This window comes from Phyllostomus discolor, chromosome 8 (genome assembly GCF_004126475.2).
Source record: "Phyllostomus discolor isolate MPI-MPIP mPhyDis1 chromosome 8, mPhyDis1.pri.v3, whole genome shotgun sequence".
NCBI classification, from domain to species: domain Eukaryota; kingdom Metazoa; phylum Chordata; class Mammalia; order Chiroptera; family Phyllostomidae; genus Phyllostomus; species Phyllostomus discolor.
In genome coordinates, this window is record NC_040910.2 from 70,001,581 (window position 1) to 70,145,186 (window position 143,606).

Genomic DNA, 143,606 nt, shown 5'->3' on the forward strand with positions numbered 1-143,606 from the left:
CTCCATTCACCCATTCATCCATTTACTTTGTTTTATGAACCAAGCATTCTCTTACCCTTCTCTTATCCTATGATGAGTGGAATAATGAATAAGACCTACTCTCTGCTTTCCCAGGAGTTACTGTGGCAGCAGAGGGACAAGGCAGACATGGGACCTAAGACCTCTAATAGAAAGATGCAAAACAGACTGTGATTCCATCACATGCCGGGACAGAAAAGCACACATGGGAGGGAAGCAGAGCCACTGAAAACATGATTTCAGTTTCTGGACTCCTTTTTTTTTTTTTCAAATATCCTCTTCTGGGAAATGAGGGGATTGAACAAAATGCATTCGAGCCCTTGCAGAAAAAGTGACTTCTTTGGTTGCAAGTGACAGAAACCTAACTCAAAAAGGCTTAATCAAAAAAAGGCGGTGGAGGGTTGGGGGGGATGCAGCGGGGGCGGGGGGATGTATTGGATTACATAGTTGAACAATCTGAGGCAGACCTGGGCTTCGGGTCTCAGGCGCAGCTGAATCCAGACCCTCAGACACTGCTGCCAGCAGCTGTCTCTCACTGTCTAACCCACCGGGCCAGAACGATGACAGCACAGAAATCTGTGTGCTTTACAAAAGTCTAGAAATGTGTTGAAGATTCCCCAAAATATTGCTTGGCTTCAAAATGTGAGAAAAAGAAAGAATAGGACAAGCTAGCAGACACCTCACCCCGGAGGCACGCTGCTTCCCAGCACAGCTCTCTCCTCATCGCCAAGGCCAGCAGACACTTTTCCATCCGCTGCATCCGTGTCCCCTCTGCTGACCCTCGTCTCCTTGACACTCTCTCATCCCCTAGCGTCTGTGGCGCCCCACTTTCCCTCCTGCCGCTCTGGCTTTTGTTTTTGCTCTTCTCTGCTGAACAAAGGATGACTGGGAGTGAGCCAGGAGGAGGATTGCTAAGAGACTCCTGCAGCCCAGGCGAAGGACTGGGTCCCTGAGGAGCTGCTGTCGCTCAGGACCTCTGGGAGGAGTCAGAGTGAGGGGATAAAGCCCGAGCTTGGGGGTTAAAGTTGGACCAGACTGAGAAGGTCCTTACAAGTCACGCTAAGGAGTCTGGCCGCTCTCTTAAAGGTAATTGGGAGCCCCTGGAGGTATAATGTGATCAGGTTGTGTCTCACCATCAGCAAGAGGCCTTTGGCCGTGGGGGGAGACGGAATGAGAGGGGGACCTCGGGTTGCTGCCATAATTTAGGAGAAGATGATGATGGCCTGAGGAGGCCGCAATGGGGGAGAGGGGGCAAACAGGTCAATTCATGAGGTACTAATGGGACTTGGTGCTGTGTAGCTGTGAGAGGGGAGGGAGCTGGAGGTGTTAAGGTTGACACTCAGGTTGTGGATTCTGAGGCGAGGAGCCAGAAAGTTGGTTTAGAGGGGGAAATGATGAGCCTGGTTCAGACTCATTGAGCTGGAGGTCCTTGAGGGCTTGGGTGTCCGGAAGTGGGGGTGGCCTGGGGCATGGGACAGAGGTCGGGGCCCTGCTTCACTGTCCAGCCAACACCAGTGGGATCCTATCTAGGTGCCTACCTCCCACCCAGTCAGAATAAAGAACCTCCGCTGACCACGGGTGGCCACAGAGCAACCTCACAGCAGGATGTGTTCTGGGAGGAGCTTTGAGGCCTGTGGGGAAGGGGAAGGAAGAGGAGGGGACAGAGCCAGGCCGGTTCAGCACTAGGCTTTTCTCTGCAGACCTGGAGGCTGCAGCTGAGACTGAAAACACCAGTCTGAGCTCCTGTAAGACATCAGGTTCTCTGGGGCTGGCCACCTCCCAGGGCAGGACTGTGGGGAGCTAACTGGCCGAAGACTTGGGGAACCAAGCTGCAGCAGCTGAGCCGAGGTAGGTGCTGGCCAGAGTGGGGTCCCTAAGGAGGGAGTGGAAGAGGCAGATCCAAGCAGAGCAGATGGGGCTGCCTGGAGGACGGGTAATGGAAGGGGTCCTGTGAAGGCCCGAGACAGCCCTGGCTCTTAGGAACTTATGGCCCAGTAGCCTTTCTGAGAAGGTTACTTATATCTGGTGGCTTCTAGGACCACTCTGCCACTTAAAGTTTGTTCAGCCCATATTCACTAGAAGAAGACTTCTTTCTTCCCCGAACCCCGCAAATGCTGATAAGAAGAAGAGGAATTATACACGCTCAGTGCTGTAGAGCACACTCATTATCCTGTTGAATCCTCATGAGCAATTGAAAGTAGGCTGGGTATGTGTTTTAATGCCCATCTTATAGGTCAGGAGACTAAGGTTTAGAGAGATGAAGATACTTGTCAAAGATTACAGGGTGGGTAAGCAACTCAGAATGAACCTTCTGGGTCCCTCTCTGCACCCCTTGTGGGACATCTTCTACCCATCCCTCTCCTGGGGAACGTGCAGCCAGGGCGGCCGATCTGGCCTTTTCCCCACACACGTGGATCAAGCGTCTTCTACGTGGGCAACCGATGCCAGGGTGCAGCCAGGGCCAGGGCTCCATCCTCGAGAAGCTGACGCAGAAAGTCAGATGCGCCAGAGCCCTGGTCGAGGTGTGTGCAAAGGCAGAGAGAGACCTCTGGGTGTGGGGACTGGAAGGGCTCGGCGGAAGGTGCACCTGAGCCTTGAGGGAGGCAGATGGTTTGTGCACAAACATGAGGTGCCAGGCACCTGGGTTCAGGCAGCAGTGTGCAGACTCATGAGGAGGGAAGTGGGTGTGAAAGTCGGTGTTAAAGGAAAGAACAGATTCCGTTTGGCCACTAAATTGTAGAGTTTATGGAAGATATACAGGCGAGAGCCTGTTCCATTTCTTTATTTGGCTTCAAGAAGACTTTAAATATCACCTCATTCATTTTATTTAAAAAAGGTTTTATTTATCTATTTTTAGAGAGAGGGGAAGGGAGAAAGAAAGAGAGGGAAAGAAACATCGATGTGTGAGGGAAACATCAATTGGTTGCCTCTTGCACACACCCCAACCGGGGACCTGGCCTGCAACCGGTCATGTGCCTGATCAGGAATCGGACCAGAGAGTTTTACTTTGCAGGGTGACACTTCAGCCAACTTAGCTGTGCAGTCAGGGCTGAATATCACTCCATTTAGTCTTCACAGTAATCTATGAATAGGTGTTATTGTTAGGTCTCCTTTAAAGCTAGGGAAACTGAGGCACAAAGGTTTTAAGCCCCTAGCCCATGTTGCCATAGCAACAGAGAGGGTTGAACCCAGTCAGCCCAGCACCCATGCTACCTGTCAGGCCACTTTCCCACATAGCCCCTCACCAGGGTCTGCCGCTCACCGCTGTCATCTCCTGGGCTGGCGTGGTGAACGTGCATGCCAGGCTTCGGTCATCACCATTTGATCCCCTCAGCTTCCCGGTCTCCGTCCTGTCTCCCTGCCCCTGGGAACAATGCTGCCCCCCCACCCCCAGACTGGCTTCCCAACATCCAGGTGTTTCCTTCCCGGCTATTGGCAGACATCGAGGAGGAAATGGGCCAGCCCCATCCACAGGGGACAGCCTCAAGGGAGCCAGGCCCTCACCTCCCTGGCCCCTCAGGATGTGGAAAGCTCAAGTGGACCTCGTGGGGAGAGGGTCAAGGGCTGCAGGAACCTTCTCAGAGCTCTGAGGGCTGCCTTTCCACTCCCTTCTCCCCTCCTGTGAGTCTACTAATCACATGCTCTGAACCAGAGAACCAGGTGTTTGGCCTGGCAAATAGGACTGTCTCAGTGGAGAGAAAGGGCCAGCGTCCTGGAAGTAGCCTCTGCCCCTGAAACCCGGGGGGTGTGAAGCGACAGTGGTGTGAGGAGAGTGGACTGACATGGAGCACAGGGACATGGCAGGCTCAGAAGGTCCCTTCTCTCCATGCCAGGGTGGTGGCCCGAGGACAGGAGGGAGGCAGAGTTGCAGTCCTGGGAAACTCCATGTCTCTCCTCCCAGGTTTCAGTCTGGAAGGGGGGGCACTGGGAAGTCTGGATGGTGGTTTTTCTGACTGGACAGCCTGCCCTAGGGGTCAGCAGTGAGGGGCTGGGGTGCTGGGGTGGCCGGGTGATGGTCAGAACCTGGGATCTTCATTGTGAAACACTGAGCCTGAGCCAGGCCTCTTCACATCTTTCTCTGAATCCCACTCACTTCAGCCTTCCTCGAGCCGGAAGCCCTTCCACCTTATCTCGCATCAGCTTAGGGAGGGCAGCAGCAGCTGCGAAGGCACCCCTGTGGGCTTCTCCCACAGAGCCCGCTCTCTGGATTTTTTGTGGACAGCCCCGGGGCCTGCTTCACCCTGAGGCCGTGACCAGGCATTGGCACCTGCCCTGAGGACTGTCTACGGTGAATGCCATGTATTTAAGGAGATGTGCCCTCAACATCCCAGCTCATTCATTCACTCATTTGTTCACTCATCATCTTTGTCTCTGGCCTGGACCCTCTGTCAAGAACTAGGAAGGGTCTAAGATTTTACCCTACTCGTAACTCACAAGTTAGCTTGCCAACAAGTTTGTTTTAAGGACACTGGCAGAAAACAGTGACTCTAGAGTCAGAGACAAAGGATTTTATTAGAGCACAGCCAGAAGCACGAGTGCTGTGCTCCCCTTGCCCACCAAGTCCCGGGTGGTGGTGGTGGGGGCAGGGGAGCGTGAAGGCAGAGCCAAGAGGAGGAACCCTGAACTCAGGAAGCCCAATTCTCACAATGAGCTGCCAGCAAATCTGCCAGCCTTCACCCTGGAGGGAGGCATTCTCCTGTTATATTGGATGGCTAGTAAATCTGCCCTCTGCCCTGGGGGAGACACTGTCTCCCTTTTCCAAAGCTGTTCACGGCACAAACTTTTCTGAAGAGATGATCTGGAACAAAAGCTCCAAGGCGTGTGCAAACCCATGGAGGCTGTCCGCCGTCACCCTCCCACTGTCCCCTCAGTATTGCCCCAGCTGTGTTGTCCCTTGAACACCCCAGGCACCTCGCCCCTCAGTGTTGGCCGGCTACTCCCCTCACCTGGAACACGGTTCCTGCAGCTGTCACCCGGCTTGCTCTCTTCCTCCTGCAGGTTTCGACTCACATGCCACCTCTTCAGTGAGACCTCTCTGGTTGTCCTTTTCAGAACTGCACCCCCGACTCTGGAACCCCATATTTTCCTCCCCTCCTTATTCTTACAACACCGATCATCGCCTACTACATAGTTTGATCATCCAGTTTGTCTGCGCCCTCCACCCCCTCTCCATACCCACCAGGGCACAGCCTTTATGAGAGCAGGCGTCCATCTATTTTAAGGTGTTGCCGCATTCCCAGGACCCAGAACAGTGTCTGACATGTAGAAGGTTCTCAGTAAATAGCGCTGACTGAATGAATGAATCCATCCATTCACTGACGTGGTCTTCAGTCGAAGCCAGGTTTTCCTACCTCGCATCCATCGGACCTGTCAGACAGTGCCCATCACACAGGAAGGCTATACAGCTGCTGAACAAACGGAACAATGAATGAATGCTGTGGGCAGTGTAGGGAGGGAGGCCACAGTGCAGTGACCGTGGTGCTTCTCCCAAGTTGTTGGGATTCACCCTGTGGCTGCTTTTCCCGCTGCCTGGGCGGGGCGCTGGAGTCGTTCTGACTGGAGGCAGAGGTGGCTGCATTTCTTTCCTGTGATGTCACGTTCTTGCTGTGACTGGGGGAACAGGGAGATGGCAGGGCATGTGAGCTGAGTCCTGACGTGCTACTGTCCCAGACACGGCCTTCGACCGATCCCCAAGCACAGTTGGCAGAGGTGCCCGCTATGTGAGTGTGGCCGAGTGCACCGTCCTCACTGCTGTGTCTGTGCCCCCTTCCCTGTGTCTTCTTTGCCAGTACTCTGAGCATCAACATAATCTCTGTTTCCTGTGCCATTTGTCCTCCCAGCCATGCCCGACAGACTTGTTTCTGCTCCCTAGCCTGAGAGTAGCATAGGGACAGTGACACTGTCTTGTCTTCCTATGAGTGCTTGACAGTCATTCATTCAAGGCTATTTATCAAGGACCTGCTATGTGATGTCAACCATGTCAGGTAATGAGGACACAGCAGTGAACCTAACAGAGTCCTTCTACAGACCCTTTTACAGGTGCAGCAGCAGTTCAGCGCCCCCTTATGGTTGCCACATGAATTGTGGGCCCAGTGTTGTCAGATATTCCACTTCTTTTAAGTTATTAAATATGGGAATCTTGATTTTTTTAAATCCTCACCAAAAGAAATATTTATTGATTTTAGAAGGAGAGGAAGGGAGGGAGAGAGAGGGAGAGAAACATCAATGTGAGAGGGAAACATCTATTGGCTGCTTCCTGTATGCAACCCAACCAGGGATCCAACCCACAACCTAGGTATGTGCCCTGACTGGGAATTGAACCTGCAAATTTTTGGTGCACGGGATGACGCTCCAACCAACTGAAGCACTGCACCAAAAGGTTGAGGGTTCCATCCCCAGTCAGAGTGCACACCTAGGTTGCAGGTTCCATCCCTGCTTATGGGAGGCAACAGAAAGATTTTTCTCTCTCACATCTCTCTCTCTCTCCTCCCTTTCCTCTCTCTCTAAAGTCAATGAACATATGCTTCGGTGTGGATTTAAAAAAAGAAGTCACATGCTGGTAGACCCCCACCTCCTAAGGGCAAGGACGTGTCTTATTTATCTCTACACTCGGGCCCCACACAATTTCTGCCACGTGGACGGTGTTCCGTAGATGCTGTTTGATTTATTCAGCAACCTCAGTCACTGAAACCACTGCCAGGAACTAGGAAGAGAACCAGAGAGCCTCTGAGCAGCCCAAACGAATGTTCCAGGTCTGTAGATGGAAGTTTCATGCTCTTTGCCTAGATCAGTTTCTCAGGCTTTGTTTCATACAAGACAATCCCTTGTGCTTCTCCGGCTTCCCAGCCCTCCACAAATTGGCAGCTGGGTGGAAAAGACAGCTCAGACAGGACTGTGGCCAACACTGAGGGGTGTGTGCAAATTAAAAAGAATCATTCCCTCTGAGCAGACAAATTACAGCAAGTGCTTCTTTGGACAGATAAATTACTAAACCTCATTCTCTCTGGCTGGGGAAATTACCAAAAGGCCAGGAAATGGTGGGCTGGACAGCAGCCCCCATTCACAGTGATGTGCAAGGTGCAGCTGAGACAGGAATCATACCTGAAAAGTCAGTAAGTTGGAGCCAAGCAGCCCCTGAGTTCTTCATCGTATTACGGTGTGGTACATGCCTTGAGCTCCAATGAGGTTCACTCACAGAGGCAGTGTGGGTGCTTAAATGGGCAAGCCTTAGTTTGTAAGAAACTCACATGATCCTTGAGTAAAGACAAGTGAGATATTGATGCATTTTGAGAATAGCCTAGGTTCTGCTTTTTTCCATTTCCTGTCTCTCTGAAGCTTGTCACCTGAGAGCTCTCCCCCACACTGGTGTGGTCAGCAGCCCCAAAGGACAGGAAATAGACAGAGGTCCCCTGCAGAGGAGCAAAGGGGCTGTACGAATCATCCCAGATGATGCTGCACACATGTATAAAACACTGAATAAGTGTTTGATGAATAAATGAGTGAGTGACAGAATGACTAGAAGAATGAATAAGGAGGATTTCTGACAGTGTTTGTTTAAGCTTCTTAAAATTTTACTTTCAGTGGAAAATCAGCCCAGACACCCCAAAATTTACACAGTAAGTCCTGAGACTCCCTGAGACTCCCCTTTCAATTTATATCATTGTGATTTCTTTTCCTTCAAGGCTACTTGGTGTTCATTATTAGCCAATTCTATCTGGATAGAAGTTTGCCTGAGTGTTCATTTTATTTTATCAGAAGAAAGGGTGATTGGAAAGGTTTGGGGGAGTGGGTGGAGGGGTGTGGAAGGCAAGAGAGGTGGCTACAATTGCACACCCCACGCTGAGCTCAAGCCCTGGTTTCATCACTCATTGGCCATGTGACTTTTGGCAACACACTTCACCTTTATTCATTCATCACATACAAGGTCTGTCCAGAAGGTATCCAGCCATGTAATATGAAAAATAGAGACATTTATTGAAGAAGATGCAAGCAAGATACAAGAGACATTGTACATACGACAATGACGCCTCAGTCCCCTTCAAAGTAGGTACCTTAGGACCTCACGCAGTTCTCTCAATCACCATCAGCTGCCCTGTCGTATTTTTCTAAATCTCATCGACAGTCTGAAATCCCTTTCAAAGGTGATTTTAGTTTTGGGAAAAGCCAGAAGATGCAGGGCACCAAATGTGGGCTGTAGGGGGGCTGAGTCACCGGGGTGATTTGATGTTTCGCCAGAACACCCTGTACAAGACGTGATGCAAGAGCAGGCACGTTGTCGTGATGAAGCTGTCAATTACCAGTTGCCCATAGCTGTGGCCTTCTGAGTCACCCAAATAATTTCTGCCGAGAAATGTTCAAGCTTAACACAAAATTTGATGCAAATTCATTGTTCTACTTGCTCAGTCATTTTGAATGTGATGGCCACACAGTACACATGCCCACTCAACAGTGTCTACCGCCCCCACTGACTGGTGCAGTGAAGTCATCATTGTTCATTCACACATGCATATTTCAATCCACTCTCCTTGGCTGCCAGGTTACATTGAAGTCACACAAACCATTTTTGTTATATTAACAATGGCTGCACTTTTCCTAGACAAGCCTCATATTTCTCTAAAATATATATTTGTTGTCTCCTGGGTGGCAGTACTGCCCTCGGTGCTGGACATGCTGCAGTGAATACGACACGCCAGGACCCAGTGTTTGTGGAGCTCATGTTTAATGAGTAGCCCAGAAAACTAATCATTATACAGGAAAATTTCTGGTGTGATACATGCTATGAATAATTCTAAGAATGTGCTAGAGCATAACTGGGGCAGCTGTTTTAGAAAGCTTAGTCAGGAAAGTCCTCTCTAAAAGAGTGACATTTAAAATAAGACCTGACTACTGAGAGGAGACCAGCCATGGGGGAGCTGAAGGAAAGGTGTTTTAGGCCAAGTGTGCAAAGGCTCTGAGGTGGAACTGAGCGTGGCAAGTTGGAGCAGCACAAGGAGCCGTGAGATGAGACCCTGGTAAGCCAGGGGATAGGGTGATGAGGTGAAGCTGGAAAGGTGTGCTGGGTCAGGCGAGATTTAGACAGGCTGAGGAGTGTGGAGTTTACTACTGGACCCAAGAGAAGCCACTGGAGGGCTTTAGTCAGGGATCAGGATGCAAGGGGGAGGGTGGAAGCTGGGAGATGCAGTGGGGACACTACCATAGCCTGGCAAGAGATGATGGCAGCTTGGACCAGTGGGGCAGAGGGGATAGAGCAGAAGTTATTAAGATCATTCTTCACAACCACACAGCTAATAGTGGGGGACATGGGAACCTGGCATTGGGGTCACACTTGGGAAGATTCTCTTGGCCTCCTGCCACCACTGGAACTGGGATCAGGACCCAGATCTGCCCTTTGCCCCTGCCAGTGCACCCTGTGTGGTGGTCGGGCCATGCCATATTGCTATTTTTCAGCCCTTCTGATTATTTCTGCTACACAGTTCTGTGAGTTTTAACACACGTATAGACAGACTTCACCACACTCAGGATACAGAGCTGTTCCATCACCCCAAAGTTCCCTCTAGCCCCTCTGTAGTCAACCCCTCTCCTTACCCCAACCTCTTACAACCACTGATCTATTTTCTGACCCTACTTTTCCTTTTCTAGAGAATGCCATATAAATGGAAACATGCAGCTGGTTACCTTTTAAGTCTGGCTTTTTCAAGTCAGCACAATGACTTTGAGAGTCACGCATGTCATTGCGTGTATCCATAGTTCATCTCTTTGTATGGCCGAGTGCTCATATGATGTATCAGAGTTTGCTTATGCACTCACCCGCTGAAGACACCGGGATGTTCACAGTATAGGACAGCTGTCAGTAGAGCTGCTGTACATACCGGTGAACAGGACTTGGTGTGAACACGGGTTTTCATTTCTCTAGAGGAAAGAGTTAAGAGTGGGATTGCAGGATCCTATTGTAAGTGATGTTTAACTTTAGGAGAAATTGCCAAACTTCTTTCCAGAATGGCTGTGTCGTTTTACATTTCCACTAGTAATACATGAGAGTTCCAGCTCTTCCACACCCTCTCCAGCACTTTGTATTGTCTGTCCACTTATTTTTTAATCAAGAGGGAAAGGGAAGGAGAAAAGGAGGGAGAGAAATATCAATAGGTTGCCTCTTGCACTTCCCCAACTGGGAACCTGACTCATAACCCAGGTACGTGCCCGTAGGAACTGAACCAGCAACCCTTTGGTTCTCAGGATGGTGCTCAATCCACTGAGCCACACTAGTCAGGGCTACTTTTCAATTCTAGTCATTCTAATAAGTATATGGTGGTGTCTCATGGTTTTAATCTGCACTTCCGTCGTGGCTATTAACATGTGTTTTTTTCTTGTGCTTCTTTGCCATCCACATATCTTTTTTGATGAACTATCTGTTTAAAAATTTTTCCATTTGGGGGTGTTATCTGTTTTCTTACTATTGAGTTTTGAGAGTTTTTAAAATGCATTCTGGATACAAGTTCTTTGTCAGATATATGATTTGAATATATACATATTTTTAAGTCTGTACTTTGTATTTTCACTTTCTTAAAGTATTTTTCCCAAAGCCAGAGTTTTTCATTTTGGTGAAATCCAATTTATCAACTTTTTCTTTTATGAATCACACTTTTAGTGTGATATCTAAGAACTCTTTCCTTAACCCAAGGTCACAGACACTTTTTTTTGTTATCTTCTCCAAGTTTGTGGTTCTACATTTTATGTTCAGGTCTAGAATACATTTTAAGTTCATCTCGGTTTCAGCTGTGGGATTTAAGTTGAGATTCTCTCTCTCTCTCTCTCTCTCTCTCTCTCTCCCATTAGTTGTTCCAATACCATTTGTTGAAAAGACAATTCTTTCTCCTTTGTATTGTCTTTGCAACTTTGTCAAAAATCAACTGGCCATATTTATATGTGTCTATTTTGGGACACTCTATTTGGTTCCATTGGTCTGTTCTAGTTCTTCACTAAAAACTTTACAGTAATTCTTAAAATAGGGAGATGAATCTCAAATGTTTTGTTTTCCTAAATTGTTTGGCTTACAAGTTTTACAATTTGCTTATCTATATCTACAAAAAATTACTGCTGGTATTTTTACTGGAAGTACATGAACTCTATAAATAAAGTTGCTGATTCGTAAAAGGCTGATGAAAGAATCAAGTAAATAAATAGAGACCCACAGTGTATTCACGGTTTGGAGGACCCACCACAGTGATGTTGATTCTTCGATTTATCCCTCAGTATTTCTTTCTTTTCCTTTGGAGCTGTTGCAAATGGCATATGTAAATATGACTGCCGCATGTTGACATTTATTCCAATGTTGTGTTGAAGGGTTGGGTGGGAGTGGTGAGGGCGGGCCGCCAGGTCTCTTCCCGGCCTTTGAGGGGAACGCCGGCCCTTCCCCGCTGCCCAGCCTCGCTGTGCTGGGGCGGGGGTGGCGGTGGTAGACACCCTCCATCAGATTAATTAAGTTCCTTATATTCCTAATTTGCCATAAATTGTTCTTGTGAATGAGTGTTAAAAACTGTCAAATTCTTTTACTGTCTCAGTGATAGGATCACGTGGTTTTTCTCTTTTAGCCTCTAGTATGGTGGATTATATAGGCTGACTTTCGAGTATCGAACCAGCCCTGAACCAGCCCTGAACCAGCCCTGCACCCCTGGGAAAACCCCATCAGGTTGTCATGCATTATTCTTCTTATAGTTTGCTGGACTTGGTTTACTAAAGTTTTGGTGAGAATTTTTTCATTGGTCCTTTTTTTGTACCATCTGTGTCTGGTTTTGTCACCAGGATAATGTTGGACTCATAAAATGGGTTGGGAAGTGTTCCCTCCTCTTTCATTGTCTGGGCTGGTGGATTATTTCAAAATGTGTTGTTTAATATCCCAGTATTTGAATATTTTCTAGTTATCTTTATGTTACTGATTTCAAGTTCAATTTCATTATAATCAGCAAGGCTACTTTGCTTAATTTCAATTATTTTAAATTTGCTAAGGTTTGTTTTATGACCCAGGGTATGGTCTATCTGGATGAACTTTAAAAGAATTTATATTCTGCTATTATTATGTGTAGGGTTTCACAAAGGCCAGTTGAATTCAGCTGGCTGATGGCATTATTCAGTTTTTCTGTATCCTTGCTGATTTTCCATCTGTTTATTCTATCAATGATGAAGCAAATATGGGGGAAATTAGCCTTTAGTTTTACTCAATTTTTTCCTTTGTGTATTTTGAATCCCTGTTGTGAGGTTCCTACCAGTTTAGAATGGTTATATCTTCTTCATGAAGTGACCCTCTCATCATCATGCAATTTCTCTCTTTATTTCTGACAATGTTCCTTGCCCTGAAATCTACTTTGTCTCCTACTCACCTGTCACCACTTCAGCTTTCTTTTGATTAGTGTTTGTACGGTATATTTTTTCTGTTTTCAAGGTTAATTAATGTACATTGTAGCATGTTATCAAAATTTTGTTCTTGTTAAGGCCAAATAATTTTTCATTGTGTGGATATAACACATTTTGTTCATTCATCTGTTGATGGACATTTGTAGTGTTTTCATCTTTTGGCTATTTTGAATAATGCTGCTATGGAGGTTGGTGTGCAGGCATCTGTGGGAGTCCCCATTTTCAATTCTTTTGGGCGTTTACCTAGAAGTGAAGTTGCTGGGTCACAGCGTGTTTCTGTGCATAACTTCTTGAGAGGCTGCCAGACTGGTTCCCACAGCAGGGGCCCCACCTCACAGCCCACCACCAACATGCCAAGGCTCCGATTTCTGCACATTCTTGCCAACACTTGTTATTTTCTGTTGTTTTTTTCTTTTTAAAATACCTATCTTGGTGAGTGTGAAGTGTTTCATCTACTTTTAAAACTATTTTTACTAAATAAATTCTGGAGTCAAGGATAAGCTGGCTTTTCCCCCAAAGAATCTTTATTCTTTCTCTATGCTTTGGAACCATTTAAATAACACAGAAGTTTTGTTGCCTTGAAGGTTTGAGAAAACTTGTCAGAGGAGCCGCCTGAGCCAGACAGCACTTTTTAAGAACTGGTTCTCTGACACATTTTTCTATTTCCTCAATGGCTACCAAAATAAGCGCGGGCGGTGAGCGGGGGGGCGTTAAACTCTTTTAGAGACATTTGAGTTATTTTTATTTTCCTAGGAAACTATGTATGACATGGAGGGTTCAGATTTTCTTTTTTGCCATAGATGTAAAGGTAAATATAGATACAGATAGGGTATTTGTCATTCCTAAAGTTGTCTCTGTTTTCTCTCTCTCTCAATTAGTTTTTCCAGGTGTGTGTGTTTATTTATTTAAAAAACTGTTTTTTCTTCCAAGAACAGGCTCTTGAACCCATTCAGAGTCCCCCTGCTTCTCAGCTGTGGAGTTTGTTGCTCTGGGAAGCAGATTTGGGGAGCCCCTCCCACTGGGGTCAAAGTGGAGCAGCACAGGGTCCTGATGGAGGGCATGCGCTCTACAGCCAGATGGTCTGAGTTCAAGGGCTCTTTCCTTTCCTTACTAGCTGTTTGACTTTGAAGAGTTATTTAAGCTCTCTGCGCTTTAATTTCCCCATCTGCAGATGGGGAGAAAATAGTACCTACCTTATAAGGTTGATATTAATACTAAAGAGTTAAGAGTATTTACATGCTAGAACATCCTCTGGCATGTAGCAAGCGCTACAGAAGTGCTTCTGAAATGAATCCAAACTTTCCTCCAGGGTGCCAGCGGCATAGGTCCCCTGAGAGCCTCTCCATTCCTCAAATATACTTTCTGCACCTTCCTACGGTTTATGCAAAAACCTCTTGTTTTGCAGAACCACCTCTGTGCAAGAAAAAACAAACAGACCACTTTACTTTCCATCCTGCCACCGGAGGCAGCCACATCCTCCTCACAAACCCCCCGGCTCCCATGGAGGCTTCAGGTCAGTATGGTTGGGGGAGGGTAGAGAGGGGTCAGTGTGCCCAGCTGCATTAGGGGGGGACACCCTTGCAGTTGAGAATGCCCCCATAGATGGCAGGACCACTTCCACCCAGCCAGGCTGTGAGACCACACTTAGCTGCCCACTCATGAGGACAGAGAGATGGACATCCACACGTTTGCACGAGTCTCAGTTGTTTGCAGGTCACTGAGCTGGACATTGGCAATAATGACAAAAATAGCCAAGATTTATTACCAAAGACTTGCATTTAACAAAAACCTCTATAGAGTTTACAATATATCAAGTAGTCATAATAGCACCTGACAGATGTTAACTCATCTAGTCATTATAAAGGTAGACATTATCCCTATTCCGACTTTACAGAAGGGGAAGGTGAGACTCAGAGAGGACAGGTGTTGATCTCAAAGCCATGTGGGTATTGGATGGTTAGGTTAGATCGGGACAGGAACCCAGCGAGGTAGCTCCTACTCTCAGTGATTTCACTGCGGGTTGCCTCCTGCCAACGTCAGAAGGATTCTGTGAGGTAGGGATATCAGTATGATTTTCCTCATTTTACTGAAGGGGAAACTGAGGCTCAGAGAGGTTAAGTAACTTGCTCAAAGCTGCATAGCTAGTAAGTGGCAGAGGCAGGACTGGAGCCCAGATCTGGCTAAATCCAAAACCCAGATGCTCTTCCTCATATCAACCTGAGACAACAAGGAGAGGGGACCGTTCCCCTAACATGTGTATTAATTGGTGGTTGCCCAGCAAGTCAGAGCAACCCTCGGGCCACCAGGCACAGAGTCCAGTGCCCTTGCAGATCCCTGTCCTGGGGAAGGTGAGGGGACACCCTATGGCAGGCACGGCTACCAGGTTCTCCTCATTTGCAAGATGTGCACACTTTCCACGCCTGCTCACAGTCAGGGAGCCATGCCCGGGGAGAGGACCCAGCTGCATCAGGCAAACCCAGTGAACCCCAGTGTCACAATAGTCTGTCTTCTCTTACACCAGAAGGGGGTTGCAACAGGAGGGTAGTGGAGGAGTCAGCCCGGTGAAAATCTAAACCACCCAACTTTGTACCCACTTTAATCATAACGAAAAACACACGCTGTGCTGTGTTTTGGGAAAGAGGAGTACCGGTGAAGGTTCTTTGGATCCAGGCCATAGAAACCTATGTGGCTAATTTAATTTTTAAAACTGGCCAAGCATTGAAGGAACAGCTAAAGCACAGGTACCAGAAAGCGCAAGCAACAGGGCAGACTTGCCACCAGGACCAGGAGAGGGAGACAGTGACCTCAGAGAGCACTCCAGGTGGACTTGCCTCCTGGCCACCTGCACCGGGTTCGCCTGCAGGGAGAGTCTGCTGGCGGCCTTGGTCCCGTGCCCACTCCAAGCCAGGACAAAGCAAGCCACCTGGGTCGCAATCTCACCAAGACTACAGTGTGCAGGGAAGGCTGCCAGCCAGCTTATACCACTGACAGGCACCCCCAAAGATATGACAAAGGACCCCCACATTCCAATGAATGAAAGAAATGTCCCAAAATTATGATACTTGCCCTGGGAGCTCTGGAAGGTAGTTTTCCCATTACGACCAGGCTGCCTTCCCCAGTTGCCAATGGTTTAAACTTTCCCAGCTTCCTATGGCCATTGGGGTCCTCTCACCATAGAGTTAAGAAGAGGGGCCCTGAAAAGTAAGATATTTATTCTGAGGAACACAAAAGAGCAATGTTTCAAGGGCACCAAAGCCACTGTTATTTTGCCATCCTGCAAACATAGGCAAGATTGCAAACATTTGTGAAACAATCTGAGCCTCTATTTCACATGGTGGTCAGCGGCCTTGGATGGATGAGGACCATGAGCCCCAGTACTCCAACTGCTGGTGTGTCTGGGTGCTGAGCCCATGATTCCCATGAGCAGCTGGGATGCTGAGGTGGAGCTGTCTGTGCACCAGGGGAGCCTCTGACAGCCTCCCCTCTGGTGGGCGGGAGGTCCGGGAGGTCCTGCTGGGCTTCTACTTAATCAAACCTAAACCAGCTTCAAGCTCTCACTTGCCACGGTGAGTATGAGTTCCAGTGTCATTTACTTGAGGTGCCTCCCCCCAAACTTGGGTTCCTGTGGAAAGACGAGAGCTTACAAAGTCTGGACAGTGGGGAGAGTCTGTGGTTTTCATCCCACTGTGGCTGCAGGCCCCAAAACAGGCTTACATGGTCCATAGGGAGAGAGGGGGCTCCTTTGGGGACACTCCTGTGCTCTGGTAAAGGTGGTCCAGGAGACCATAACAATGGCATTCAAGGGCATAGAGTTTAGTGCTTTGCTACCCTCATCAGAGGTCTTTGCCACCACTGGTACTCTAGGTCCCAGCGTGCCCTGGCCTTCCTCTTTCGCTGGGTCCCCACAACCCTTGGGGAGTCGACCTCACACTCTTGGGTTGCCACATTCCTCTTTAACTGAAGGCTGCAGGCTTCCTCTCCACTCCCCCAGAGCCTTGAAGACAGTCTGTCTTGGTTCTCTCAGTCACATGGCTGGGGTATCAAACTTGGGGGTTTGGGGAGAGGATGTAGATGGGTAAAAGGGGGAGAGTGATACTGGAGACCCTGCGCCCCACATCAAGGGGGCAGCGGCCCCCAGCCTGCCGTTGTCGAGTGTGAGAGGAGTGCATGCCCAGTGTCAGCAGACTTTTAAGAGATGCCAAAACCCCAACTTTAATGTAAACTTTCCTTATTTGTAAATGTTGGCAGCTAATTCATTTTTTTGACATTCTACAAGCCCAAACAAAACATGTCTGCAAGCCAGATGTGGACAAAAGCCTGAGAGTTTGGTCCGGCTGTCCAGACTTTCGAAAACAAAGTTTATTTGGGGCTGTCTCCCAGGGCTACCGGCAACTTCTCTATTTTTCTCTGAAACATAAAAAATTAACTCCCTTTGTAAAGCAGGGGAAACTAAAGCTCAGAAGACAAAGGCTTCTCTGGCTTCTAATGAGGGGACAGGGAGGAAATCACACTTATCGCAACGCGCAGTCCACAGGGGAAGAGAGAGAGGCAGAGAGAAGGGAGTGGTGAGGGAGGGGGAAGGAGGGCGAAAAGAAGGAAGACTTAATACCAATTTTTAATAACTCACCCTGCATCAAATCTTCATGCAAGGTGGAGAAGGGTAAATGAAGGACAGCTTGTGGCCAGCCTCACACCAGGCTAAACAATTTCCTTGCCAGTTTGGGAGATGCTACCCTACCCAGCAGAACGGCCAGGTGGGCAAACATGGTCTGTAAGAGACTGCCCACTCACTGCCCGTTGTTAGCCTGATGGAGGCTTAGGATCAGGCCTTGACATGGTCTGGGGGCCAATCAGAGGCAGGAAGAAAGTGGGGCTTTCTGAGTGGCCAGGAGGCCCCAGCAGACTTTGCACAAGCCCACGCCAGAGCCATGAGGAGCCAGCCTGTGAGCTGGGTCTAAACACATTTTGATTCCTGGATGGCAAACTGCTGATTGTTTAAATTTATAATCTCTATCTTATATGCTTCCAAAGCATCCAAGGTGTCCGAGGCAATTAATATATGTGTTAAGTAGGACATTAAGCAGGAACACAAAGAGGAACAAAGAAGAGAGTTCCCCATCACTTGAGATGAGCTGATTTTTGAGGCTGGGCCCTAGTTTGGCTGCAAGTTTCCTGACAGCTAGGACAAAAGGGGAACCCCTGGGGCATGTGGTTTTTATTGTCTGACAACCAGAGAAAGCACGTTTGCCTATAGAGACAAACTCTTGGTTGGCATAGATGTTAAAGGGGAATTTATGGGGCAGGGAGTGTCTCCCATCTTTCCTGTGCTAGCCGGATCCTCCAAGAAGCAGACACCAAGACAGGATTAGACCCGAGAGGATTTATGTCGGAAACACCTGTGGGACAGAACATGGAGAGGTGGCCGGTGGGGTCTGGGGAAGTAAGCTGTCAGGCCGGGATGCAGATCTGACGTGAAGGAAGAAGAAAGGGAAGAAGGCTCGGGCAGAAACGCCTTAGACTGACAGGCAAAGGCTCCGCAAGGCAGCCGAGGGATCCCTGGGCCCAGTCAGCCCTCAGAGAAGGTTTGCATCTCCGCACACAGGCCTGAGCACAAAGCGCCCCCACCCGGTCTGTTAGACTCCTTGCAGCAGGAGGTCAGAGAAGCGCATCCTCACACTTTCCAAATGTCAGAGACTGATTTTTGTGCCCCTTCTCAGGTTTGCCAGGTCAGCGTACCACTGTTACAGAAAAAAAAATTATTCTGACACTTGTTAAAACACTAAGGAAGACTTTAGTCAACACTATTGCAATAGGGGAGAAACATCAGCTCAACACTGAATAAGGCAAAGATGGCTGGGGATTTACAGCCAACGAACAGAGTGTGAGGGTCCACGGACGGGAAGTGGCTGAGAAGAGATGTCAAGGGCGGGGGGATTCTTACTACACTGACCTGACGGGATTCTCACGAGAGGCAGGCCAAGGACTTAGACATCTAAGGTGGGAGATGCAGAACTTGGTCAGATATCAACTGGGGGGTTCTCTATAAATGGACAGCAGGATTCTTGCTGAAACTGTGCTAGGCAGACCAAGGACAGGACAGGGGCCAAGGTCAGGGCCTAGGGCAGAAGAGAGCTCTGAGGAGCCTGAGTAAAATTTGGTCAGGGAGAGAGACTCTTTGTAGCTTTCTGGTACTACCTGATATGTTTCTTTAAACTGACTTTAATTTTAGCTTCATGCATATGTTGAAGAACTAGTTTATATATATATATAGTTATAGTTATATACAGTTATACATATGAATATACTAGTTACATATTCTAATATACATTAAAATGACAGCATCATTATTCAAATATTAGAATCCTCTGTATAACACCTTAAACGTCCCGTGCACTACCAGTGGTTTACGTACCACACTTTGACAAATGTTGGTTTTACAAGAAACAGAAATGCTGTTTGAAAGGCTGTATTCCAGCCCTGGCCCGTATGCTGGCTGCCAGCTCTAAGTTCATTACTTTGGGGTACCTCTTGAGGCTCTCTGGAGGGTCTAAAGACATCTTCAGGGAGAGCGGAGATGGGGCCGAGGTTAGGACCAGGGAAGCGGAGCTCCAAAGATCTGAGACCCAAAGCAAGCCCCGCCCTGTTGCGCAGCCGTGGAGCTGGACCTCCAGCGGAGCGTGCAGGCTGTGCTTCGGCAGCTCAGAGCCCAGGCCCCCGACCTACAGAGCAGCCAAGGTAAGACCCGGCGGGTATTGCCCCTCTGCTCCCCCACCCTTCCCCAGCCTGCTCTTTCCACACATTCTCAACAGAGGGTTGGGGCCGAGCTCACAGAGTGAGGGGCTTCCAGCAGAACCCTCATTCTGCTGGAAATCCCTGGAACCTGAAGAACCCAGCAGACTTCCCTGCTCCTTGCTCACCCTGCCAGAGACAGTGGCACAGCGCCTTAGGATCTTCAGCCTTCCTACCCACCTGCCCCAACTCCCCTGGCAAATAAAACTCCCCAGGGCCCTCTAGGACCATTTGACTTCCAGAAGCGGAGCTTCAGGCGCTGACCTGTAAACACTGCTGCTCCATAAGCCACTCGTACACACCCCTCCCCACTATTGTCCCTCCTGCCTTCCTTTCCACCCTGGAAGTCGCGCTCCCCCAAGGGCAGTCGGTCAGAGCTCCTCGCTCTGGGAGAAGCCCACCCTTGCACACTTGGAGCCAAGTGCTTGGCCGAGGGGTCAGCCTGGTGGCTGGTCAGACTCATTGTCCGGGGTTTAGGATTCCGGGTCCTGCTCAGAAGAGCCTCCTCTCTAAGAGCGGCCGGCCCGCCTGGCTGTGCGGGGCACCCCTCTCTCCTGGCTCAGGCATGTGGAGGTGGTCTCTGCACAAGAAGGTCGACAGAGATCCGGGGAAGAGTCCGGCACTGGTCCGCATTCTGCTCAGAGAACTGGAGAAGGTGGGTTCCTGAGCCTCGGGCTCGGGGAGGCGGAAGGGGGTGAGAGGAGGAGACGTCAGTCCGCTGGGGACTCAGTCCCACCAGCACAGCATCTGCCAAGCTGTGGTCTCCCCCCGTACTTTCCTATATGCAGTATTTTCTTTACATTGACTCCCCTTGTTTGACATGAGTTAACATATTTCAAAAAGAAACCAGAACAAGACCATCAATGGAAAACCACACCACTTGGCAGAAACAGAAAGCACCGATAACATAAATGCATAACTATTCAGATGTTCAAATTACCTTGCACCATTAAAGTTATCCTCCACACCACCCCAAGTTCTGTGCGTGACAGCTTGGGAAACGTTACTCTCAAGGGAGCCTCCAAGTTGGGGACTTTCTTGTTGCTTTGCTGCCAGCTGGTGCCCTGCGTCAGTGCCTCCCCTCCCCATGGAGTCCCTGCACCCCTCCCCTACAGCCCTCCTTCTGGACCAGGGCTGGCTGCGGCCCTTTCCCACCACATCTCCAGCCCATCCTCCTACTGCCCCCACACTGCCTCCTGCTAGGATGTAGTGAGCCCGCCTCAACCCCCAGCCCAACAAATGTTTTCCAGGCGGAAAGCGAGGACACTCGGCAAGTCGTCATTCCCTTGCTGCACACTCTAATGTACGTGCTCACTAAGGTGAGCTGGGGCTGAGGGGCGGGGGTCTGGTGACTACTACAAGTGACTGGGCTGGACTCTGTCCTCTCCCCTCAGGGGACAGCCACTCTTGGCCAGGTGCCAGCCTAGAAGAACTCTTGGATTGCCTGTGCCAAGCTGTTCCTTCACCCTAGCTGTGCCCTTTCCCCAGCAGACAGGAGATGAAGTTGGGGAGGTGGCGGGAGAATGCTGGCCCCATGCAGCAAGGGGGCGGGAGGGGAGATGACCTGCCAGATGAACAGAATGGGATGAATTTCCCCTCTGGGAAGTTTGAGTGGGGTGTCAAAGTTTGAGTGCAATGTCTGAGAAGAGGTGGAAGGTATAGATTTGGGAGGGTCAGGAGCCCAGGTCCTGCTTTCAGGCCCCACCTTCCAGCTGTCCTACCCCTCCCGGGACCCTTTGTGACCCTGGGCTCCAAGCACCCCAACTCCTCCCTCTCCCCCAGGCCACAGGCATCCCAGAGGAGCTCTACCAGAGGACCTACACCCTTTGCATGCGGTTACTGACACTGCCCTCCCCCTACTGCACAATCGCCCTGGACTGTGCCATACGGCTGAAAACTGAGACAGCTGCTCCAGGTAGGAGCTGCTGGCAGCCACGGGCCCCCACGCTGCCACTCCAGCTCCACCCAAGGTCTTGCATTTGTCTTCGGGATTCTGGGAAGCTCAAAAACCCCAGCACCTTTTGCGGGAAGGTGAGGCCTGGGGCTCAGGACTCAGGGCTGCCTTGCTGAAGTGGTCTGCTTTGCAGGGACGCTGTACCAAAGGCTGGTCATTGCCGAGCAGAACTTGAGGAGTGAACTGTATCCCTACCAGGAGAGGTGAGTGGCCCCTCCGCATGCCAGGCCTGTGGGACCGCTCACTGACCGGAAGACAAAAGAGGAGGCCAGATTGAGAGGAGCCTCTACAGAGCTCTCCATTCATGACATTTGTCCTGAGGGGAATGCGTTTTCAAGGTGCCTGTCCTCTGGAGATCTCGGAAAGTAGGATACAGCCTTCCTTCTCAGGCTGGATGCAGACGATCCTGCTCACATGCAGGGAGTAGGCAGGACCGCTGGCTGCCCTGGAGATCTGTTGTTTCACCTCCACCTTTCCTTGGCCATGATGGAGCATCGACTAGCCAGGCAGCCTGAGGCAGCTCCAGAGCACCTGTAGTGGAGGGGGTTCAGGCCACAACCGCACCACGAAATCGGCTTTTGTCTGTGTGTGCCTGGCCCTTCAGATGAGAGAGAATGAGGCAATGTTCACTGTTTGTGCTGGGGAGAGGGACTGACTGATGGTGCTGGGGTGCATAGCTTTCTCCCCCGCAGGTATCTCTGCTGAAAGGTGTAGCTTGCAGCTTTGTGTTCACGGAGGGTGCGAGGAGGTGAAAGGATCTGCAGGAACAGCGTTGGAGAGGTTGGGAGGACACCACTGGGTGTGGTTGTTTTCCTGGTGTGATAGGGGTGATGAGAGAAGATGGGGCTGCTCAGAGTTCAGAGCTCCAGTTTCAGCAGGAAGGGCTTAGGGCCCCTCTTAGAGGGCGATGCGGTCAGTGGGCCATGACGCTGAAGGAGGAAGCAGAACTGAGGTTGGAACTTACCTAGATGTGAGAGGCTAGAGGGACCTTCTACCTTCTGTGAGAGGCAGAAAGGCTGGGCATGCTCTTATTGCCACAGTCCCCACCACTCCTTATCGTCTCTCCCCCATAGAGTTTTGAATTTAAGTCTCCTGTTTTTGGAGGAGTTGAATAACTTGAGGGGGACACAAGATTCTGGGGGTACCCTCCAGGGGCTCTTCCCCCAGTAGTCATTCTCTTCAGCACACTCCCTACCACCTCTGTCCTCAGAGTGCTCCTCTTCGTGGATCCTGAGCTGGTGTCTCCCTCCGTGTGCAGTGCGCTGCTGCTGGAGATCGAGGCTGCACAGATCCAGCAGACGCCCGAGGCTTGCATGCGCCATGTGGTCTCCCACACCCTGCAAGCAGCCCTGGGGGAGGCCTGCCGCACAGAAGCTCTGCAAAGGAAGCTGAAGGTAACGGCCCTGCCCTAGCCCTCAGGGCTCCAGTCCAGGGCCCCACGTGCCCACACCAGGTGCTTGCTCTGCTCGTCTTCCCCCTTCTCCTGTGCCATGTTACCTTTTTCCATAAATCCAAAATTAATACACAACACTAAGGGAAACCTGAAAAATGCAGATCAGTCACAGAAGAAAATTAAAATTATTTATACCCCTCTGCTCAGACATATCAGCAATTAACGTTCCGGCGTATTTCTTCAGCAGTAACGACAGTGGTGACTGTGGTAGCTATTGTTCACTGAGTGCCCATCGTGTTCGGGTGCCGTGTTGGGCACTTCACATGCATCGAGTTCCAGAATTCTCACCCCAACACTGTGAAATGGAGTCAGAATTTGAACCCAGATCTGACTTCAAGCTGATGTTCAGTCGCCTCCCAGCCTCACTCCCCCACTGCTCCTTTTTTAAACAAACTGAGATATCAAACTCTGTGTACAGTTTTATATACTTCATGTTTGTGTGCATATATAATCTTTATTTTCCCATGTTATGGAAATTGCCATAAGAGAATATTTTCCTTAGAAAATACGTACATGTGATGGTTGCACAATATCCTCTCTTGTGAAAGTGCAGTTATGCATGCAGCTGGTTGCCTGTTCCTACGGTGGGCATTCAGCTGGCTTCCAACACTTCCCCATTCATTTCCTAGCTTTCTCTTGGGCTCAGTCTGGGCCCCCCTCCACGGCCAAGACTCCAGGAGGCTGGAGATCCTCTGGCCAAGGGTTGCATGCCAGGCTGGGTTTCCTGGGTGGGAGAGGATGCAGCCTGGGGCAGTGAGTGCAGCCATGTCAGGGATGACCTCTGTGGGGGAAAGGTGTCTGTCCTCTGGGAAGGCAGGACTGGACAATGGCTCGACTTCCAAGCCGCTGTGACTCAGGGCTGTGGCACTGCTGCTGTAGGAGGAGGCAGGTGCCCGAGGGAGGGTGCTTGCTAGGGGTCGGCAATGCCTGCTTGTTCAGCCCCCACAAGTGGGTGCCAGTCCTTTGGCCAGCCCATGTCTCAGACCCGGCTTTGCCCATCAAAATGCATCGGACATGCCGCTCTTCCTTCTCTGGTCTCTCCGTAAACCACGTTGATTTCATTGATACCATTTCTTTTCTCTAAAAGTACCATTCCCACCTTGAGAATACTGCTCCTTTGTGGACACCTACCCACTTGGACCCGTTAAGGGTTCTGACCCATGCCCCTCACCCCACCAACCTTGACATCCATCCTTCTGTGACACCTCCTTTAGGGAGGTCACAGCACACGGCCACATGGTGAACAAATCATCCCCCCCTCCCCTGCCACACACACACTAACTCATACCTAAGCCCCATCTCGGTTCTAGCACAAGCATCTACGTCCCCTATGTGGGCTACTATCCCCTGTCCTGCAGCTGGCCTTGGCTCTCAGGAAGGTGGGGAGGGGAGGAGCTGTCCTGACCAGAGTTTGTCTGCTGACCCAGCCACCCCGCACCCCACCCCTCCAGTGGCCCTGGCGGCGTTTCTGGTTCACCGAGCCGGTCAGAGTGAAGGCACCATTTTGACACAACCAAGTTGAACATGTAAGAACATCAATTTTTGTTTCTCAGTGATGTGGGGAAAGGACAATGCCAAACCTAACTATGCCTCTGACTTGGATGCAGCTGGGGTTCAGGAGTAGGTTTAGGAATGAGGCTAGGATGGGTTTGAGGGTGTCAGGAATGAAGTGGCGCTCGGGGCTGGCATTAGCAGGTTTGTTGCATACACTAGTTTGTAGTAGAAAATGTGCTGAAAGTAAAAGCTGTAATTTTTTAGGCATAGTAAACGTTAGGCACCCCACCCCCACATAACTGTAGGTTATGTAGAGGGTCAGAGAGACAGGTTGTCCCATGCTGACTTTCCAGTCTCCAGACCTTGTCTGCTGGTTATCTGCAGATAACTGTAGGTTATCTAGAGTTCAGTGCTCTGAGTCTCCATTGTTGTACATAGAGAATTGAGGGGGAGGGGAAGAGGAAGAGCAAGGAGAGACTTGGGGAATGCATCATTGATCTCAAGCTAGAGACCATCAGAAGCTTAGAGTTCAGGTGTCCTTAATGGTCCCTTGGCAACTGTCCCTCCCACACTGGAGGCTGGGGCTCCCAGACATCAGCCTGGCCTGGGTCTCTCCAGCGTGTGCTGACAACCACTCCCTGCCCCCTGAGATCTCTGTCCCCTTACCCGGAATTCTGCCTCTTTAAGGATGCCATTCCCAGTCATACCTGATGGCAAGAGGACAAGTGGGACCGGGGATAGGTGGCTTGGCCAGTCACAGTCTGATGGGTAGGCCTTATCTGACCACCAGTTCCCATCTTGTCTACTGAGGACCTGGCCTGAGGCCCAGGTGTGGGGTCAGTTTTTCTCCCCATGTGTCCAGGGAACCAGCAGACAAGGTCTGGAGACTGGGAAGTCAGCATGGGACAACCTGTCTCTCTGACCCTCTGTATATGTTCTGGGTGCTAGAGATGGGTGTCTCCAGCTAGGGCTGGCTGCTGGAGGGGTCAGGGAACGAGAACTAAGGGAGGGTTCTATGCAAAGCCTTGAAGACAGGGATTCCGGGAGGGGCACAGGAAAGAGGCCAGGGCAGAAGTCTGAAGGCACAGCTTTGAGAGTCTGCTCTCAGTGGGTCAGCAGCAGGACTGTGGACCAGCCACACCTGCTCAAGGCCTTATTGTCCCTTCTCCTCATTTCTTCACTCTCCTGAGCTCCAGGAAGAACTCGCCCCCAGCTGATTCTGTAGAGAGCTCGGGAGCTGCGCTGGCCTTTCAGTGTTGTCCTGAGATGGGGTGAGTGGGCTGGGCCCTTACACATCCACACCTGCTAGTAATTGCATGGACTGTCCTCAGGAAAGGGGCATGGCCTTGGAGAGGTGGCTTTCTTCAGCTGAGCATGATTTGGGGAGAGCTCAGCTGAGAGCTGCCAGCTGCCAGGCTCCCAGCAGCCAGGCTGACGGGTGCCTCAGTGCAGGGTAGCTGCCCTGGCATGGATCACACCATCTCACTCAGAGTCAGAGTCAAAGTCATTATAGTAACTTACAAGGCCCTTGTGCCTGCCCACCTCCCCTCTCCATCAGTTATCCATCTCCCACACTCTCCCTCTTTCTCTTGGCTCACTTGCCCGTTTATTCAAAAGTTGCCCTCTGGTGAGGTTTCCTTGATCACTCTACCTAAAATTCCAGCCCCTCCCAAAATTTCACCCCCTCCTTTCCTGCTTTATATTCTCTTCAGCACTCCTTGTTATTTATCATACTGTAAATCGTGCTTATCTTGCTTATTATCTCCCCCAGTGTCCCCCCTGCTGACACACTATAATATAAGCCTCACGAAGAATTTTTGTCTGTTTTGTTCACTGCTGTACCCTTGCACCTAGAACAGGGCCTGGCACCTGGTGAGTGCTCGATGAATAAATATTTCATCCATTTATTTATAATTAATTTATAAAATCAAGAAATAAGATGCAATGGTCCCCGTGGCCCCTTCCCACTCTGATTCCATATCCCTTTGAATGCGTTTGTTCATCCAGCTGATCATTCAGTAAGTGTCTGTCAGAGCCCTAGCTGGTCTGAATGAGCCACTCTGCCTCAGCCCAGGAAGCTGAGACCAGTGCTCAGCAGACCCCTCACACAGAAGAGAGACGAGAGGCAGTGCCGTCGTGCCTGCCCATGTAATTCGTTTGGACCCTGCAACCGCGGTTGTGAGAGGATTCGGTGGTGGTGAGCGGGGTGAGGGAAGACAGCCAGAGAGCACGACCGAGAGCAGTTCTTCTCAGGCGTCGAGCTGCACCCCGGAGGCAAAGGGACAGGCTGCTAAAAGCGTGGAATGGCACCACCAGAAACTCTTTCAAAGCCTGTTTCCACTAAGGAGAAAAGCTCAGCTTTGTGTTTAACCTCCATATCTTTAACACTTACTCATTTCCATTTTTAAAAAACAGAAAGCAAGCTTTGAGCTCTAAAGCCTTGGCAGGCCATAGCCCCTGGCTGCATTGAGTATCAGTGCTTCGTGATCCTTAGTTATTTTCTATTTATGACAGGGGGCACTAACCTTTTTATTCAGAGTAGCTATGTGAAATTTCCTTTTGAAATAATGTTGATCCAAAAAAGTGAGCTGATTTAAAGAAAAATGATGAGTAAAGAATAGTATAGGTGCTATGTCAAGACAGTATAAAAGTGACAGAAGTTTAGGAAATAGTCAACAAATATTCATGGAGCACCTACTAGGTGCCAGGAGATATTGTAGGTGCTGGGGACGCAACTATAGATAAAACAGACAAAACCACTACCTTCCTGGAGTTTACATCCTGGTGGGGACAGAACGTTAATCCAAGTGCTTGGTGACGCTTCAAGCAGGGTGGGCGCCGGCCACCATCCCTGCCCATCTGGGTTTCCCACATTACCGGGCACCAGGTGTTCTCTCCACACTGGGGTGGAGAGGCAAAGTGGACCCGCAGCTGCAGGCAACTTCTGGTAACCGCTGTGGTGGGGCAGGAGCGGCGCCCTGGGTGTGGGGTCCAGACGCCTTGGCAGGGAAGCTGTGTCCAGCCTCCTGGGAAGAGGGGAGGTGCCACGTGGGGTTGCCCACGCACCTGCGGACTTGGCGTCAGAGCTGGGGTGGGTGGATGCTGGGCCTAGACCCAGGCTCTACACTCCCCCGCGACAGGCCAGCCCCCGTCGCGCCCTGGAACGCTACTTCCACGCCGTGGTGGCAGCAGTGGAACAGATGGCTAGCGAGCCCAGCTCGAGCCGAGTGGGACACCTGGAGAGGCTGGAGGAGATTTACTGCTCGCTGCTGGGGCCAACGGCGGCCGCCAGGGGGCGCTGCGGAGGTAAGCGGCGGGCTGTCCGGGAACCCTGCGAGGGATGCCAGAGAGCCTGGCTGTACCTGCCTGGAGTCTACATGCTTGGTTGAGCCCCGGGGTTGGACACGTGACTGCTCCTAGTCTCCCGGGGACTGAGGTGCCCAGAAACTTGGAAGGTTCTGGACTAAGAAGGTGGATAATTTTTCATGGTAACAACTGATACCTGCCGGCACCCACTCTGCCCCAGTTGCTGTTCTCAGCACTTTATATGTTTAAATATATTAAATGTACTAAATTAAGCAATGCTCACAGTAAACTTATGAGGTAGGAAAGTATTATCCCTATTTTACAGTTGAGAAAACTGAGTTTGAAAAAGACTCTAAATCTTGCCCAAGATTACCCAGCTAGTTAATCGGAGTGCCATGATTCAAACATAGGCTATTTAGTTCTTAACCATTAACTACAGTAACCAAAGGATATGATGGTCCAGGGATACTCTAAAGAACATCTAAAACAGCACTGTAGTCAATGTCACTTACGTCTGGTGTCACCAATCTTTTTAAAGATTCTATTTATTTCCAAAGAGAGGAGAAGGGAGGGAGAAAGAGGAAGAGAAACATCCATGTGTGAGAGTTACATCAATCAGTTGCCTCTCTCACGCTCCCAACTGGGGACCTGGCCTGCAACTCAGTGTGTGCCCTGACAGGGACTTGAACCGGTAACCTTTTGGTTTGCAGGCTGGCGCTCAATCCCCTGAGCCACAGCCAGGACTGGTGTCATCAATTTTTATTTTGCATGCTTCCTTTCTATTTGCATTTCTATAAGACAATGCCATACACCAATGGGAAGCGAGCCCATGTGGACTGGGAAATCCTAATGAGCCCCAAGGAGTGTCCCCCAAGGGACAGTGTATGTTACTGTTGGAAGATGGTTCTAATGATTGCCCAGAGCACCCATGAAATTAATTAGCCTGCATGTCCCAGAACATACCACCAACCTAAGGCCTGGAAGCCACAGGTAGAGGTCAGTGTCCCAGCCCTGGCACTTGACCTTGGCAGCCCAGGATGGTGGAGGCTGCAGAAGTCAGAGTGAGGCAGGCAGGATGCCCTCCCAAGATACCCTCCACCATCTCAGCCTTCTGTTCTTTGTTTTGCTTTAATATTCTAAACCTCCAAATACCTCTGTGCCTCTGAAAACCACATGGAAATGTCTGTTTGGGAGGAAGCCTCCCTCCTCCCAAAGCTGGGGCAAACCCTGGGGGCAAATCTGGCTTGGCTCTTCTTGGGTACCACTTGCTAACTCTGCAGTAACTCTGCATGGACAGAATGAGACCAGCTTGGGCCACCCCCACCTTTCCAGCCACGTCCAGCACCTGCCTCCTCCCTTAACTTGTTCTGTGCACCTCAGTGACCTGCCAGCACCCCTGCTGAGCCCCTGCTGCTTCTGGGGCAGCACAGGATGGTAGTTTTGAGCACGGTGTCCTGGGTAAGAACATGCACTCTGAAGCTGGGATACCTGGGCTCAAATTCTGTCGCTGTGTGGCCTTGGGCCACTTACTTAACCTCTCTGTGCCCCAGTCTCCCCCTCTGTAAAGTGAGGATAATGATACTATTGGTGGCCCATGGTCACTGGCAGGATCCTGTGAGATGGTAGCAATGTGTGCAAGGTGATGAGAAAGGCTCCTGGCAGCAATAGGAAGTGCTCTGTGGGCCTCAGTTGCTCTCCACTAGGGAAGCTTGCAGCCTTGTTAGAGAGGGAGCCATACTGTATAGAAATTAAATCCTAAATGCTATACATTAGGTGTGCCTAACATGCAGCCTGTAAGGTCTGCTAGGGAGGGGTGACCACAGGGGCTGGAGTGATCAGGAAGGCTTCTGGAAGGAGGCGAAGAGGAGGGGCTGGCCTTGCCCTCTCCCCTGGACTGCAGAGGTCCTGCTGCCTGTAGTGCTTGGCTAATGAGTTCTCTTCAGCATTGCCTACAGGAGCAAACGTTAATTGAGTGCCTGCTGTGCGTATGCTACTAGAAGAAATGCTGGGAAATACTGAGGTCTTTCCCCCTTCTTCTGGATGTAGGCAGGGCGTCTAAGAACAATGGGAAAAGCACTGGGGTTAGGGGAGGGGAGGGGCCAACAGTAGGAGAAAAGTTTGGGAAAGACACTGAAAGCTGATTTGTGAAGGGTCCTAAAGGCTGAGCTAGGAAGTTTGCAGGAAACAGGGAGCTTCTAAGCATTCTTGGGCAGGGAGGGGGTGGCTGCAGCATTAGGTCCTGGAGGGGAGGAGTGGATGGTGGCAAAGGGGGAGAGGAGCTCAATAAGACCACATATGGAGGAGCTGGGGGTGGGATGGGGAGAGCAGAGGAGAGTCCCACAATCTTTTCCTCGTGGTCTCCACAGCCTGCTCCTTCCTTCAGGTGACCCCCTCCAAGACCGGCCACCGAACATCCCCCTGCCCAGCCCGCACATCACCTTGCACCTGTGGACTGATGAGGAGCAGCTCTGTGAGTCATGCCTTTGACCTCCTCCACGGGAGCTCACTGGACACAGTGGCTAGTGTGTGTTTGTGCACCTGTGTGTGTCTGTGTGTCTGCATCCATGTGCATCTGTGTGTGCATCTATCATGTCTGCATGTCTGTGTGCACCCTGTGTGACTATGTGTGTGTCTATTGTATGTATTGACATCTGTGTCTGTGCATGTCTTTGAGTGCATCTCTGTGTCTGGATGTGTCTCCATGTGTGCATTGGTTGTGTGTCTGTGTGTGTGCTGAGTTATTCTGCACATTTAGAAAGAGAACGTATTTTCTTTATGTCAGAACAGCTCAGCGCATTGGCCGCTAGCCTCACATGTCTAGTAAGCACTGCATGCCCATGATGATGCCAATAGATAGTGCAAGTCCTCGAGAAGGAGGCAGCCACAGAAGAAGTTATGATTTCTGGAGCAGGAGGGGGCCTTGCACAATGGGGTTCCCCACTCTCAAGAGCCCCTGGCTCTTGTCAAGGGGGAGAGGAGGACAAAGGCACAGGTTGGAGTGAGCAGTGTTGGACCAGTGAACTGGGTTCACATCCTGGCACTCCCTTTTGCATGCTGGGTCACCCTAGACAGACTCAGTTTTCTTTCTGGGCCTCAGTTTCCTCATGGGAAATAAAATGAAGGTAGGTGAGAAAAGTCTGGAAGTCCTTCCAGGAGCTGGTGGCCTGTTCTCTGTCTCAGGGCAAGCACGGCAGTGGGAGAGCAGGAGGATGCTAGTGCATGAATGTACAAATGAGAGCTCTGGAGTGGTGGGGGGACTGGGGGAAGCTGACTTCTCTTCTGCAGGACTTCTCAGAGCCTTTAAGATGTTTACTAAAGAAACTCAAGTTGTGGCAGGCTGCGGGGTTCTCAGTTCACTGGCCACAGAACCTCTGCTCCTTTTTGGAGCACCTCGTGGGGCTTCTGTTCAGCTAAACAGTGTGTGAGGAACGCACAACCCCTGGCGCTGCCCCACCCCCAGGCCCTGCTGGCCTTACACACCCTCTCTGCTGGGGGTCCCCTTGTTCTCCACATCGCAGGGAAGGAACTGGTACTCTTCCTGCGCCCGAGGTCCCTGCTGCGCCTCAGCGCTGACCTGGAGGCCTTGGATCTGCAGGGCCTCCTGCCAGACCGGACGCTGGCCCGGGAGTCCGTGCTGTCCACGGACAGTGGCATTGAGCGGGACTTTCCTCTGGGGGCCGAGGAGCCGCCCACGACCGGCAGCCCGGAGATGGAGCACGCCGGACTGCAGCGCAAAGGGGGCATCAAGAAGCGGGTGTGGCCCCCGGACATCTTGATGCCCGGCAGCTGGGATGGGCCCCCGGGGCTGCACCGGAGGACGGGCAGGCCCAGTGGGGATGGAGAACTGCTGCCCGGTGTCTCCCGGCTGCACACGGCCCGGGTGCTAGTGCTGGGCGACGACCGGATGCTCGGGCGCCTGGCCCGGGCCTACCACAGCCTCAGGTAGGGCCCTAGAGGGGCGGCAGGGGGCAGGGCTGGGGGGCATGGGTGGGTGGTGAGGGACCTAGGAGTGGTTGGGGAGGACCAGGAGGCAGAGCTGGGGTAAGATGGGGGAGGATGGTGTACAGTGCACCCGGTCTGTAGATGAGAAAACGGGCTCAGAAAGATTAGGTAAATGGCCCAGAGTCATGAGATAATAAAGGGCGGGGCAGAACATGGAACCGAGTCTGCCTGCAGCCGGAACTCCTGCCCTCACCCCTGCGCTCTGCTGCCCTTTGCCAGGAAACGGGAGACCCAGATGTTCTGCCTCACCCCACGACTGAGCCTGCAGCTCTACTACATCCCTGTGCTGACGCCTGAGGTGGCTGGTCATGGAGGGGAGGGCGGGGGCGTGGGGGGGGGGGAGAGGAGTGGTAGGAGCAGGGGTGTGGGTTAGGGGCTAGGCAGGGACCCAGGGCAGCCTGGCCTCCCCTGGCCCAGGAACTGGGGTCACCCTGCCTTGGGATGTGGATCTGGAAGAGACCGACGGGGTCTCCTGTTCCAGAAGCCATAGACATGGGCCTGTGGGCTGACTGTGGCCAGAGAGGTATTCTCTCACAGTGGCAGCTGCGGGTTCCTGGTTTTCATTTTGCTTTTCTAATTGGATTAATTTCAAGCTTCTGGGAATTTCAGTCAGTGAAAGCCCATTGGTCTGCTGGGGGAAAGGAAGGCCCGCCTGTGGCTTTTCATTTCTGTTGCCCACTCTGCCTCTTACTGGGACACCTTAAATTCAAAGCAACACTTGTCTCTCCGCTTTTAAGGCTGACGATTATGTCTCAATGTCCCTGGCAAGTGGCCCTCAGAGAAGGGTATTCTGGCTTCATCTGAGACATAACAGAGAACAGTGTTTCCATGGTGTACAAACGGCCACAAGAGGCTGACATTTGATCACATTCCTGAAGCTGGTTTTGCCTAGGACTGGTACCTGGGGGCCCCTCCGGCCAGGAAGCGTGCCGGAGAGAGGGCCTGATGGGTGCGCCTCATCCCTTTATCCTCAGACACTGGCATCGTCCAGGCACTCGGAGCTCGGAGAGCTGGCTGCCTTCCTGGGCCGGGCAGACCCGTGGTACGAGAGCACCATCAATACCCTGTGCCCGGCCATCCACAAGCTGGCAGAGATGGTAGGGGCGGAGAGGGTAGGAGGGTGGGAGGGGTCATTTCAGATAATACCCTTGTCCTTAGGCCTCGGGAGTCACTCTGAGGGGCCCCATGGTTGGAGGAAGCAGGGCAGGAACGCAGGAGACAACTCCAACCAGCTGGTGGTTGGGGTCTACTCGGAACACACACCAGGCACAACAGCCCTCCAGTCCACGGGTTCTGCATGTGCAGATTCAGCCAGCCTGGAGTGGGCGATACTCAGGAAGAACAAGTTATGTTGTTGCTGACATGTACAGTGTTGTTAGGCCTCCAATGGTGACATCCATCCTGAACATGTAGCAGGCTCTTCTCCTTGTCATTATTCCCTAAGTAGTACAATGTGACAACTATTTACATAGCATTTCCACTGTATTAGGTATTATATGTAACCTGGAGATGCCTTGAAGTGTATGGGCAGTTGTGAGTAGGTTACATGCAGATACTGAGCCACTTTATATATGGGGACATAGGGGAACCCGCAGGTTCTGGTACCCACGGGGTCCTGGAACCAACCCCCTGTGGATTATGAGAGATGACTGTACTTCAGACAAAACCACTGTGGAAAAGATGAAGTAAAACATCCTTTCATAAGTATGCAGGCCAGTTATATTCCTTCTCTTGTGAGTTTCCAGTGATGATTTCTCTGTGATGATAATAGGTGGTGCTTCCTGAGCACTCCACGTGCCAGCTGCGGTTCTAAACATTTACGCACAGCCTCCTTACCAGGTAGATCCTCACGTTGGCAGGTGCTGTTTTCTCCATGTCCTCATTTTACAGACCCAGCAGCCCAGGCACAGAGAGCCTAGGGAACTTGCCCCAAGTGGAGTCCCACTTGGAGTCGGGCAGCTTGATTCCAGAGCACATCTCTTAAACACAAACCGTAGCACGGCCCTAACCCCAGCCAGTGGTGGGAAGCTGGTCTTTTACTGCTTTGAAAAGGCCTGGATATATTACAAGAATCTAATCCTTTTTGCATTGTGTGTGTTGCAGATGCTTTATTCCACTTGGTCATTTGCCTATCAATCATGTCAGTAGGGTTTTTTGATCATCGAAAGCCTAATATTTTTATGTAGTCACACACAGCTTCGAGAGGACTACTCTACTGAGTAATTATATCCAAGATTAAGCAAATATTCACTGATAATTCACTCCAATACTTTTAATATCCCAATAGTTACATTTAAATAACCTATCTGCAATTAATTTCAGTGTTTAGTAGGAAGTATGTACCACAGTTTGCCATGTATAATGTATACATTTTTGCCCAAATTTTTGAGGGAAAATAAGGATGCTCATTATACATGGGTAGTACTAATTCTGTATCTGTATAAATGTTTTTAATTCTTTTATTTATGCTTATGCATTAAAAGTATAACTCTAGAAAGCAATAATGATATTTGTATGCAAAATAATACCTTGGAATATAATAATCAATTTTGTTTCAAAATATAAATAATTGAGTTTAAAAATTATATTGAAAGATTTCTTTCCTGCAAGTTTGGGCCCAAAATGTGTGTGTGTATTGTACATGAGAGTACATTAAACATGGCAAAATATGATAATTTTATTTTTTCCAAATATTAAACCAGTTTTCCTAAGCTATTTATTGCATAAACCATCTTGCCCATCAATCTGAAATGCCATTTTTATCATTTATTAAAGTCTAACATATGCTTGAGTTTATTTCTGGGCACCTATTTTTTCTCATTGGTCTATTCAGTCCTGTACAAATTCTCACTTTTATATTTTAATAACTGTCAGGGTAAGTCTACCCCATAACTCCTCTTTCTCAAAACTTCTCAGAATGCGCTTATTTATGTTTCCAGATAAACTTTAGAATTTTTTTTTCATTTTATTTTTATCCCTTTGGGATTTTGATAGAAATTTGAAGGAGAATTAGTATCTCTAGCATATTAAGCCAACTCTCTGAGACTGTGATAGATCTCTTTATTTGTTGAATCTTCTTGTGTATTCTTCCGGGTAGCAGTACAGTTTTCAGCATATAGATTTTATCCATTTCTCGCTAAATCTGCCCTCGTGTTTAATGGTTTTTTTCTTGAGCTGTGGTTGGTATCTTCCTCCCATGTTTTTGGACAATAGTTACTGCTAGTATAAAAGGTTCCTATTAATTTTTATGTATTTATTTTCAAACTGACCCTTCATTTTGCTTTATTGCCTGATTGATTGGGGTTCTTCTTATTGCTTTTATTTGAATGAAGATGTTGTGGGCATCTTTTCTGGATTACTGCATATCTGAAACTGTCTGCATGTACCTAGAAGACTGTTTAGCTGGGTATTAAAATACCTTTTCCTTGAAACTTGGAGGATATTACAGGAAGAACATCAGATGTAGGTTTCATTTATGTGCCTTTATTGGTAGCTTTTCTCCATGTGATTACACATATAAGATTTTGAGTTTTCCCTGCTCTCTTTCTCTTATAATTAACAATTTGCGTGACCCTTATACTTACTCCAAAAGCAGTTTCCACATGAAGAGACGGGAAACAGTGTGAGCAATGCAGCATTATTAGAATAAGTTGATAGCTCCTCAGCATGATCCTTTTGAAGGGACCAGTATTTCAGAGGACCAGATATGAAAATCCAAAGAGGTATTATGGGACCATATACAAGATGGATTGAATAAATTCTGAGCTTCTTTCCAACCCTGATACTCTCAGGTTCTATGCAGACATTCTGTTCTCTTCACCTAAAATACCCAGTCATTGTGCTTCAGAATTGTGTATGGTTGGGAAGGCCTGTAGGACATGGCACTAGTCCTTTCCCAATAACATATAAAAATCAACTAGTTTGTTAACATGTTCAGATACCACAAGAACTGAAAGACACATCAGATCATCTGGTTCAACCTCTCATGCCCAAGGTCAGCGAGTAGCTAACCCAAACCTAGAGCCCAGTCAAACTCTCCCCTCGTCAGTCATATCGTGAAGCACCTTGTCTGCCCCCCAAGCACCCAGCACAGTGTCTTACTCCTGGAGATGCCCACTATGTCTCTGTGCAGTTAAAAAAATTAATCAGAGTCGCTGGGGAGGTGAGACCTTGGACAGGTGTATTGGGTGGTAGGAAAGGCTTGGACTGTGCCTAAGGGCCATCAGGGTTAGTGCATCACAGGGGATATGTGGAGGCTTTGGAGCTTCTCCACTAAAAAACGTAGCACCATCCGTGGTAACATGGAAGGAAGTCACTAAAAACATGCTCTGTCCCTCACAGCCTCCCTCCCTGGACACATCCCGGAATGTAGACCCCTTCATCCTCGATGTCATCACCTACTATGTTCGCATGGGCACCCAACCCATCTATTTCCAGATCTACATGGTCAAGGTAGGCTCTCCACCTGTGTCGCTGCCTGCTGTACCCAGGGCCCCACAACCTAAAGACCTGTCTCTGGGCAAACGCAGCTTACCAGGGTGAAAGTCATAAACTCACTCAGAGACTCTTGGTTGTCAATTTTATCTTCTCAATCTCTGGATTTCTGTGAGCAGCTGCAGACTCATTTCTAATGGCCACTTCTGCCTCTCGCTTCCTAGCTTACCAAACTTTTGTTTTCCACTTGGCTTCCTGTGGTAGATCTTTTCTTTATTGCTTTCCTGATTTTGACCTAAATGAGGGATTTAGGGTCTTCCCTTGATTTTCAAAATGCAAACCAAAACAACACAAAATAGACAAATGATAAAACAAATGCTCAAAGGTCCTTGGTAAAGGGAGTATACATCTCAGCAACGCAAATGACAAAATTGAAGAGCAGGTAGCTGTCACTGCCCTTCAGCCAAGGCCCAGGAGCACACCTGCAGCTGAACTGAACCAGGTTTCCCGACTTGCTGCAGTGAGGGGACCACACACCATGGAGAACCACGAGGCCTCTCGGAAAGAGACTGTTAGAAAGAACTTACGGGGTCTGGCCTCCTGCTGGGTGATTTCGGAGAGGGCTCCAAGAGCAGGACTTGGCTCCAGATCAAATGCTGTCAGGCAGCAGGAATGATTCTACAACTGGGCATCTCAGTAGTTCTATTATTCTTTGACTCTAAGAAATAACAGCTGCTCCTTATTTGCTGGGATGGAAGGGTAAGGGATGTGGCCTGTGTTCAGATGCAACAGTGGCCTGGTCTAGTTTCTGTCTGGACCCAACACAGTCCCACAGCGGCCTTGCCTAACAATGCTGGCATCTGTGAAGCTGTCTGTGGTCAGCAGAACACCGAAACCTCACTGTGAGTACCAGGCCAGCTCCCGGCTTCTGACAGTCACTTTTTTCTCTCTCCATTCCTATTATTTTGAGAATCCTGTGGCCACTCTTCCCCATCATTGCAACATCCTCCCTCTTGCCCTGTCCACACACCTTGCCTCACGCCTCTTTTCCTCCCTGCATCCCCCATCCCCCAGGTCTCACTGAGAACCAACCGATCAGTGGTCACTAGCCCTTCCCTTGTGCAGCCCCGAGCTTCTCTGTGCATGCCGAGGACTGTCAGGTTCTCCTTTCTGGCCCACACCCTTTCATCCTCCCCTACTGGTGTCTACAAGGGATTTTATTACCCTCCTTTATGTGAATTTGTCCCCCACTCCTGCCATCCCCATTAGTGGTGGTTACAGGGAGTTTGGGTTTCGAGAATACTTTCCTCCACTGTCTATAAATGTATTGCTGTACATATGTGCATAGACAGAGGACAGAGTCAGATCCAGGCATCACTGGATGCAGCTCAGAACCCACTGGCAGGATGGGCAGGGGGACGCTGACTTGCTTCTGTACTCCCCCAGCCACCCACAATACTCTTGGGCTCTGGGGCTGGAGGGGCAGCTGCCTCAGGCAGAGAGTGGTCTTCTCCAACCTCCTCCCTTGCTCCCTCTCTCCAGATCTTCTTCAGTGACCTGAGCCAGGACTCTGCAGAGGACATTTTCCTCACCGAGCTGAAGGTGAAGATCCAAGAATCCAAATTCCCCAAAGGTAAGCATCTGCTCCCCTTTTCCAGAGCTCACCCTGGCTCAGCTGCCCCAATCACCCTTTTCAGAAAGTCCTCCCACCTCTCTCTGCTGAACATGGTGGTGACCTTGGCCCCCTCCAAGCTCACCCAGACTGACGGTGAGCCTGGCACTCCTGAGACTCAGTGACATGGGGAAGCTGAGGTAGGGGGAGGACCTCCAACCTTTAATTCAGCCTCTTCTCGTCTTCTCTCAGATGTTTCCTCGCCCAGGAGGAGGGGTGCAGTCGAGAGCCCTGGGGCTGAGCTCTCCCTAGGCTACCAGAAGGTCAGTCAGTGGCATGGGTGTGGTCAGGAGGCATCGCTGGGTGGAAGCAGGTGTCGGAAGCATGTGGGGTGGGGGAGCAGACAGAGCCAGAGGAACCTTCTGACCTTCCTAGGCACTGCCTGCAGTCCCCAGCTTTCAAAGGATTTTGCAGCAATGGGAGGATTATGAATGGCTCACATGTAGACTAGGAAGGGATCTAATTTAAGGGACGAGGGGGCTGTCCCCTTGCTCAAAAATGCCTTCCTGACTGGCTGACTAGATGCACTAGAGAGAAGTCCTTTGGGTCTAGAAGGCTGCACATGCCCCCAGGGCCAAGAGTGACCTGAGCCTTTATCCCGTGTCCCATTGTTGGACATTAATAACACAGGCAAGGCTCTTGGGCAGGGGCTGGGAGCAAGACTGTTGGTGTGAGGATGCATGGGGCGAGGCTCTCCTGAGGATCCCTATCTGTGCCTGCATCTCCCTCCCCAGGCCCTGCTCAGCCACCGGACCCGAGAGGTTACCATTTCCCTGAGGGCCACTGGGCTGGTTCTGAAGGCCCTTCCAGCCAGGGACACTGATGGTGAGGAGTTGGGAAACAGAGCAGAGGGAGAGCGAAGGGATAAGCAGGGGAGAGAAGGAGGGAGGGGTGAGTGGCAGGAGAGGTGAGCCAAGGGAAGGAAGCCTCCCACCCCTCCCCGGAATCTTGGACGTGGTGGAGCTGCTGCCCATGCTGGGCCCAGCCCGGGTCTGGGCTGGGCCCAGGCTGCTGAGTGAAACACAGTCCCCACCCTCAGATGCTTGCCATCGAGTGGCACACGCTCTAGCGCCAGACTGCACCTCTGGAGCCTGATGAAGGTGCAGGGACCGCATGGGGGGGGGTGCAGTGGACCCCCTGCCTCTGCTTCAGGGCTGCAGAGCTAGAGTTTTGTTTGGAAATTTTTTATTTTGAATGCTGTTCCATTGGGCAGGTACTTGCCAGTTCACAAAAAGCACTACTAATCCAAATTATCTAATTCTGGCTAAATATAGTTTAGATATAATATTAGATAATAATACAGTTATCTAATTGTCTAAATCTAAAATTGAGATAACAAAAGATACCAATTTATGTGCATATAATTATATGCATAATTATAAATATGAGCTACTCTTGCTAGCTCCCCAGTCTTCTGGAATAGTGGAAAAGTTGGTAATGCGGGTACTAACCATTACACATGTTAATCAGAGGCCAGGTAATGTGCTATGTCAAATATATTAACTCTTTTAAGCTTGCTAACCCTGTGAGATAGATATTATTCATATAAGCAACTTTTTACTGGGGAAGAAACTGGAGCAGAGAATAGCTTGCCTAAGGCCACGTCTCCCACGAGAGCTGTGTCCCTCACCGCTGTGTCCTGCCACCCCCTCTGTGATTGCCAAATCTCAGCAGACCAGACATAAGAGGTGTGACCCACAGGTGTTTGTGGAAGGTTTTCTCAGAGCAAACAAGAAAGCTTACCCAGGCAGAAATGTATCTTGTTCGCTGCTCCACCCCTAGTACCTGATACATGGTCTGTCTCATAGTAAAGGCTCAATAAACATTTACTGAATAAATGAAGTGCTACTTGACACCCAAAAATTTGTTTTAAAAAGAATGGATGACTCTGAAATGTTCCAGAAGAAACACAAAATGAAAACACACATTAGCCAGCCTGGCAGCCTGCGAGGAACACATCTCTGGTCCCTCTCTCCTCTGCCATCTGACACGAGCAGTCGCTCTGTCTCTAAAATCCTCTGTGGCTTTGCTAGCATTCTGGTTATGACACCTGTCATCTGAAGCACTTGTGTTTATATCTGGGTATCATCTCTCCCAGATTTCCTTGGCATCTGGCATAAAGAGGAAACTCAAGAAATAATCATTGATTTCACCACTTCTTGATTAAATGGCTTCCAGGCAGGCTGGATTCGTAGGTGACATTATGAGGCGTTCTCCACTTGTTGGTCTCTGACACCATGAAGGAGGCGTGTGACTTTGGCAATAGAGGTGACTACAGAGTGGGTCAAGAACGCAGAGTGCAGAACCAGAAGGGCAGGCTGCAGAGCCAGCTTTGCCACTTGCCACTGTGTGACCTGGGGCAAGTGACTCGTTGCCTCTCTAACTGTTTTTTCACTTCTAAAATGGAGATAGGATACTAACTCATGTGCATGGAGTAAGTTATCATGTTAACTCTTATTGTGAAAATTGTATTTCTTCTATTTCCTTCACAAGACTCCCACTGCCCATCCTGACTCTAACTTATGCCTCCTCCAAGTGTCCATCGCAAAACCCTATCAGAACCAACCCGCCACAACCCTCCTCAGAGGCACAGAACCCGCCTGAGCAGGGAGAAGGGAGAACCTGGTAGCAGTCACACAGTAATGATTTTTGACACATTATACACTATTATGAAAGTCAAGGCCCTCCCACACCTCTGTGGTGCCTGCGTAGCGCTCACATGCTAGGCTGGGTGTTCTTTCCGTTTTTAGCATGCCCAGTAGCTGTGAAGAAGTTCAACAGAAGTTTCTTTCATTGAAAAAGGGATACGAAGGAGGTGGAGAAAGAGATCTGTGTTGGCTGCTATGCCTGAGGATGCAGAAACTTTGTGGTTTCACCAGGGAGAGGAATGGATGATCAGGAAAGGACTGAAAATTGGCTAGGACCAAGGTGGAGTCAGGAAGCGGCTAAGCGGGATGGGGGAGGAAGTTAACACGGGGAGGCGGTCTCTTCTTAGGACCTAGAATCTCTAACTCCCCTACTTCCCTGAAGGCCCATTTATAGCTGCTCCCCCATCTCATTCCTCTCCCCCCACCCCCACTGTTGCTTCCTCTACAGACCACACGTGCCTGAATGTTAGCGTGACGGAGGTTGTCAAGTCCTCCAACTTGACAGGAAGGTCCTTCTCCGTAAGTACTGGGCAGAAGGGGAACTGGGGGTATTCAGATAGGGTAGGTGGCTGGGAGCTCACAGGGAAGGGTGTTCAGAGAAAGGGATTTGTGAGCTTTTCTGAGCCTTTACTATGGAAGTGGGTCTTCCTGTTGGAAAGAATCTGCTTTCCAACCAGTCAGTTTGAAATATTGAGCATTATGTGGCATAAATAAGGTGTTATAAGTGTTAAGGCCTTAACTTCCATCTGCTGGCCACCTGAAGACCTAAGACATATGGAGATAACTACAAAATGCACTCACATTCTGGCATCCCCCTGACTACTCAACAGCCCGACTCCTAAACAAATATTCCCAACCTCTAACCAGGTCAAACCAGTTCTTTCAGCGTCATTGCTCTACTCCTGCCTTTTGCCCTTATTCATACTTATTGGTACGAATTCCCTTATTAATATGGATCTGTCCATCTTCTTCCTATCTGATGGCCTCTCTGAAATTCACTTGCCTACTCAGCTGGGCCTTGGACCCCATGATTACACCTGAACCATATTCTTAGATACCCTCAACTACCAGGTGAACCCCAACCTTAGATCAAGCCCCCTCCTCAGTCCGTGTGCTCAGGTGCCTGAGTGCTTCTGAACTAAACCCTGCATCCACTGCAGATCAGGGCCACAGCAAACTCATGACTTCCCACTTCGATGGATCCTCAGCATCACTCTGCCCTTCTCTTCCATTTCCTCTGGGCTCTTCTCCATCTGTTTTCAGTTCCATTTTCTCCAGCTTTGACCCTCCCCTGCTACTGCTCCTTCCTCTTAGCTTATAAACATGCTCAAGTCTTTTCCATCCTAGAAAGAAAAATCTCTACCCAACTGCGTCTCTAGCTACCACTGTATCTCCTTCTTTTCTCAGTCAGGCTACTTGTAAGATACCTCCAGAGGAGTTTCCAGTTCCTTACTGGTAGTGGCTAGGGTCCCAGGCCCGGAGGGAGTCTGCCTCAGGCCGCCCTGTGGTGTGTGGGTTCTTGACTTCATGCAGAAAAGATTTCACAACGTGAGGTCAGCTGATTTTGAGAGGATGTTTATTAAAGCTGGGGACAGTGAAACAAAGGAAGGACTTACGGTAAAAGAAGCAACAGAAGAGAACCTAGGCTCTGCTTTGGCTCCCTAGAAATGAGCTAAGGCAGGGTGGCTGTTAGCTCACCAGGAAGCTGGAGAAAAAGGAGGCCTTGGAGACAGGATCAGGGGATTGGCCCAGGACGAGCTACCGCTGCTGCTGCTCCCCTGGTTGCAAGTTGCATGGGGTCCCTTAGAGTGTAGTAGGAAGTAAGAAGTTCATGCCTGAGAAGGGACATGGGTGTGCTCTAGAGAGAACACTGGGTCTATCTTGAGGGTTTTTATTTTTTTTCCTGTGGACAAGAGTCTTAGGATGAATCTTAGAATATTCATCAGTTTTCCAATTGTGTTTTTATTGTAATATGCTGATGCATCAAAATGAGTGTAAAAGGTAGTTGGGGTTATTTCTGTTATGCTTTACTGTTTTCCTTTTATCTTGGGTCTATCTGGCTCTAATTGGGTCTTTGTTATTTGTTTTCCTGATTTCATCTGGCCTTGGGTTTAGCTGGCACATGGCATTAATTGGGTCTCTGTTCTTGATCTCCCCATTAGAGGTGATTTAAGCTATGTGTATTCTCTGGTTCAGGAGGAGAGGTATAAACCATCTACCCTTGTGTCCTTAGTTAGGGAAGACAAGGTCTTGCAGTGCACTAGCTGGCTGTAAGTTGTTCAAATGGACTGGACTTGTTTAATTATTTTGTCTCAGTTTCCCTGTTCTACTCGCCCAGGAGTTCTCTAGCTTCTTGCTGTCCTGCCTTGTTCCCAATGACTGTCCTATCCACCGCCATCTGCTTACAGCCCACGGTGGCAAAGTCACCTCCATGTCACCAAGACTGAAGGTCACTTTCTAGTTCTTATATTTCTTTAACCCTCCTTTTTAAAATAATGCTTGACCTATGAACAAATTTTTAGTATTTTTAGGAAATTCAAAAAAGCACAAAGTAAATTTACTGGTAGTCCCATCACCTAGTGAGGATGACTATTAATATGTTCATGTGTAAACATTCGACCCTTTTTTCTAGATATTTTTACATAACTGGTGACTACAGACATATTGGTCTATTACTTAATGTTTTTATGCAAATATATAATAAATCATTTTGAATATGGCTTGGCGGTATCTTGTTTATATCATTAAATATGACTTGTCATTAAACACATCTTATTAAATATTTATTACATGATGGCTACATATGCCTGTGTAATTATTTATTGATTTCTTATATTCAAGTAAGCTCTCATTTTTCACTATTATAAGTAATACTGTGAGGGACATACTTAGGGGAAGACATATCCTGAAAATCGTAGTTATGTCTTTTTAAAAAATGCCTAGAGCCCTGGCTGGCGTAGCTCAGTGGGGATTGAGCACGGGCTATGAACCAAAACATTGCAGGTTCGATTCCCAGCCAGGGCACATACCTGGGTTGCAGGCCAGAGCCCCCAGCAACTGCACATTGATGTTTCTCTCTCTTTCTCTTTCTCCCTCCCTTCCCTCTCTAAAAATAAATAAATAAAATCTTTTAAAAATCTTTAAAAAAAGAAAGCTGACATTTAAAAAAAATGCCTAGAAGTTATACCACTCTCAAATGGCATCCATATTTTAAGATTTTTTTATATATTTTGCCAAATTGCCCTCCAGAAAGCCTGTACCAAATTCCACTCTCACCGTAGTGTTTGAATGCTAATTTTGCTGCATAATTAACACAGTGAATGGAAATCTTTGCAAATTTGACTGTCAAATTTTTCATTATTTCAATTTGTATTTCCTCCGTACTAACTGATGAAGTTGAAGATTTCTTATATTTATCAATAACTTTTATTTCTTCATTTGTGTTTCCTGTGTATTCTCATCCCATGTTAATATCGTGGGTCCCATTTTATATGAGAACACTCACCCTTATTTGTCATGTATTTTGGAAATACTCTTTTTAGTTTTTCTTTTAATGTTATTTATTAATCTTTTACCTAAAATTTATGTACATTTTGAGGTTACAAAACCTACCACTTGTTTCCCTTTGATGCTTTCTGCCTCTGATGTGATTATACATTATATATGCCTGATTGTTTTTGTCAAATACCATATTTCATCAAATTAAAGACATACAATAATTTTTTTGCAGACCATCTTTGAAAATAACATTTTTCTTTTTTAGTTTTTTTTAAATTGTTGCTCAAGTAGAGTAGTCTCCATTTTCCCCCCATCACTTTCCCCCCACCCCACCCACTCCCACCTTCAATCCTTCCCCACTTTGGCTTTGTCCATGGGCCCTTTATACATGTTCCTTGAAGGCCCTTCCCCTTCTTTGTCCTGTTATCCCCCCTCCCTTCTGGTTACTGTCAGTTTGTTCTTTATTTCAATGTCTCTGGTTTTATTTTGCTTGCTTGTTGGTTTTGTTGATTAGGTTCCACTTATAGGTGAGATCATATGGTATTTATCTTTCACTACCTGGCTTATTTCACTTAGCATAATGCTCTCCAGTTCCATCATGCTGTCGGGAAGGGTAGGAGCTCCTTCTTTCTTTCTGTTGCATAGAATTCCACTGTGTAAATGTACCACAGTTTTTTTTTTATTCATTCATTTACTGATGGGCACTTAGGTTGCTTAGCATGTGGCTATTGTAAATTGTGCTGCTATGAACACTGGGGTGCATAGGTTCTTCTGAATTGGTGTTTCCGGGTTGTTGGGCTATAATCCCAGCAGTGGAATTGCTGGGTCAAAAGGCAGTTCCATTTTTAGTTTTTTGAGGAAATTCCATACTGTTTTCCACACTGGCTGCACCAGTCTGCATTCCCACCAACAATGTACTAGGGTTCCCTTTTCTCCACAACATCACCAGCACTTATTTGTTGATTTGTTTATGATGGCCTTCTGACTGGTGTGAAGTGGCATCTCACTGTGGTTTTATTTGCATCTCTCTGACGGCTAGTGATGCTGGCCATCCTTTCATATGTCTCTGGGTCCTCTGGACATACCATAATTTTACATACCACTAAGAAAGAAACAATACTTCCTAAACTATAAACAATGCTTTCTTATTACATTGGTTGCAAAATACTTCCTCACTTTAGGGATATTAAAATAGGAGGGGAAATTGTTTTAGAATCCATGAAAATTACATGCCTGTTTCTTCAATAATATGTTGTTCACTTCTCATGGTTGTTATTCCCCATATTTCTTTATTCATTTTAAACATTTTATGTAATTATATTGTCTATAATTATCAGAAGGGTAAGCCTTCTGTTTATGGGGTCCGCTGACCCCCATAGTAGCTTATTTCCTGGTGTGTTTCCTCAACTGAGAGTTCATATTTGTGGGGTTTTATCTGTGGAAAACCTGGGTGAAAACTTGTCCTTCTAGAGAAATTCTGTTTGCTCTTACCAAGTGCCCCAATGACATTTTCAGTCCAGGGATGCATTTCAAGTTGATTTCTTGGCCCGTAACCCCCCACCCAGACCCTGCAGACAGTGTAACCGTGTACCCAGAGCCACATGAGAACAGGTTCCTGGCCAAGAACTCCCAGAGGAAGCTTTCTGCCCTCACTCACAGCGCAAGCCACAGCAGACACGCTCCGCTGGGCTGCTCGCGCCTTGTTCCCAACTTCATCTGTCCCTGGGAGTGTGGGCCTTGGGAGTCCTTGCGGGGGTCTCAGTTTCACATCCCTGCCTCTTGTGGGCCCAAGGCTTTGTCTCCCACTTCCCGTGGCTGTGGACACCCAAGCCCCTGGGTTCCTGAGATTAGCAAATACCCCCCCACCCCCAGAAAGCCACAGCAGTAGATCCACGTAACTGGGACTTTGGAATCGATTGACATTTTCTTCAGTTCCTGGTACATGACCAATTTTTTTAATATCTTGAAACAGCTAAAAAGTATGAGTGTGCTTTGTATCTGCAGGAATGCAAAATATGATGTTTAATTATTAAACTGAACACATCATGTTACTCTAACCTACAACTTATAAAATTTTTTGTCCACCTCACCTATCCAGAGTGGAAAGAGGTTTGTCAACATTCCCGCTGTGGTTCTGATCTCGTCAGTTCCATCTTATTCCCACCGTCCGCAGCCTCTGATGCATAAGCCTCTCCCACATTCTGACCTTTATGTTTGACCTTCCTCTCTCTGTACTCAAATATTGTAGTTTAGGGCTTTAGGTGTCTTTAAGTTTCATTAAAGATATACCTCCTTGTTTTGAGGAAAAGAATAAGAAAATATACACTTGCCATTTTGAAATCAGAAATCTTCATCCCTTTATTTTTAAAGCATTTTATTTTAGCTGTGCCACTTGTAAAGAGCATATAATGTGATTTTATTCTGACTCAGTCCAAAAGTCTATTTTTTACCAGATAAAAATTTAATACAACAATACTAACTTTATATCCTATTTCAACACTAACTTATTCTGCCATTTTATGTTGTACTTTCTGGATTTTTTAAATGCTTTTTGCTGTTTTTTACATTTCTCTGTGCTCAGGTTTTGTTCACTTACTGTTCCCCCTCTAGTAATTTGGAAGTTATATGTACCACTTTTTTCTATTAGTGGTTACCTTTAACATAAAAATATTTATATTTGAAGTTGTATTTATATATTATACTCCAGGAAAGCTGGCTTGCAACACTGTCACAGACATTTCCCTGGTTTTCTATTCCTGTGATCAATTTTGAATGACTTCCACCGCTAAAACTGAAGCCCTGCTCTCTGAGTCTTCCAGCTCCCTAATTCTGTGAATTCTGAGATACCACTTTCTCATCGTTCTTCTTCTGCCTGTCTGATTGTTGCTTTTTGGCCTCTTTCCCTGTACTTTCTCATAAACCAGTTCCTTAAACAGCTACTGTTCTCCACTTCTGCCCTTGGCCCACTTCTTTACTCATTCCCTGGGCTATCGAACACACTTTTAGTCCAATTCGTTAAGGGCACCCAAATCTCTACCTCCTGCTCTGACATTCACCCCTCACTGCCAGTCCCCCCGCCCCGCCTCATCTCTGACTCCTATGTGCAGCTAAGTTAGCATGAACCGGGTGTCCCTCAATACCCCAAACTCAAGATATTCAAAATCAAAGCCAGTGCTTTCTAAAGCTAAGAGCTCTCTGGGGCCAGACTGACTAGATTTAGATCATGTCTTTGCCATTTCCCAGCCATGTGACTTGAGGCAAGTCGCTCAAGCTCTCTGTGCCTCAGTCTCATTATCTGTAAAATGGGGATAATAATCTGCCTCATCTAGTTGCGGGGATTAAATGGGTATGATGTGTAAAGCTCTTAGGAAAGTGCTTGGCCAAATCAGAGCTACTTATGTGTTAGTGGCTGTTTTATTCCCCACCACGTCCTGTCTCTCGTTTATTGGTACCATTGCCAACCTGCTGCCTCGGCCAGAAACCTTGTCGTCATCTCAGGTGCCGCCTCTTCACTTCCCTGTGTCCTGCCGGTTTTCTCTCTCAAGCACTTTCAAACCTCTCCCTTCCTCTTTATTCTCCTTCTTCGGGTCTAGCTAAATTGACCAACCACCCCAATTTTCCCAGAACTAAGGGGTTTCCTAGGACATGGGACTTTGAGTGCTAAAGTGAGGACAGTCCCCAGACAAACCAGGACTAGTTGTTCACCCTTGGTCCAGACCTCCATCCATCCCCTTTTCCTGGACAAACATAACAGCCTCCCAGCGGGTGCCCCTGATGTCGCTCCCATACTGCTCAGGTCCACCTTCCACATCTCTGCCCAGTGGTCTTTCTAAAACAGAACTCAGATGTGTCACTTTGTGCTGAAAAGCCCTCCAATGTTCCCATTCTCCATGGCAGAGAGCAGAAGACTCTTCAGTGTTGCATAGCATGGCTCTTCTTCCTCTTCCTCCCCGCCCTCAGCTCCGGCCACCCCCTCAGGCCCTTTACATTGTGGCATTTGATAGTGTCCCAGCAGTCACGCCCCTGGACCTTTGTTCATGCGCTTTTCTGGGCCTGAGACCCCATTCCTCCCTCCTCTTCCCCATCTTCCCTTCATACCTCCCAATTCTCCTTTAAGATGAAACTCAGGTGTCAACTCCCCCTGCAGGACCTTCCTGATGCTCTCCTCCTTCCCCCCAGCACCCTCCACCCCACCCCACTCTCCCCAGTGACTAGGTGCCCCACCTCTGTGCTCCCATAATGCTCCAGGGTGACAGCCACAGAAGCTCTTACACCATGAGTGACTCTGGTCTGTGACAATGAGAAGGTGGATTGGCCTGGTGGTTCTCGGCCATGCTTCCAATAGGGAGCTTATTTTAAAATGGCCATGCATGGCTGGACTACACACTATTTAGATCAGACTCTCTGATTTGATATTTTGAAAGATGATTCTCATGAGCAGCCAGGGTCGAGAACCTTGGACAAGATGGACCCCAGAGCTTTAACCCCCAGTGCTCTGTGGTGGTGAATCACCCAAAGCCACCATCTGCACGTGGGCTCAGCCTGTGACCTGGGAAGGCCCTCTGAAAACCTCTGACCTGTGACCCAGGCTGCTCCAATCTTCTGCCCAGGGGGAGAGGTCCTCCCCAGAGTGGCCCCCTCAAGTCGGACATTAGAAGGGTGACTGGGGGCTGCTTTCCTTTGGCCCTGGGTACTTTCTAGAGATGCTAGGCAGGGCTTCAGAGTGCAGAGGGCTGGAACACCTTGCCCCAGGTTCCCTGTGCAGAGCGGGGCATCTATATCTGCCCCCACCCCATACAATTCCATGCTACAACTGATAAGGCCTGATCTGAGTCTTGAGCGGGGGGGGGGGGGGGGGGGAGGGAGTAGGTGGCCCCTTTCTAGACCCTCTGTCTCTGTCCCAGGTAAACAGTTTTGTATGTAATCCAACATGGAGCTGGGATCAGGACTTATAAAATTCCACCAGAACATGCCTGTTGTATAGGGTGTGCCTGGGTAACTCGATAAACTGGCAAGCACTAGCCACAGAGTTCCAGGTTGTGTTCAGAATTAAGGATGACACATTAGGAAAGAACTGCAGAAACACCGAGGCCCCCAGCGACAAGAGCAGCTCAGAAGCAGTTCCTGTGGGATTGTCGCTGCTGAGTCACTAGGGTTAGGGTTAGGGTTGTGCAGGGAGAGAGCTGGGGACCCCATGTGCTGGACTGAAGAAACACACCAGAGTTCAGGGCAGGAGAAATCAGCAGGGCCGTGTGTCACAAGGTGACGCACGAGCTGTCTCTTTGTTGCAGACAGTGACAAACACCTTCCGGGCAGCCAACATCCAGATCCAGAGCCAAGACCAGAGGCTGATGACGCTGGTGCTGGACAAGGACAATCGGCGCACTTTCAGGGATGTGGTCAGGTAAGACTGGGCCTGCTGCCTCACAGGCTGCGTGCCCCACGGGGCAAACCTAAGCCGAAGCCAGCCCCTACCATCTCCTGCCTGTAGCCTTGCCAGAAGCAGATCCTGTGGCCACGCAGGTGTCCCTGGTGGGTATGAACTTAGGCCACTGCCCTATGACTGGAATCCAGGAAGAAGGGCAAATGAATGGCTGATCCTGGGTAGCAGAAATTCCTCTATGAACCCTCAGCCTACAGCCCTCCTGATCCAACGCCTGGTACTGGTACTGGCCCCTTCAACACAAGCTGACCTACTGTGGCAGCTGTGTGTGCCCCAGTTCGTGTGACCCTTATTGGTGTCCCCTGGAGAGGCGTGTTTGGGTAAGGAAGGCACACACAGTGACCTATCCAGGCATGTCCTCCTCTCCCAGTGTTTGCCCTAGGCCCAGGGTGTTCTTTCTTGTTCTAATGCTTTCTCTTTCCTCTGTGGGGCCCCCTCTTCTATGCCCTGCAATAAAGGGGCTACCTTTAAAATCCCCAGCAGACATGACCCCTGAGATCAGTCTTCCGAACTGGTCTCTCCCTACTCACAGATTCGAGGTTGTTCCCTGCCCAGAGCCATGTTCCGGGGCCCAGAAGTCCAAGGGGCTCTGGCTCAGCTCACACCAGCAGGAGATGGAAAGGACCAGAGCCAAGCCCAAGCCCCTTCTAATGCCCATCAACACGTTCTCCGGCATTGTCCAGTGAGCCTGAGGGTACAGCAGAAGTACTGAGTCTGAGAGCCTCGAGCCCAAGAAGAAGGATACACTACCCTACCAGTCCCAAATACTCACACCTCTGGCCGGAGCAAGGCCGGGCTACCCTGGACAGTTTCCAGCCCTGACCAGGAGCCAGCGAGTGCCCAGAGCACAAGGCAGCTGGCGGTGAGGGGTGATGGAGCAGGGCCCACTGGAAGGCCCAAGGATGTCCCCGGCACAGCTGCGCACACACACAAAGCCCAGCTCCTTGCACAAAGGTCTGCTCCTTCATTGATTTTCAGTTCCCACCTCTCCCACTCAAGCTCCCACAAAGCCCTTAAAACCAAAGTGACAGCTGCTGTTTTGGCCAGGGGCCTGTGTCCTGGGGGGAAATGGGAAGTAGACAAAGGCAACTACACCTCCTCCTCCTCCCAAGTTTGCTCCCTTCCCTGACTCCAGCCTCTACCCACCCCCACCCACTCCCAGGCAGGCTTCTCTCCCCGGTGAGAGGAAAGTGTCAGATTCAATAAATGCACACTAAAGTGTTTCTGCTTTTATCTAACACCTAGCTGTGTTTGCATTTGAATAGAAGTTGGCAGCAGTACTTGATCTAACCTAATGAATCCACAGGCCGGGTAAGTTTTGTGAAGTATTTACTGGTGTGTTCTGTCTACCTCATCGCTCCTACACAGACCTGTTCCAAAACAGAGGTGGGAGTGCAGGCTAGTTTGAGAAAGCAGAGATTAGAGACATCAAAATTCTTGGCTTTTGAGTTCAAAGGCTTTCACCCACATGTAAAATGGGGAAGATCAGTGACCCAGAACCACTTCCCTTACCCCCAGGACTAGTTGTGGGGTAGGGGAGAAAGTAATAGAACATGCAGGTTTGACTTGAGTCCATCCCTTTCACCTGGGTGGATTCCCCAGGGATTGTGGGGTGGGGTGGAGATGGAAGAATCCCTTTCGAATTTGGAGATCCAAGAATAGAGAGATAGGCTCTTCCCTTTTGGCCTCATGGCCCTGGGACTGGGGACAAGTCCCACAACACATTCTCACTGCCTAGAGCAACAGGGTAAGAAGGGCTCCCTGGAGTATCTAGATGGATGGGCCCAAGGGCAGCCTTAGAGTTCATGTGCCCTCATGAGGCATGTGAAGCAGGTGAGGTTTTCTCAGGTAGTTTAAAGCAAACAAGCTTAATGGGTCTGACAGTAAAAGGGAAGAGGTGCAGCTGTGAGTGGCATCTCGATGGACACGAATGTGCGGGGTGCCTGCCCCTCCCCCAGTGGAGGTCAGCTCAGGTGAAGACCAGTGAGCAGGTGGACATGGGAGCCTTTACTGAAGCTGCAGAACCCGGAGAGGAGAGGGACTAGGGACAGCCCTCCATGTCACTGAGCTGGTTTTAAAGCTGAAGTGACTGATATCACTGAATGTGAGTTTATCTGAAGGTGGCTAGATTTTTTTCTCTCTGCCATCAGGGTGATGCAAACTGATTGGTATCAATCCGGGCATTCATCGTTATCAGGTTTTTGAAGTAAACAGTTGTTACAGTTAGGGGAGGGCTCTGGGCCTCCTCCCCCACCAAGTTCTCTACCAGCTCACAATGAAAGCAAGTTGTAGACCAAATTCAGCTACATGTACACTCCCCTCCCCACTCCAACCAAATTAGGTGCTCTAAAAAAACTGAGCACAGAAGTTCACTGGACCAGTGGCTGGATACTGGACCATCTTGGAGTAAAATCTATGGCACCATTCCAAAGGGTGTGGCTTGCAGGAATATCTAGATTCTTAGGCTCTGTTCACCATGGGGTGAATGTCTCCAAAAAAAGCAAAACCAATCAATGTGACTTGGACACCACTGTTTCACCAGTGAAATTTTGCCAGTATCAATCATGCTAATTGATGAAGTCCCTTTGCTGTTCTAAGATTGTTCAAGCGCTTGTATTAACTGTCTGGAGTGCGGCTTTTTAATTCAACGTTAGCTGACCTTCTCTGGAGTATGTATGTATTCCCTAACTGGATACTTTAGGTGTAGGTTAAAATTACCCAATACATACACACTGTTTCGGGGTCTAGGATGGATGCTAGGGTGGGGGCTGCTGGGGTGCCACTCCAAGACAGCCCTCAGCTGTCAAGCCCTCTCTGGGGATCTTCCCAAATGAAGAAGACTGAGTCACCCAGTCACGCCCCTTCCAGGGGGCGCTTACATCCATTGAAACAGCTCTAAGCCCTGGGGCCAAAAACAGCTGCCAAGCTGAAGCTTTGATTCGGATGGAGGCAGACAATAAACAAGATAACACGTGTTATAGAAACCCGTAGTGTGTTGGATAGTAGTCCCTGCTGTGGATGGAAATGAAGCAGGGAAGGGGAGGTGCGCGTCTGGGGAGGGGGCTAGGACTCCGTATCTCAGTGAGCGTGGACAGGGACGGTCGCCGAGGTGGTCCTTCATCAACGGGCATTTGGGTAAAGACCTGAAGAGGAGGAAGGGAGCGCATACCTGGGCTTCCATTCTCGCTCCCCGCCTCCCGGATAGTTTCACTCGCCTGAGGCAGTTCAGGAATATAACTCAGATTCCTGAGCGACGCGAAACAGCGTCGGGGGCTGGGGGCTCGGCTGGGCGCGCACCCTGCAAGCCACGTCCACCCTCGGCACCCGCGGGAGGCCGCTGGGGCGGGCGGCCAGAGGGCGGGCACTGCCCGGCGCCGCGGAGGCCGCGGGACGTGGCAGGTGCGGCGGGCAGGTGCGCCCGCCCCGCCCCCAGGTGCGCCTCAGGGCGGGCCCACTTCCGGGCCGGACACCGGACGTGGGGCGGGGGCGGCCGTTGACCCGGTGACCGCGGCGCAGCCGGAGGCGGGAGGTGGGACCCGCTCGCTCCTCGGCGCACGAGCCTCCGTCCCGCGTGGGTACCGGGCGCCGCGCCCTCGGCCGGCCGGGGTCTGGCGGTGCCGGCGGCCATGAGCGCCAACCCCCAGTGGGACGTCCGCCGGGCGCTGGGCGTGGCCCGGCTCTTCCACTGGGTGTGTGGGGTCCGGGACGCCACCGCGACCCCGTTCCTGACCCTCTACCTGAGGCAGCTGGGCTTGGCCGCGCCCTGGGTGGGCGTCCTCATGGGAGCCAAGCACCTGATCGCAGCCTTCTGGGCTCCGTTCTGTGCCTTCCTGGCCAGAAGCTGCCGGAACAGGAGGGCGCTTCTGATCGGCTCGCTGCTGGGCTCGGGGGCAGCCAGCCTGCTGATGGCGCTGGTGCCGCCGCGGGACGGAGACCCGGGGCACCGCTCCTGCAATGGCAGCCGCCGCGCGACCCCCACAGTCCTTCCGCCGGAGGCGGCGCTAACCGGGAACTTCGCCCCGGCCCGAGCGGCCTCGAGCAGGAGCAGCCCGGCGGGGGCCCCCAGCCTCCCAGCCGAGAGGCGTCCTGGGACCAGGGACGCCTCTGGCTTCAGAAAAGGACCACGGGACAGTGTCCGAGAACCTGTCAGCCATCGGCCCAGATACTTTGTGGGCTCTGTTGAAGGAGCCAGGACCACACCCGAAGTTCTCCACCCTGTCACCCCGGGGCTGAAAGATACTCCCTGGGAAGGTGCTTTTAAGGGGGTCAGTACTGCCCACCCTTTGTTTGCCGGGGGTTCAGCCCTGGGAAGTCCAGCCAACTTGTCAGCAGTCCAGGGGAACTCGGGAGACCCTGATTTCTCCTTGGAAGGGCTGCGATGGACTTTCATTCTGTCCTTGGGGTTCATGGTGTTCTGGGAGCTGCTGGCAGCCCCTCTGGAGCAGGTGGCGGATGACAGCCTTTTCGAATACCTGGATTTTGTGGACGCCACTGACCGTTACAGAAACCTGTGGGTCTGGAGGCTGCTGGGCACGTCGGCAGGCGTGTGTGGCATCGCAGCCTTGGTGGAGCGGCTGGACTGCTTCCTGATGACGAGTGGCCCCCCGGGTGTGGTGCACTTCTATGGCTACTCGCTGGTCAGCAGCCTGGCGGTACTGGTGAGCATTGCTTTTCCTGTCCCCATCTGCAGGCAGCGGGAGCCCAGCTACAGAGCCGTCAGAACACTGTCTCTGGTAGAGAGCGACCCCCGCCTCATTCTCCTAGCCTCCACTGTCTTTCTGGTAGGAGCCGCCACCAGCGCAGTACAGAACTTCCTATTCTGGCACATGGAGGACCATGGGAGCAACGAGCTGGTTATGGGTTTCTCAGTTGCCTTGGGCTTGCTGGGGGAAATTATGCTTCATCCGTTCAAAAGCATGTTGCTTAGGAAACTGTCCAGAGCAGGAACAGTGGGGCTGGGGCTGGGCTGCCTTTTGGGGCAGCTGCTGTACTACTCTTTCCTCTGGAGCTGGTGGTCCGTCCTCCCCGTTCAGATCCTGAGTGCTTTCAGCAACGGGGCTCTGTGGTGGGCAGTGGGGGCTTCCATAGAGGACCTGGCCACTCCCAGAACAGAGAGACCTCTGAGTGCAGTGTTTCGAGGTCACTTCTATGGGGGCGGAGCCAGCCTGGGGAGCTTTGTCGGGGGCTTCGTGGTGAGGCACTTCAGCCTGGCTGTGCTCTACCAGGCCAGCTGCGCCGTGCTGTTGCTCTGGCTGATTCTGTTCCTGTCCATCTGGCCAAGGCTGCCCCAGGAGCGACAGATCAACTACTCAAAGCTGCTGACCGTGGAGGCAAGTGATACAAGCGACTCTGAGCAGGGGATGGAACGGGACTGGCTTGTGAAGGCCATGAGGGAGGACCACTCAAACTGGAAGGGCTGAGAGCTGGGATGTGCTGATCTGGGAAGGAGCCAAAGCACTGGATGAAACTCAGCCTGCTGAGGACAAAATCCCTGAGTCCTGCCTGGGGTTGTGGGAGCCGTGGAAGACAGAAAGCACGTTTGTGTTGAAGCCCCGAAGGTTCAGCTCACTCAATGTATGATTTTCTTCACTTGGATAGTAAAAGGAAACTTCATTTTTTGCAGTTCAATTTTCTTTTAATAATAGAGGAAAAGTACATTTGCTGAAAAACAAAAAAAGTTCTCAGCATTCATTGTATTTTTGGTGTATAAGGTTTGCGAGAGCTTTGCTAGCACTGACCAGTGCTGGTGATTTCAGCCATGGCTGGAGTGCTCAGCTCGCCCTGGCAGGGCCGGGGAAGCAGTGGGGACCTGCAGGACTCAGGTGGCGATGCAACACTGGCTTTGATGAGTCGTGTACATTCCTGTGGGTCCTAAAAGGCAGGAGCCTGATCCTGTGAAGACTGTGCTTGGGCAGGCAAGAACTGTAATGAAAACCGAAACTGTTTTCTCTCTCACTCCACTGATACACAGGCGCCCATGCTCCCACCCACTACCTAAGTTTCCAATAGGAGAATGTGTTGGAAAATGTAAATTGTGTCCAGGGGAGAGGGGTGGAAGTTAATAGGTTTTCATTCTTACTCTCAGATATGTGTGTCTCCAGGGAAAGTATCCTTAGAATTATCTCCATGCTTATGTCAGAGCAAAGGTGATTTTGTGTCCTTTGGACTCGCGTGTTGCACACTGCACCTCATGGAGCATGTGAAGATTGTTTGCATCTACTCTGATTAGGGTGGGGTGGCCTCTGTAGAGTTTGGATGCTACAGGCAGTCCACACTGTGACTGTGCCTAGTTGCTTGGTGGGGCGCCTTCGCCAGCCCTCCCTGTAGTCCGGGAAATGGTCCTTTATCCCAGGGACCAGCCCCCAGAGCCCAGTTCTTCTGTTCTATAATCAGGTAAATATAGGACATTGGACTTAGAAGAGGCCTCATCTTACAAATGCAGAAAATGTCTCACAGCTGGAGAAGGGAAACACACACACATGAATGTCCTCTGGGTCAGATACGGTTCTAGCAACTTTACTTTTTTTTTAATTCTTCCTAAATAGCTTTCGGGTACAAATAACCAACAAAAAAAGTAATCTCTTAAATAATTTAGGGATTCACTTGTCTCTCATAAGAAGTCTAGGGTTAGGCAGTCCAGAGCCAGTACAGCTGCTTAGTAATGCCTCTGGGGACCTAGATCTCTTCAGCTCTTTGCCATCATCCTCAGGTTGTAGGCCTTCCTCCCATGTTTGGTCACGTATAACAAGATGGCTGCTGCAACTCCTCTCATCCACATTCCAGGCAGGAAGAAGAGGGCAAGGGGAACAACAGGGTTGAATGCCTATACCAGGAAAACAAAAACCTCCCTGGAAACTCTTAGCAGATTGGAATGAACTGCATCACATGGCCACCCTCAACTGCAAAGCAATATGGGAGGTGGAGTATTTTCCACTGGGCACATTTATACCCCAAGCAAAATCAAGGTCCTGTTGGGAAGAAGACAGGGCTAGCATTGTCTCAGCACAGTCTCAGAAGTGGAATTTGCATTCCGGCCTGTCTCAAAGCCTGAGTTCCTTTCTGCACAGCAGGCCTGCTTCCCCACAGAAACAACTTTAGCCACTTGACCTCCCACAATACATGTAATACCCTAGGAATACACGTAAATCAAGTTTGTTAGCTTCGTTTCACAAACAAGAAGAGGGAATCTCGAAGAAGTCATACATGGGGTCACTGGCAAAAACATCTCCTCACCCCCAATTCAGTGCATTTTCTGCTATGTTGAATTCCACACCTGGCTGGCCAGTCAAGCCATCTGAGGAGCATTAGAAAACATAGGTTCCTGGGGTCCATCAGGATTTCTCAGGTGCAGCCCAGAATCTGTAGTGTTAATGGCGTCTCCAAGTGATTCTATGTGGCTAGCCAAGCACAGATCCACTTGGTTACCCTTTCCAGCCCTGCATGTCCCACCACTCTGGCTGAATGCTTCTTAGCATGCAGTAAAGAGAATACTAGCTATTGAATGGCTCCTATATGTTAGACACTTTCCTAAACACTTCATATGTACTAGCTTATTTAGTCCTCAAAGCATCTCAGGTTGTAGGCTTCTACCATCTCCAATTTACAGATGACAAAATTGATGGCTAAGTAAATTGCTTGAGGTCACACAGCGAGTAGGTGGCAGCATTGGGATCTAGATCCAGCCTGGTGGCGCTGCAACCTGAAACTTTATTTATTTTTTTTAACTATTTATTTTTATACAGAGGAGAAGGGGGGAGAAAGAGGGGAAAGCAATATCCATGTGTAGTTGCCTGTCATGTGGCCCCGACTGGGGACCTGGCCTGCAACCCAGGCATGTGCCCTGACTGGGAATTGAACCGGAGAATTGAACCGGAATTTTGGTTTGCAGCCCGTGCTCAATGCACTGACCCACACCAGCCAGGGATTGAAACCTGAAACTTTAATCACTATGCTCTATGGCCAAGAAATTGGACCAAAGATGGAAACTTAAATATTGAGATTTAAGGCAGCTATCACTTGAAATCTATTGGAGAGTAGATAGTATTTACTACATAGACAGACATACAATAATACTAAAACACAAACACATATGTGGCCCCCTAACATAAACAAGAGGACGAGGAACAGGACTTGGCTTAGGAAAAGAGTTAAGAAAGTAAGTGTGATTTAGTCAGAAGAGGGAGAAGAGGATGAGGTGGAAGAGGAGATTGAGTGAAATAAAAGTTTAAGGATCTAAAAAAATCTTATGGGAAAGATGCTGAGAAACTTGTGTTTTTGTCTATTTGCTATTTGACTAGCCTCTGTTTGTAGATGATTATGCAACTTGTCATGGAGAATCCAGAAGTGAATAAAATGTGTAGCCCCCCACCCTCAGGAAGCTAATAGTCTAACTGGGAGACTGACTTCTGTTCATGCACACATGCATAAGGAAGCACAGGACGCTGGGAAATGACTCACAAAAGAAAGCATTACAGGAGTTTAGGAAACGGAGAGATCATTTCTGACTCAGGAACTCAAGGAAGATTTTGTGGAATTACATGTAAGTTAAGCATTAAGAATAGTAAACCTAATAGGTAGAGAAAGGGTAGGAACTCAGGAAGGGTATTCTAGGCAGAGGGAACAGCATGAGCAAAGTTACAAAGGTGGGAAGCATGGGGTCTACTTGGAGAGTAGCAAGAAAAAATGTTTGGTGGTAGCAAAGAATTTGTGTAGGGCAATGCTGACAGGCAAGACTGGGAAAGGTAGCTTAGGACCAGATCATGGAAGATTTTGATTCCATAAACTTTGGATAAACCATGGAAGGTTCTGGAAAGGGTCATGACAGGTGAGGACTGCACTGAGCCTTTTAAAAAAAATAATTAGCTTTATTGATGTATTATTGACATATAACATACTGTACATGTTTAAATTGTATAATTTGATCATTTTAACATGTTTATATACCTATGAAACCATCATGAAAATCAACATAGTGAACAACTACATCACCCCCCCAAAAAAAAATTTCCTCCTGCCCCTTTGTAATCCTTCCTTTTCCCCTCCCTCTACCCTGGTCCTAAACAACCACTGGTCTGCTTTTTGTCACTATACAGGGGTAGGAAAGAGTAGTTCTACAGCTGTGAGGGACATTCTTTTACATTAATAAAACTATTGTGATAATCATAACCTGTATGTCTTTTCCATATGAACTACTATAAACCTACTTTTGCCCACCCTGTATCTATAGTAGTTTGCATTTTTAAAGACTATAACATGTACTCTTTTATGTCTGACTTCTTTCACTCAGCAGAATTGCAGTGACTTTGGACACCCACTGCCAAAAATCAGGACACACTCTACAGCTTAAGGGCACCCAACTGTCCTCAGTCAGACACCCTCACTTCTGACTGACTGGCCACAAATATAGAGGTTCCCACTTTCCCCTCAGGTTCAATAATTCACTAGAGCCATTCACAGAATTCAGGAAAGCACTATACTTAGGATTACAATTTTATTATAGCCAGAGGACACGGATCAGAGCCATCCAGAAGAAGAGATGCAGATGGGGAAGTCTGGGACGTCCCACATGTGAAGTGTCACGTCCCCTCCTGGGGAGTCAGAATGCGGCACGCTCTCAGCACACTGATGTGTGACCATAGATAGAGTATTTCCCACCAGGGAGGCTCACCAAGCTTTGGTGTCTGTGGTTTTTACTGGGGCCTCATTATACAGGCATGACTCATTGAATCATTGGCCTGGGACTCTATCTTCAGTCCTCTTCTCCTCCCCAGGAAGCAGGCTGGCAGGACATCATTTGGTTCAAAGTCCCAAGTTTCTGACACACGGTTGATCTTTCTGGCATGGCCAGCCCCCCTTCTGAGTGACCTCGTTCGCCCAGACACAGGTGTGGTCTGAGAGGCCCAAACAAAGACACTCTGAAAACTCAGAAAAATTCCAAGGATTTCAAGGCTACCTACCAGGAACCAGGGGCAAAGGCCAGCCAGAAATTCTCACCAAACAGGTATACACAAACAGAACAAGAAAGGACAAGCTAAAGGTCACGTGAGAAGCTCAAACAGTGAGTACTCCATGCAGTCTGGGGCAGGGGTAATGGCTGAGGGCTGGGGTGTTCAGAAGACACCACATGGAGAGGATGAAGATGAAGTAGCTTGTGTACTGAAGAAGGAACAGGGACATAAAGACAGACTTTGAGTAGGTCAGTTAAGCTTCATAAAATCAAAACTAAATAAATGTTTAGCGCTCAGCCTCACGACTATCAGAAACATCAAGTTCTAACATATCTTGGTTCCAGCTAAGAGGAAAGTAAATATTGAATGAGCCATTAACATTTATTCTCAGGTTTACTTAAACTATTATTTCCCAAATGAGTTTTGTACATTTAATCACAGTGGGGGTGGGGGTGATGGCTATTAAAAAAGGATTCTGTGGTAACCACTTTGGAAAAGGATATAAATTATTCTCACTTCTTAGAAAATTATAATATACATTAGCAGTTAAAGGCTCTGAAAGGCCCATCATCAACAAACTTGTGAGCTCTGTGGGGCCTATAATTCCGCTTGTATATCCAGTGCCACAGCTTCTTCCAGGTAGCACTGACCACTGTCTTGCAGAACCAATGTCCCCTACAATAGACTTTGGAAAACACCAACATTGGTAATTTTCTGTGTGTCCTTGTCAACTCAGCGGAGTCAGTGCTCAGTGACACTGGGCCCCCACACCCAAACTGGCAAGAATCCTGGGTATCCCTGCTAAGAACTTAACAAAGCTTGCCTCATTAATTCAGACCATCAACTTATTTCACAGGTAAAATAACTAAGTTCAGAATGTTAAAAATTCAAAACCAGATCTATTTGAATGTGTCCTCTCAATGTCTGTGTTCAAACTGATTCCGACAAGTGGAGAGGCTCTTCCTAACAGGGGAGGGAGCGGATGGTCAGAGACAGGGACGCGGCAGGGACAACTCATCCAGTTGGCTTGTGGATGTTGCATGAGGAGTCATAGAAAATAAGGTTGGAGACATGGGTTGGGATCCGATTGTGGATACCCTCAATGTCACCCTAAGAGAAAGGGAACTCACGAGGTTGAAACTGTACCCGCCTTCTCTGTGCCTCACACCTGCATGTGGTAACGCTCGTGAACCTCACCACACAGATACTCATTTTACAGCAGGGGAAACTGAGGTGCAGGAGGTTAACTGACTTAGTTGTTCAGGGTCATGCCTATTAGGTGGTGGAGCATAGCTTAGACCCAGATCTCAACATGGTAAATCCCATGTCCTTCCTCCGGATATCATGCTGCTGCCAGGAAGTGAAGATTTTCCCAGCCAGCAGAGAGGCACTGACAGCTTCTGACTCTCTCTTGCCAGTTGTGTTGTGAACAATGGTTCTGCATTAGGGGAGCTCCTGGGGGCTGGAATGTCGGCTTTGGACAGACTGTGGCAAGTGTCTGGGCAGGAAGGGGCTGCATCTCAAAAGCGTGTGAGGATCTAATGACAAGATAATGTATGTGCTATGGACTGAATTGTGTCCCCTTCAAATTCATAGGGCATTGAAGCCCTAACCCCCAATATTTGGTAGGGCCTTTAGGAGATAATTGGGGTTAAAAGAGGTCATAAGGGTGGGGCCCTAATCCATTAAGATCAGTATGTTTATAAAAGGAGGAGCACCAGAGACTGCTCATTCTCCCTCTGTCTCTTTCTTTCCCTGCTCAGCTCCCAACCTCCAGTGCACAGATAAAAGGCCATGGGAGGACCAGTGAGAAGGCAGATGTCTATAAGCCAGGAAGAGAGGCCTCACCACAAACTGAATTTGTTAGCACCTTGATTATGGACTTCTAGTCTCCAGAACTCTGAGAAAATAAATGTCTGTCATTTAAACCATCCAGCCTGTAGTGTTTTGCTATGGCAGCCCCAAAAGACTAATATGGTATGCAAACGAGTTTTAGAGGTAGACCAATGATATAGCCATTGGCTTTTGATTGGATAATGAGGTAGAGAGTTAAGGAAGAAGGAGGAATCAAGGGTCATAGATGATTTTACAATTTTCAGTTCATATGATGAGAGAGAAATTCTGCAGAAATAGCAGAATTCAGAATGACAGACAACCGGTGCAAAAATCATAAAAGTTCCAGACAGTACAGCAAGAAACACTACTCCTAATTCTGCTAGCTCCCTTCCTACCATCACTGACTGTCACCGTTTGGTGATGCTTGTGACGTGGGGAAGAACAGAAGGCATTCCCAACATCCAGAGGCTTTTCACAGCCACCTTTATGAAACTCAACTCTATTTCCAAGCCTAGTTGGGGACCAGCTTGGAGACATGAGGTCGGACTGGACTGAAGTGCTTTTCCATCCTGGGAGCCCGAGATCTGTGATAAGATCGTGACTTAGTGAGGTGTCTTCTGCTACAGAGTAAGTTTAAGATATGACCCCTGGAGCAAATCACTTGCCCCACAGGGTCTCAGCTTCCAAGTCTGAAAAGCAAGGCCCTTGGCCTCTGTGACCTTCCCAGTTGCTGCTGCTCGACTGAACAGCAGGAACACGATTCCTGTCTCTGCACAGCCACAGGTGTTTCTTCTGGAGGAGGTAGGCTACCCTAATGCTGCTGCTTTCTCTTGGCCTCGGCCCTCCACACTGGGCAAAATAGCACCGCATCCTGGAACCCCAAGGATGACAGGGGATTGAGTGACTGTTCATGTCCTTCCCCAAACCTGTCACTAAGCCCTTGGTCTGGTGTGTAGCATGGCCACATCGAGCTCCAAGCCTCAGCCGTCTCTAGGGAGAGAGTCCCTAGCCCTGCCTGCCCTCAAAGCAGGGCCCAGGGGGCGGTGGGATGAACCAGGGGTCAGTCTGTGGGGACTGAAACTACAAGTCTATGAGCAGGGGCTCCAGCGTGGGGTCTGTGGTGGAAGGGGGTGGTCTGGACAGACACCTTCTGTGTGGGGAACTCATTCCCAGTGGCACCCAACCTTCCACTCCTTCCGCACAGCTTAGCTCACATCAACCATCGCAGGCCACAGCCTTGGATTCCTGCGTCCCCTCAGCCCTTTTCAGGGAATGAGTGTAACCTTTTGAGCCTGAAAAGCCATTTTTTTCCTCCACATGGGGTGGAAGGCCATGGGATGGGGCTGAAGAGGGCTTCTGAGAGCAAGCCAAAACAAGAAGGAAGGGAGGGGTTCCACCAGCAGTTTAGATGCTGTCCACCAGGAGGCACCAAACACACTGGGAAAACTCCCTAGCAGCTTCTTTGGCCAAACCTGATCTGGTGCCCTTTCCAAAGATCTGCCTAAGGATGAGGCTGGCCACTTGAAGACCTTTTAGCTCTTGGAGCCTGGAATGGCAGAAAACACCCAAGGATCAGGTGCCAGTTGCTGAGCTGGCTTCGTGTGAGAGGCAGGAGGTGTGCCCAGGACAGGGGCCTGGGTAAAGGGAGAGCTGCAGGGTCTGCACTAGACTTGGCCAGTAAAACACATAGGTGCCAGCAGCTGCGCCAGCCCCGCACAGCCCCAGGCATCTCTCCCTGGGGAGACAGGCTACCCTAATGCTGCCTTTGTCTTGGTCAGTGTGGGTAGGAGTTGGTTCAATCACAAAAGAAGCAGGAGAAATGACTGCATGTTGCACTGGAGTTCCCTAGAACTGAAGGGCCACATGGCGTCAGAGCCACAATAACCACATCAGTTTCACAGATCTTCACCTCCTGCTCCTCAGACCCCATCCCCTCCCAACACGGACTACGCTAGTCTTACCAATTAATGTCTGGGTGCCTGCAGGGACCAGGCGTTCACTGGGCCCCATTACCGATGGAAAAAGATGAGAGGGTTTGTCATGGGACCTTCAAGAAAATCCTGACACCCTCTCATATCACCACGTCACAGTGTCTTCCTTTTCTCGGGAAGCAGATGGCATCGACAAACAGTCCTTCAACTTTTCTTGGCAAGTTACATCAAAATCTGTGTGTCCTTTTCCCAGAAAAGAGACTGTACTTCTGGAAAGGAAAGAGTCTAACCCATGCTGTTGCGTGGAGGCTGTACCAACTGGCTTTCTAGGTTCCTGTTGGAGAATAGTGAGAAACTTGCCCGCAGTGGGTAGATTAGGTAAGAAAGCCACTGAACCTGCCCTGAATGAGGTCAGCAAGCTAACAATGAATGCTGCCAGGGCCCCCATTCTCAAGGAAAGTTGTGAGAAGGATCTGAATTCCCTTCACAACAGCTGCCCGCCTTGCCTCTGAGCCCCGCTGTGGGCAGCAAACACACCTGACTGCATCTGTCCCTGGGTCCAGTGAGCCAAACCAACTCAGCAATGACAAAAACCAACTCGGGAGGTTTGAACATTTGAAGAAATCTTGCCTTCCATAGAGGGTCAGAGGTGGTGTGGGTAATATCTACATTTCATTCAGCATTGTCTTGGGTAGGGACTAAAGAAGCATTTAGAAAACAAAATATTTTTTAAATAACTCTGCTTTGTTCATTGTTGCCCAGGAATCTTTATCTCATTGAAACCAAAGAAATCTAAGTAAGGACAACCTGGGAGAGAAGCACCACCAGGTGCCACTACTGCACTCACCCTGGGGCACCACCACCTTCGTGACCACCACCAACGCAAGTGAGGGATGGGCTTCACAGGTAGAGGACAAAGACTGCATAGAGACAGGTCAGACTTCAAAGGACACAACAGGGCAAAAGGAAGCCTATGAAACGGGAGAAAATGTGTGCAGATCAGACATCTGACAAGGGGTTACTATCCAGAATATATAAAGAACTCCTACAACTTAACAACAAAAACCAAACAGTTCAATGTTTAAAATGGGCCAAGGACTTGAACAGAATTTTCTCTAAAGAAGACATAGAGGTGGCCAACAAACACATAAAAAGATGCTCCAGCCCTGGCTGGTATGGCTCAGTAGGTTGAGTACCAGACTGTGAACTAAAGGATCACTGGTTCAATTCCTGGTCTAGGGTACATGCCTGCATTGCAGGCCAGGTCCCCAGTAGGGGCCACACAAGAGGCAACCACAAGTTGATGTTTCTTTCACCTCTCTCTAAAAATAAATAAATAAATAAAATCTTAAAAAAAAAAGATGCTCCACATTACTAATTATTAGGGAAATGCAAACCAAAACCACAAGGAGATACCAACTCATACCCATCAAGATCACCAGTACAAAACAAACAAACAAACAAACAAACAACAAATGTTGACAAAGATGTGGAGAATTGGAACCCTTGTGCACTGTTGGAGGCAATGAAAAGTGGTGTGCCTACTATGGAAAACAGTATGGTGGTACCTAAGAAAACTGAAAATAGAACTACCATATGATCCAGTAATACCACTTCTGGATATATATTTCCCAAAATTGAAAGCAGGGTCTGGAAGAGGTATTTGTAAGTCCATGTTCATAGCAGCATCACTTACAACAGGTAAAACATAAAAACACCCAAATGTCCATCAACAGATAAATGAATCAACAAATGTGATCTATACATAGAATGGAATATTATTAAGTCTTAAAAAGGGAGGAAATTCCATCACATGCTCCAACATAGATGAACCTTGAGAACATTATGCTACGTGAAATAAGTCAGTCAAAAAAAGACAAACACTGTATGATTTCACTCACATGAATATGGTTCCCAGAGAGTCAGAATCATGGAGACAGTAGAATGGTGGTTGCTGGGGGCTGGGGACAGGGGAATGGGAAGGTGTTTCATAGGTGTACAGTTTTAGTTTTACGAGACAAGAAAGAATTTTGGAGATTGGCGGCACAACAATATGAATGTACTTAACACTACTCAACTATACACTTTAAAATGCATTAAGATGATAAATTTTATATTATGTGTATCTTACCACAATTACATTTTTTGACAATGAAAGAGGCAGGTCTAGCTTGAACCTTTTGTTGGTGGTGATGTTGGTGTTGGTGATGCTCACTGTCTTCGTGCATCAGCGAGCATTTCTAGCACCACACTCAGTGGTAGTGGTGAGGCGTTGTTCCAAACCTCAAAGAGGTGCATCTAAAGTTTTAAATATAATGTTTGTTGAAGGTTTTATTAAGCAAAAAAAGTTTTCGTAACATTTTCATCTTAAACTTTATTAAAAATTTCTTGCATCTGTTGAGAATACAATTTTTCTCCTCTAGCCCATTTGGGTGGAGAATTTTACATTCATGTACTTTTGATTTTTTATTCTGATTTTTAAATAACATAAATTCTTAGAGAAACTACTTGATCCCGATAAATTATGTTTAAAAAAATGTGCTGTTCGACTTGGCTGGCCAATTTTTTAAAAGGTTTTTTCATTAATGTTCACTTTGTTTTCTTTCACTTTCTTAACCAGTTTTGTCATTGTGGTTACACTAGTACTTTTATATTATTTTATGGGAAAACTTCTATTAAAATAAGGCTTATCTGTTCAACAAATGGTAAAACTGGTTGTGCCTGGAGGCTAGTGGAGCAAGTTTTCTTGTACACAAGAAAACATAATATATGAGTGTTTATACTGTTTTCAATCTATTCATATGACATTTTACATTTTTTTCTGAAAATTTATGCTTTTTACCCAAGTTTTCAAATGCATTGGTGTACAGTTGTTAAGGCAGAAACTGCTGCTTGCCTGCCCAATAACCATTCTCTCTCTACCCAAATTGCATTCCTGACCATTGTATTCAAGCCAAAAGGTTACCTTCCCAGACTCCCTTGCATGAGGAAATCTGCATTTTACCACTACTACTACCACTATCACTCAAAGCAAAAAACCTTCCAGACACAGGCTCCACCTCTTCCTGTTCTCCTTTCCTCAGAGGAGAAACAGCCACCTTGAAGCCATAAGCTGAGGAGCATGAGCAAAAACAGCCCATATTCAGCAATGTAGCCTCAAAGGCTGTTAAACACAGTCTTTTTTTGCTTAGTTGTGCTTATCAGAGGTTTGTGTTTAGTGTTTTCAAAGGACCTGCTTTTAGTGTTGTACATTTTATCTATTTTTTGTTCTCTCTTTTCACTTCTGCATTCTGTTACTTACTTCCTTCTTACTTTCGTGAGTTCATTTTCATTTTTACTTCTTGAGTTACACACTTAGCTCTTCTGTTGTCAGTGTTTCTAGTTTTCCTGTATATGTAGACAAAATTTTTAATTTACTTTATGGATTGTTTTAGTGCACATCTTGACACTGAAGTTCAGCACAAACTTTGGCATTGTGATTCAGTTTGAAGTATTTCATATTTCCCCTTGTCATTTCCTTTTTAGCCCAAAGGTAATTTAACTTTTTCCCAGGAGTATGAGATTTTTAAGTGTTCTCTTTGTATTGAATTCTAACTTTATTTTACTATGGTTTGCAATTATTCTTTTTGATTTGTGGAGATTTCCTTTGTTAGGTATAAATAGGTATATCTGTATGTATACATATTTTAGTATAAGATTATTAATTGTATTAGTCAAATATTCTATCCTGATATTTTTTGTTTGCTTGATGTATCATATTCTGCAAGAGTTGTGCTAAGATCTCCAAATATAATCTGAGATATATCCATTTCCCACATTGTTGCTTTATATATTTTGAGGCTACATTGCTGAGTGCATGCATGTTTAGGATTGTCATGATTTTTTAGTTATTGTTGCTTATTATTATATAACATTTCTATTTGTTGCTTATGTTATTTTTCACCCTAAATTCATTTTTCTTCTGATGCTAAAATTGTTACCCTGAAATTCTTTCTATTTTTAATGTGTCAGTTTTTAAACCTTTTCTTTTCCAATTTTGCTTAAATGATCTTTTCCTAACAATATGATATTGCATCTTGTTCATTTCTGAGTTTAATTCATCACATTTATACTTATTAATGTTATTTTAGGACTTCTTTATGCTACCTCATTTTGTGTTTTCCATTTACTGGTGCTGTATTTTGTTTCTGCTCCTTTACATCTTTGGAATAGTTCAAAACTTCCTTTCTTCAAATGAAAAGTTTGGATTTTCTACTTTCCATTCACGAGATCCAATTTGTCAAAAATAGTACATTCCATTTACACTCTTGTCGTGGTTAACCTAACTTATTGTGACCCTTACTTATCTTTATCCCTCCCCCTGTCAATTTTTTAAGCTTAGCAGATCTGTGCATTTCCTTAGACAGGACAAGCGCCCTAGCCGACTTCCATAACCCTCCAGCCCTCCTCCTCCATTACTTCCCCCTTCTCGTTCCCCAGCCCGGCTTTCACTCCATGACTTTATTTCTGAATTGTCTGCAGTGTGCATGATTTTGCAGTATAGAAGCACTGCTAATGTAGGTAACATTACACTTTTCCAAGATAGGCTCTCCCTTTACTTTGCATGCCTCCTTGCTTCATCCTGGACTCCTCTCCCAACTTACTGAGGTCCCTCTGTTTTTAAAATACTTTCAAGAGAGATCAGCTTCTGGAATGGTGAAATGAGGGTCTTGGTGAACCACTCTCCCACAAAAACAACAAAGATACTGGCAAAACAATGTAAATCAAACATTTCAGAACTCTGGAAATGTATCAAAGCCACTAAATGAACTGAAAATCGTCTATCCAAGAGAAGTACTGAACTTCAGTAAGACAGCAGTGTCTGTGGGATTTTAACTTGGGCCTATTCCCGTCCTCTCCCCCTCCCTATTCTGGTGGCTTAGTAGCCATGAAAAGCCAGCAGTCTCAGAGCTAATGGAGAACACTGACCTCATCTGGAGCTATGTTAAAAGCCCCATCCCTAGAGCACAGTCAATATTTGTTCAAATTAGCAGCTACTTATAGTGGAGGGTGGTGGAGGTGAGTGGAGGAACTATCCCTAGGATATCCCCCCCTCAAAAAAAAATAGTAATCTGCTGGAAATATCTAAGCTATCTAAGGCTGTGATTTTGGTTGGAGAAAACAAGAACCTGGCCAACGACAACAAAAGTTTAAAAGTAAGTCCTGGAGAACTAGAAAACCACAGGGAATTTTGGAAAGCTCCAACATATTCTTGGGGATTAGAAAGCTGCACACATATGCAATCTTGGGAAAGACCCTGGAGAGAAGCCCCAGCCAGTCACCTCTGGCTGACCTCCAGGACCCAGGCACTCAGCAAATGAAAGCTAAGGCTGTTCAGGCATTCAGACTGCTTGAAGTTGAATGTGTGTCTTCAGATGTAGTTTCCCTTGTCAAAGGGTAAAAGGCATACAGACAAGGCATTTAAGGAAAGTTCAGACCAATCATTGACTCACCACTAAATTATACTGAACTAGGAATGAACCGTAGAAACCAGACTTAAAAATAAGAACATGGAAAAAAAAAAAAAAGAGGCTAGCAGAGAGCTCAAGGGCTCATCACTGCATGTAGTCTTGACACTATAGAGTTAGTCCAAAGACGTCATTAAACAAATACGCAACAACAAGAAGGTCAATAATAAAAAATGGCAATAACAACACACCTGAGGAGAGACAATCTGATTTCAGGTTGTTACAATATATCATGTTAAATGTTTAATTTTGACAGCATTTACAAAATACACAAAGAAACATAAAAGTATGCTGCATCCCTATAAAATAAATAGTGAACAGAAAATATCTCTGAGGGGGCACAGATGTGGAAGACTTATTAGACAAAGACTTTAAATCAGCTATTAGAATTGCATGTTTAAAAACAGAAGAATACCATGTCTAGGAAATTATGACAACAATGTCTCACCAAATAGAGAATATTAACAAAAAAATAAAAATTACAAAAGAGAAAATAGAAATTCTGGAATTGAAAAGTACAACTACTGAAAAGAAAAATTCACTAAAGGGGCTTAGTAATAAATTTGGGCTATCAGAAGAAAGACTCAACAAACTTGAAGATGGATTAATAGAGATTATGCAGTCTAAGGAAAAGGATAAAGAAAAATGAGTAGAGCCTTACAGACCTACAGAATACCATAAAGCATCCCAATATACAGCTAATAGGAAACCCAGAAGGACAAGAAAAATAGAATAAAAAATATTTGAAAAATTATGACTAAAAACTTCCCAAATTTGATGAAAACAATGTATTCATCCTGGAGGCTTAAACTCCAAGTAGAATCATTCAAAATAATATCATTGTCCAACTGGTGAAAGTCAAAGACAGACAAATCTTGAAAGCAGCAAGAGGAAAACCATTTATCATGTATTAGGGAGCCTCAGTAGGACCATAGCTGACTCAGCAGAAATGATAAAAGCAGAAGACAATGAAATGATCTCTTCAGTGTTGAAAGACACAGACTATCAATCAAGAACTCAATACCTACCAGAACTCTTCTTCAAAAACAAAGGTAAAACTAAGATATTTCTAGGTAAACAAAAACAGAGAACTTGCCCCTAGCAGACCTGCTCAGAAATACTAAAAGGAGTCCTTCAGGCTGAAATAAAATGACATTAGACAGTAACTTGGACCTACATGAAGAAATAAAGAACACTAGTAAAAGTAACTGTATAGATAAATACAAAAGACAGTATAAATATATTTTTGTTATAATTCTTTTTCCCCTATCTGACTTAATAACAACTGCATAAAGCAATAAATATAAAACTGTACTATAATAAGAACTTTTAAAAGACTAGCAGAGGGCTTATAATATATAAAGATATAATTTGTATGGCAATAATAGCACAAAGAAGGAGGAAGAGAAGGGAGGTGTATTGGAGCAAAATTTCATGGACTATTGAAATTAATATTTACCCAAATCAGATTATTTTAGATTAAAATGCTAATTGTAATGCCAAGAGTGACCACTAAGAACATTATGCTGAGTGAAATAAGCCAGTCAGTGAAAGACAAGTACTATATGATTTCATTCATGTGTGGAATCTACTGAACAAACTGAACTAAGAAGCAAAATAGAGACTCAAAGAGAGCAGGCTGGCAGCTTTGGGGGTTTGGGGGTTAAAGGAAGGAGGGATCAGGCAAAAAAGAAAAAGGACTCATGGACACAGGCAACAGTGTGGTGACTGTAGGAGGATGGGGGGCTGTGGCAGTGTGGGTGAAGGCAGACGAGGGGATAGGGGTATAAGTGGTAGTGGAAAAATTCAATAAAAATAAGCTAAAGAAAAGAAAATAATGCTAAATGGTTTTGAAGGAGATCCTGATATGGTAGTTTTTGAGAATTTATGTGTCTAACAATATTTTAAATTCATAGTCACATTTTAATAGTAGTTAAGATACATTAAACATTATAGAACTTGAAAAGTTTTTGTCCTTAGGTCTTTTGAAAATACTACTCCATTGTTGCATTACATCCAGTTTCGTGTTGAGAAGTCTGAGATCAGCATAATTCTTGTTACTTGTAGGTGACCTGCTTTTTCTCTGGAAGGGTTTAGAATTTTCTCTTTCAACAACAACAGCAACAACAAAAAAATAGAATGCTTAGGGAATAAATTTCACAAAACAATGCACAACACCTATATAAAGAAAACTTTAAAATTCTGTTGAAGAACAAAAAAAATTAAAAGGCTGCAGCAAATGAAAAAGCATACCATGTTTTTTGATTGGTGAATTCAGCATCACAATGGTGTCTATTTTCTCTACATTAATTTATACACTGAATGCAATCTCAATACAAATGCTAATTATATCTTGTTGGGTTTTTTTGTTGGTTATTTTATTTGGAACTAGAAAATCTGATTGTAAAATTTATATGTGAAAATGAACAAGAACAACTATGAAGACTGAACAAGTAGCACAATGAGAGGCCAGCTCTAAAAGATGTTTTTTTAAAAAAACACACTTAAAGTCTCAATATAAAGGCATGTGAATGGACAGACCAAATGAACAGAAAATGTTCTTGAAGAAAAGTTGGACTAGGCAGTAAATGGTTTGGAGACTGTTGGGCAACCATCAGAAGGAGGGGCAAGTCAGATTCTACCTCACACCCACCTCACAAGATAAATTCCAGTTGGCTTAAAGATAAAAATGTAAAAATTAAAACCACAGAAGTATTGGAAGAAAACATAAGAGAATTCCTTAATAGCCTTGCAATAGGAAGTCTCTTCAACTATGACTCAAAATCCAGAAGCCATAAAAAATAATGTATTTAATGCATAAAATAAAAATAAATGTTGTCCAAAAAAAAAACACCATAAGTCAAAAAAAACAAAGACAAACTAGTAAAAACTATTTGCAACTTATTTTATATACAGAAAAGTTTCTCCCTACAAATCTACAAACCTATAAGGAAACAACCAACAGATGTAATAGATCAATCGGGAAAGGTTAACACAGGTAGCTCACAGAAAAGGAAATGCAAATGGATTGAACCAGCAACCCCACTTCTTAGAAATCATCCTACAAATATACCTGCCTTTATGTGAAATGGTATTTATACTGTTATGGAAGGCAAAAATTGGAAATAACCCAAATGTCTACTGATGAGAGACCAGTTAAGGTATAGTATGTAGAAAATTGTGCAATTAAAAGGAGCACTTTTTATACTGATATGAAAAAAAAAATATCTAGTATACATTAAGTAAAAGATTCAAAGTAAGGGGCAGAAGTGTCTACATGCCGCCTTTGTTTCAAAATGGGAAAAAAATGTATTCACGTCTTCTTGTATTTTCTCCCTGGAAAATGCACAAAAAGTAATGAAAGTAGTGATATCTGGAGGAGGAGTGAGATTTGGGTGAATGAAAGACGGGATGGAAGTTGCACACTTCACTGTGCACCTCTTTTTTGGATGTTTTGAACCACAAGTATGAATTACCTGTTTAAAATAAAAAATTAAGGACTTCTGGCCAGGATGGAGGCATAAATAAATATGCTTTGCTTCCTTGTACAACCAAAAGAAGGACAACAAACAATTTAAAAACAAAAAATTACCAAAACTGCCAGAAAATCAAACTGAATGGAAGTCTAACAACCAAGGAGTTAAAGCAGACATATTCATCAAGGCCAGTACGAGGGACAGAGACATGCAGCCAGGCAAGGAGGGCCAAGGTAAGACAACAGCTGCCAGACTGTTTGGTCCCACATCTGTGAGCATATAAACCAGGAGGAACAACTGGGGAACAAGATAGACCACACAACCCAGGGTTCTAGCGCAGGGAAATAAAGCCTCAAAACCTCTGGCTATAAAAACCTGTGGGGGCTGTGGCAGGGGAAGAAACTCCTAGTCTTACAGGAGAGCCTGTTGGAGGGAATCACAGGATCCTAGAATGTACACAAACCCACCCATCTGGGAACCAGCACCAGAAGGGCCCAATTTGCTTGTGGGTAGCAGAGGAAGTGACTGAAAGCCAGCTAAGAGCCAAGCAAGCAGCATTGTTCCTTCTCTGACCCTTCCCCCACATACAGCACCACACACAGCTACTGGGGTTGCCCCGCCCTGGTAAATAAAATACCTAAGGTTCTGCCCCTTACAATGTAACAAGTGCACAAGACAAAAAAAATATGGCCCAAATGAAAGAATAGATCAAAGCTCCAAAAATAAAACTAATTGATAAAGAGATAGCCAACCTATCAGATGCAGAGTTCAAAACACTGGTAATCAGGACACTCACAGAAATGGATGAGTATGGTCACAAAATAGAGGAAGAAGTAAAGGCTATGCAAAGTGAAATAAAGAAAAATATACAGGGAACCTACAGTGAAGGGAAGGAAACCAGGACTCAAATCAACAATTTCGAGAGGGAAGAAATAAACATTCCACCAGAACAGAAAGATGACACAAGAATTAGAAGAAAAAAAAAATGAGAAGTGGCTTAGGAACCTCCAGGACAACTTTAAACATTCCAATATCCAAATCATAGGGGTGCCAAAAGGTGAAGAGGAAGAGCAAGAAATTGAAAACTTATTTGAAAAAATAATGAAGGAGAATTTCTCTAATCTAGTAAAGGAAATAGACTTCCAGGAAGTCCAAGAAGCTCAGAGAGTCCCAAAGAAGTTGGACCCAAGAAGGAACACACCAAGGCACATCATAATTACATTAGCCAAGGTAAAAATGAAGGAGAAAATCCTAGAAGCAGCAAGAGATAAGGGGACAGTAACCTACAAAGGAGTTCCCATCAGACTGTCAGCTGATTTCTCAAAAGAGACCTTGCAGGCAAGAAGGGGCTGGAAAGAAGTATTCCAAGTCATGAAAGGCAAGGACCTACATCCAATATTGCTCTATCCAGCCGAGCTATTATTTAGAATGGAAGAGCAGATAAAGAGCTTCCTAGATAAGATCAAGTTAAAGGAGTTCATCATCACCAAGCCCTTATTACATGAAATATTAAAGGGATTTATGTAATAAAAAGAAGATCAAACCTATGAACAGTAAAATGATAGCAAACTCACAACTATCAACAACTGAACCTAAAAACAAAAACAAACTAAGCAAACAACTAGAACAGGAACAGAATCACAGAAATAGAGATAACATGGAGGGTTATCAGCGGGGGACTGGGAAGGGGAGAGAGGGAGAAAAGGTACAGAGAATAAGTAGCATAAATGGTAGGTACAAAATAGACAGGGAAAGGTTAAGAACAGTGTAGGAAATGGAGAAGCCAAAGAACTTGTATGTACGACCCATCGACATGAACTAAGGGCAGGGCTGGGGGGAAATGCTGGAAGGAGGGGGTGCAGGGCAGAGGGGGAGAAAGGGGAGAAAAAAATGAAAGTGCTGTAATAGCATAATCAATAAAATATACTTAAAAATAAAAATTTAAATTAAAAAATTTTCTATTTGTTTTTTATATTCTTATGTTTCACTGTGGTTGAATTTTTTTCCCCTTAGATAAGAGCTTTTTACAATTTGAGGTCTCTTCTGGAAATTCTTGGTCATTTTTTTTCTTTAAATATTTTATTCCTCTCCATTTTTTCTTATGAAATTCCTATTATTACCTAGCTTTTCTAATTTTTACGTCAATCTTCTGTACCTTTGCTTTTATTCTTTCTTTATCTCTTTCTCATGCCTCTGGGAGAGTTCCTAATAATAGTCTTCCACTCACTTATGATTCTCTGTTTATAGCCATCCTGCCATTTAATGCATTTATTGGGTTACTTCACTCAGTTTTCATATCCAGTATGTCTATCACATCTGCTCAACATTTTTGCTTGCTTCTGGCTTTGTGTTTCCAATATCTTCCCTCATCTCTCTGAGGATATTTGTTATGTTTGTTTAAAACTCTAATTCTTTTGATCCATTCGTTCTGCTTCCCTTGGTACACAGGTTCTTCAGTCTCTTGACTTTCTCTTATTACAGTTGCCCTCCTTAGACATCACATTGTTTTTTCTCATGAGCCCATGTGTCCTTGAGCCCACCACCCACGGCAGTCAGAGAGCCTCTGGTGCTGCTGTCTGAGAGCAACACCCCCTCTTGCCTCTCTCAGCCAGGCAACACTGTCTGTCTCTCAGTAAATCCTCAGGACCTCCTCCCCAGACATTGTTCTTCTCTAGGGGCTACACCCACTCTGGATGCCCTGTATCTGCTTCAGTGCTTCTCACCCCACTGCTCTGGGCTAGCATGAAGTTGGCACTGGGCCAATGCTGTTTTCTTGCCACACATGGCAATAAGGTAGGTGTGGCTATTTTCCCAGAGCAACATAAGAGAGAGGGCTGGCCAGGTCTGGACCCTGTTCTTGGTATCTGGCCTTCTTCTGTTCTAGAGTGCATTTCACAAAGAGAGGGAGACATCCAACCACTTTCTGCTTCCCTAGGGTTTTCCCTAGGTAAGTTTTTGGGGTTCATTTATAGGATCCAAGAGCCTCCCTCCCACCCTACAGCATCTTCAGGGACAGGAGCAAAGAACCTCTCCTGGTTTGTCATCTTGTGGGAATCCCAAAGTGAGTCTCATTTGGAATCCTAGTTCTGCAGTTGCTGAAGATGAAGTTAAATCTCTAAGTCTCCATTTTTTTCTATATAAAATGAGAAGTTTAGAAGAGATGATCTCAAGTTGTTCTAGCTCTAAAATTCCATGATCCCTTGCGGTAAATGCAGAGGCGGCTGATAAGTGACATGGAGATATTTAAGACCACATAGTTTCCAAGGAAATAATGAGACATAATGGGGGAACACCCAACAAGAGAGAGTTATTAGTGAAAATGGATGTCAAGTTTAGAGGGTGGAATGTCAATCAAGTTTCGAGGAACAAGGAGAAGGGGGAGGACGTTGACAGAGGTTCACAGGAGACAGGGAATACCACTGATTGAAAAGAGGCTTGGAGGAGAATCTGCAAGGGAGAATGACAAACACTGTGAGGAGATGTAATATTTTCTTTTCAATTCCTTATTGAATTATTTCTGGCATTGCAAAAGTACACTGAATAACCTACTAAATACCCAGTCTAAACTATTACTCCTTATCAGTATATAGTAACCCTCTCTCTACCACCACCATGAGGTAGTGACCATTATCCCAATTTGTTGTTTATCATTTCCAGTAGTTCATCACACTTTTACTGCCTATGTATGTACTTGAGGGCAATATTTTATCTTTTAAAATGTCAACTTTGATGTTTGAAGACTGAGAAGTATGCCCATTAAAATATTTGTTTGAGGTTTAAAAAATGTGTCATTGCTGAAGGAGTCTCAGGCAAGGAGAATAATAAAATGAATGAACTAACTGGGACCACAACACAAGAAGCTCCTTCCTATTCATTTAGGTCTCTCATAGGTGATGAGGTCACTGGCAGAAGCTCCCACAGATGGACTGAAGGCATTGGCCAGCCTCCTGATACAAAGAGAGGGCCACAATCCTAGATCATCAAGGTCAAAAAAAGGGAGTAATTTTAAGCCCCAGACCTGTCTTAACAAGCAGATTAAAATGCACTCCAAGTATAATTTCAGGAAAAATAATAGTAATAGAATTTAGTCAACACTAAATATGAGGGGGGAAGTGAAAGGATTTTTATAGACTTACTTTTTAAATTATTTGTCTATGAGTAACTCATAATTTGCAATTTGCTTTCATTTCCCCCCCAAATTTGTGCACAATTGGGAATTCTTGAGAAGTGAAGAAATCATAGATCACTTTCAAATGTGTGAAATGCCGCATGCATGCTAAAGTTAACAACTCATAAAATTGGAATATTACCTTTGCATGCCTTTAATTAAACATTTATTCTTTATTTTGTGTTTTAGAGCCAATATTCATTTCCTGGCTTCAAACACTGTGGTAGGCTCTTGAACAGCTCATCGACCTTGGTGCTGTGCCCACAGATCCCAGAGGGTCTGTTGAAGAGATTTAATGGGAGACACCTGGTGGTGGGAATTACTGGCTCCTTTGTCCCAGCTCCTCACTCCTCCCTACTGATGTTCACCTGAGGTGGTAGTGAGGACAGTGCCCTGGGACAACATCCCCAGATGTTGTCACCAGAATTTATTTCCTATTCCCTCCCTCAACCACTGCAACATTGGGAAGTTTATTTTGGTCACTGTTGTATCCAGCCTAAGAGAGCGTCAGGCACATCACAGGTATTCAATGTAAGTATTTGTTGAATATTTGTATGTGCAGTCTCCTCTAGGAAATGGCATCGGGTGATGGGTAGACAGGGCTCCAGCTGCATCTTTATTGTTTGGATGAAGTATAATGAGAATGTATTCACCTATTACCCTTCTAATTAAAAAATATTATAATTTCACAGTGAGATATCACTTCACACCCATCAGGATGGCTACCATCCAAAAAACAGAAATAACAAGTGTGGGTGAGGATGTGAAGAAACTGGAACCCTTGTGCAGTGCTGGTGAAAATGTAAAACAGTGCAGCCACTATAAAAAATGGCATGGTGGTTCCTCAAAAACTTGAAAATAGAATTATCATTTGATCAAGCAATTCTACTTCTGGATATATACCCGAGAGAATTTAAAGCAGGTTCTCGAAGAGATATTTGCACAACCCTGTTCATAGCAGCATTACTCCCAATAGGCAAAAAACAATGCACCTCAAGTGTCCATCAACAGTTAAATGGATAAACAAAATGCAATATATACATGCAACTGAATGTTATTCAGCCTTAAATAGGAAGGAAATCCTATCACATGTTCCCACATGGATAAACTTTGAGGAAATTGTGCTAAGTAAAATAAGCCAGTCACAAAAGGACAAATACAGCCCTGGCTGGTGTAGCTCAGTGGATTGAGCGCAGGCTGCGAACCAAAGTGTCGCAGGTTCAATTCCCAGTCAGGGTACATGCCTGGGTTGCAGGCCATGACCCCCAGCAACCGCACATTGATGTTTCTCTCTCTCTCTCTCTCTTCCTCCCTCCCTTCCCTCTCTAAAAAATAAATAAATAAAATCTTTTTTTAAAAAAGGACAAATACTATGTGATTCCACTTATCTGACTAGAATAGTCAAATTCACAGACTGAAAGTAGAAAAATGGTTGCCAGGGGCTAGAGAGGAGAGGAGGATGGGGAGGAGTTAATTAATAAGGATAGAGTTTCAGTTTTTCAAAATGAAAATATTCTGGAAATTGGTTGCACAACAATATGAGTATACTTAACAATACTGAACAGTACTCCTAAAATGGTTAAGATGGTAAATTTCATGTTAAGCATATTTTACCACAAATAAAAAATGTCAATAGTATAATTCTAAAAGTGAATGGATTGGACTATAATTTTGAGTGTGGAAGACTTTTTAAAACAAAATGCAGAACTCCACAAAATAAAAAAGAATGATAAACAGATTTGGCTAGATAAATATTTTAAATTTCTATGATAAAAGAAAACACAAACAACTCTGGCAGGTGTGGTTCAGTGGACTGAGTACCAGCCTGCGGACCAAAAGGTTGTTAGTTCGATTCCTGGTCAGGGCACATACCTGGGTGGCAGGCCAGATCTCTAGTTGGAGGCATGTGTGAGGCAACCTATGGATGTTTCTCTCACACATAGATGTTTCTCTCTCTCTCTCTTTCTTCCTTCTTTCCCCTCTCTCTAAAAATAAATAAGTAAAATCTTTAAAAAAAAGAAAATACAACAAAGTAAAAGACAAATGATAAGCTAGGGGAAAATATTTACATATATATGTTAGGCAGCATTGATCATACATGTATGGAAGCAGGGAAGTATAGTGGGTTTAGTTAGAATAAGACTACTGAAGTCAATGAATTCAGAAGAGGCACTGGGAGAAACAAACAAGATAAGCAGGAGGCTGCAGAGTGCTGATGTTTTAGTAACCACAAGAGTGACAGAGCCAAGAACCCAATTCAAGCAAATGGAGCTGTGCAAGTACCACTCCAGACTGGCTCCACCTCAGGCCCCTCCTCCTGTCTCTGATAACATAAACCACATGCAAATGAGGCAAGCAAGACCTGAAAGGAGTTTGATAAGAGTCTGTGCAATGTCAAAGAATGAACTCACAAAGGGGTGGATTCAGATTGTTAATAAAAGAGTCTGCACTAAGCCTGAGAGCTCGGAACATTCTTGGGGACTGTGGGTCTGCTGTATTTCCTGTGGTGTGGTCACTGGGCAAAATGACCAAAGTTGCCTCCCCCTCCTCTGCTTGGAGTCACCTCTGCTTTTAAACTCATTCTCCCAGTGACTTGGTGAGTTGGTTTGGGTTGCTTACTACTGGTCAGCTTGCCGCTGGTTGCCTTCCCTGCCTCCTGTGGCATCTCATGTGGGTCCAACCCACTCAAAAATATTAGGATGGGTGTAAGAGAGCATCAGAATTGTAGGATTACTCTACCCAGAATACATATACATAAAGACCTCCTATAAATAAAAAAGTACAAATAACTCAATTTTTAATGTGCATCAAATATGAACAAGAAACACACAGGAAAAATGGCTATATATATATATATATATATATGAAAAGGTGCATCATTTCACTGACAGTAAGAATGATTAAAACTATGAAACATTATTTTTGCCCATCAGAATGGCAAAAATTTAAAGAGTAGTAATATATAACGTTGATGAGGATGCAGGGAAATGAGGACTCCACAAGCTTTTGGTCAGAATACAGACCCACCAAGTACAGGCTTCAGAGACTCAAACATGACTCCTGCACCTCGCTGCATCAAGGCTGCATCCTGGCAGCACTCTTCCCAGGGCAGAACAGTGCCATTTTCATTGGGTAGCCTGCTGCATGATGTATTTTTACATGTAGCTCTCATCAACCTGTAAGTTAAATTCATTTAGTCTTAAATAATCACTGGGTTAAAGAAGAAAATTGAAAGGAAACAAAAAATCTCAAGACAAATGAAAACAAGAACACAGCTTATTATGGGATGCAGCAAAAGCAGCACTAAGAGGAAAGTTTATGGCAATAAATGCTTACATTTAAAAAAGCAAAAAGATCTCAAATAAACAACCTAACTTTATACCTTAAGGAATTAAAAAAAGAGAAACAAACTAACCCCAAATTTAGAAGAAGGGAGGAAATAATAAAGATCAGAGCAGAAGTAAATCAAATAGAGAACAGAAAAACTACAGAAAATTAATAAAACTAAGAATTGAGTTTTTGAAAAAATAAAATCAACAACCCTTAGTTAGACTAATTAAGAATAAAGAGAAGACTCAAATAAAATCAGAAATGAAACAGGAGACATTACAACAGATGCCTCAGAAATGAAAAGAATTATAAGAAACTATTACAAAGAATTATATGTGAATCTAGAAGAAATGAGTAAATTCCTAGAAACATACAACCTACCAAGACAGAATCAAGAAGAAGTAGAAAACCTGAGTAGATCAATAACAAATAGGGAGAACAAAGTAGTCATCTAAAACCTACCAACAAAGAAAAACCCAGGACCAGATGGCTTCATAGCTGAATCCTAGAAACACTCCGAGAGTTAATAGCAACCTTTCTCAAACTCTTCTGAAAAACAGAATAAAAGGGAACACTTCCCAACTTGTTTTATGAGGCAAGTATCACCCTGATACCAAGTCAGACAAGGTACCAAAAGAAAAGAAAACTACCGGCCAATATGTCTAATGAACACAGACGCAAAACCCTCAAGAAAATACTAGCAAATGGAATACAACAACTCATCAAAAAGTTTATACACCATGATCAAGTACGATTTATTCCTGAGATGCAAAGCTGGTTTAACAGACAAAAACTAATCAGTGTGATACGCTGTATTAATAGAATGAAAGATAATGACCACATGACTACCTCAATAGATATAGAAAAAGCATTTGACAAAATTTGACATGCATTCATGATAAACACACTCAATAAAATAGGTATAAAAATTTCCTCAACACAATAAAGGCAATTCATAAAAGTCCATAGCTAACATCATAATCCATAGAGGAACACTGAAAGCTTTTCTCTAAGATTCAGTACAAGACAAGGATGCCCACTCTAGCCACACACAGTCATAATTTTTTTAAATTAAACAATACAGAAATATACAGACTACAAAGTAAAAGAACCATCATCCCACCAATGCCCTTTCCTTCCGCAGAGGTATGGTAATATACTTTCAGAGCTTTTTCTCTACTTAGTCACACACACCACACACACTGACGTGGTCACACTGTGCACACCATTCTGCATCTCATGTTTGTCACATAGCAGTTTATAAATTACATAGTATTCGATTAAATTCTAACAAATTTTCATTAGTTAACCATTCTTGGATTTTCACAGTACATGAACACAGCATCTGCCATTACATTAAGAAAAAAAACCCTTAATCATATTGTCTTTTTGCAACAGCTAGGAGTATCCCAAACAATATTAAGTGATTAGAATAACAGAAGAAAGCCTATGTCCCTAACTTCAACAATAATGTCTTTAATATAATTTTAATGTTATCTGTAGGTTCATATTTTTGTTGTTAATAAAGTTCCTTTGTACACTAATTTTTTAAATTGAAATGAATGTGGATTTTCAATGTCATGTTGGCATCTATTGCAATGATAATATAATTAATTTTATTAACAGATTTTCTAATGTAAAAACATTTTTTGTATTTATAGTTCTAGTGGATTATTTTTAATAGAATACTAAATGAAATTTGGTAATATTTTCATTAAGATTTTTATACATGAGTTTGTGATTGACCTGGTTTTTTTCTTTTTATTCCTTGTCAATTAGTTTATGAAACTCTGCTTTCAGCCTACTTCCAAACATCCTTTTAATTCTCAACAGTACTGCGCAAACTGGTTCGATGCTCATCAAATCAGTTTCCTCTTCCTGAGAACACAGCGAAACCACACTGTCAGCCCCTTGCATGTAGTTGGTTCCCACCAAAGGCCAAGGCATGAGAGTGATGATAAGTTTGTTAGGAGCAAAAGGGCCTTTTTCCCCTTCCTCTCCTCTCTCCCTTCCACAGTAAACACAGAGGTCATGGAGCTGCAGGATGGAAAAGGCTTAGACCCTTCACTGCTTGGGGAAAAAAATCTCCTGGGAGAACCACCCCACTAGGAAAATCCACATTGGGACTATTGAATAAAACTATTGAGTTAAACTACTGAGACTTGAGGTTGTTTGTTACAGCAACTAATACAATACAATACAATACCATCTTCAAACATAGTTATATGCCGCATAGCTACATTTAGGTTAAGGATTGACCACATGTACAACAGTGGCCCCTTAAGATTATACAGTGAAAGGTTCAGGAAAAGCTTTAGCAGACTTCCACTAGCTCCTTAAAAAGTTTGAAAACATAAGCTTTGGCTGGTGTAGCTCCATGGATTGAGCACCAGCCTGTGAACCAAAGGGTCACCAGTACTGTTCCCAGTCAGGCCAGGTCCCCAGTAGGGGGCACACAAGAGGCAACCACATGTTGATTTTTCTCACCCTCTCTCCCTCCCTTTCCCACTCTCTAAAAATAAGTAAAGTCTTTTTTTTTTAAGTTTGAAAACATGGACCCCCTCAACACCAAAGATATTTAGTTAATAGAGAAGACTATTCATGTATTATAAACAAATCTATGATGGAAAACAAAGAAACAAACAAAGCAAAGCATCATGGACATATTGCTGAAAAGAGTGACACCTCCTCAAAAAGAGCCTCGGGCAGGCCTTTCAGGGGCTGTTCCAGGAGAAGGTGCGTTGTCGCAGGAGATGGCCGCTGCACATGGCCCCTGCAGACCTTCCTGTAGGATCTGGTGTGGAGGCGGGAGACACTGGTGTCAATAGCCCTGACCCTTGGTAGATCTAAGCTAATGTGTGGGTTTGTGTCTTAGTTTTGAACAAAAATACTTAAAAAGTAAAAAAAAAAATGTTTAAGTAGAAAAAAAGCCTATAGAATATGGATATAAAGAAGAGAAACATTTTTGCATAGCTGAACAGTGTGGTTGTATTTTAAGCTAAGCGTAATTACAAGAGTTGAAAAGTTAAAAAACTTTAAAGGTAATAAATTCAAAAATTTACCATAAGCTAAGGTTAATTTATCATTGAAGAAAGAAAAATATTTGTATAGGTTTAATGTAACCTAAGTGGCAGTGTTTACAAAGTCTAGTCCTGGGCAGCAGTGTCCGAGGCCATCACACCCACTCACCGCTCACTCACTGACTCACCCAGAGCAGCTTCCATCCAGCAAGTCCCATTTGTGGCAGGTACCCTACACAGGGCTAGCATTTTTCATCTTCTCTATGTCTTTGCTGTACCTTTGCAGTGTTTAGATACGTTTAGATACACTAATATTGTGTTGCAAGTGCCTAAAGTACTCTGTCCAGTAGCACCCAGTACAGGTTTGTAGCCTGGGAGCAACAGCTTGTACCACAGAGGTGTGTGGCAGATTATACCACCTCAGTGTGTGTTCACACGCTACGATGGCAGAAGTGCCTCATGAGGCATCTCTCAGGACATATCCCCATTGTTAAGTGACACAGCACTGCATTTAATGTAATTTGCATGAATCTGCTAAAGTGAAATGTGGACACATGGAATGAAATATGACATAGATAAAAAGTGGTTTCCTCATACCCAATACTCTATTTGGTTGGACCAAGCACTACACTGGTCTGTAGGGCAGGATAATATTTTTTGACAAATTAATCTAATTTTTTCCTGATGTTTCCTCCTCCACCTTATTCCTATTGGTTTCCAACAACCTAAATCCATTAGGAGATTTTGCTAGATGCCTCAGAGGCAAATATCAAGATAGAAAAGGACATATTGCCGAAAAGAGGAGGGGAGACCTGGCTGGGTGGGTCAGTTGGTCGGATCATCGCCCTGGCACCAAAAATGTTGCAAGTTCGATCCCTGGCCAGGGGACTACTGATAGCAACCCGTGGATGTTCCTCACATCAATGTTTCTCCTCCCCCCATTCCTCTCTAAAATCAGTAAACACATCTGGTAAGAATTTTTGTTTTAATGCATTAAGAAAAGGAGGAGGGAAGAAAGCAGGGTTCCCTCAGGGAAGGGAGGAGGAGGAGACCTGGGGAGAGCAAGACTCTGGTGGATCTCAGGCAGCCCTGACCTTGCTGGGTGGCCCCTGGGAAGACAGGGAGACCCCAGAGAGGGATGGTGGTGGGTGTGGGGATGAAGATTCTGCAAAGTACAGAAAGAGCTCTGGCAGGTCAGGGGTACACGGGCAGAAGAGGATGTCTCACTTGCATGCTCCTACCTGGCCCTGGACCACCAGATCCATAGATGCAACCAAGGATGTGATTTCGTATGTATCACCAGGGAAAACTGGTGGTTCAGAAACAGAGAGCCACTTCCTCAAGGGCTGGTATTACACAGGTGCCCCCAGGCAAAACGGAGGGAAAGCTCAAGTTGATTGTGCCAGGCACTGGGGATCCACAAGGAGAGAAACATACCCCTTTTAGGAGCTTACTGTCTTCACTGGCTTTCTTGTCATCCTGCGGGTAGAGAACCATCTCTGGTTGAAGGGCTTAGGGTGGGGCGGGCACGGTGAGGGGGTGCGTGTGTGGGTGCGCTCTGGGTGGGGTGGGAGGGATAGTACTGCCTCTGCTGAGCCCCCGGAACTGGAAGAAAGCTGGGCGTGCGAATGGAGCGGGCGAAGGTGGGCGGCGCCGGGACAGAGCTCACGTTCCCCGAGTCAGGATGTAGGGCGGGACGGACGGGCGGGCGGCCAGCAGGGGGAACCGGAGGACCGGCCATCTCGCAGGGGTGGGCTCCTGATCTCAGACGCCGTCCCTCCGGGACACCCCAACCCATCCCCTGCGGTACCGGCTTCCAGACCTGGAGTGCAGCGAGGCGCGGCGGACGTGGGCCGGTGGGCAGAGCGCACAGCGGAGCTAGGGAGCCTGGCGTTACCTCTGGGGGTGGCTGCCTCACGCATAGGGTCTCAAATTAAGGTGGTGAACCCCAGACCTAATGAGCGTGTGCACCACACCGCGCTGGGATCAAGGCAGGCAGCTAGCCATTCTGAAGCAAACATGTAAAACATGTGACATTTATGGTACCATAGTTCGGCATCCTTTCCTACTTTAAATAAGTCTGCCAATCTCGGAGAAGATTGTGTGTTACCCTCTAAGCGTCCCAGCCACGGTCCCTCCTCCACAGTCCCCAGAATGCCTCTTCAGCCTCAGGCCTCGTTCCCATCCCCCCTCCACACACACACCCCTACACCTCCTCCGCCCACCATGTGGTTCTCATCCCATCCTCCACAGGTCCCAAGCTTCCCACTGCAGCCCCAGCCCTGCCTCAGCTAAGCACCGCCTTTCCTTCTCTCCTTGTCTTCTCAGGCACCTGTTGCAGGTTCAGCCGCCACCCTCACCCTCATGCACCCTGACCCCGGGAGGGAGGTCCAGGGACACGGCTCCCTCACCAGGACACCCCTCTCCCGACACCCCGGATCTTGGCCAGGACACCCAGACCCTGCATCCCAGCCCTGGACGCCGGCATCTGATCAGGTCTAACCCCTCCCCAAAGTCCTGAGTGGTAAATGCAGGAGCAGAGAGGGGTCAGCAGGGACAGGGGTCAGAGGGCAAAGCCTGAGTTCCTCCGGTGGGCTACGGAACCAGGCGACCTGTTGCTAGGTAACCAGCTCTCTGGTGGCTGCCGGTGTGAGGCTCCAGCCCCTTCCCAGGAGTCTCTCAGGGCCCACCCTCCGTGGACGCAGAAAAGCGAACAGAAAGGAGAAGCAGGAGCCCAAGCACCCCTGGGCCACCTTGGCTCCACCACCTACTGTTTTACAGTGAAGTTTCGGCCGCCTGGGTCATTTGATCACCGCCACCATGAGTCTGGGCATCATGGAGGAAGAAGATCTGGCGGAGTACTTCCGGCTGCAGTATGGGGAGCGGCTGCTGCAACTGCTTCAGTGAGTGTCTCAGGGTCTGGGCAGCCCTCTCTGTGCCCCGGACCTCTTATCCCTGCCCATGCCCCACTTCCAACCCCTCCTACTCCTATAACCCAGTGTCCCAAATCATCCACCCCCATCACCCGGACCCCCACCCCTTATCAGCTGCCTCACCTTACTCCACAGATGTCAACACAGCTCTCTCTTCCTCTGATTAGATCGTTCCTTTCACTCACATGAGCGCGAGGCTGCCTTCCCTCCCCCATGGCTTTCTGTCTCCATGGGTTATTCCCGGGCCCCTCTTGCCCGTGTCTTGGACAGAAAGTTTCCCCACATTGAGGAGCAGTCAGAGTCTCCATCTATCAAGCTACTGGAGAAGAAGAAAGAGGCCAAGATCATGCACCAGGCCATGTTGCAGAAGAAGGAGGTGAGGGACTGGCGGTGTGGTGCAGAGGGGGCCTCAGGGGCAGCCCTTCATTTTGTGGGTGGCAGTGGCTACGTGCCAGGAGTTCTGGGCGGTGGCTCTGTGTTCCCTCTGCAGAGACAGGAATGATCTGAGTCTTTGGGGAACCAGGGTCCCGGGCTGCTCTGCTCTGACCCAGGCATGCGTGGAACGTGGAAGGCCTGGGGACTGGGACGCTTGGGCACGGGATGCTGGGGCCTTCCTTGATACCCATGTCAGAGGCCCTCCTGACCTCTCTGCTCCCCTCACCCCAAGACATTTCAACATAGAATGGAAACTCTGAGCCTGCGCTGGGAGGAACTGGGCATCAAGGAGGCTCAGCTGAAGGCCCACATGCAGAAGTTCGAACAGTTCATCCAGGTACCCTTCCCCCTAGTTCCCCTCCTTCTCCTTTTCCTCCTGGCTTTTGCTGACTCCTCACCCTGGGTTAGATGTCTTTTCAGTGCTTAACAATGCCCGGGGCTTCTCCCTTAATGGCCCCACCTATTGCTGTTTGTAATTTCTTATTTACCTGTCAGTCTCTGCTCCTTTTAGATTTCCATTTATTATTTCCTTGCCCATACCTGAGACATACAATTTATGGAATGAATGAGTGAGTGAATGGATGAATGAAGTATGGTCTGGGTTAGGCACTTGGAGATACAAAGATGAATCAGACAGGGTTTTAGTACCCCAACTCACCCCATTCCTCCCTCCTAGCACTGAGGGTACACAAAGCGGGTGGATGAAGGACCAGATACTAGAGTCCATTCTGAAGCAACTCCTCTCATCTGGTCCTTTGAGGAGTGATTTAACTATTTTTAGATCCAGATTTCTCCAAGGAGGAAGGGCCTGGCCCGGCTCCAGGGAGTAATCACTGGCCTCTGCTACAGGGGAGTCCTGCTCCTAAGCATCTTCTGTCTTGCTCTGTGCCTAACCCAAGTGGGAAAAGAAGCTGAAGGACCAGGCATATTATCTGGAAGTCCAGTTTTATTGACCAGAGAAAAAGCTAGTGGAGTGGTTGGGGCAGCGGGAAATTTGGGAGTTAGGGGTTCTCCAAGTGGCCACTAGAGACCTGTGGCATCAGAGTCTTGGAGAGCATGTTACACATACGGACCCTGGGACTCCTCTCTCCCTGCTTTCAGCTGGCCTGAGGTCGGGCCCAGGAAATTACATTTTTTAAAGTTCCTCAGGGGAGTGTGATACATGGTTGGACTTGAAAACCACTGGTTTAGGGCCCTTCAGTTTTCTCCTGGGCTTATGGAGCACAGTGCAAAGCTCAGTGTGCCTTCACCACATGCCTCCAAATGCCCCCACCACACATGCCCATCCGCGGGGCACCTCAGGAGCCCCTGGAGAGGGAAAGGAGCCACGCAAGTGTGTTGTGAGGGGTGGGTTCACCCTCTAAACTTGGGGGAGGGCTTTGCAGAGGGAAGAGGTCTGCATAATTGCAGTAGCTGAGCTTCATGTGTTTTTCTGGGCATTGGATTGCCTGCCTGAACCTACAGCCAGTCTGAGCCGCTGGATACATTCTCTCTGGAATGTTCTTGCCCCTAGGCCCTCAGGAGCAGGCCCCTCTCCTATCTCATCTCCCTGTGGTTTGAGCACTGTTGCCTCAGCTTTTGGAAGGAAGTGAGGGGCTACTGCCTTTCATTTCTACAGTTGGAGGAACTGAGGCACCAATGACCAAATCAGTGGAAAACTCAGGCCTCTGGCCCACATGGATGTTGCTTGCCCATCCTCAGGGCGGCCTGAGCTTGGCAAACAGAGGCCCTGTGTGGGGCTCCAGGGAGGGTGGAGCGAGTGCCTGACAGACACCACATCCCTGGCCCCAGGAGAATGATCAGAAACGGATCCGCGCCCTGAAGAAAGCTACTAAGGAGAGAGAACTTAAGAGGCAGCGCATGCGAGAGCTGGCCAAGGCCAAGCAGGAGATGGCGGCCCTGCGGCTACAGCACCAGCGGCTGAGCAGCAAGCTACAGGACTACTCCATCTTCAACAAGTACCTGGAGAAGGTGGTGGAGAACTCAGAAGTGAGTGGGGGCAGGGCTCATGCCTTCCTCAGCCCCATCTCCCCTTCCCCAGAACCTGGGGCTATAGGGGGCTTGGGGACCCTCTGCATGGGTGGCCACCCTACTCTGAGAACATGCATCTAGCCCTGGAGGGCAGCTGAAAAAGGCCCCTGGTGGGGGTTACGGACTGGGTGGTGTCTGTGAGTGATAGCTGTGTAAATGTCTCTGTGTGGATGGTGTGTGGTGTGTGCTGGGGTAACGAGGTTTCTTTTTGCAGCATGAGGAATAATCTTTGCCTGCCTCAGGATGTGGCCTACTTCTGTCCCTGCTTCCCCTCCTCCCTGGGGTTTTATTTACCTGAGAGTAAATAGGGAGAGGAAGGGAGAGAGACTGGAAAACACCCACCCTAGTGCAGAGCTTGAGAACTTAGTATGTGCTGGGCCCTGGGCGAGGTGCTGCACATGCGTGACTCATTCAGTTCACTCATTAGCCCCCAGAGGAAAGCCATCCACTGGATCACCATTGCAGGGGAGGAAGTGGAGGCTCAGAGGGGCTGGGTAAACTGCTCAGGGTCTCCCAGCCTGAGCCCTTGCTTCTAACTACTTCTCTGTGGGCCCTACGACAACTGCTCTTCCTAAAGTTGACTTGCTGCTGGAGCTTTGGGATCTTCACCCTCTTCCCACCCACGCACTCTGCAATCCAGCTGACCCTTGAACAACACAGGTTTGAACTAGGCAGTTCCACTTACAGTAGTGATTTTTTTTTCAGTAGACCATTAGAAAAAACTGGCAGACAAACTATATAGCCTAAAACCAATGACATGAACTTGCAGTATTGATAAGTATAGTACAGCACTATAACTGTATGTTCTTTTCCTTTTGATTGTCTTAATAACATTTCCTTCTCTCTAGCTTACTTTACTGTAAGAATATGGTATGTGATGCCTATAACATACAAAGCATGTGTTCATTAGCCATTTATGTTATTGGTAAGGTTTCCAATCAGTAGGCTATCAGTAGTTAAGTTTGGGGGGGGGGTCAAAAGTCACATGTGGATTTTCCACTGCACAGGAGGTCAGCACCCCAAACCCTGCACTGTTCAAGGATCAAGTGTATTTGACACTGTTGACACTCCTCCTTTACAGATATCTTTGCCCTTTCCTCTGGACCCCCCTCCCTCCCTCTCCTACTTTCTACCTCAGACTCCTCAGAGGATCCTCTTCCTAGCTCGTTCCTTAAGTGTTCCTCACAAATTTGCTGCAAACCCTCCACTTTTCTCCCTGATCAATTCCATGGCCCTCCTGTGGATGCTGCCAGTGTCAGTGGCTGGCCACACTGCGTCCCCCATGCCCCCATGTGACAGCAGCAGGTAGGACCCCTTACCAAGGCAGAGTGAGGCACGAGGCACGCCCTCTGGGCTGTGGAGCAATGTCCTGTGTGGGCTGAGGCGAGATAAAGGATGCACAGCTTTGTAAAGTCTGAGCAACTTCCATATCGAACCGCTAACCTAATTGATGTATGCCTGAGTCCCAAATCCGTGTTATTTCCTCCATTCTAAGAAATCTGATAAATTATTCATTTAATAATTGGGGTAGTTTTCTTTGGTGGGGAGAGTGAAGGAAGACTATTATATTAAAGCAGCAGATAAATGATAAGAAAATGACACATATTCAGAGCTGGCAAAGCGTATGTCTTAGAACTGAGGAGACTGGCCTGTATCTCTTGGTCCTGTATCTCCCCCCTGAGCTTCAGGCCCCTGCATCTAATTTATGGTCCACAGCCCATCTCCTCTGCTTCCTGCGATCCCCAGGCCAGCCTGATGCTGGTGCGTCTGGTGCTAGTAAATGGCATGGCCACCCACCCACACACAGCATCCCACCCACAGCCTCACCAGAACTTGAGCCTCCTCCTTGGCTCCTCCTCCTCCGTCATTCCCGGAAGCCATCAATCAGCAGATCTGGTCTGTTCTGCCTCCTAAGTATTCCTGGAATCCGGTCCCTGCCCCTTCCTCATCCAGACCACCAGTGGACCCCATCTGGAGTTCAGCTTCGAGTTATTCCTGGCCACCAGCCTGTCCAGCATTCTAGAGCCTGCGTGACCCCGCAACTCTGTTGCTTTCTCTCTTTCCTTCTTTCTTTATTTCTTTCAAAGTATTTTAAGCATACTGAAAAGTATAGACAAATAGATAATAGCACTCAAGTACTTACCACAGCTTTGTCAAATCTTAATATTTGCCCTCAATTCTTTTTTTCTTTAATAAAACACTACAGGTAATTGAAACCCCCTGCGCCCCCACCACAAACCTATTCTTCTTCCCCTCTCCTCGCAGGCAATTGGATCTCTGATTTTCTAAGTTCTCATTCACATGCTTTGGCAGCATATTACATATCCATAAACTGTGAACAGTATTGTACATATCCTATGTTCTTTTGTGACTTACTTTTTCTAACCAATATTTTTTAAAACTTTTTTATTATGGAAAGTTTTAAACATATGCAAAAATAGAGAGAACAGTCTATTGAATGCCCATTACTCATCACCTAATTCCAACAATTATCAAATCATAGTCAAGTCCCCCAAACCTCCCACATCTGCCATTTTGAAGCAAATTATATTTTTGCATCCCTAAATTTTTCAGTATGTAACTCTTAAAGAGAAGAGCTCTTTTTTAAAATAGTTGCGATACATGGTCACACCTAGTAAAAATTTGATAGTAAGTCCTTTAAGTTAAATATCCAGTTGATGTTAAAAATTCCCCCGTTATTACACAAGTTCTTTTTGGGCAGTTGGTTTGTTCTAATCAGGGTCCGAACAAGGCCCCACACTTCATTTGGCTGATGTGTTTCTCAAAGCACAGCCATTATTATGCTGATCAAAATAAGCCAAACATAAAAGAGGACACACTGTATGATTCCACTGATGTGTTTATAAACAGGTAAAATGAATCCTTGGTGACAGAAGTCAGAATCCTGATTTCCTTGCTAATAGGGCACAGAAAACCCCTCCAGTGTTCTGAAAATATTCAATCATCCCTTCTTCACATAATTAGGATACTACCACACAAGAAAAGGACTTCATAAAGAGATTCTTCCCTTCATCCACTATTTGCTCACTATCTGGGTCTTAAGGAAGCAGCTAGTTAAACGTTTGATTCTTCATTGCCATTTTCAGAACGAGTTGGTTCTCCAGCATCCTCCCAAATTGACCGGTCATGTTGTCATACTCATTATGAACTCATGGATTTTTACCATGTTTGATGTTTTAATCTTCTGTGCTTACTCTTACTGATGCTCAAAGTGTCCCATCTTTGGACAGTGGGAGGCTCTTCAAGTTGGCACCTAAGTCCCTTTGCCATCAGCATTACATTGTGGAGACATACTTGTGGTAGTACTGATGTAGTCCATTCATTTCTACTTGCATCCTGTTGCATTATGTGCTGAGTGAGATTTCAAATACATAGACATGAAGTTCTCCCTCTGCTTTTTAAAACCCTTCAGTGGATGATGTCCACACTCCTTCTTAGGGTTTACTGGGCACTCTTATTACTTCTCCAGGCTGAATTCACCCTCCCCACCTTGAGCTCAGGTCATCCATACTTATCTTTCTTGAGCTTCCTGAACACACCACACACAGCCCATCATCTTTACCCCAGCTGTTCCCTCCAGCAGTTCTCAACTCTAGAATCACCTGGGGGGTGGGAGGGGTGTTGCAAAATGCAGATGCCTGGGACCACTTTAGATCTGTTTATCCATCTAGCTCTCTGGGGGTGGAGCCTGCCAGGTGTCCTTTTTAAAGCTCCTCCTATGATTCCAACATGCAGTCAAAATTAAGAACCCCTGGTCCAGTTGCACGTGTCTCCAACACATGGCCCATGGCCCTGTAACAACCCAAGAGGAGCAAGCAGTGGGATTGTAACATCATCAGGGCCTCTGTCCCTTGACTTCGGCCTAGGGTGTCTGTGCCAGGCCCACAAACCTAGGTCAGAAGTTGACTGGTAGCAGGGGCAGCTGCCTCGGGCTGTGGGGCTGCAGTGCAGTGAGCTGAGCTCCCTACCGTAGTTTGAAGAGATCCACGAGGTGATGGCACGCTACAAGACGCTGGTGAGCATGCACGATGACCTCATGCAGTCGGCACAGGAGGGCCAGGAGAAGATCGAGCGTGCCAAGGCGCGGCTGGCACGCTACATGGAGGAGAAGGATGACGAGATCCTGCAGCACAACAATGAGCTGGCGCGCCTGCAGATGCGCTTCGACCGTGCGCGCAGTGATGTCATTGTCTGGGTGAGCAGCCCTCTGGTCAGGGGGCTTCTGGGCTTACTGTGTGAATGAGTGAGGGATGGACACACACACGCATACTTGCTGTGTTCATGTCCCTCCCTCATCCTCTCCCCAGGAATCTCGCTGGGCACACATCCAGAACACCGCAGCCAAGAAGACCCTCTTGCTTGGCACCATTAAGATGGCAACACTGAACCTCTTCCAGACTGTGAGCAAGCAGCTGAAGGAATCATCCTTTGTATCCCTGGAGGACACCCACAAACAGCTGGACATGGTAAGAGGAGCTGCAGGTACCTGGTGGGCTGTGTTTACTGAACCACAAGGCTTCTTGATTGGTTGAGTAGGGGAATGAACTGGCTACAGCCATGGTTCTCAAATGTTAACGGAATTGGTATTACCTAGGGTCTGGGAAGCATTGCTGGGCCCCACCCAGAGTCTCTGACTCGGTAGGTCTGCAGTGGGAACCCTTGAGTTTCCGTTTTCAACAAGTCCTAGGTGGTGGTGATGTGCTGGTCTGGGTTCCACATTTTGAGAACCATTGTATTAGAGCCAAGATCCTGTTGGACCCCAATCAACAGGGACAGTAGCAGAGACCCACTGTTGAATTCATGGTGCAAAACAGTCTTTGTAAATCTAGTGAGTTCTGGAAGGCGTACGCCTTTCCCACTCTTTGGGAAAAGAGATCATTGGTGAGCGAGAGGGAAGTAAGTCAGCAAGTTTAGGGAACTGTTAGAGTCCTGTAAATACCAATCTGAGATTTTTCTCTTTGAAGTAATTGAAAGGAAATAACTTTTTCACTGTATGATCTAAAGCTCTTTGATGCTGTATCCACATGCCACCTAAAATCATCTCATTTCTGACCAAAGGTAAACACATCCCATAATTTGGGAGCCTCCGCAGCAGCCGATGCATTGGCCATGGTCCTGGTGACATGCAGAGAAACATGACTGTTTATTTATTCCTTTAGCAAAAGTCTATAGCTCTGCTGTGAGATAGGAGAAAGTAAGCTCCTGAAAACTGGGGGTTTTGTTTTGCTCCCTGCTAAATCCCCAGAGTCTACAGCAACACCTAGCACATAGCAGGCGCTCAGTGAGCACTCAGTGAGTGATGATCTGACACAAGCTACAAACAGCAATCGACTGAGAGGCCTTCCACCTGTTCCACAACAACAACAAAGTGAGACTCGTGAAATATAAAACATTGCACCTGCTGACCAGCCAGGAAGGATGCCTTCCCTAAAGCAAAAAATCTGCCTGCTTCTTCAGGCATGTCAGAGCAGAATTATTGACAGCCCCAAAACCGTAAAGGGAATGTGTAAGAAAGTTTGTTCTGAAGCAGCAGTTCTCAAACGTTTTGGTATCAGGATACTTTTACACTCTTAAAATTTATTGAAGATCCTCTAAGAGCTTCTGTTTATATTGGGTATTAATATTTACCATATTAAAACTCAAACAGAAAAATTAAAAATATTTAACTCATGTCCTGGACAGTGTGGCTCCATTGGTTGGAGCGTTGTCTCATACACCAAAAGGCTGGAGGTTCTATTCCCAGTCAGGGCACATACCTAGGTTGCTGGTTCAACCCCCATTCGGGGAACTAATGGGAGGCAACCCATCAATGTTTCTCTCTTTCCTTTCCTCTCTCTCTAAAATCAATAAGCCTTTTAATTGTTAAATACATAATCTATTTATTTTAAAGTGACAAAAAGCAAATTAACATAAATAGCATTTTTAATGAAAAATACATTTAAAGAAATATATTTTGTGCAGATAAGTAGCATTATTTGACACTTTTATAAATTCCCTTATGGTCTAGCTCCAAAGAGGCCAGGTGGATTCTCACAGCTGCTTTGCATTCACTGTTGTGACAGCCCACATCATCAAAACATTCTACTCTGGTAAAAGCCACTGTACACTGGTGAGGGAATAAGAGGCAAACAACATCTTAATTGCAAAAAGAGCTCTGGCCTTGCAGCCCCTCTCCCCACCAGCGGGGTCTTAGGGACCCCCAGAGGTCCTCGGGCCCCTTTCCTTCAGCTGTGTAAAGAAAGGTGGGCAGGAGGGGATGCAGTCTAGCTCCTTGGCCCTGCCTGAGCATTCCCTGTACAGATTGAAGCTTCCCATTCATCTACTCCAAATGTGGGGCTTTCTGACTCCCTTTTAACATTGATTTGCCCTTATGGGGATACTTAAGGTAGCCCCAATGTTATTTTAAAATATCCCACTTCAGCCCTGGCCAGGTGGGTCCGCTGGTTGGAGTGTCGACCCTTACAGCAAAATGGTTGTGGGTTCAATTTCCGGTTGGGACAGGCACAGGAAGCAACCAATCAATGTTTCTCTCCCACATCGATGTTTGTCTCTCTCTAAAATCAGTAAACACATTCCCATAGGATGTGAGCCCACTGAGAGAAATACACATGGTCAAGTGCCTAAAACATTAAAAATAAGGACCAAGAAAAATGTAAGTTAAAATCTGAAGTCAAGGCAAGAGAGAGAAACAAAGACTGTAGATTCTCGTATTATAAAGGACAGTAGTTGGCTCTGAGCTTCCTGGTAACCAGAAGAAAAAGTGACACACGGTTCGATACCAAAATAAGAAAATGTAAGATTTTCCTCAGAGAAAGCAAACCTTTTCCAGCACTCTAACAGAAATTTCTCAAGGAGGCTTCAGACACCCTCAGTGAACAAGGCTGTCAACAGATCCCTACAGTAGATCCAGGCATGGGCCTCGGAAGTCACTTATCTAGGACTAGGAGCATAACATCACAGTGCAACATAGGAAAAGTGATTCTGCAAAAGGCCAAGATGATTTGAATTCAGTGTGCCGTGTCGAGGAAGGTCTTGCATTATTCCTGAATAAAGCCCAAACTGCCTGGAGCAGCAGTTTTCAACATGGGCTTGCAAATTCCTAGAGTCCCAAGATGTTAGTAGGTTTCCTGTGGGAGAATAAAAGGACTCTATGGACTAATAACTTCAGAAAGCCATAAAGTTAAACAAGTTAGATGATTTTTAAATCCAGGACTTTGCAGAGTCTTTGCTATGGCTCTACCCTGAGGCTCTCTAAGCAAATTCAACATAATTTATCTGTTTACTGTTTCTAAAACTCAATCACTGAATCTTTTTTGGAGGTATGTGATTACTCATTATAAGAAGATAGTTTGGGAAATGCTGAATTTGTCTTCTCTGTAGCCTTGGAAAAGTTACTTTAATCTTTGGCTTTTGTTTCCTCTTTTGCAAAATAAGAATTACATTAGTAATAGCACCAGTATTAGCTACTGACAGTTGTTGAGAGTTTGGGGCAGTCTGTGTAGTCCTATCTCTGGGAGCACTCTTGAAAAGGAAAAATCTTAGGACTGAGATCTTTGAGGCTATCTAGACCAACCTGTCCTCCCTCTCCCCTTCCTCAGTCTAAAGACAAAGAAACTCAGTCCCAGACAGATGAAGGATTTCCCCAGGGCGGCATCAGGACCCCGGTTCTTCTGACTTGTAAGGCAGCACCCTTTCCGCTGCCATGCTAATTTCATGTTCTTTAAAACAGAAGCTAGTGAATGGGATTTAAACTTCCTAGATGCCTCAAGATTAGCCTAATGAGATCTCAGTTCTGGGTTTCATGGAAATGACCACTTCAAAGGTTATTAAATTGTGGAGAGCTGTCTGCCCCCACACCAGCTGGACCCAGTCTGCTCAGGGCCCTCCGTCACTCCTCCCTGCAGTTAGACGGTCAGCCCACACTCCTTCCTATCTCTGTGTCGGCTTCTAGGACTTCTAACTCCATTGCTATTTATTTCCTTTAGTCTACTAAGCCTGATCCTCCATTTCAATTAGAATAATTGTCAAATGAGGGGAAGTGGCTTCAAGAAGTCAGTCACAGAGAAATGGTGACTCCTTACAGGTGACACCTGGATATGCTCTGTGTTTGGATGAAATGGCCTGTCACTGGGTCGGGTTAACTCTGGTCCCCCTGCCTTGTTAGATCCAACAGTTCATCCAGGACCTGTCGGACATCTGGGCAGAGGTCAGGAAGAAGGACCAACAGCAGGTCCGGGTGTAAGGAGCAGCCATGAACAGAGACAGAGAAAGAACGAGTTCCCGGCGAGCCTACAGCCCAGCCACTGCAGGCCCGCTCTCTGGGGCCCCGGTGCCTTTTCTGCTGGTGGACACCCTGCTGTACCTCCCCTTGGGCCTCAGTCCATCCCACCCCTGAAAGCATTAAATTAGATAAGAACTTTGTTCTTAAGTTCTTTTTTTGATTATTTATTCATGGGGAAGAGGATCCATTGAGGAAAGGACCCCCCAAAGCGCCCCCTCTTAAAGCTGGTCACTTGGGCTGCCCATAGCCTACAAATCAAATCTCACATATAGTGTTTCTTAGGCTTTGGACTCGCACACAGTAAGTATTCACACAGGCAGCAGACCTTAGGATAAGTACATGGGACCATTTTTTTCCCTCTACCATTTCAAGAAATGTTTTTAAGTTGGTATTTCTGATTGGGGTGCAGAGGCTCACTAGAAACTATGAAGGCAGCTTACCAAATCAGAGTTCCGCCTCTTGCCTGACCTCAGGAGCAAGCCCTGCTCTCCCCCGCTCTGTGAACCCCCAAACCACAGCATGGTATCAGACACGTCACCGCAGGGATGGCAGGCAGGCTGCCCCAACGGCATCTGAGCAGGCTGGGCTGATGGTTTCGAAGCAGCGAAACTAAACTGAGAACAGGTCAATGTGAAGTCTTACCCTTAGGCTCAAAAGTTCAGTTGCACATTCCTCAATCCTCAATGGCAAAAGCCAGGCTGGAGATGGACAAACGAAGCAGCATGTATCGAGCATACATTTAATGTTCATCATTCCAGTGAAAACTCTGTGTGGCACCATTGTCCCTGTCTTGCCTAACAGGCCACTTGCCCAAGGACACTGGTACAGATGACAGGGCTGGGGTTCCCAGGGGGTCTGCCTGCCCTGAGCCCAGGCTCCCTCAGCCAGGCTGCCTTTCAGAAGGCAGAGACACTACTGCTGTCCCCTCCAAAGAAGGCTGAGGATCAGGCCTTGTTTGCTCCCCGGTCCTATGATCCCAGGGGGGGACGCAGGGGCCCCCATTAGCTCCAGGTGCTGCTGCAGCCTCCCCTTCTGGGATCTGCTCTGAGCAGCGTTACCCCTCACCTTCATCTACACCAGCATACTGCAGTGGTCCCAACACGGCCTCCGCACCAGCAGCATCAACAACACCTGGGAACTTATTAGAAATGCAAATTCTGCCCTGGCTTGTGTGGCTTAGTGGACTGAATACCAGCCTGTGAACCAAAGTAGTCATTGGTTCGATTCCCAGTCAGGGTACATGCCTGAGCTGCAGGCCAGATCCCCAGTTGGGGGTGTGCGTGAGGCAACGGATGGATGTTTCCCTCCCTCTTTTCTCCCTCCCTTTTCCTCTAAAAGTAAATAAATAAAATCTAAAAAAAGAAAAAAGAAAAGAAAGAAATGAAAATTCTCAGGCCCCATGCCAGACCTGAGAACCAGAAACTCTGGGGGCGCCCAGCCAGGTGGGTTTTAACCAGCCCCCCTGGTCATTCTGATGCACGCTCCGTTCAAGACCCACAGCTGCAGAGTGAACTAAACCCTTTCAGGGACCTGGGCTCCTTCCATCTCACCGTGTGAAGTAACACCTGTCAGCAACAACCTGTCTCGAGTGGAGGTGTAGATAAAAGGCTTTGTTACAGGGGTTGACCCTGGGCAGTGGTGGGCACTGGTTAAGCTCTCTCTGCAAACCTGTCATCTTCACACCTGATGCTGGACCTTGAAGCCCACAGGGGGAGGTAGTAGGGAAAGAAATATGGGTGTAAAGTCAGGGAGATCAGGAGTGAGTCCGAATCCAGATGCACAAGCTAGGGATGGAGAGAAGCCCATGGCAGATCTGTGACTTCCGAGCTTGCCAATGTATGTGTCCTACAGAAGCCAGGACCCTTTATATTTTTAAAAAATCCTCACCTAAGGATATTTTAAAATCAATTTTAGAGAGGGAGTGGGGGGAGAGGGAGAGAGAAACAAGGGTGTGGGAGAGAAACATTGATCAGGTGTCTCCTACATGTACCCCGACTGGGGATCAAACCTGCAACCCAGGTATGTGCCCTGACCAGGGATCGAACCCACGACCTTTTGGGATACAGGACAACACTCCAACCAACTGAACCACCCAGCCAGGGTGGATACTTCCCCTGAAGCTGAGCACACATGTCAGGCCCAGGAACCAGAGTAGCTGAAGGAGGATCAGGGAGGGTTACAGAGATGAGCGATGAGGGGCACTGGCAGAGCAGCAATAGAGTGTACAAGCCACAAAGTGGCCGCCACCTCACTTCCGCCTCCCAAACCTGAGATTCTGTGAGCCATCCCCACCTTCTCCTCAGAAACACCCAGGGAAATGACTTCTGGGAAATAGAGTTCAGCCTAGCCAAGCTGCCTCTCCCCAAGCCTCCATACCACCATTATCTCTGTTTCACAGGTGAGGAAAAGGGGAGGAGGTTGAAGGGACGTCTGTCAGAAAGGAATAGGAACATCGATGGCAGATGGCGGCTTTACTCTAGGCAGCGTTTTTCTCGGCTTCTGTGAAGAGGAGGGAAACTCATGGATTGGTGGAGAAACAGAGCAAGTGGACTAGGTTACCGAATCACTTTTGAAAGCAGGACATCAAAAATTATTGCAATCACTGAAAAACCAGACGGTAAGGAGACTGCTTCAGGACAAAAGGGACCCAGGGATCAGCGCGGGGACTAGGGGTGTGCAGTCCCCAGGCCCGGTGCTCGGGGCTCCCGGGAGAGGGGAGTTGCTGCTCCCTCCCCCGAATACAGGGGTTGAGCACCTCCAGGGGAGAACGTGTTGCTGGAAGGAACAGATTGGCCAGCTGGACTGGGAAAAAATCGCCCAGGGACTAGGAACACCCGCCCAGAGACCTGGGAGAAGTGAGGGCCTCTAGCCGACATGACCAGGGGCAGCCTGGAAGAGCGCCCGCACCCCAGCCTGGTGGAAGTGCAGATCGGTGGAGAGCACAGAGCCAGGCCGGCCTCAGCTTGCGCCCCATAGGGCGGCCTGAATCTCGCGCTGTGATCCTGGGAGGGACGTGGCGCTTGGTGTGTTCCTACAGTAGTGGCTCAGAGATTTCCAGCCAGCCCGACCGGGGGAGCTGGGAAAGGCACCAACACCCCTAGCCTGGTCGGAGTGCGGTTTGGCGGGGAACACGGAGCCAGAAAGAGCTCCGCGCACGCACCATCAGGAAGACTGACTCTCGCGCGCTGTGAACCTCGAAAGGGTCACGGCGAGGTGCTTAGGGCGATCCTAGACCCCGAATCTCAAAAGTTTGGGGGAGGGGCGCGCCCTTTTACGATTCCCAGGGAGGGTGCAGTGAATCCCAAAACGTCGCAGGTGCCTCCTGAGATCATAGAGCTGGAAACCTGCAGGACCCCGGAGTCCGGAAGAACGTGGAAGTGAGATCCAGAGAGCCAGTATGCTCAGGAGTGCCCAGGATACTTGACAGACTTGCTGAGATCTGGCGGGGAAGAGAGAAGCATTTCAAAGGTCCCTCAGCCAGCTGAAGCCAGCAAGATCAGAAAACTGGTCTGGCCAGTTAGGAACCAACAAGAGGTTGTTTTTTTTTTTATTTTGTTTTGTTTTGTTTTGTTTTGTTTTCTTTTTGTGGCTGTTGTTGATTGATTGATTTTATCTTGTGTTTTATGTGACATTTTATTTTTCAATTCTTATTATTTTTATCTCGCAGTCCCTTATGTTTCTCTTCCATTTATCCTAATATTATTCTTTCCACTCCAAATTTATTTCTCCTGCACTACATCTTCTGCTTTTCTTTTCTTTTTTTTTAAATCTTGCAAGTTACTGTAAATTTGTATTATCTTTTTCTCACTTTTCTGACATTTTTTATTTTAATAATATTTTGGTATTCTTTTTCTTTCTGTATAATCTTCTTTGCTTGGCTGGTTATACTGTCATTTGATAGGTTCCCCCTGGTATCTCAGTCACAGTGTGTTGATAAGTTACTATCCTTCATCTGTGTTCCATTAATACACCTCTCAAGATTCTATACTCTTTATTCTTGTTATCTAGACCTCATCAATTCTGCCACAAGACTGTCACTTTACTATTACTGTTAGTAAGACCTAGTCTATACAATTGTAAATACTACTCAATACCCCTACCTGATCTCAGCCCACTTTGCAATTTTCTGAACTATACTATTGTGGGGGTTGTCTCTATTCTTTTACACGCTACTCCTATATACTAATCTTTAATCCAACCCTACTTTAGAATCTGACCTCCCACAGCCTCACAGCTTTCTAGATCCAACTAACAATCCTCTCGTCCCCAATAAGAGTCTTACCCTCTTTCCATCCTTTCTAAAATGTAGATAGTGGGGTGGAGGATCACGGTTAACACTATAAGGAGCCAAAGGATAACCCATCTCTTCTCTACTGGCTGCTAATGTAAATATCATAGTACACTGTCTTGCTGTTTTAAACCATTTCGCCTTACTCCTCCAACAAAAAAGAGTAGGGGGAAGCTGTGAACACCAGGATACACGAAGGAGATTACACCACTGAATCTCACAAATATTCTACCACAGAAGTTCACACCATAATTACAGGGAATCAGAACAGATCAATTTAACAAACAAGAAGAAAAAATAAGAAACCCATGAACAATGAGAAAACAAAGAAACAACCCTCAATTGAAGGGAAATGAGGAAGCCTCAGGAAAAATGCTAAATGAAATAGAGGCAACTCAACTATCAGATAGTGAGTTCAAAACAATGATTATCAGGAAGTTCAATGAACTCACAATGAGCTATCAGAAATTAGAGGGAAATTACATCAATCTCACTGCAAACTATACGAACATGAAAAAGGAAATAGAAACTCTCAACAAAGGTCAAGAGGAAATGAAGAATACAATTTCTGAACTGAAGAACACAGTAGAAGGAATGAAAAGCAGGATCGATGAAACAGAAGATTGGATTAGCGAGCTGGAGGACAAAGTAGAAAACAACATCCAGAAAGATCAATAAAAGGAAAAGAGGCTCAGAAAGAATGAAGAGGGATTAAGAGAAATACAAGACAATATGAAACGTAATAATATCCATGTAACAGGGATACCAGAAGGAGAAGGAGAAGAGCAAGGGGTCGAAAACCTAGTTGAACAAGTAATGAAGGAGAACTTCCCTAATTTGATGAGAGAAAAAGTCACACAAATCCAGGAAACACAGAGAGTCCCAAACAAGAGGAACCCAAAGAGGCCCACCTCAAGACACATCATAATTAAAATGGCAAAATTTCAAGACAAAGAGAGAATATTAAAGGCAGCAAGGGAGAAAAAGGAAGTAACATACAAGGGAGCCCCAATAAGGCTAACAGTTGACTTCTCAATGGAAACACTTCAAGCCAGAAGAGAATGGCAAGAAACACTCCAAGTAATGAGAACCAGAGGTCTGCAACCAAGGCTTCTATATCCAGCAAGGCTCTCAATCAAGATAGAAGGCCAAATAAGAAGCTTCCCAGACAAAAGAATTCTAAAAGAATACACCTCGACCAAACCAGCTCTGCAAGAGATTCTAAAAGGACTGCTTTAAGGCAGGGAAGGAAAAGAGAGAGAGAGAGAGAGAGAGAGAGAGGAGCACATGTACATAAAAGACAATGAATAAGTACCTATAAATAATAACCTTAAACATAAATGGATTAAATGCTCCAATCAAAAGACATAAAATAGCTGAATGGATAAGAAAAAATGACCCACATATCTGCTGTCTACAAGAGACCCACCTCAGGATAAAAGACCTACACAGGCTGAAAGTGAAGGGCTGGAAACAAATCTTCCAAGCAAATGGACAGGAAAAAAAAGCCGGGGTAGCAATACTCATATCAGACAAAATAGACTTCCAAAAAAGGTCCATAAAGAGAGACCCAGAAGGTCACTTCATAATACTCAAGGGAAGAATCCATCAAGAAGACATAAATATTGTAAATATATATGCACCCAACATAGGAGCACCCAAATACATAAAGAAAATATTAGAGGACTTCAAGAAAGATATGGACAGCAACACAATTATAATGGGAGATTTTAACACCCCACTATCAAAAATGGACAGATCTTCCAAACAAAATAACAAAGATATTGTGGCATTGAACAATACCCTTGATGAAATGGGCTTTACTGATATATACAGAGCCCTCCTTCCAAAAGAAGCAAAATATACATTCTTTTCAAATGTACACGGAACATTTCCAAGATAGACAATAGGACACAAAACAAGCCTCAACAATTTCGAGAAAATTGAAATCATACCGAGCATTTTCTCAGACCACAAGGGACTGAAGCTAGAAAACCAACCCCAAGGGAAAAAACCCAAAACACTCAAAATCATGGAGATTAAATAGCATGCTATTAAACAAGGAATGGGTCAAGAATGATATTAGGGACAAAATCAAAAGGTTTCTGGAAACAAATGAAAACGAACTCACAACAACCCAAAACTTATGGGACACAGCCAAGGCAGTCCTGAGAGGGAAGTTCATAGTGATACAGGCCCACCTAAAAAGGTTAGAAACATTCCAAACAAACAACCTAACCCTACGTCTACAAGAACTCGAGGAACAACAACAAAGGCAGCCCGGAGCAAGCAGAAGGAAGGAAATAACCAAGATCAGAGCAGAATTAAATGACATAGAGACTAAAAGCACAATTCTAAGGATCAATGAATCCAAGAGCTGGTTCTTTGAAAAGATAAACAAAATCGGCAAGCCTTTAAGAAGACTCATCAAGAAAAAAAGAGACAAGACCCAAATAAACAGAATCAGAAATGAAAGAGCAGAGATTACAACAGATACCACAGAAATACAAAGGATTGTAAGAAATTACTACAAAGAACTGTATGCCAAAAAATTTGAAAACCTAGATGAAATGGACAAATTTCTAGAAAAATAAAATCTTCCAAAACTCAATGAAAAAGAAGCAGAAAGCCTGAACAGATCAATAACAACAAAAGAAATTGAAGCAGTAATCAAAAAACTCCCAACACACAAAAGCCCGGGACCAGATGGTTTCACAGGAGAACTCTACAAAGCATTTAAGGAAGAGCTAACCCCTATCCTTCACAGACTATTCCAAAAAATCCAAAAAGATGGGAGTCTCCCAAACTCTTTTTATGAGGCCAACATCATCCTAATTCCAAAACCAAATAAAGACACAACAAAGAAAGAAAACTTCAGGCCAATATCATTGATGAACATTGACGCTAAAATCCTCAACAAAATACTGGCAAACCGCATCCGACAATACATTAAAAAGATCATATACCATGACCAAGTGGGATTCATTCCAGGGATGCAAGGATGGTTCAATATTCGCAAGTCAGTAAATGTAATACATCACATAAACAAAAGCAAAGACAAAAACCACATGATCATATTAATTGATGCAGAAAAAGCATTTGATAAGGTACAGCACCCATTCATGATAAAAACACTCGGCAAAGTGGGAATAGAGGGAGCATTCCTCAACATAATAAAGGCCATATATGAGAGGCCTACAGCCAACATCATACTCAATGGGCAAAAATTAAAATCTTTTCCACTAAGATCAGGAACAAGACAAGGCTGTGCACTTTCACCACTTCTATTCAATATAGTACTGGAAGTTTTAGCCACAGCAATCAGACAAGAAAAATAAATAAAAGTCATCCAAATCGGAAAGGAGGAAACAAAACTGTCACTGTTTGTAGATGACATGATAGTATACATAGAAAATCCTATAGACTCTACCAAAAAACTGCTTGACCTAATAAATGAATGTGGCAAAACAGCAGGATACAAAGTCAATATCCAGAAATCAAAGGCATTTCTGTACACCAACAATGAAACAGCAGAAGCAGAGATCAAGGAAAAAATCCCATTTGAAATAGCAAAAAGAAAAATAAAATATCTAGGAATAAACCTAACCAAAGAGGTAAAGATCTGTATTCAGAAAACTACACAACACTGAAGAAAGAAATCAAGGAAGACACAAACAAATGGAAACATATACCGTGTTCATGAATTGGAAGAATTAATATCATCAAAATGTCCATACTACCCAAAGCAATTTACACATTCAATGCAATTCCTATTAAAGTACCAATGGCATATTTCACAGACATAGAACAAGCACTTCAAAAATTTATATGGAATTATAAATGACCCTGAATAGCTGCTGCAATTTTGAGAAAGAAGAGTAAAGTAGGAGGGATCACAATACCCGGCACTAAACTATACGACAAGGCCACTGTAATCAAAACAGCATGGTACTGGCATAAAAACAGGCACATAGACCAATGGAACAGAACAGAGAGCCCAGAAATAAGCCCAAGTCTCTATGGTCAATTAATATTTGACAAAGGAGGCAGCAACATAAAATGGAGTAAAAATAGCCTCTTCAACAAATGGTGTTGGGAGAACTGGACAGCCACGTGCAAGAGAATGAAACTTGAGCACCAACTTACACCATATACAAAAATAAATTCAAGGTGGATAAAAGACTTAAATATAAAACGTGACACCATTAAAGTCCTAGAGGAGAATGTAGGTAGGAAAATCTCAGATATTTCACGAAGAAACTTTTTTACTGACTTGTCCCCTAGAGCAACAGACATAAAGGAAAGAATAAACAAATGGGACCTCATCAAAATTAAAAACTTCTGCACAGCTAAAGAAAACAGTATCAAAATTAAAAGAGAACCAACTGTATGGGAAAACATATTTGCCAATGATACCTCAGACAAGGGTTTAAGCTCAAAAATATATAAAGAACTCACAAGACTGCACTCTAAGAAGACAAGGAATCCAATTAAAAAGTGGGCAAAGGACTTGAACAGACACTTCTCCAAGGAGGACATACAGAAAATCCAAAGACGCATGAAACAATGTTCAATATCACTAGCTATCAGAGAGATGCAAATTAAAACCACAATGAGATACCACTTCACACCAGACAGAATGGTCATCATAAACAAAGCAACAAACAACAAGTGTTGGAGAGGTTGTGGAGAAAAGGGATCCCTAGTGCACTGTTGGTGGGACTGCAGACTGGTACAACCACTATGGAAAGCAGTATGGAACTTCCTCAGAAAACTAAACATGGATCTGCCTTTTGACCCTGTGATTCCACTGCTGGGACTCTATCCTAAGAATACTAAAACACCAATTCAAAAGAACCTATGCATCCCAATGTTCATAGCAGCACAATTTACAATAGCTAGATGCTGGAAGCAACCAAGATGCCCATCAGTAAATGAATGGATCAGAAAACTATGGTACATTTACACAATGTAATTCTATGCAGCAGAAAGAAAGAAGGAGCTCCTACCCTTTGCAACAGCGTGGATGGAGCTGGAAAACATTATGCTTAGCGAAACAAGCCAGGCAGTGAAAGACAAATACCATATGATCTCACCTTTAACAGGAACCTAAATAACAAAACAAAGAAACAAGCAAAACATAACCAAAGACACTGAAATAGAGGTCAGGTTGACAGTGCCCACAGAAGAGAGTAGAGGGAATTTCAGGGGACAGTGGGAAGGGTTCACGGGAACAAACTTAAAGGACACGTGGTCATAAGGGGAGGGTGGTAATGGGAGGGAAGTGGGGAGGGGTGGGAGGGGGGACTGGATTGGGAGTAAAAAGGAGAAAACTGTATTTGAACAATGATTAAAATAAAATTTAAAAAAAAAAGAAAGGAATAGGAACAGAGGTGAGTTCTAGGAGCGGTGCTGAAAGGAACAGGTAGAGTCTCTCACAGGAAGGAGACGGCAGGCCTTTCAGAAACCAGTTTGTGGGTGAAGGATATGCCTCTAAAAAAGCTTCCCCTTGTCTTTGAGCCCCCCTGGCTGTGTCCTGAGATGCAAGAGAGGGTGCAGGGCAGACAGTTCCCCCAAGCCCCCAATATACACACCCGCACTGTTTCTGTGGAAGTGGTGTTTGGGAAGTCCAACCTGTAAGGACTGAACGCACTGTCTGGGAGGCTGAGGGCCCCTGCAGCCACCCCACCCCCTTCTCAGCCCCGAGACCCTCTCCCTCCTCTCTCCCTCCAGCTCCTCTGCTTGAGCGTCAAGTTTCCTGCTGGAAGAATCACTTGTGTAATTCCTGTGATTGCACACAAGTTTATCTCACCCCACATGGGCTTACAAATGTGTATAGCTCCCTCTGATATTACTGCATTTTTCAGGTTTCAGAGGAGCCAAGGCCTGGAGCAGAAGAAAGTCTGTGGATCTAGGCAGGTTTCTTGATGACAAGCAAAGCCACAAACCCACAAACTCCTTAAACCCACAGAGCAGGGCAGAGCAAACTCAGAAGGCCAGGGATTCTTAGGAGCCTGAGTGAGAGGGCTTCCCACTGGGAGTGGGGGTGGCAGCGGTCCAGGCAGGCCCTCACACCTGCTCCCCAGTCCCTCAGCACGTCCACCCAAGCCCTGCACCCGTGGAAGGAGAAGCCTAAGGCTGCCCAGTCAAGACAGACTTGGGCCCCAGGTGCATGAGATCACGTCCCAAGAAAAGGAAGATAGAATTAAGAGCCGATTGGAGTTTTCCCAGCAAGAAAAGGCACCAGCTCATTCAAGCAGAAAATAACTGATTGGTTCCAGAAATGAATGGTTCTCATCAGCAAACACGGGAGGTAGGGCTTTGGGTGTTTTATGGGTAAAGGAGGCAAGACCTTCAGACACTTAGTGTCAATGCAGAAACACTCCATTCCCTCACAAACCTGTCAGCTCTTCCTGACAGAAAGGAGGAGAGGAAGGGAGGAAGGAAGAGGGAGGAGGGGTACGGCCTCAGGAATGAATGAGCTCAGGTTGCCAGCAGCCAGGCAACAGACATTTCCATGCCTGTCACACAGGCCACACTGGAAACACAGCCCCCAAACAGCAATGGATGTCTAAAAGCTGCTGGTGAGAACAGGGTTAGAACAAAATGTTGAAAGCTTTTCAGAGTGACCTCCGTCTCTCTGGAGTAGCTAAGAGGTCTGTGCTTCTGTGGGATAAGCTGTTGGCCTTTGGGCTCAGACTGCTCCCTCACACGATTCTGCCCCCGAGGCCCCCCACCCAAACTGCAGGCCCACATCTCGTACACAAGGTTTCCAGCCGGCTGGAGGGGCTGTAGTGCATTCTTCATTTCAAGCCATCTTAGTGTTGCCGACTCAGGCACCTGAGCATGCTGCTTTGCTCTGGGACTTTCAATCCAGAACAAACTATCATAAGTGTCCTGTGTACATAGCAGGGTGCTATGCACGCAGAGTCCTGGGAGGCCCCTGCCCCAGGCAGCTTCACTTCCCCTGGGGGATAAAAACCCACTGAGAGCTGTGATACCAGCTGAGTGTAGGCCTCGCCTCAGCTCTCCTCATCGGCAATGGCCCGATGGTCCCCGAAGGTTTAACTCTGAAACTTTTAACATTCTGAAATTGAGAAGGCTCCCAGTGTAAATCAGAGAGAAGGGGGTGAGAAGAGCCAGGCTTGGAGGCATCCAGAACATTAGTGATACCACCTTCGAAGGGGCAAATAACCATTTTAGGAACTTCATGAGGAAACAAGCTAGATCCAGAAATATCCAACAGAATTAAAGCCAGCTGCATAGCGATGTAAAACTGATTGTATTAATTTTCCAGTCTGCATAACAAATAACCACAAGCTTGTTGGCTTAAACCAACCCCCATTTATTATCTCAAAGTAGTAGGTTGGAAGTATGGGTTCTCTGTGCATGGCTGAAATCAAAATGTTGGTCGAGCCTGGCTCTTAAATGGAAATTCTAGGGAAGAATCCACTTCCAAGTCTGTTCACATGTTGGCAGAATCCAGTTCTCTGCAGTTGTGGGTCCGAGGTCCCCATTTCTTTACTGGCTGGGGTCACTCTCTGCCCCTACTGGAGGCCACCTGCATTCCTTGTCATGTGCTATGTCCTCCATCTTCAATGCCAGTAATGGAGTCACTGTCCCATTTTGAATCCCTCCAACTTTCTCTTCCAATGCCCAACAGAGAAAACTCTCTGCTGTTAGTGGGCTTGTGATATTAGGTTAGGTCCATCCAGATACTCTCCCTTTCACCACATAACCTGGGGGTAATGCCAGGGGGTGACGGTCATGAGGGCGCTATCACACTAATCGAGAATGGATGTCAAAACAGCTTGCGAAGGAAGAGGAAGGAAGGGGGGGCAAGAGGAACTGTGATGAGGGTGGTCGAAGGCCGAGATGAGGTGTGGGTATAAAAAGATCTTTCAAATGTGCACCTGATCTAATGTGTACCAATGATAGCTTCATTAAGACGGGATTTTCCTGGAGCTTCTAGCCCTCCAGGGAGTCAATGAATGGACTTGAGTCAGTCTGGGCATCTCCTGATATTTATGAAACTTTTCTGTACCTCCACTGTGGATTTTTCATGAGTGAGAGGAGTAGGGGGAGATGGGACAGAAGAAAGCCCATATTTTTCAATAGATTCTTCCAAGAATCTTTACTCAAAAATGTTAGGAACTAGTGCTTTTTAAATAAATTAACAGCTATCTTGAGATATAATTCGTACACCACACAAGTCACTTGTTTGAAGCACACGGTTTGATGGTTTGTAGTGTGTTGACACCGTTGTGCAGCCATCAATACAATCAACTTGAGAAAATTTTCATCACTTCCCTCCCAAAAAATTCATAACCATTTCCTCCCAAACCACAGCCCTAAGCAACCAATAATCAACTTTCTGCTTCTCTGGATTTGCCTATTATAGACATTGTATATGAGTGGAATCTTACAGTATGTTGTCTCTTGTGTTTGGCTTAGCATAATGTTTTCAAAGTTCATCCATGTTGCACCCTGTGTCAGTCTTCATTCCTATTTCTGGCTGAATAATATTCCATTGTGTGGATACACCACATTTATAAAAAGTCATCAGCTGATGGACATTTGAATTGTTTCTATTTTTTGGCTATTATGAATAATGCTGCTATAAGCATTCTTGTACAAGTTTTTCTGTGGACATAAATTTTCATTTCATATATGTATCTAGAAGTGGAACTGCTGGTCATATGGTAATTCTATTTAACCTTTTGAAGACTGCCTAAACTATTTGAAAGAACTGCCTTTTGGGATGCTCCTATTTCAGAAGTTAATGGCAAATTAGCGAAAAGGAAGACCAGCTGGCAAGGAATAGCTGGAAGGAAAACCAGGATTTGATGAAGTAATAACCTAAGAAAGTTTGAGACTGATGAATGCAGTACCCAGTCATAGGCTGCCCAGACTCAAGGGAAGGAGGCTGGACCATGAATCAGAGGCCAGACAGCATGTCAGTCCTACCCATAATTCATTCCACAGCCCCCATATGCACCATCCTCCCCATCCTCCGCCCTCACTCCCGGCCTGCAGAACCCTTCTGTCAATCAACAAATAATGGTAGTATTGAGAGCCTTCTACATGCCCAGCACTGATAGAAGCAAAGGGGACATGTCAGTAAACAATTGATGTGGTTCCTGACTCTTGGAGCTTGTGGTCTCTTGGGAAAGAGAGTAGACCAATAGTTATAAACAGTTGAATAACTAAGCAATTATCACTGCAAGGCTGGCAAGAAGTGCTGGGTGCTGAGATCATAGAAGGGGATGGAGGTGGGGAACCAACCAGGTCCTTCTGAGGACGCTATGTAACATTTAGGAACAGACTCAAAGAATGAGTAGATGTTAGTTCAGCCAGACTGTGAGGAGGAAAAGAATGAGGGAGAGTAAGTCTGTCTTAATACAAAGTGGAAGACGCTGGGTCTGGAGGGGATGGCTCTGAAGGCCAGTGTCACTGGACAGAGACAGGCAGGGCTGGATCAGCCAGCCCCTTGTGGGCAGATCTTATGTTTTATTCTAAGGGGGCTGAAGAGCACTAGATGATTTTATTTTTTAAAAAAAAAAGGTGTGTGTGTCTGTGTGTGTGTGTGTATCCAGAGGTTAAACTCTTAGTAGGAGTTTATTTGTTTTATAGTGACAGGCTTAGAAACCCAATTTGGCACAGAATCTAAGATCTCAGGAATGAGGTTTGGGGGAGAAGAAAGGGAAAAACAAAATAAAGCAAAACTCACAAACTTTCTTGGCCCTGTACTAGAAAGACCAGTCTCTTGAGTGCTGCTGTTAAAATCTGGGCTTAATCAGACTGGCGTGGGCTTCTGCGCCTGCAGGGAGCACCTTCCCAGGGGTCTGTCCCACTGTTGGTTGCAAAGCAAGGTGTCAGGTGTGGGCTGCTGGCACGTCGTTGTCTCAGGGGAAGCCAGATCTGCTCTGCTATCAGCAGTCTCCACAGCAGGTCAGTTGCAAGCCAGGGAGGAGCGTGGTCGGATTTGACTTTGGAAAAGATGGCTCTGGTTCCTGAGTGAGTGGATTGGGTGGTGTGAGAAAAAAGGAGGCCAGAGTGGATGCAAGAGGACCATCTTGCTAAAGGACAGTTTTTAAAAGTAAAATTATGACTGCCATATAAATACAAAATGGACACGTCTTACAGATTTTATAGAACTCCTCAACTGAGAGAACTGGTGTGACATAAAACCCAGATCACACGAGAATGTGAAGGACAGACACACAGAGACGACTGGAAATGCTGAACTTAATTTGCTAATAGATGCAAACATGATCTCTGCCACAGGCAGAAGTCAATTGCATCTTCCCTGTACAGAATTCATTTGCATTTCTATGACTATAAATCATTTGCATCACCTCCATAAGTTAACTTCTGTCTCTACAGAGTTGCAAAATGGTAGAGAAAAAAGAAAAAGGGAAGAAAGGTGCAAACCTCTACGGAATCAGATAGCCCTAGAAGTGTTCTCTGGAGACACCACCACTGAGAGGAAACAATAATATTTTTGCCTATTCCAAAGTCTTTCACAAAGTCTGGAGCCGCTGCAGTGGTCCAGGCAAACTTGGGCTTGTGCGGAGGAACAGTGTGTGGAACAGATCCAAGCGCCACAGTTGCTCGCGGGGTGAGGCTCCCCGGCAGATCCTGGGAAGCCACCTCAGAAAGCCTGGGACTCCAGAATCCAGTGTGAAAACTTTGCCTGAGGTGTTTCCTGGGTTCCTGCCTGCTTAGCATTCTAGGATACCTGTGCTTTCTAGGTCCCCAAATCTTAATCTCAATTACTTAGGTACTATTTAACTCCTGCTTGTATTTAGATCTTAAAATGCTAAAGGTGAACTGCATAAATTTTAAGAGGCAACTGAACAAAGTAGTTTTAAATACAGACTTTTGGAATCAGACTCTGCACACTGACCTTGGGCATATTTCTTATTCTCTCTCTGCCTCTGTTTCCTCACCTATAAAGTGGAAATAATAAACCTCATTGGGTTGCTTTCAGGATTAAATCAATTAATATACAGGGGTGTGCAAAGGTGGGTTTACAGTTGTGAATACATGCAACTCAAGAGTTTATCCTTGCAGTATTATTTATTAATTTGCATTTTTTCCATATGAACAACTGCCTACTTTTGCTCACCCCATATGTACACCATTGAGAGTAGAACCTGGGACATGGGAAGCATTTTGTATCATTGTGACTCTAATGATGGAATGCATTCATAAGCCAGCATCCTGCGTCACTCTGCTTGTGAGACACCTGGCGGTTGGCATCATGATGCCAGTTTCTCATCAAAATTGTGATCCTTAACAAGCATCAGGGGTGAAGACAGACAGGCACAAGGGTTCGCCCACACAAATGGACAACAAACATGTGAGAACCATCAACATCGTCATCATCAAATATTGACTGAGTTCCTGCAGCGCCCATAGGTGTGGTGTGCGAGGCACCTAGAGGGGATATTGAAGACAATGGATGCCTGCCCACCCTGCTGCCCAAGCCATCCCTGGGGAAGGAATCACAGAAAACTTGGAGGTGACACCTGGTGGCCCCTTCCTCCCTGGGGCACAGTCAGTGTGATGCAGAAAGGGGTTAAGGGTTGTTTTTATGCTGAGTTTTTGCCCATCCCTCTCCCTTTCCCCACAGATTTTTCCCACGCATGCCCTCTTATCCTGTAGAGAGAGCTGAGGACTGGTCAGAAGAGGTCTCCTCCATGGGAGGCACCAGCAGAGCTAAACACATTGATAATAATAATTACAGTAACAAATCTTGTATGGCACTTACAAAGAGCATTCTTTGATACTTCTCTCTTCAAAGAATTGGAGCTAATTCCACTCCCTTTGAGTGTGGGCTCGACTTAGTGCTCACTTCTGAAGACCAGAATATGGCCGAAGGGAAGGTGTATGATATCTAAGACTAGGGCATAAAAAGCATGGTGGTGTCTTCCTCCTTTCTCTCTCTGGGTTCATTAGATCTGAGGAAAGCCAACTGCCATGTCTTGAGGACACTCAAGCAGCCCCTGTGGAGAAGTCCACATGGTAAAGAACTGAGGCCTCCCACCAACAGCCCCGTGAATACATCCTGGAAGTGGACCCTCCTCCCTCAGAGAAGCCATCAGATGCCAGTAGCCCTGGTCAGCATCTTGAGTGTACTTCATGATAGACCTGGAGCTTAGCCCAATGAAGCTGCTCAGAGATTTCTGATCCTCACAAATCATGTGAAATAATAGTCTTAAGTTTTTGTCACCTCACTTTCTCAGAGAGCCCTTTCTTGGCTGACAACTTAGTCTAAAGTAGCCTCCCAACCACTCTGTAGTATGTAAGCCCCTTGTATTTTCATAGCACCCATTACTACTTAATTTTCTTGTTTGTTCATTGTTAACTAGCTCAAACTAGCTCAACTATAATTTAAGCTCCATGAAAGTAGAAATGGTTTCTGTATTATTCAGAGATGTGTCCTTGTTGTTCAGAGCAGTGCCTGGGACATAGTAGGTGCTCATTAAATGTTTATTGAACAAAATGAATGAAGTACATATTCTTTAATGGAAGGACTGATGGTGATCTCCTTTGGATCTCTACAATTCTGAGTGTTGTAGCTTGAACATGATTGGAGCTCAATTAACACTACAGACTGCATTAATATATTTTAAGAGACACTAAAGAAATGAAAAATGGAAAGGCAAATACCATATTTCACTTCTGTGTGGAATCAAATGAACAACATAAACTGAGAAACAAAATATAAGCAGAGGCATGGACACATGGAAGAGACTGACAGCTGTCAGAGGGGAGGGGAAAGGGGGACTTGATGAAAAAAGGTGAAGGGATCAGCCAAAGAACATACATGCATGACCCATGGACACAGACAACAGTGTGGTGGTGGTTGGGGTGGGGTGCAAGGGTGGGGTGGAGGTGGGCAAAAGGGGGGAAATGGGGACGTTTATAATAGTGTCAACAATGAAAGCTTAAAAATAAGTAAATAGAAGACTTCCGGCCAAGATGGAGGCATAGGTAGATACACTGTGCCACCTTGCACAACCAAGATAGGGACAACAACAATTTAGAAACAGAATACCAACCAGAACTGACAGAAAATTGAACTATATGGAAGTTGGACAACCAAGGAGTTAAAATACACACGTTCATCCAGACCGTAGGAGGGGCGGAGTCAGGCAGCCGGGCTCAGTTCTCGTTGCAGAGAGCAGAGAGCATTGGGACCAGGCGCCTAAGGCATCCGGGGTGAGCGAGACCAAAGTGGGCGGACCCTGGGCATGCAAGTGGAAACCAGCAGACCCAGCAAGATGGTGATTGTGAAGCAAGGCACTGTGCACCACCCAGGATCCCAGCACAAATAGAGCCTTGGGGCACTGATTGAAAACACCTGTGGAGGTTGAGGTGCAGGGAGAAACTCCTAGCCTCACAGGAGAGTTCCTTGGAAAGTCCCATGGGGAGCACAAGCCCACCCACATGGGAATTGGCACCAGAGGGGCCCAGTTTGCTCGGGGGAAGCAGCGGAAGGGACTGAGGTCCCAAGGAGAGCAGAGTAAGTGCCATTGTTCCCTCTAGGACCCCACCCCCACATAAAGCATCACAACCCAGTGACTGGCGTCCCCCATCCTGGTAAACACCTAAGGTTCCACCCCTCATATGTACAAGGCATGACCAGACCAAAGGGGAAAAAAAAAAGATGGCTCAAACAGAAGAACAAATGAAAGCCTCACAATCAGTACTTTTAAGCAACCGAGAGATAGCCAACCTATCAGATACACAGTTCAAAGCACTGGTGATCAGGGTGCTCACAGAACTGGTTGATTTTGGTCACAAATTAGATGAACAAATGAAGGCTACAATACGTGAAATGAAGAAAAAGGCACAGGGACCAATAGTGATGGAATGAAAGCTGAGTCTCACATCAATGAGTGGACCAGAAGGAAGGAAAAAAACATACAATCAGAAAAGAATGAAGAAATAAGAATTCAAAAAAATGAGGAGAGGCTTAGGAACCTCCAGGGCATCTTAAAATGTTCCAACATCCTAATTATAGGGGTACCAGAAGGAGAAGAGGAAGAGCAACAAGAGGGAAACTTCTTTGAACAAATAATGAAGGAGAACTTCCCCATTCTGGCAAAGGAAATAGACTCCCAGGAAGTCCAGGAAGCTCAGAGAGTCCCAAAGAAATTGGACCCAAGAAGGAACACACCAAGCCACATCATAATTACATTAGCCAAGGTAAAAGTGAAGGAGAGAATCCTAGATGCAGCAAGAGATAAGGGGACAGTTACCTACAAAGGAGTTCCCATCAGACCATCAGCTGATTTCTCAAAAGAGATCTTACAGGCAAGAAGGGGCTGGAAAGAAGTATTCCAAGTCATGAAAGGCAAGGCCTACATCCAAGATTGCTCTATCCAGAAAAGCTTTCATTTAGAATGGAAGGGCAGATAAAGTGCTTAGATAAGGTCAAGTTAAAGGAATTCATCATCACCAAGCCCTTATTATATGAAATGTTAAAAGGACTTATCTAAGAAAAAGAAGATAGAAAACATGTACAATAAAATGACAGCAAACTCACAGTTATTAACAACCACACCTAAAACAAAAACAAAAACAAACTAAGCAAACAACTAGAACAGGAACAGAACCACAGAAATAGAGATCACATGGGGGTTAGCAACAGGGGAGTGGGAGGAGGAGAGAGGGGGAAAAGGTACAGAGAATAAATAGCACAGATGGTAGGTAGAAAATAGACAGGGGGAGGGCAAGAATAGTATGGGAAATGTAGAAGCTAAAGAACTTATGACACATGGACATGAACTAAAGGGGGGGAATGTGGGTGGGAGGGGGTGTGCAGGGTGAGGGGAATGAAGGGGGGGAAATGGGACAAGTGTAATAGCATAATTAATAAAATATGTTTAAAAAGTAAATAAATAATTTAAAAAGTGTAAAATGAACAGCGGTGATCACAGAATCCCTCATATATGTGAGCTGATTGTTTTATGCCTGTAAGTTGGAGGTAATTTATTACTCAGTGATGGATAACCATTATAAATAGCTAGGGTTTGTTTTTCTCTTTTGCCTAGTCATTTGAAAGTAAGTAGCAGGCATCATGACGTTCTAAATGCTTTAGCATGTTCCTTCTAAGAACGAGAACACCCACCTAGCTGGTGTGCCTCAGTGGATTGAGTGCCAGCCTGTGAACTGAAAGGTTGTTGGTTCGACTCCTGGTCAGGGCACATGCCTGGGTTTCAGGCTAGGTCCCCAGTGGGGGGCACGCTAGAGACAACCACACATTGATGTTTCCCTCCTTCTCTTGCTCTCTCCCTTTCCCTCTCTCTAAAAATAAATAAATAAAATCTTTTTAAAAAAGGACACTCAAAATCTTTGTTTCGATTTGGTAGGAATTATCACACTCATGACTTTGAATATTGATTACCTAATATGTAATACCTAGTTTGTAAATCTCTGTAGTAGTTCCCCAAATATCCCGCTTCATTCTGAGTGAAAGCCGAAGTTCTCACCAATGCTGTGAGGCCCTCTGTGTCAGCTCCCACCCTGCCCCTGGCCGCTCTCTGACCTCATCTCCTGCCCTGACCAAGGCTTACTTCTCTGCAGACTCTGATACTCAAGGCCCTGTCCCACCTCATGGCCTTTGTACTTGCTGTTCCTTGTGTCCTTAAGGTCCCCACTCAAATGGCTCAGGTGTCTTCTCCTCTGTGGGGTCTGCCATGGCTACCCATTCTAAAACCGCAGACCCCACCCCAGCACTCCCATCCCTTGCCCTGTAGATTTTTCTTCATAGAGGTATCATGATCTAAAATACTGCATCCTTTACTTGTTGGTTTTATGCAATGTCTGTCTGTCCTATTGGAGTGGAAGGCAGGCTGTCATCTGTGTTTCCTGTAGGATCCCCACTGCCAAGAACAGTGCCTGGTTAAGCATCGAGTGGCGTTTACCATATGGATGAATGAGTGAACGGAGAGAAATGTCTCCTAACGCACTGGCAAGCACACATGAGGTGAGTGACAATGATAATGAACTGAACACCACTCCTTCTGAAGAAATCTACCATATCCAAGGGGAGCCCAGATAAGATGAAGGTGAAGAGGGTAGAGGTATGCTTTGGCTACCTTAACTCTGCCACCAGGATTACCCGTGTTCTGTGTCACAGCCTGTTTCAGAAGATCCCTCTCATCTGGAATACTTTTATACTCTCCTTTAAGGACCAGTTGATAATACTAAGAATTGTTGGCATGTCGTATGAATGCTTAGCATGTAACAGTTACAGTGCCGACCACTTTAAACTCAGTGTTTCATTGAATCCTCTCAGCAATGCCACAAGGCGGGTATTACCGTAAATCTCACTTTCTAGACAAGGGTGATTCAGAGGTTTATTCGACTTTTTAAATTAATATTTTATTTATTGAAATTACTATTCAAAAAAACCCTAGTTCTTCCTTAAGCTTCAGCTTACAAATCTTATTAAGTTTGTGGTCAACATATTTTAACAATCACTTTTCAAAGGACTTTGAATGTCTGATTCCAGTTCCAAAGATAAAGTTCCTTAAATATTTTAAATTGCATATAAGCATTTATTGTGTTCAGTTTCCTTGTGTACTTTAAGGGCCTGACTTGTTAACAAAAAATTTTCCAACTATTTAAATTTAAATTATTCATCCGATAAATTAAACATAAATATAGAGAACTTTGAGTTCTCCTAAATGTTCCAAAACTACGTATACATCTGAGAAGTTTTCAGTTTAAAATTATGAATCTGACCCAGGCTGGTGTGGCTGAGTGGATTGAGTACCAGCCCGCAAATCAAAGGGTGACTGGTTCAAGCCAGGGCGCATGCCTGGGTTGCCAGCCAAGTCCCCAGTTGGGAGCGTGTGGAGGTGTACAGGGGCAAATGAGAGGCAACAGATCCATGTGTCTCTCATGTGTCGATGTTTCTCTCCCTCTCTTTTTCCTTCCCTTCCCCTTTCTCTAGAAATGAATAAATAAAATCTTTAAAATGTTTTAAAATAAAATAAAATTTGAATCTGAATCAATTACATTCTTACTAATTTTATATTGGAATTTCAAGATCTTTACTCTAAGTAGGCCAAATCACATTGAATTATAAATACATAAATACAAAATGCTCATGGATTCTTTTACATAAAAGCATTAATACCATGATTTGGATTCCCCTAAACTTTCTATATTTAATTTTAAATTTTTAAAGATGCTCAATCACCACAAAAACTATAATACTCATCTCACACCATTTTGAGGGTTGCCTTCTTGACTCTTCTGACGGCACAGAGCTGCCGCTCTGCCCTGTTTGCACTGCTGTGTCGACGACCCCACATTTCACAGGAGGGGCCACATGGCCTAGGAGCTCTAAGTTACAGTCACACCCCTGCCCACTACACAGGAAACTCCACCATCTGATTTGATTTTGCATGCCTTTGGTTTTTAAGGTGAGTCATTTCTATCTAAAGCTGAAGAGACCTTTGAACCAGATGGAGTCCTGCATTCTTTCATATTTTATTGCCCCTTTGGACCATGCAAATCTTAAAGATATGAAAGTGATATCTGCTTGAATTATGGCTTAGGAACAGCTCTTCTTCATTGGTGGGGGAACTTCAGGCATCCGTCAACAATGGAAACAGACCTGGGAGTGTCATCAGTCCCTCCCAATCTGTGACATCACACCCTGTACTTCCCTGGCCTGCGAGGTCAGCCAGCTCATAGGTCAGGAAATGGAGACTTCCTCCGCAAATCTTGTGTTGGATCCTCTCCCTCCCTAAAGGACAAAGGTCACATTGATGGGACCAGAAGACACAGAAGCAGCGGAATTGCCGCTAAGCGTGCTCCTCCAGAGGAGGCACAGAGGTGCCTGACTACTTTTTTTCGTCTCCTTTTCCATTATAGTAGTCCTCCCTCAACCACAGCAGATACGTTCCAAGACCCCCAGAGGATGCCTGATGGAGTCTTGAAACCTTGTATATACTTTTTTTTAAGATTTTATTTATTTATTTTTAGGGAGGGAAGGGGGAGAGAGAGAGAGAGAGGGAGAGAGAGAGAGAGAGAAGAGAAACATCAATGTGTGGTTGCTGGGGGTTATGGCCTGCAACCCAGGAATGTACCCTAGCTGGGAATCGAACCTGGGACACTTTGGTTCCCAGCCCGTGCTCAATCCACTGAGCTACGCCAGCCAGGGCTACTTTTTTTTAATACATATACACCTACGATAAAATCTGACTTATAAATTAGTCACAGTATTGTTGTTATAGTTAACAATAATTAATAAAATAGAACAATTATAACAATGTATTATATAAAAGCTATGTGAATGTGGCTTCTCCCTCCCTCCCTCTCTCTCCCTCTGCCCCTTTCTCTTGTCTGTCTGTGATAACCAAGACAGCTACTAAGTGACTGTCTGTGGGTAGCATATCCAGCTCAGAATGTAGCTGGATGGTGAAAGATTTCCTCGTACTACTCATAACAGTGCACAAATTAAAACTCATGAATTGTTTATTTCTGGAATTTTCCATTTAATATTTTCAGACTGCATTGACCACAAGTAACTGAAACCACAGAAAGTGAAACCTTGGATAAGGGTGGATGACTGCACAATAAGCCTGGTTAGTAGGCTGACAGAGCAGCTGGCATTGTTCCTGTTTTCATTAGTTCACTCATTTGTCCATTTAACAGATATTTATTGCCCAAGTATTATGGGCAAGGTCATTGCCTTCAAGGAGCTCACATTCTGCAAAGGAGACTACCCACCAGAGCTCAGGGCTGAACGTAATCTACATTGGCAGGGGCATTGATGAAGTGCAAGGGGGGTCAGGGGAGGGAGAACCGTTGTCCTCAGGTGGGAGGAAATCAGAGGTCTCAGTGAAGGAGGGGACATTTGACATCCAACTGTGTTTACTGGATGCCTGCAATATTCCAGGCACTGCTGGGGATGGGGAGTGGGAATGAGCAGGAAAAAATTAAAGTGATTTCAGATTATGAGGAGTCATGTTTATTGAGTGCTTATAACATGCTGATGCTGTTCAGTCCTCCCCACCCTTCTGTGAGGCAGGAAACCACTGATATTGCCGTTTTGTAGGTGAGGAGACTGTTTTGTTTATTCTTTGTCGTGTAGCAATCCACCCCAAAATGAGTGTTTTAAACAGCAATAATTTTATTTTGTTATGCTTCGGCAGGTCAGGAATTCAGGCAGGCTCAGCAGGGACAGCTCTACTCTGCTCCGCAGTGTGAGCCAGGCTTGTGGCTGGAGCTGGAGGGTCAAGACGGCCTTGCACACGACCAGGGCCTCGGGGCTGGCAGTCAGCTGGGCACTTGGGTTGTCCTTTATGTGACCTCTCTCTCTTCAGCAGGATAGCTGGGACTTTACATAGCCGCTGGCTTCCCAGAGTTCAAACGCAGAAACCGCAAGTGACAGCATCGAGTACACCACATTCAGTGGGTCAATAAATGTCACAGAGCCAGCCCAGGTTCAAGTGGAAGGGAAATTGATGTGGGAGGAGTGGCAAAGTCACATCACAAAGGATGTACAGAATGAAAAAAACTGTTGTGGTCATTTTGGAAGCCATCTTACTCAGACACAGGGTTAAAATATTTGCTCAAGGTTACACAGCTAATAATTAGGCTTTGGGTGGGGAGTCAGTAGAGCAAAGGTCAAACATGCAAACACGCAGAGAAGGACATTTTTGATAAAATGATGCATGTGAATGAGGGCCCAGAGACATGAAACCTGGAGAATAATTGTTCAGTTTGCTAGAGGAGACAGGTATACAAGAGTGAAGGGGAAAAAAAGGTAGGTTGGGGGCCACCTTTAGTCACAGGTGGATGACGTGGAACACCAAGCTAAACTATCTGGACTTGATTGTATAGGCGATGGGAAGCTATGCAAAAGTTTAGAGCAGAAGAGATTAAGGGAGCCCTGTGTGTGCTGGATGAATGGGGGCAGCCTGGTAAGTGAGGAGACTCATGCAGGAGCGCCGAAGGCCTGACCTACACAATACATGTGGGAACAGAGGTGTGGGCATGAATTCAGGGAACATTCCAGGGGTGGATTTGACACAACTTGACAACTTGGTATTTTACAGATGAGGAAACTGTGGCTCTGAGAGCTAGATGCTCCAGGATTTCTTAGCAAAGCCGACAGCAAAGGCAGAGGGCAGGAGGTCGCTGGGCAAAAGAATATGGTAAGTGGAGAATGGAGCCCAGGAGCCTGGGTCCTTGGACCCCTATCCACTGAAGTACAATGAGAGCATTCCTGGTGCAAACCAGAAGAGTTGGCTCCAGTGACTGCTCTGTTGGCACATTGGCATCAGTATGGCCTGGGTGCCATATCAGTTCAATCCGGTGAACTGTCCAATGAGAGAAGGCTGAAGCCAACAGAAAGAGCCCGCCCTGGTGGATGACCTGCACCCTTCTCTCTGTGAAGGGTTCACTCTCCAGGGAGGGAGGCCTGGTCCATTCTGAGTGAGACGGGGCCTGGGTTTGGACGAGGGAGTGGAGACTTGAATTGTGCCACCTCCACATACACCCTGAGTTGCTTTCAGGGTCTTTCCAAGTAATATTTTTTTAAAAGCAGCAGCAGGGAAGAGAGAAGAAGGGATGTGATATGCAGTCCTTTCAAAGCTCTTAGTTTAAAAAGACACTGAGGTTTGTTGTTTTTTGTTTTTTGTTTTTTATTTGTTAATTTTTATAAAGAGCCAGTTGATCTCATTCTGAGCATCTCTGGCTAAAAGGGGCTCCCCACCCACTCTGTACAAGTTGTTCTTTGGGATTTTTATCTTCCATTCTTCTGACACACTTCATGCAGGGAGAGCTCATTTTGGCTCCCTCAAAAATTGGACTCTAAACTTAGAACTGGCCTCAAAACTTCTGATCTTTGAGCTCAACTTGTCTGGCTTGGCCCAGCCTGCAACAGCCACCTCTTATCATCGTTAATGGTGTTCCTATTTGGTTCTCCAGTTGTCTTAGAAACATGAATTGGTATGATTGGTCACAGCCAAAAAATATAAACCAGAGCCCACCAGTTTACCCAGCTCTTTTCTTGTAAATAATGTTCTCTTGGAGCAGAACATGTTTCCCCCTCATTTTCTAAAAGCCAGGCCCCTTGGGCCCATTCCAAATTCCTCTGGTCTCCCTTCCATCTGTTGCAAGTTCCTTCCCTGTCTTCTCATCCCTGGAATCACCAGAAAGGGGGAGGAAGCAGTGCTTGGTTTGTGCCACCACCCAGCTGCTTGCCATCTGGACTCAGGCCTATTAACCCCTGACCTTCAGCCATGATCCTGCCCCCCCACCTCCTTCCACATGATCCATGTTGGGAGACAGAGCGAGGAGCCAAAGGGCCTCCCAGTCCCCACTGGCTGCTCCTTTAGACCCAGTTCTAACCACAGAGACATCATCTCCCTCAGAGCCCAGCATCGACCATCCAGTGCATAGGGGACAGTTGGTTATGAGTTGTGGATCTTGCCCCTCACCTCTGACCGTCTCTGGGCAAGTCACCTGACTTTCTAGCAGAGCCTATTTTCCATCTATAAAGTAAATAGTGGATGAGTGAGCCTCTAACCTTAAGATGCACCCCACTTAACACATTCCATGCCTCTATGACCACGACCAGTTTTTGCCAGAGAAGGGGTCCTTTCAGCATTAAAGAGAGGAGCTCCACACATTGTCATCCACAACATCCTGGAAGAGCAAGTCATGGGATGCATTAGAGAGGTCCAGCATACCTCCGCTAAATCCAGAGACCACCTTCCAAACTCAGCTCAGAGTGATCTTAGGCCAGAGCCACCTGGATCTCACCTGTGGTCATTTTAAAGGTCCACATTATTATTCCCTGACTAGTGTGGCTCTGTTGGCTGGGCATGGTAGTGCAAAGCAAAAGGTCACCAGTTCAATTCCTAGTCAGGGCACATGCCTACCTTGTGGGTTTGGTCCCCGGTTGGGCTCATCTGAGAGGCAACTGATCAATGTTTCTCCCCCTTTCTCCCTCCCTTCCTCTCTCTCTAAAAATAAATAAATAAAATCTTTTTTTAAAAGATTATAAATACCCACAGTATTCTAAAAATAAAAAGCTAAAATCTTAGAGTGGTGTTTCCAGAATTGCTTTCCATAGAGCCCTAGGATCTTGTGTGTGCTTGGGTTTTGCTAATCTGTTTGTTGTTCAGTAAGTTAGAGAAAGCTGGGTTTCTTTACTGCAAGATTTCTCAGAGTCTTTATTAGGCCAGTGTGCCTGAACTTAGAACCATCACTACAGACATTCTGCTTACCCTTCTTAACAGCCTTTGATTTTGCCATTTTGCTATGTATTTTTACACATGAAAAAGTGAGGCTCAGGGAGGTAAAGTGTCTGGCCCAGAGTCCTGCAGCTGGGAAGTGAAGGGGTAGTGATTTGAATCCAGAGCTCATATTCCTAAGGTAAAGTGATGTTTTCATCCCTTGTAGCATACTCCAGAAATAATTTACAAGCCCTGACAGGCTGCCTTTGTCCCACCTGAAACACCTCAGGGAAAATGGAGCGAAGGGCGGCTTCTGAGGAAGGAGAGGGGAGAAGAAGGGGACGGATTCTGTATACAAAAGCTTCAGATATAAGGGCCTGTAGCTATTTCCTGGGGACAACTCATTCAGGAGGCAGGGGACTCACAGACATCCATGCTGCTCCTCACAGCTGGAGCCAGTGTCTGGAATAAGTCAGGGGAAGGAGTACCATCACTTTTACAAGGAAGATACAGAAAGCTACTCGGAGGTTCAGAGGTGCCCGTTCTAGAAACAGTCATTGCTGCACCCAGATTTGTACCCCACAACTCCCCTCCCCAACATAGCCGAGTGGCCAGTCGGCTGCTAGGGGATCCTAAGAGACTGAGTTAGTTGTTAGTTACTTGTTCATTCGTTCATTTCTCTAGCAAGCACTTATTGAAATCCAGAGATATAACCCCCAAACTCTGCTCAGAATGATCACACCGCTGTGCATGGGAGACACAACGGTGAGCAAGGCCATTGTCCCTGTTTCTCAAGGAGAAATAGACCTTCAACAAAAATAACACTGAGTGTGTAGTCACAACTAAGGTAAGTTCTCTAGAGGGAAGGGGCATCATTCTCTGACAATATGTATCAAAGGAATGTGATCCAGTTTGGGGAGGTGTTTTGTGTGGCCACAGAGGGGCACTATTCACAAGTCCCTTAGTCCCTTCAAGAGAATCTCGAGAAATATAACTGATTGACAGTCCCCAACTGCTGCACCTTGAAATCAGCCTCCAAGTTCACACCAAGGCTGCTCCTCCCTCAGGTAACTCCTAGCCAATGACTGAGCACAGGGGGGCAACTACCACTGCTGACCTAGGGGCAGGCAGGCTTTGCTCTGGGTTCTCTATGGTCTTGACTGAGGCTTCCTCAGAGCAGCATTGCAGTCGGGGCTCTTCCTTCCCTCTCTCTATTCACATGTGTCAGACTGGAAGGCTCTCCCCTCCTACTGCTGCTCCCTCACTCCCCTTCATCCTTTACGTCATTTTGGCATCTGCTTCTTGAAAACCACAATTTAGCTGAGTAAATTTTAAAGATGTATTGGTTTTATTCAGTGATTCATAAATCAGGCAGTGCCCAATCTGACAGCCAGAAGGGAGCTCCAAGGGCTGTACAAAATGAAAGACCTTTATGGGGAGAAGGGAGCAGGAACAAGGAAGGTGTACCAGGCAAACAAGTGAGTTGGTTACTGCCAGATCCCTTTAGGTTGTGGCAGGGGTCTATCAGGCAGGTTACCTCACTAGTGCATCTCAGACAGTGGTTGGTCAGCTGGCTTAAGATTCCATTTCTGGGAGAGTCCAAACTGTAGGTTTTGGTTTAATAACATGGGATTTAGTACACATGATTTCATTTTGGTCCTGTTGTCTTGTTTTTAACAAAAGGAAATTTGGAAATTAACTATTTTGACCTGAATGATAACCTATCAAAATGTGTAGGATACAGCTAAAGGAAAATATTTAGCTTTATTAGAAGAAAAGAAAGAGCCTTGGCTGGTGTGATTTGGTGGACTGAGTGTCAGCCTACAAACTGAAAGGTTGTTGGTTTGGTTCCTGGTCAGGGCACATGCCTGGAGTGTGGGCCAGATCCCCACTTGGGGATGTGCGAGAGGCAACCAATCAATGTTTCCTTCCCTCTTTCTCCCTCCCTCCTCTTTCCCTAAAAAGAAAGAAATAAAACCTTAAAAAAAGAAAGATATGCAATCAATGATCTAAGATTGCATTTCAAAAAGCTAGAAAAAAAGAGCAAAGTACACCCAAAGTAAGTAAAAGGAAGGGAATAATAATAAGAGCAAATATTTGTGACATGGAAAACAGACAAACAGAAAAGTAACAAAGTCAAATTTAGTTCATTGAAAATATCAGCAAAATTGGTAAATTCCTAGCTAAATTAATCAAGGAAAGAGAGTGAGAGAATAAATTATGAATATAAAAAATAAAAGAGAAGATACCACAATAGAGCCTGCGGACATTAAAAAATAATAAAACAATTAAAAGAATAATAAGAAAACATAAAAAACTTTATGTAAATTTGACAACATAGATGAAATGGACAAATTGCTTAATAAATTACAACTTTCTAAAATTAACACCAGATGAAATTGAAAATCCAAATCATTTTATGTACTACAGAAATTAAATTCATTATCAAAATCCTTTCCATAAAGAAAACATTTAAGGAAGAAATAACACCAAACTGATACAAACTTTCAAAAAACAGAGGAGGAAATGCTCCCCAATTTATTTTATAAGGCCAGAAATACCCGGACACCAAAACTCAACAAAGACATAATAAGGAAGTAGGCAGATAAATAGATAGAATCCAGATCTCAGTATCTCAGTTCAACAAGATCTAATTCCTATCGCGCTACACGGCTAAAACAGGCCATCAGGAAGGCTTTGCTAGTCATAGACACTCAGGGACCAGGCTGATGCCACTCCCATCTCAACATGTGCTCCCATTATGATTAGGGCAGAGAAACAAGACAATGTTTCTCAAAACTTCTGACCGGTGACATGTGTCACTTATGTGCATGTTCATGACCATGTCCCAAGGAGATGGCTAAGCCCTAACATGTTCTTGGAAGGAGAAGAAAATGGATAGTGATGATCTCAGGAGTCACAGATGCATATTAGCAACAGAAGAGCCTGTAGGTGTACCGTGAATGACCCGCCCAGTGAGAGACACAGAGGCAACAAGGGCCCACGGGGTCTGGCCTTAAGAAATTTCACCAGCCTGAGAGGAAGGATGAGCCCAGGAAGGAGGCTGAGACAGAGCAACCAGAGCAGGGGTGGGAACCAGGGAATTCATGAAGGGATTGGCCAGTTGTGTTTAATGTCACAGAGAGGTCATGTGAGATGAGGATGTCGCTTGTACCAGAGCAAGACTTCCGTCAGTGGAATGATGGGGTTAGAAACCAGAATGGAATGAGTAAGAACTGAGTGTGAGGTGAAGAAAAGAAAACAAAATACAAGCAGCCTTTTAAGAACTTGGTTGTGAGGGGAAGGAAAGCAGTAACTGGAACAGAGTATGTGTTGAGAGTGTCTGTCTGTTATTTCAAAGGGAGAGCCCAGAGAATCTTTAAATGTAGACAGGAAGGATCTAGTTTGGAGGAAGTGGTTAAATACAGGAGAAAGGAGTCAGGGGCACTATAAGGTTCCTGGAAGGAAGGACCTGAAAGTTAGCAGTGAAAGCTGCCACCGGGAGGAACAAGGGGGCGGGGGGAGGGGCAGTGAAACCTGAGCTGGTGTGAGTGGAGATCTGTCTGCAGAGGAAGCCTGAGGGAAAGACAGGGAGGGAGGAAACCTGCAGCAGTCTCCCTGGTCCCCGAAGCTGCTTCCCTTCCAACTTCCACTTGCAGTTCTGGACCTTCCGTGTCCTTACAGCAAGTCCTTTTGTCTTGAAAAGATTTCACTCATTTAAAATTTTTTATGGAGCATCTGCTGTGTGCGAAGCCCAGTGCTGAGCACTGTATAGGGCATGACAGAAGCCATTCTTGTCCTCAGCACCTATTCCTGCTTCCAAAGAAGCCAAGTTGCCCAACCTCTTTGGCAGAACAGGTGCCCCTCAGTTTGGACTGATTTGTTGAAGAGCAGCAAACACACACAACAGACATGGGAGTTAGAGCAAAGTGGACTTCCCGTGGTAGGAAGAGGGCTGTTGGGTAGGGCTTGTCATCCAGAAGGTCTTGGGAACTTTTCGGGGAGTGTGTCTAGATGTGTCTCAGGAGCACCTGGACACAGAGAGTCACTCTGTGCCTTGAGAGCACTGTCATGTGTGCATGGTGGTGGCTGGCACTATACACGTGTGAAGAAAGAGAGACGGACCAGGTGACACCCCCTAGGAAGCATGCCCATTCTGATTTTTTGCTTTGTTTGTTTTACTTTCTATTGTAGAAATTTGAACACATGTAAAAATGAAGAGTACAGCAAAGCTCCATGACCCATTATTCTCACTTCTACTGACCCCTTCCTCCTCCAAACACCTCTGATTCACCCCTGCCTCCCATTTGGCAACTACTCATGTCCTCTCTCATGAAAGCTTCACTTCAGTTGCTCTTGAAACCAGCACAATTCCTAGTCTTTTCTGTTATGTGTGTCAGTACATTTCTCTCTACACTGTAGTTTGAAGTGAATTTTTATCTCTCATAATGGAAAAACATTATTCTCATCCTGTCTAATAGAGATACATAAAGAATCCTGTCTAATAAAGAGAATATAGAGTTAAGCCCTGTTCATCACCCTGAGCCCAAGTAGCCTTTCAAGGGCATCCACACTAGGTTACTTATCTGTGGCTGCATAATAAATAACCCCAAATTCAGTAACTGTGGTAACCAGCCTCAAGATGGCCCTTAAAGATCCTCGCCTCCTGGTACTCATGCTGGCATAGTCTCCCACTTGTCTTATTCTGTGAGACAAGCAGGATCCAGTGGAAGTGACAATGTGACTTTCGGGCTAGGTCAGAAGAGACATTATACTTGGCTCCTTGCTGCCCCTGGACATATCCCGTGACACTCTGACGCCCAGGTGAGCACACAGGAGGGCACCTGGCTTGCCCTGGGGAACCAGGGAGGGCTTTCTGTTGGAAGCAATGCCTAAGTTGAGTCCTGAAACCTATCTTCCCCTCTGAATGCACCATGGACGCAGGTCTCTGAAGCCATGCTCATTGAAGACGCTCAGCCCCCTTCAGGACAGGCTCTCACGTTTCCAAGATGTCAGGGGACACAGTTGGTCAGTATATGCATCCTGGAGGGGAGAAAGCCAAATGAGGCCCAGGCCCTATTTCCTTGCTGGACCACAGCAGAGCATTTTCTCGGGGACCTGCTGCAGCCAGTGCTCAGCCTCTGTGGTCAGCTCAGAGAAGGGGAACATAAGGGGCCACAGTGCCCACAGGTGAGAAAAGGGGTAACCAAGGCGGGTGTTGACCTGCAAAGGCACAGACACACAACTCCTCCTGAACTGACCTGTCAGCTGGGGGAGGAGGAACTAGACAACCTATGCTCAGCCCCACCCCCACCCCACCTCTGCTGACTTCCATTCCTATCTGTTCCTTCCCCAATAGGGGAGCCCAGAACATGCTAGAATGTCTCTCCCCAAAAACAATTCCTGGCTCTCCCTCCCACACACTTCCCACTCCCACCATCCACCCCATCCCGGCAAGGTGCCTTCACCAGGCCAACCTTCTCTCTCCTCCCTGCTTCTCATTCATACTTCATTGTTCTTCCCTTTTGCTAAATTTCCTTACTTATGTGGTGTGGCAATGGGTAGGTGTGGGTGTGCATCTCTGTCCACATTCCTAAGCTTGAATGTGAGTGTGAGTGTGTGTGTGTGCCAGGCCTGGCATGCACTCAGGGATGGGGGCTCAGATGTGCTAGAAGGCTGGGGACGTAGGCAGAGATCCAGACTCTAGCACCTCCTGGAAAAGGTCTCCCAGCTCTGGCTCCTGCCTACCCCCCAGCCTCATACTCACACACTGACATGGAGCTCACCCACTCTCTCTGCAGCCTAGTTTCTGTTCCTAATCCCCATCCATTATGAGGCAAACTGCTTGCTTGTCCTTTAAGCTTGGTTCCAGTGTCACCTCCACCCAGAAGCCACCTTGAGTCCCTACAGCAATGACCACTGCCTCTCTCTCCCCCAGGGCCAGCTGCTTGAAAGCCTGGAGCCTGTCTGTGCTGGTCACCTTCCCTCAGCTCCCAGTACAGTGCCTGGCCCAGAGTGGGAACTCTCTGAATGGGGTTAATGCAGCCATAGGGTTTGGCTGCTGGGGGCAGGGCAGAGGGGATATGTTTAATAATATATCACCCCCCACCCCCAAGCTAAGCAATCTAGACTGAATCTTTCTCCTGGTAGGTCAAGGCTCAAGGGAGCTGCAGGTATGTGAGGGGACATCCATTCACTTTATCCTTGGAAATTGGGGTGGTCTGTGCCCTTGTACCCCTACCCCTCTATCCACAGACGAACTGGCACTACACCAGGTTACTTTCCAAAAAGAATGTGTTATCATTCTTAACTTATAATCTTCCTGGTTTGAGGCCACGTTCAATCACACTCGCAGCTCTGACCCCCGCTAAGTCATCTTCCCCACAGCAAACGTAAAAGTCAATCTGTATCTGAGCTCCCAGTGGAAGACATTGAAGGGGAGGCCCCGCCTCCCACCCTGTGGCCCCAGCCAATCGCTGAACATCTTTGGTTTCGGAGCAAAGGTGGGGGGCGGGAGGAAGAGAATGGGGCTGCAAGGGGTTTCGACCCAGGCTGGTTGCATACTCTGGGGGCTGACGCAACTGGAGAATTTGGCTTCTTTTTATCACATATATCATTTTGCCATATATGGTCACTGAGAGCTACTGGCAGAGAGGCACCGGCCCAGATGGTAAGCTCCCAGAGAGCAATGAGCTACATACCAGCCCAGAACAAACAGACCATCGCTCACTCGGCTGGACAGGTGGGTGGGCCAAGAGAGGGGTTATATATAGTTCTTGTCACATTCCTTCACTAATGCATGTTGGCCCCCGAATGCACAAACAATCCCCATATCTGGCTCTTTTTACTGGATTTGCTAATCGTTATTCTTCTATAACCAAGAGAATGAAAAAAATTCCAGGAGGAATGTGGGGGAAGAGATCTGCTGGCTGTCATTTCCCTTTCTGGATCCTCCCCCTCCCACCCCCGTCCCCTTTTCCTCTATGTTCTCTGTATTTCCCCTGAAGTCTTTCCAATGCTGGCCAGCTCCTCTGTTGACCCTCCTTTCTCCCCTTGCCTGGGTGCTCATCTCCCAGCACACCTCCAGCCCAAGTGAAGCTGGCCAGGTGCAGACGGTCCCTGAGGGTGGGCAGGATTCACAGTCGATTAGATCCCCAGCTCCCAGAACCTGTGCTTGCAAAATGTTGTAGGCTGGCCCTCCCCACCTGGCCTGACCAAGCAAGAGATGCTGCCCCAGCCTGCACAGGGACCCTAAGGCAGCGAAGTGGGCAGCACAGGAAGCCAGTCCTGCAGATTCCAACAGACCTGAATAAACAGACCTGGAGATCACACTGGCGATCTCCAAAAGCCACTGTTGGGATCTCACCTTCTACCTCCAGCCTGAGGGAGTCAAACTTTCCAAGACTGATCACCTGCCGAATCAAGTAGCCCTGAGCATGGATGGCGCTGGAGCATCAAGCCTATACCTGGCTGTCACTGGCGGTCAAAAGATGTGGTGTACATGTACAATGAAATATCGTTCAGCCGTGAGGAAGGAGGATATGCTCCCATTTTCAACAACATGGGTGGAGCTTGAGCACATTGTGTTAAGTGAAACAAGTCACACAGAGAAAGACAAGTGTTATATGGTATCACTTATACATGGAATCTAAAAAAGTCAAACTTGTAAAAAAAACAGAGAGTAAAATGGGGATTATCAGGAGATGGAGGTGGGGATAAAGTGATGTTGTTTAAGGGTGCGAACTTGCAACAAGTAGTAATAAGCCATGGAGAGCTAATGCACAGTATAATGAATATAGACAACCGTGTTGAATTGTGACTATGTAATGCGATACAGGTCAAACTGTTACAGAACAGATTGGGGGTGCGGAACGATATAGAAGACCCCTCCTTTTTCTCCAGGGGTTCCTCCCTGTACTAGGTTCGCTTTGCCCACCACGAGAGGACAGACGTCTCTCAATACCAGAGACTGGTGAAAACAAAAGGAATTATTATTTATTTAAAGGTTATACAGACTAAAGTTCTTTAGGATACCCACAAACGCAGATAGTCCTTCCTTCTCCCTCTCCCCAGTCTGGGGTGCCGTATCTCAGGAAAGAAGTAGAAGTCTGTGATTCAGGCTCCCGGCACCCGGCAAAGAGGGAGCACTTCCAAAGCCACTTGGTCCCAACAAGACGCCCAAGCCACGTGATCCCCAAAAAGACGCCAAATGGCTGCTGTACCTGGGTTTAAATCCCAGCACCAATCCTCCCGGGCAGCCTCATTTCCACCTCCTCCCACAACTGGCCACAGCTGCCAGCATTCCAGGCAGGTGTGGTCCTGTGGTGTGGAGCCAATCACCTCCAAGCTCTTCTGGACCCCATTACAAATCCCTATTTGGGCCCCCCCTCTTGGCTGCACTCTGTTACACAACAATCACCACAACAGTACTCATATTACAATATATAAATGTATCGGGTTAACACATTGTACACGTTAAATTTATACAATGTTATATGTCAAATATATTTCATAAATAAAATAAAAGACTGTAGTGTGACACACACACAAAAAAGGATTTTCTGAGGTTTATACCTCCAGTTTAGATCTTCTGAATTATCCCCAGATGGTGGTGGTAGCCTAAAGCAAAGATGGATGGGGCAGTGTCAGACCAACTCTTGAGTGGGGGGCACAAGCTTGGGGGTGTTCTCGGAAGCAGCTAAACCTCCTATGTCAAGGATGAGGAAGGCAGCCAGCCTCTGACCAGGTGTCTAGAAGCCATCCTCCAGGAGAGCACAGTGGATAAAATGTGGCTGTGGTGGTCCCTGCCTTCTAATTTGCTCTGAATAATGAGGACTGGTTCCTCTAGCATGGCACCTCCGTGCCAGTGGATGGACCTTGAGCACATTATGCATTTGATACACACAGAGGGAGCTCAGCCCACTACTCACGAGAAACACAGGAATGCCTTCACAGGCTGCTGGTGTCTGGGCCCAGTACATTCCTACCTGATGATCTGGGATAGGCCTCAGGCATGTGATGTGATGTATATCTATTCCCCCAAGCTCTCCAGGTGCGATGCTGCACAGCTGCAAATCAGGCTGGCTCTTTCGGGGAAAATCTGACTCATTTACCCCTGATTTCCCAGCCTGGGGCAGCCTCAGGTCCCCCAGCAAAGCCACGGACCAGGAGGTTGAGAGGTTCAGCTGGCTGATGTGGACCAGCACTGGCCTGGGAGTCAGAGCCCTGATTCCCTCCTGACTCTGCCCTGAATTATCAGAACGCCCTATTTAACGCTCCTAATTTCTTAAAATCCTGGTTTCTTTAAACACAAACTCAGGAGCTAAAGCACTTTAATGAAGACCAATTCGATTGTTTATGCAGTAATGCTACTAAATGATTGCTCTGCACCCACTCCACCTGGGTGCTGAAGACTCATTATTTCACTTGGTCCTGCCACTCTGCCCACTTTAAAGATGAGAGAATTGAGCTTTAGAGAAGACACATCCCTTAGCCAACTCCCACAACCACTTCGTGGGGGGCTGGGGTACAGGCCCAGAGCGGCATGCCTCAGCACCACCACTGCTTCACATGCCGGACGGGTATGACGGGACCCACTGCTGGCCGTCTTTCCCAAGATGTCAAGGTTAAACCTGGCCAGACAGACCCTGGGAGGATGATGCTTCAGGTAGTGCAGAGAAAGCCCTTGGCACGCTCCTTGGTTTTGACACAAGCAGCATGGTGTTTCATCATGAGCCGCCAAGGAGTGGGTTTCAAAGCTTGCTTCTTCATTTAGTAAGTGCCCAAAACATGTTTGGCCCCAAGGTGAGGTGACATCAGCCAGCCAAGCGAGAACAGCAACCCCTCTCTGCCCAGCAGGAAATAAAAGCAAAAAAAAACAAGAGGATGGCTGAGTGAACAGGGGGCCTGTCTTCAGCCTGGAAAGCCGGGAGCAGGCGGACTCAGGTCTTCCACCATCCTGCCTTTCCACTTTTCACCTTCTTTTGAGCAAAATCAAAAGGAAGGGGAATTTGAGCTTACAAGACTAGGGTCAAAGACAAGGTCAACACCGTGAAGGAGTGAAACCAGAATCAGAAAACTGAGGTGTGGGAGCGGAACTGGCTGAGTGGGAGAGGGCAGGGAGATGGGGTTGTGTTCATGTGTTCACCATTAACAGTCCTTAACAGAACGTGGACTTGAGATATGAGACTTTCAAGAGAGGTTGCTGATTGCCTCTGAGGAGCTCTGCCTGACTTCAGGGTAAGCGGTCACCCGCGGAACCGTGTCGTGGTGTAGGGACAGTCTACCTGCAGTCAGAGCAAGGTTAACTGGATACAGCTAGCACCCCTGCCCTCTCACCATTTTAATTAAACATACACATGACTCCAGTTAAAAATCAAGAAAACCAAGTTTGAAAAACAGTAACTCTATAAGATAAAACATAGAAAAGCTGGTTCCCAGGTGCACCGTGGTTCTCCTTTCACTAAGGCCAGACTCCAGAGTTCCCTGCATCTCTCCCTCTGTTGATTTCCAGGCTGAGGGGGAGGCAACCTTGCCTTTTTGTTTCACCTGCTAAATTTGATGTTCACACCCCCTCGTTCCCCTAAGGAAGGCTAGGGTCCACAGCTGCTCTTGGAATTCACATTTCTGTTGCTCTTTTCTCCTTCTTTTAACTTTATTATCCTTTTCTAAGAACAAAATGTGTATTTTGTATCATATAACAGAACATGTATTATAGTACAAAATATAAGGAATGGTGTCTTAAACTAAAGTTTGTTTCTCTCCCATGTAGAGGTGGTCCAGAGGTGTGCAGCCGGCACACTCTGGGCACACTCAGGGGCGAAGACTTAGCCTTCCTGCTCTGACTCCCAGTGCTGCTCCCATCCCTGCAATCCTTAAAATTCTCGGTAACTATTGGGGAGTTAATGATCGGAGTCATGTTCCTGGCCAGCAGCAGCAAGATACTGTCAGGAACTTCTGAGATGGCAAATAAAGGAGGCTGACTGGTCGGTGAAGTGATCCTTTTATCTTTCCCTCCTTCTGTTGTTCTTTCTGCGGCACCTTGGACGGGTGACAGAGAGGGCAAGGCAGGCTAGGTCTGAAGGTCTAAGAGGGACGCCACTCACTGCGCCACTCACTGCGGCTCTGATGATGAGGCCCCTCGCTCCAGCATGCACACAGGTTTTACCATATTAAGGAGGATGCGAAATAGTGGCAGCAAAGCACCCCTCTGGTTTTCGTCATCTACTTCCCTCTGAGGGGGTAGAAGCCAGTAACGGAACTATAGGGAAAGCTTGGATAGAGCTTCTTGATCCTAACAAGCACACTCCAGAGGAAATAAGAAACCACCCAAGGGAAATCAAGGCTAAGGTGGAGCCCGGGTCTTCAAATCCTTACAGGTAGTGTCATTTTTTAAAAATGTTTTCCTTACTGAAATTTTCAAACATATACAAAAACAGAAAATAATACGAAGAACCCCATGTACCTATCACCCAGTTCCAATGGTTAGCAACGCTCTGCCATTCCTGCTTCATTGTTTTCTCCTACATTTTTCCCAGAAATATTGAAAAGCAAATGTCAGATATATTATTCCACCCTTAAATACATCAGTATTTATTTCTAACTGGTAAGGACTAAAGATAAAAGAACTTTGTTTTTTAACACAACTATCACACTAATATCATGAAAAGCTTAAGCCCTGGCTGGTGTGGCTGGGTGGGTTGAACATCATCCTGTAAACCAAAAGGTGGCAGGTTCAATTCCCCATCAGGGCACATGCCTCTGTTGTGGGTTCAGCCCTCATCAGGGCGTGTACAAGAGGCAACCAGTTAATGTTTCTCTCTCACATTGATATTCCTCTCTCTCTCTCTCTCTCTCTCTCTCTCTCTCTCTCTCTCTCTCCTTCTCTCACCCTCCCTCTAAAATCAGCAAGCAGCCTGGCTGGTATAGCTCAGTGGATTGAGCACAAGCTGCAAACCAAAGGGTCTCAGGTTCAATTCCCAGTCAGGGCACATGCCTGGGTTGCAGGCCAGGTCTCCAGTATGGGGCACATGAGAGGCAACCATTGATGTTTCTCTCCCTTTCTTTCTCCTCCTCTTCCCCTCTCTCTAAAAATGAATAAATAAAATCCTTTAAATAAATAAATAAATAAATAAAATCAACAAGCATGTCCTCAGGTGAGAATTAAAAATAAATAAATAATATTATGAAAGGATTCAAAATAGGTCTCCCCAAAATGTACTACTTGGCATGTGAATTATTTTGGGCTGAAGGCCACTGAGACCCTGTGGGCTCATGAACAATGTTATCTCTCCCTGAAAGAATTTGAACTAGGGGTCTTGCCCGAAGTAAGAGTTACCACCAGAAGTAACTGTCGTGACATACCCTATACGGCAGGGCAAACGTCCACTCACTGAGCATCTGCTCTGCTTATCATCCCGCAAATGACCTTCCAGTCCTTCCTTCCCAATGTCCTTAGCTCAGAATATCATATACACCTCATTTTAACTTTCAGCCTCTGAGCCTCTCATGTATGTGGGGTTCCCATACAAACCCATGTGATTAAGTTTGGTTAGTTTCTCTTGGTAATCTGCCTTGTGTTGATATATTAGACCCCCTGGAAAAACTTAGAAGGATAAAGGAAAGTTTCTTCCTCTCCTCCAATTACATTCAACAAAACTGATAATAATTCCTTAGTATAAAATAATCTGTGTTCAGTTTTCTCTATCTCAAATGCCTAGTTTTAAGTCTGCACAAATCAGTACCCAAATAAAGTCTACCCATTGCTTTTGGTTGACATGTTTCAAGTCTTTTCATTTATAACACTTTCCACTCTCCTGCTCTGTTTTTCATGTCATTTATGTGTGAAGAAACTGGGTCATTTGTTCTATAGAATTAGTCACATGGGCTGACTTTATCTCATTGGATGGTTTAATTGTTCTTCGAGGATGATGTCATATGTTAAAAATCAAGACCTGGGTACTCTCAGTCCTGGCTGCACATCAATACCACCTGGGGAAATTTCAAACATTTCAGAAGCCCGGGTGATTCTGATCCAGCAAATCTGGGTCAGACCCCAGGAGACTAGTTTTTTAAGCTGCCCAAGTGATTCTGATGTGCATCACGTGCAGCAGTTGAGAACCACTGACCCTGATAATTGGGCTTTTCTCAAAAAGGCTACTGATTACCCAGGAGGAGGAAAGGGAGGAGAAGGAAGGGGGAAAAGGAGCTGACAAATACTTACGGAGCATTGAGCCCTAACTTAGGTTGGTATGGTGTTGTTGAGAGAGAAATAGAAGAGGCTCAATTTACTAGTTTAAAAGTTTAGAAACCAAATCTCTAACCATAAATATGTAACAGACATTAAGTCCAAGATATAGCCCATGTTTTAACTCCCTGCCCGTCCCCTCCCCAGAGCAAACATTACTGGGAGATAACAGATTATGGTGTGGGTGAAGGAGGTTGTGAAAATCATACAGTGTACCCAGAATGGGAGTCTGTCCTTCCGTGGGTCCCGGTGAGCACCCTTCTTGTTCTGCATTCTAGGACCCCTTCCTTGAAGCGGAATTTCACTTAGTACTGCAGATCATTCTCATTCCTTGTGGGTCCACTTGTGAAAAAGAAAAATACTAAAATAAAAGTTAATGTCAATAAGTTAAAATTCTCTGTGACATTCAGTGCATGGAATAAATTCCTTCTTTGGCATATAAAGAAGCCATAATCCATCATAATTTTATTTTATTATTATTTTTAATCCTGGCCCAAGGATACATTCACTGATTTGAGAGAGAGAAGAAGGGAGATTGAGAGAGAGAAAAACATTATGTCATTCAGTCTCCTCTTGTACGTGCCTGGACTGGGGACCACAGCCGCAACCCAGGGATGTGCCCTGAACAGGAACCCAACCTGCAACCTTCTGGTGCCCAGGATGACACTCCAACCAACTGAGCCACAGCAGCCAGGGCTCCACAATAGTTCTAAAAATAGCTTTTGCTCTGTCCTTTTAAATAAAAGTCTAACAAATATTTAAAGAGTATCAATTTGAGAGGGTACTCTTTATGATTGAGTATGGTAAATTTCTCATTATTCACAGAGATGAGTCAATAGATATTAAGATTCAAATTGAAAAAAGCATAAAGAAAGAAAAAGAAGAATAAATTTGATTCATCAAAATGTAACATATTTAATGCAGACTAGAATGACACCATAAAGCCAAAATGAATAGGTTAGGAGAAATCATGTCCACATATTTAATAATTTTTTTCCAAAATAAATAAAAATCTCCCACAAATCAATAAGAAAAGTATGAGTAACTAAGTAGGAAAGGGACGAAAAAATAAATTCACAAATAAGGATCTCCACATGGCCAAGAAGCCAAAACACGATCGACTGCAGCAGTGTCCAAAGACGAGCACCTTAGAATAGTAAGGTCTTAGAATAGTAAGACACATCATTTCACTTATAAATTGGATAAAAAGGTGTTTGTTAATGGTGAATGTTGGCAAGAGCGTGGAGAAGTAAATTCTCTTTTGTATTACTTGTGGAAGTATAAATTGGTCAGAATGGAAGTCAGTTTGACTGTATCTATTGGAATTTCAAATGTCTACACCTTTTAACTGGGAGCTCCACAGCATGTGCATTCAACAAGCCATTTACAAAGATGATCTTTCATTCATGCACTTATTCAGTGACTATTTATTGAGTGACTACTACAGACCAGGTAAAGTCTTAGGCACTAGGAACAAGGCAGCAAAAGGTTTCTCTTTGAGGAAGCTGAAGTTGTAGTGCTGGCAGACAGAATGAACATTCTAAAAAACAAGTGTCTAAATAGGATACAATCAGAAAGTAAAAAGTCCTACGAAAAGAATTTAATTTAGCATAATAATGAAGAAAATTTGGAACCTACTTAAATGTCCCTCCAATGAGAAATAGTTTTAAATAAATCTAACCATACTATGTACTATGATGTAGCATTTTACAAGGATGAGATAGTTCTGTCTCACCATGTACTGACATGGTGAGTTCTCCAAGACATAAATTTGCTAAGTAAAACCAAACCAAAACAAAACAATACGCAAAACCTTGCAATTCAGTATGTAGAATTTAATCCTATTTGTGTCAAAAAGAAAAGTAGCAAGTTATATAAATGCACATGTGTGTATGGAAATGAAACTATGGAAGAATGCATGGCAAATGGATAACATGGTTGTTTCTAGGCAGGAGACTAGGATTTGAAGGGAGAGTCTAGGGGAATATTTGCTTTTTCTGTATGGTTTGAATTTTTTACAAAAAATGTTTTTATAAATGCCTCATAGACAGAAGGAGTAAAATAACATAGAATATAGGACACAGAAAAAGATGGAAAGCTTCCCAACTTGATTTGTAAAACTAACATAACTGTGATATCAAAACTTAGCAACGTTAGCACAAATAAAGAAGATGAGATTAATGTCACTTAGGAATATGGATGGAAAATTCCTATGTAGAACATTAGCGAATGGAATCCGGCAGTATATAAAAACCATGACTAAGCAGGGTTTATTCCAGAATCACAGGGATGGATGCATATCAGGACATCAATTGAGACAGTTTATCAGAACAATCAGCACTGCCCCTGGACCTGGGCGACACGGCCAGCCACCCTGGCGCCCTCCAGACTGCTTTTCCCAAAGGGTAAAGGATCCTCTGGACCAAGAAGATTTGTCCTGGGTCCCTCCTCCCTATTAGGCCACAGTTTTTGGCACTAGAACTTCAAAATTGCCTGCCCAATGGCCCCAACACCACTTCCAGGACCTACCCTGGCCTCTTCCCTGGTTCTGTCCCCTTAGGGGTGCATCATGCCCCCTGAGTGGCACACACCCAAGGCCTGAGGCATGGCCAAGGTAAAGCTGTCTTTGGGGGGTGACAGTGTGGTAGGGCGAAGCCTGGAACTGGAGGCTGGCGTGTTCACAGCTGTGCACACGAGGCCCCCCCGAGTGGGATGGGAGCTGGGGTGAGAAGAGAGAGGTGGTGGGCTAGACTGGGGCTTGGGGATGGGCAGGCTTTCTCCTCACTTCCCTGTTCCAATAAGAATTCCAAATTCAAATTTGGCCTTCCAGGTTGTTATGAAGACAAATTTCAAGGTAGGAGACTGAGAACAATTTTATGTAACAGTGTAACATTTGGGCTTGCAATTTCAAATACTTAGAACCATAACAGGCCAGGCCTGCATTTGTACTTTGGGCCCAGGCCCCGCAATGGTTACAGCCCAACAATAATAGGACCTGGGAGAAAAAAGCATTGTGCCAAAAATAGAAAGGACATTGGAAAGATGAATGGAGAGGAAGAAAAGACAGTGAGGAAGATGGAAATGGAAACATTCTAAAATTCAATCATTTGGCCCTTACCAAATGCTTACCAACATCTTCCCTCTGCTAGACAGGGTGAGGAATACCAGCGTAAGGCTCCTGTGGCTTTCGAACCTTTGAGGGGGTGAGAGTGGAGTCTGTAATCTAAAAGCTGGGAGCACTTTTCTATTACTAGAGATGGAGTTATCAATGTATCTTTAAGGCCAAGTGTTTTTTATCCTGTCTGTTTTGGGAAAACACACTAAAATTGACTCTATTGAACAAATATAAAGCAGGTCCCCATCCACTGTTCTTAGACAAACTGTGAAGGCAGCACCACCTGAATGCATCTGTCAGTTGTGCTGGTGTTCTCGCGCCAGTCTCGGTGTCTGTTGAGTAAGAGTGTGTCAGAACGTGCCACTACTCTGGTTTTTCTACAGAGAGATGGTTTCATGTTTCTTCTTTGAAGGAGATTTGATTTCTAGAGGTGTGAATCCAAGAAACAAAGCATAAGAGAAGGCACTCTGAGATTTCTAGGTGGTCTTCTATCTTTAACTTTGCCCTGACTCACAGAATAGTTTCTTTCTTTTTAAGTAGCTTTATGTAAGTCATAATTTACATATCACAAAATTCACCCCTTTTAAAGTTATAGTTAGGACTTCCAGCCAAGATGGAGACATAGGTAGATACACTTTGACTCCTTGCACAACCAAAAGAAGGACAACAAATTTAGAAATAAAAAACAACCAGAACTGCTAGAAAATCAAACTGTACGGAAGTCGGACAACCAAGGACTTAAAGAAGGAACATTCATCCAGGCTAGGAGGAGGGGCAGAGATGGGCAGCCAGGGCATAGAGGATGGGTGGCAAGGTAGCGGCTTGAGGACTGGGTGGGAGAGGTGGTGGCTGGCAGACCAGGTGGTCCCACATTTGCATGTGGATAAACTGGGAGGAGCAACCGGAGAGTGAGACAGACCACCCAACCCAGGGTTCCAGCAAAGAGAAATAAAGCCTCAAAACCTCTGGCTGTAAAAACCTGTGGGTGCTGCAGCAGCAGGAGAAATGCCTAGCCTCACAGGAGAGCTTGTTGGAGAGACCCACACAGTCCTAGAATGTACACAAAACCATCTACCCTGGAGTCAGCACCAGAAGGGCCCAAATTGCTTGTACTTAGTGGGGGAAGTGACTGAAACCAGGGCAGAGAGCTGAGCAAGCAGCATTGTTCCCTCTCTGACCTCCCCCCAACATATAGCACCACAACACAGTTATATGTGGTGCTCCACCTCTTACTGTGTAACAGGCACACTGAGATGAAAAAATATGGTCCAAATGAAAGAATAGATCAAAGCTCCAAAAACAGAACCAAGCAATGAAGAAATAGCCAACCTATCAGATACAGAATTCAAAACACTGGTAATCAGGATGCTCACAGAAATGGTTGAGAATGGTCACAAAATGGAGGAAAAAGTGATGGCTATGCAAAGTGAAATAAAGAAAAATATACAGGGAACCAACAGTGACAAGAAGGAAACTGGGACTCAGATCAATGATTTAGACCAGAAGGGAGAAATAAACATTCAACCAGAACAGAATGAAGAAATAATACATTCAAAAAAAATAAGGAGAGGCTTAGGAAACTCTGGGACAACTTTAAACATTCCAACATCTGGATCATAGGAGTGCCAGAAGGAAAAGAGGAAAAGCAAGAAATTGAAAACTTATTGAAAAAATAATGAAGGAGAACTTCCCCAATCTGACAAAGGAAATAGACTTCCAGGAAGCCCAGGAAGCTCAGAAAGTCCCAAAGAAGTTGGGCCCAAGGAGGCACACCAAGGCACATCATATTTACATTAGCCAAGATTAAAATGAAGCAGAAAATCCTAAAAGCAGCAAGAGAACAGGAGACAGTCACCTACAGAGGAGTTCCCATCAGACTGCCAGCTCATTTCTCAAAAGAAACCTTTCAAGCAAGAAAGGGCTGGGAAGAAGTATTCCAAGTCATGAAAGGCAAGGACCTACATCCAAGAATACTCTGTCCAGAAAAGCTATCATTTAGAATGGAAGGGCAAATAAAGTGCTTCCCAGATGAGGTCAAGATAAAGGATTTCATCATCACCAAGTCCTTGTTATATGAAATGTTAAAGGGACTTACCTAAGAAAAGGAAGATCAAAATTATGAACAGTAAAATGACAGCAAAGTCACAACAAATCCACAACCCAACCTCTCCTTAGGAATTCCTAGCTTTCTTATCTCTTCAGTAGCTAGGATAAGGTATTATTATCTGATTAAATAATATTGATTTTAGATAATATTTTGAAGAAGAAGATGATGTCTTAAGAAGATGAAAATTCTGTTGAAAGTTATGTTTAATGATTTCTTGGTATTTTTTAGGGATGATAGGATAGTTTGGTTTGGATTTGATCAGGTTTTGTGATTAAGACTAGTTTGCAATGGAGATGACTTAACAAAAACAAAAATATTTTTTTTTGTTTTTATTTATGAGAAAAGGAAAGAAGTATTTCTTTCTAACAGACTTACTCTCCTAGCCTGCTGAACTCAGACTGTTCTCTGCCTCCTTTCTGACTGGTTGAGGGCTGCTGCTCTGAAGCCAGGCTTGTGCTAGGCTTGGGCCTGGCTCCATGTCACCAGCACAGAGCTGGAGGTGTTGCCGTTCTTCTGAACCTGCATGTGTCATTGGGGGACAGGGATCAAATAATTGGGCATGACACATTTCAATTTTTCACCCAGTCTTCTTGATAAATTAGTGAAATAAGCCATCATACGTCACTGAGTCTCTTGAAGGACATGATTTCATCCAGTTCCTGACTCGTGGCCCCATCCCTTGGTGGACGTGAGACACCACTCAGTGGCAGCCCTTGTTTGCTCCTTGTACCACAGAAGTGCTGTAACCCAGCTACTGAGAGACACCTGTTTTTATTTTTAAGCTGTGTGAACTGATAGTTGTATTATAAAATCCAATAAAAATGAATTAATATGAAAGTGAAATAAAGTTGCTACAAACAGATGCTTAACGTTTTTATTATTAGGGTCAGCAGACATAAAATTATTTTGTTTAGTTTACTTTAAACCTTTAAAAATTCTCACTCCTAATTTCTGTAGTTATTTCACTGTGAGCCAGTACAAGGTAACTCACTGACTGGCACTGGCTGTGAACCTCACTCTGAGGAATGCTGCCCTAGACCTGCCCCCTTTCTGCCCTGGTCCTCCTCTGGTTTCCTGTGGAATTTCTTCCTCTTGAATTTAGGATTTGGTGAAGCCAAGTGGTACTTGAAAGGGCTATCTCTTGAATCACATTTGAACAGTGGCTCAAGTTTAGCTGTAGGGAAGCCCGACTTAAAATTTAATTAGCATTATAAAAATTGTTATTGAAGAATCAGCTAATGTGTTGTTGGATTGCCTGACCAGGCAACAGAACTGGAGCTATGTGAATTTGAGAGACTGGGCAAAATTCCTCAAATCAGTTCCTTAAGATCAGTCTGTTACCAAGATGTGATGAAATATTTTCAAGGAAATTGCCAAAAATTCCCAGATAATGTGATTGCTTCCAGATAAACACAAAAACTAGAAAAATAAAAAATTAAGGGTTCTGGATCATATATTCCAGAAATCAGAGTGTGCCTGTCGAGTTGCTGGGGAGGATGTCAAGCCATTGCCCCCGATCATGAACTTCCAAAGCAGAAGTACTCTCCTGAAGACAAGAAGGTCCTCCCTGTTTTTCACCATTGATAGGTGGACCATAACCATAACCAAAAGATGAGGTTTTCTTGAGTTCTTCCCATGAACAGAATTTCTTTTTTTTTAAGATTTTATTTATTTTTAGAGAGGGAAGAGAGGGAGAGAGAGAAACATCAGTGTACAGTTGCTGGGGGTCATGGCCTGCAACCCAGGCATGTACCCTGACTGGGAATCGAACCTGCAACACTTTGGTTCGCAGCCCGCGCTCAATTCACTGAGCTACGCCAGCCAGGGTGAGAACAGAACTTCTTGATGAGTACCTTAGTGTCATCAAAACCTGGTTTGGCTTGGAAGCTGAGATGCTTAAGTCCTTGTGTTGGGGATTTAAAATTCACTCGCTAATGGATTTTGTGATTTCTTTTTACTTGTTTAGTAATGGGAAACAATAGTATTTTTGTTAAAGTCATTTATTAAATTTGTGCTTAATTCTTTTCTAATCTAAATGATATTTAATATTGTATATTTTTTAGGAATTACCCAACTCTGTCTTCTTGGTGATGGAGGTAGGTGGTATACAAGCTCCTATTTAATTTATTTCAAATTCCTTTTGATTAATATGCCCTTTAAGAGTAGAAAATTTTCAAATTTGAAAATTTGAATTAATAAATTGATTCAGTGATTGAGATTGTTTAGTAAAGAAAATAGTATTAAAATTTTTGATTCTATAATTCCTATGTTTTTCAGACTAGATTTACATTATATACAAATGAATTTTTTAATTAAAAATAACTGATAATGGATTGAATTAACCTTAAACTGGTGTCCTTATTTTAAATGTATATAATATCATTACTGATCTATATATATCAGTATTACAATATTGGAGACCTGGCAGATTATTTGCAAGGCAATATTTTTGTGTGTCAGTACTCAATAAAGATAGTACTATAATCTGTTTAATTCTGATGCATACAATCTCTGCTTTCTGTACTTTATCACTCTTACATAGAAACACTCAGTAAATATTTGTGTACTTGTTTAATTATGTTCACTTTGCTGACT

General features: G+C 46.1%; 3 protein-coding genes across 5 annotated transcripts; all 3 read left to right on the forward strand.

Annotated features, from left to right (window-relative positions):
- Positions 1 to 1,668: 1,668 nt before the first annotated feature.
- On the forward strand, positions 1,669 to 50,357 carry PIK3R6 (phosphoinositide-3-kinase regulatory subunit 6). 3 transcript variants are annotated; one of them, XM_036033008.1, is made up of 20 exons: positions 1,671 to 1,866; positions 13,832 to 13,939; positions 19,078 to 19,161; positions 19,779 to 19,870; positions 20,466 to 20,534; positions 20,998 to 21,130; positions 21,303 to 21,372; positions 22,380 to 22,563; positions 27,257 to 27,422; positions 29,806 to 29,892; positions 30,941 to 31,364; positions 31,644 to 31,722; positions 32,399 to 32,521; positions 35,766 to 35,876; positions 37,401 to 37,491; positions 37,723 to 37,793; positions 38,265 to 38,355; positions 40,627 to 40,697; positions 48,968 to 49,080; positions 49,652 to 50,357. In XM_036033008.1, the coding sequence occupies exons 2-20, from the start codon at positions 13,927 to 13,929 to the stop codon at positions 49,803 to 49,805; spliced, it is 2,226 nt and encodes a 741-aa protein (XP_035888901.1). In that variant the 5' UTR covers positions 1,671 to 1,866; positions 13,832 to 13,926; the 3' UTR covers positions 49,806 to 50,357. The 3 variants fall into 3 exon arrangements, with proteins under 3 accessions (XP_035888902.1, XP_035888901.1, XP_035888904.1); XM_036033009.1 differs by lacking the exon at positions 32,399 to 32,521 and having other exon boundaries at positions 1,669 to 1,866; XM_036033011.1 differs by lacking the exons at positions 1,671 to 1,866; positions 13,832 to 13,939; positions 19,078 to 19,161 and having other exon boundaries at positions 19,803 to 19,870; positions 20,466 to 20,518.
- Positions 50,358 to 52,573: 2,216 nt separating this feature from the next.
- On the forward strand, positions 52,574 to 57,965 carry MFSD6L (major facilitator superfamily domain containing 6 like). Its single transcript, XM_028534473.2, has one exon. The coding sequence runs from the start codon at positions 52,746 to 52,748 to the stop codon at positions 54,537 to 54,539; it is 1,794 nt and encodes a 597-aa protein (XP_028390274.1). The 5' UTR covers positions 52,574 to 52,745; the 3' UTR covers positions 54,540 to 57,965.
- Positions 57,966 to 84,970: 27,005 nt separating this feature from the next.
- Positions 84,971 to 96,155, forward strand: CCDC42 (coiled-coil domain containing 42). Its single transcript, XM_028534620.2, has 7 exons — positions 84,971 to 85,237; positions 85,538 to 85,643; positions 85,935 to 86,039; positions 87,494 to 87,691; positions 91,728 to 91,949; positions 92,062 to 92,220; positions 95,919 to 96,155. Exons 1-7 carry the CDS (start codon positions 85,155 to 85,157, stop codon positions 95,994 to 95,996), a joined length of 951 nt encoding a protein of 316 aa, XP_028390421.1. The 5' UTR covers positions 84,971 to 85,154; the 3' UTR covers positions 95,997 to 96,155.
- The last annotated feature ends 47,451 nt before the right edge of the window (positions 96,156 to 143,606 follow it).

Bases quoted from the DNA above. Each gene is read 5' to 3' on its own strand.
- PIK3R6 (XM_036033008.1), top strand. The intron at 21,373-22,379 runs GTGAGTGGCCCC...CTCTGTCCTCAG, and splicing joins CTGTATCCCTACCAGGAGAG to AGTGCTCCTCTTCGTGGATC. The intron at 27,423-29,805 runs GTAAGCGGCGGG...TCCTTCCTTCAG, and splicing joins CGCCAGGGGGCGCTGCGGAG to GTGACCCCCTCCAAGACCGG.
- MFSD6L (XM_028534473.2), top strand. From the start codon at position 52,746: ATGAGCGCCAACCCCCAGTGGGACGTCCGCCGGGCGCTGGGCGTGGCC.
- CCDC42 (XM_028534620.2), top strand. From the start codon at position 85,155: ATGAGTCTGGGCATCATGGAGGAAGAAGATCTGGCGGAGTACTTCCGG. The intron at 85,238-85,537 runs GTGAGTGTCTCA...TGTCTTGGACAG, and splicing joins CGGCTGCTGCAACTGCTTCA to AAAGTTTCCCCACATTGAGG. The intron at 91,950-92,061 runs GTGAGCAGCCCT...TCCTCTCCCCAG, and splicing joins GCAGTGATGTCATTGTCTGG to GAATCTCGCTGGGCACACAT.